This window comes from Lepisosteus oculatus, chromosome 9 (genome assembly GCF_040954835.1).
Source record: "Lepisosteus oculatus isolate fLepOcu1 chromosome 9, fLepOcu1.hap2, whole genome shotgun sequence".
NCBI classification, from domain to species: Eukaryota; Metazoa; Chordata; class Actinopteri; order Semionotiformes; family Lepisosteidae; genus Lepisosteus; species Lepisosteus oculatus.
The window spans coordinates 39,908,392-40,016,631 of NC_090704.1; the positions used below are offsets into that span (position 1 = coordinate 39,908,392).

The 108,240-nt window shown below is 39.9% G+C and overlaps 4 protein-coding genes across 6 annotated transcripts; 1 reads left to right on the forward strand and 3 right to left on the reverse strand.

Moving 5' to 3' along the window:
• Positions 1-3,338: 3,338 nt before the first annotated feature.
• On the reverse strand, positions 3,339-36,333 carry gna13b (guanine nucleotide binding protein (G protein), alpha 13b). The gene is made up of 4 exons (XM_006635142.3): positions 35,940-36,333; positions 26,185-26,411; positions 14,000-14,050; positions 3,339-8,453 (listed from the first exon to the last, which is right to left on the reverse strand). The coding sequence occupies exons 1-4, from the start codon at positions 36,220-36,222 to the stop codon at positions 7,881-7,883; spliced, it is 1,134 nt and encodes a 377-aa protein (XP_006635205.1). The 5' UTR covers positions 36,223-36,333; the 3' UTR covers positions 3,339-7,880.
• Positions 36,334-39,618: 3,285 nt separating this feature from the next.
• LOC102685817 (regulator of G protein signaling 9) lies at positions 39,619-74,040 on the forward strand. 2 transcript variants are annotated; one of them, XM_069194520.1, is made up of 19 exons: positions 39,619-39,848; positions 43,406-43,502; positions 48,758-48,808; positions 49,585-49,691; positions 50,050-50,101; positions 51,198-51,256; positions 52,369-52,445; positions 53,454-53,535; positions 55,100-55,162; positions 63,549-63,578; positions 63,944-64,005; positions 65,082-65,195; positions 66,595-66,710; positions 67,082-67,169; positions 67,756-67,894; positions 68,271-68,353; positions 69,246-69,369; positions 71,468-71,955; positions 72,767-74,040. In XM_069194520.1, exons 1-19 carry the CDS (start codon positions 39,783-39,785, stop codon positions 72,921-72,923), a joined length of 2,055 nt encoding a protein of 684 aa, XP_069050621.1. In that variant the 5' UTR covers positions 39,619-39,782; the 3' UTR covers positions 72,924-74,040. The 2 variants fall into 2 exon arrangements, with proteins under 2 accessions (XP_069050621.1, XP_069050622.1); XM_069194521.1 differs by lacking the exons at positions 71,468-71,955; positions 72,767-74,040 and having other exon boundaries at positions 39,622-39,848; positions 69,246-70,665.
• A 1,493-nt stretch (positions 74,041-75,533) lies between these two features.
• Positions 75,534-87,674, reverse strand: cog1 (component of oligomeric golgi complex 1). Of its 2 annotated transcripts, XM_015356750.2 has the most exons (15): positions 87,323-87,674; positions 85,687-85,931; positions 84,895-85,076; positions 84,327-84,497; positions 83,407-83,563; positions 82,898-83,108; positions 81,797-82,588; positions 80,980-81,126; positions 80,160-80,321; positions 79,868-79,992; positions 79,464-79,572; positions 78,795-78,904; positions 78,297-78,381; positions 77,756-77,799; positions 75,652-75,741 (listed from the first exon to the last, which is right to left on the reverse strand). In XM_015356750.2, the coding sequence occupies exons 1-14, from the start codon at positions 87,629-87,631 to the stop codon at positions 77,785-77,787; spliced, it is 2,820 nt and encodes a 939-aa protein (XP_015212236.2). In that variant the 5' UTR covers positions 87,632-87,674; the 3' UTR covers positions 75,652-75,741; positions 77,756-77,784. The 2 variants fall into 2 exon arrangements, with proteins under 2 accessions (XP_006635458.2, XP_015212236.2); XM_006635395.3 differs by lacking the exon at positions 77,756-77,799 and having other exon boundaries at positions 75,534-75,741; positions 87,323-87,673.
• A 3,945-nt stretch (positions 87,675-91,619) lies between these two features.
• Positions 91,620-104,389, reverse strand: LOC102687496 (somatostatin receptor type 2). The gene is made up of 2 exons (XM_015356791.2): positions 103,708-104,389; positions 91,620-99,367 (listed from the first exon to the last, which is right to left on the reverse strand). Exon 2 carries the CDS (start codon positions 99,317-99,319, stop codon positions 98,195-98,197), a length of 1,125 nt encoding a protein of 374 aa, XP_015212277.1. The 5' UTR covers positions 99,320-99,367; positions 103,708-104,389; the 3' UTR covers positions 91,620-98,194.
• Between the last annotated feature and the right edge of the window lie 3,851 nt (positions 104,390-108,240).

Consider the following 108,240-nt stretch of genomic DNA (forward strand, 5'->3'; position numbering starts at 1 on the left):
TATATGAACACAAGTTTGTATTAATAATAAATTATACAGCAAGTTCAGCTTACTTCTATAGCATTTTATCATTTTTTGCTACCGGTCAATCATAACTCCAGAGTTTTGAAAACGCTTGTGTCTAAGGGCTGGCAGATAGACAGGTCTGAGGGGCATTTTCTTTCCGTTAGTGAATGTAAACCCATGGGAGATTAATTAAGATGGGAACATATGATCATTACTTTCATTTTCATTCGGATTTGCTTTGTGTACACCAAAGATGACTAAACACTATTTCTTTGCTATCAGTTTTATTCTGATTGAATTAATTGTGTGTAACACATATCAGCTGAATGCTTTTTTCCTTCTAAAACAGTGAAGCCAGAATCATTGCTGAACATCACCTCCAGCGCTGGATGGAGAGAATAACAGTCACATACGATATACGGTATACATCACAAATGCTATATTGTGATTTTGCAGTAGATGTACAAACTGAATATCAGCTACTCTGCTTTTTGTGTTACATTTATAGCGCTCATAGAGGCATAGGCTCTGAAGCGTTGAGGAAGTGATCTCTTCTGGGTTTCAGACTGCTGATGCCTTTTCCGATACTGTCATTTTCCCTGCCTCTGTTTCTCAGCTCTTTTACACCTCTGTCAGAGACTGATAAGTATGTGTTGTTCCTGCTTTGGGATGCACTGTTATTAGATTTTTCATCAATGTTGCCTTTCCTGATTAAGAAAACATGTTATTATTAATAATATTTACAATTATTACAGTTACAATTATTAATTGATATCCACCCATCTCCTCCTGCAAACATGCATTGATAAAATCTGACAATCAAATCAAATCACATGTATCCCAATTCAAAACTTATTCTAAAGTGCAAGACGCAAGTAGTAATCATAATTAATCCATTTTCCAATTACCCCTTCCACATCGTAAGGCACATTCTTAAGAAAAACAAACTAAAAAATGGAACAAGCTCAATGGTGCTGAGTCTTGGTCGACAGACAGAATACCCACCTTGGGAATTCTCTCCTCCCTCTTTTGCTCTTTTGTCTTCACAGCATCAGTTGCTTGAGTGGCCCTGCTAAGACTCAGAGCAGGATTGCCACTGTCAAAGTCTGCCGCCTCAGGTTTGTTTTTCTTGTAGTTTCCAAAGTCAAAAACGACCTCCAGGACTCGACCGGTGTTCCAAGGTTCACGATTCTGGGTGGCTTGCCAAAGCAGCCCAAGATATGCATCGAAAGATTGATATTAATCACTATTTCACAGAAAGGCCGTGTAGAGCTCAACACTGCATTTGGTGTGGCAGCTGTAAGCAGGAAATAGGAAATGCTGATAAAAGGGCTAGATGTATGTCAGCAGCAGCTGTATGTATGACTGACACCCTGAGAACGTTCACTGTTAATGTGTCCTACACCACAGATTACAGAGCCCACACAAATGTACTCAGTACTGTACAAAAACCTGAAATCAGTGTTGCTGCCACAGTTCATAAATGTATTCATATTTTCCACAGAATCACTGCAGGGCTAATTCTTGTCCCTGAATACAAAAAAGCAATAGTTTATATAAAATACACTGAAATGAGCTTTGCACATTCTATTGCAGCCCTTACTGTACCTATCAAACATGACTATTTTAATAACTCAGCTTGAAGTCTAATTGCATGCACTGTGAAGCAAGAGGTTGGGAAAACGCTTAAGAAACAAAAATCAAGGTGGGCGGGGAGGACAAACATAACCGAAGAGCAACCTCTGGGAGTTATTTTTTAAAAATATAAAATTTTACATCATAGTTTATGTACAGCAGTGCAGTAATTACTTAAATACTAAGTAACATCTTTGTACTATCAATGCCTTGTATTTTGATTTTTTTCTATGTACCAATTTACAGTTTTACACTATTATTTTGTTGAACAAATCCAGCATACTGATAAGGAGCAGTTTAATTTCTTATACATCTATAGACCATTGTGCAGCAGAAAGGAAGAAGAATACAGTAGAAATCAAAGCTACAACTGAGTTGACAGAACTGAGTAAAAGTACAAGAGAAAGCATTGTCAAATAAGAGCAGTTTAACAGAACATATTACAATGAATAAATTACTTTTGGGAAATGGAGAAGAGCAGAGTTCAACTGCGTGTAAATGTGTACTCTGCAGCCTTTGTCCATTCACATGAGAAGTTAGTTCTTGTGTGGCATGGATGTCTGGTACACCAGTACAGCATACTGTAGATCCTGGCAGCCCAATGGGCTCTTGAGCTGGTTCTCCATCAAAATGCACACAGTAATCTTGGAAATGGGGAGAAGACAAGACACAAATCCATTAAGACAAACTCTGACATCTGAAGACTTTGAACGGATTGGATAGTGTGTCAGCTTGGCTTTGAGTATTTCTCACTTGCTTGCTCAGAAGGCTGGACTCTGTACATTGGAAAAGAATAGCTCCAATTACTGAGGACAGGAAATTTCTCACATCAGGTGAATTGAGATATAGATCTCATTTAACAACCTTGTTCATTTGGTTTGCTTTCGATTTACTAACAGTAACATATGAGGAAAGTGTACACTGAGTGGAAACTTAAATTCTGAATTTCTCTGGACTGGAAACTATGTACAATACATTCATTGAAGCAACAAAGGACAGAGCTGAAATGAACTCATTACATGTCTTTTAACAGTTTTTATTTGCATGTTTGCATGGCACAAAAACAATGAAGTCCATTCAACCCAGCAAAGGCCTAGGTGATTATTTACTAAAGCCACCTACTACCCCAGTCAATGGGCACGGTGCACAACTGTTAGAGCAGCACATTAACAAGCTGCATAACTGCAAGGCACACATACCAAAGGTTCAGACAGTAACACCACTGACAAACAAATGATTACCAACCATAAGTGAGGTAATGTTTGTTTAAAAGGTAAAGTAAAACAAATCTCAATTTTTAGCTGTGGGACTTTCTTAAAATGAACAGGTCTGCTTTTTCAATGAAGACGTTTGAGTGGGGAGCCGCTTCATCTTCCATTCTGATGAGGAGAAAGATGTGAATGTTGCGCCTTCTTCAGCTTTGTGAAGACTTTCACCCGAAACGTGTGTTCTCTCTACTTTTCAGAGTGAAATTTTTCTTCTCTATTGCTCCTGTGGTGTAGAAGAGTGTTTCTGTTCTAATAACACCCCGAAATATGCTAAACCAAACAAACATGACACCTTGTTTTCCTGCACTATTAGGGAATGAAGAGAGCAGGTGTGTTTAAGCTGAATGGGCAGTGAAGATTTTAAACACTGAATATGTTTCAAAAAGAACAGAGCACTATCATGAGAGGAGACATGCAATGCAACACAAGTCATTTTAAAAAAAGTTTATTGAAAAGATGAAAAAGGGGTAAGACAGCATGGCAGTTCAGCTGTGGGCTTTACTATAAAAGAACTTACTATAAAACAAATGGTTTACAGTGAACATCCGCTTGCACTTTGTGAACAAGATCCCAGTCCTCTCCCATCCCATCGAAACACGGTTTGGCACGGATGTGTAGAAAGGTCTGGCCAATTCCGAAAGATCTCTGAAGTTTAGGGGGATGTACAAAATAGAAACATGTCACAAATGACATGTATTTTACAGTAAAAATTCAGTACAGTAAAAAAGATACATAGCTTTTCCTCCTTGTGTCTAAAGTATTATAATACACTGGCTTTAGAAAAAAACACTAAGATTACCTGGCATGCACAGACCTCTCTAAAGCAAAAAGTAAAACCTACACTAAAAAAAAAAACACTAACAATGAATATTTCAAGAAAGGCCTGTATCTTTTATTTTCACCTTTAGGAAAAAACAATTGCATAACTTTAAGAAATGCATTGCCCTGGGGAAAAATATCCAAATGTTTATCATGAAGGAAACATTTACTCCCAACCTCACAAAAGTATGAAAAAGAGTCAAACCTTTTTACAAAAAAAAAACATTGCATAGTCATTACAAAAAAGGCATTACAGCGTCATTGTATACCAGGTAATTATTGATTTATTTTCTTCTACTTTATCAACACTGGCCAACCATGCATTACAAGGTCAGCATTACAGACAACAGCCAAAGGACAGCCAAAGGGGCTACCAACTGTCTGGTACAAAACTTAGCTACAGCAAATCCACCCAAGGCATGAAAAACTGCTTCCTGGCCTTTTAATACCCAGCACTTGGGAAGCACATTAACAACCTCCACCACCATTCAGTGGATCTCTACTCCACCACCTCCCTCAGCGTGACACCCCTCAATATAAACCAATGATTAACAAAAAAGTGTCTGTTTAAAGTTAGACTGTGAACATACCATGTCTCCTATCTCTTAAGCTCCATGCCCCAAGTTAAAGAAAAAGTACCCGAGACTTTACTTAGTGAAATCATTAAGCATAAAGATGATAGCTTTTTACCAGTCAGTCTTCCTCATCTCTAAAGATGATTTGGTAACGTGGCGTCTGCATTTTATGTCGTCCAGAGGGACTCGAGAGTCATCTACTGACTCGCAGAAACCCAAGATCTTTCTAAACTAATTATGGCAGTATGTTCCAGTGACAGGCAAAGGCCGAGTACGCTCACGTATGCACAGTACACACTATTAAAACCTGCGTATGAAAAACCCTATTAGAATTCATAATAAAACAGCCAAGGCAGAGGTAACAGGCAGGATGCTACTGAGTCAGTCCAAAGAAATGGCATGTGCTTGGCTTTAATAAGGCTCTTCATTACAAAGGGATGCAGGGTATAGTAAACCACTTGCATCTAACAATTTCTGTGCAAAGGGGACTGCAAAAGCAACTGCCCTGATACAAACAGTAAGCATGTCAGATAATGTGAATGAAATGGAACTGGATACTTTCTGGTCAGGGTGGAACTCATTCTTCAAATGAAACCACACGCTGACACCATATTTGACTATAAAAAGGATTTTACAAGATTGACTGCCCAGAATTTAGAAACGTTTTTCAATGAGTTTTATTTACATTTGTATGGGAAAAAACAGCACATATCCATCAGAATGTAGCTAGATAGGTCACAAAATGATGTTAGGCCAATAAACTTCTCATCTAATGACAAAAAAAGGATTACAGTTCCTAGCATATCTTGTCTGCTAAATCTGTCAAGAAAAGGAAAATACCAGCACATACAAACTGCCTCAATGCGAAAAGAAAATACAAGTGCCCTTGTTTGATTCACTATCACAAGGCCACTTCAACAACAGAGCCCCTCTGTCCACTGCTGCTTGTATTCTGAAACTCTCGCTACTCAGCGCTGGAGATGAATACATTAGCTTTCAAAATAAGGCAGTCTGGTCTACACAAGCCCAAAATCAAATACAGTCAATAGGCTGCCAAGCAATTATTTCAATATCCAGACAGCTATGAAATTTCAGAGCTCCCCAAGGGGGACTTCTGAAAATTTGTTGGCATCAAGTGTCTTAAAAGTATTACATTTTTATTTATACCCCACCGCCTCATGTTCACTGAACTTGCCAAAGCACACAAATGATCTGTGCAGGACAAAACATCCTTGGAACAGCAGGATACAGAGCAAGAATGTTCTACAGTCATCACTGGCTCATCTTTTACAGTGATTCTAGTTGTGAGGTGCTGTCAACGAAGAAAATGTTTCCTTCTTTAAAGGCATGCCAGTTTCAAATGAGCTTTTGATACAATATTTAAAATCTACAAAAATTACATTTGGCTTACTGCAAGGCCAGAACTGCCTGCGAGTATTTCATTTTTCCTTCTGCATCAATACTGTTACTTCAGTCTTTCACATGGTCTGCCAGCCCAGCAGTAGAGAATGTACAGAAATGAGGCAAGAGGTACAGAGCACCAAGATTCAACTGTGTGCCAACATGATTACATAGGAGATACAGTATTATCTTATAACAGCACTGGACAGCACTCCACTGGAAGGTCTGTTCTAAAACCTCCAGGTCATGCAACAGATTACTTACTAAAGGCAGCTATTTTTAAAATCTTAACTGGAAGTGTTTGTTTTTGGAAAACTAAAAATAAACTATTATTGATTCTCCAGAAAGAATTGGGGGAAAAACCTCTAAAGCTTATTGCACTGCCACAGATAAATGGGGTAAGATGAGCTCCCAGGGAAAATGCTAATAAACGTTTAGGTTATATATTACTACCTCCATTATTAGCAGACTGAACTTCGATTAGCAGCTGTTAGGAATCAGCTTCCTATTACATGGAAGTGCATTAGCAAAAGAAGAGTGAGTTTCCTTAAGCTAAAAATCCATACAACCTAAAGGAAGGCACCACATTAGACCTTTTACAGAGCTAAACAGTCAGATGAGAGGTACTATTGCAAATTATCATGAGATGAACCAGGAAATGCAAGACGTTTTGTTAAGTATGATTAGCACTGACATCATGAAAGGAACAAGTCAGAGTATCAGGAGAGGCTGGGGAGAAAGTCCAATTCAGACTGAGGTAAAAATGGAAAAGAACTGCATCAGGCAGAAAATCATGTCTGTCCTTACAAACAGAAAAAGAAAAGCCATAAAGTGTCACTTGTACTCAAGAGCCCAGATATCTTTCTCAGAAAAGTGACATGATTTGTATGGGTTTAATAACTGTGGGGAAAAACATCACAGACACCAAATTTAAGATTAATATATAATGCCTCTAAAAAAACTATTAATGGAAAAAAATCCCAAATAATTTCTGTACATCTATAAACAAACAGATCTTTACAAGATTAATAAAATGATTTCTATCCCTTTTGCAAGCATGTGACTAAATAGGAAAAGAGAAATTAAAAACCTTTATGGGTACCTTAAAAAAATGGCACTGTGGTTGACAAACATGATTGTTTCACCGTTGTAGAATACTGAAATTCTGATCCTGATTTGGCTGCAAATCGGTTAAGGAAAAAAATAACTTTTCTCCCCCCCCAAAAAAAAACAAAAGAAAAACTGGTAAGAATTCACAGAGGCATTATACAAACATATATATAAAACCTTTACAAGCCATAAGGATTTAATACTACCGTTGGATGGGCATAAATCATGGGTTTCATTGGAGACCTGAAATCTGTCAAACTTCTTTCTTTTATACATAAAGTGGTCTACATTCAGCCCTGAGATTAAGCTATGTACTGTAGCTGCAACACTCCAGCACAGCACACTACAGCACAGGTACAATTCAGTACAAGTCTGACCAGGTGCAAGTCTGTGCGTATGCTCTCCTAATCCCTGTTTGTTGGGTTTTTTTGTTTTTCACATCCAGCAGCAGTACTAAGTCACAAGGCAAAAAGTGTCAACCTTTGCTATTTAAGAACTTTGTAAGAAACATACAAAAATTAAGGCCTGACGGACTGGAAATCTTTTGGCCCAAAAAAATTTCCTAATGAAAAATATCTGAAGGCTCAGTGTTTCAGCCCTTTCTATTTCGACAGCAGTAAAGGCTCCATGAGTTAAGACGAGGGCTGTGCTGATACCGTTGCACTGCTGTCCTAGAACACCTCTCTTGCTGCCTATGCCCCCATCCTGAACCATCTTCTCAATTTTCAATTAACAAAAGTTATTAATAACAAGTGACTGCCTTCTATGAGGCATCAGTGGTTTGAATTGAATCAGCAGAGAAGGGAAGCATAAAACATCGAAAAAGGCAATTTTTATAGACGTTTCTAAAAGAATAAAAATAAAAACGGGGAGTATCATCTTTACATCACTAGGTCGCAAAGGCGTACAAACTTTAAACATTCTGAAGGCTGATGTAGATGAAAACTCTCCCCTCCAGGACAAGCCCCTCCCCCACCCCCACCCCTCCTCCCCCACATGAAAGAATTTTTTTAAAAGGTTACTGAAAATGGAGTAAAAAGACCCAAAAAAAAGTCCTAGCTGAGCATCACTGCAACATGAGCTGCTTGAGGTTGTCGTGTAGGATGGTGTCCTTGACGTCGCGGAATACCAGACGAATGTTCTCTGTGTTAATGGCCGTGGTGAAGTGGTGGTACAGGGGCTTGTGCTGCTGATCCCGGCGCTTGTTGCGGAAACACTCCACCAGGAACTTCTGCACGTCGGCCAGGCTGTGAGAATCCCCTTCGTAGTCGGGGAAGTAGTCCTTGATGGCGACAGTTTTGACTTTCTCCTCCAGCAAGTCCGTCTTGTTGAGGAAGAGAATGATGGAGACGTTGCTGAAGACGCGGTTGTTGACTATCGTCTCGAAGATGTTGAGGGACTCCATGAGCCGGTTGGTCTGCCGGTCCTCCATCAGCACCTGGTCAAACTCGCTGGACGAGACGAGGAAGAGGATGGAGGTGACGCTGTCGAAGCACTCAAACCACCGCCGGCGCTCCGACCGCTGCCCGCCCACGTCCACCATCTTGAAGGGCACATTCTTGATCTCGAAGTCGTACTCGTGGATCCCCTTGGTGGGTTTCCGGGCCAGCAGGATGTCCTGCTGTGATGGCAGGTAATCCTGCAGAAAAGCAAGAGAGGGGACACAGGAAGTGAGAGAACTGGTACTGAAGACAAAGGAGTGAACCCAGCACGTCCGTGCACACCCACAAAGTCAGGTGCTCTCGCAGCAGTGTCAGTCTGCTTCATTTGCAAACAAATGTTCCACAAGTATTGAAGCCCGACGACGTGCACATCAAACTTTGCACGCCAATTTTCCCAATTAAGATTGGGCCTGGAAAATAACTCCATAATTACAAACAAGTCGCCATCTCCAATGACTTAAAACTGGAAAATGTGAGCCAAAAAGCGCACACTGCCCATTTTGCTGAAATGTGCTTGACTAATGAACACCGGAGACGCAAGTGGAACATCCGCATCTATTCCCATTTAGAGTAAAATGGTTCAAGAGGATACAATGATTAAAATTGGAGCAAACAGAACATATTTTAGGCCACAGACATTCCAGTGATGTGGAAATGGCAGCATATTGTGGGTGTAAACTATGTCCACATTACCACAAAACTATGTATATCGTGCAAAGATAACAGTGATGTCAGCTGCAAACTACTGTGCTTATGAAAACTGAGGTCACTGCTCAGGGCAAGGCGGCAAACCAGTCAGCGTGCTTTGTCACTTGGTTATTATGACATATGTGAAATCTAACAAGCACAAGATAAATGCACAGAATACATAACATAACATTCTAGATAACACCTTAAGAGTAACAATATTATATCTGCACAAAAATATTAAATTCACCCTAGGCATAGCTGGGCATTCATTAGGGCACTAGAAGTCTTGGTGGTAAGCAAAACGAATTTGTTGGTTACAAAAGATCCCACACCTGAAACGGAAAGAGTCAGTGGCCTGGAGTAAAATTCAAATTGAATGCACAATAGTTTAAGACTGAGCTTACAAGATAATTGTTTCATAATATTACAGCTCTGTGGTAAGCATAACCATTGAAAAGTAAATTTGGTCGACAAAGTGGTGAGATCAGATGAGTTTAGATCTGTCAAGACAAAGATGACCCCCCTATTATGCAGCCTCTGCAAATTCTGATCTAGGTTTATCGAATCAATGCCACAGTCCCCTCTCCAAAGAACCCTCAGCCTCCTATAAAGAAATGTAAATAACCCAGACAAGTCTGGATCAGCCCCTGCTGCTAGCTTCCAAGGACTCCCCTGTGTAGGAGAAGAAACAGCCTGTAAAGTGTTAACGAGGGGAAAAAAGAAAATAGCTGTTTCACACCATTGCAGGAATTATCTGAAGCTAGTTCCAACAAGCCTAATGCAATGAGACCTGAATCAGATTAAGCGAGAGAGATATGAAAGCAGGAAAATGTAGGAACTGATGCCTGGAATATCCTGCTTGCATATCACAATGACCAACTGCAAAATGTTTTTCTACATAACTAGTTTTAACAACTTGTCAAATCGGAATTAAAATACTGACAACGGCAAATAAAAGAGCAATATTGACTTTCTGTAATGTGGGAAATTCAATGTAGTCAGTCACAGGAATGAACTAGTACTTTATGAACTGAGAAAGGCCAATTCACAGGGACTGGTGTGCAAAGTTTTGATCTTGACAGATTGTTTTAACAGCCTAAGATTTGGTATTTTTTTCACTTTTATGTACTAGAAAAATGCAAGCAGAAATACAGAATAGTGCATCCTTAAGTTGCTTCTTACCTATAAGAAGGTACGGGTAAAAAAGTTGGGGAAATGTAGTGGGGAAGTTTAGATATTTACTCTTAAAGAGGAATGAATCAGGATTTTAACAATTTGCCATGCCCAAAACTTAAAAATCTCCATTGGCTCTTGACAGAATTCTGAATCAGCATAGACTACACTGGTCCTATCAGGCTACCAGTCTAATGACATAACCCAGAATGAAAATTAATGATACAGAATTAAGCTCCTGTCACTCTTTAGTCTGTGCAGCCAAGCTAGACCTCAGCTGATCTCACTTATACGACACCACTTGCACCATGTGACATGCCCACAGCCCTGTCTCCACCCAACCAGCAAGGCAGCGACAGAGCGACGAGCCCTGTGAACACTCCAGCAGTCTGCTGCAAGCTCTGGGTGCCACTAGACTGAGGATCTTCTATCCAAACATTTTTCAGCCTAATGACTAATCCAAGTCAGGATCGTGCTGGGAGACTATCCCAGTGAGCAATGGGCACAAGACGGGGCACACACATTGAATGGGATGCAAGTTCACCGTTGGGCACACACAAGGGCCAGATTTCCCAGAAGTCCATTAACATACCACTATGGCCTTGGACTGCGGGAAGAAACGCACACGGACACGGGGAGAACACAGAACCTTTACAGAGACAAACCCCAGGAACTGAACCCAGGGTGCCAACACAGCGAGGCGGCAATGCTATCCACGGCACCACCGTGCCACCCGAATGATGACTGTTCTCACTGGAAAGAGCTTTGTGCCACCTGGCAAGGGAGAATCCATTGGCATGTATTACAATGGAAATGACCAAGGTTGATTTTTCTCCCTTTTAAATCCCCTGGCCAAATTGCTCCTTCCCCTTCTCTACCATATCTGCAACCTTTACTCTCCCTCTTTCCATTTCTCCTTATTGACTACTCCCCAGTCTTTTCACTGTACATTTTAATTCCAACTCACTTCTTTTTACTCTAGTTCATGGTAAGAATTTTCCACTCCACCTCAGTCTACTTTGCTTACTTGTTTCTATGCTTACTCTCTCCTTTAAAATTCTGTGCTGAAATCTTAAATCTGACGCCTTTATTCTTAAGTGTGGCTTATATCCATCATGTCTCCCTAAAAGACAAACTTGCAGCAACTGCATCATTTTTTCATCTACAAACCTACCAAGGTTTAATAGGACTGCTGATCCTATCAGGTTTTTCAGACTTTTGAAAATGGAACTTTTTAAGGAGGGAAACTTTTATTCATTTTATTCACTTTTTCATTGGGTCACTAAATCGCGCAGCAAATTAGGAAGAAACAACAAGAGCTGCACACAGAAAGTCAGTTAAATTGTAAGCACACAATCAGTCTGAATGGAACACTTTAGAGAGCTTAAGCACTCTGGGAACTTTCCCAATTGTCAATGTCAAAGACTCCCAACTACACAGAAATACTAAGGTAGCAGTATTTAATTGACATACATGCTACAGATCTTGGTTGATATCTGTACAGAAGCATTCACAGGGCTGTTGATAATCTAAAGATCCTCAAAATTATTGCAAAATCTGACATTTCAAACAACTAACAAAAGTCACAAAGGTGTGCAACTAAAAATCACAGTGAACATATTTTTCAATGCACAACTTATCTAGATCTTATAACAGGAAGCTCCGAATTAAATTAAATGAACAGGTTAACATACAGTAAGTGTAACGTATCCTACTATGCCAGCACTATAAACAATTGTGGGTTTTTAGTTCACATATTGGATGACAATGCATCAAAATAGTTATCTCAACGCTGTTTTCAAAATGGTCGGCTCGGTATTATGAAATACTTTCATTTCCTCCTGCCAGCCACATTATTAAAAAAATCCACATGGATGAGCATAAAGAGAGCAAATTCTATCTCATCAGTAAAGATCAAGCAACATTACTATTAGAATCTGTTGACAGATATTCAGCCCGATTAGTTAGGAGAATGGGCTGGCCACAGAACCAAAAAAGAGTTACTAATGGAAAAAAGGAAAAACTAAACAGGATTCCAAGGAAAATGACTGGATCAACAGGGAGGCCTCATGGGATGAAATTAAGAAGCTTAAGGAAGCTTACAAGGATGCCAAAGAAAAGGCTGACAATATTGATATAGGGAATTTGGACAGGCTTTGATCCAGGAGAAGACTGAAAAGAGTCTATGAAGCCTCCATTACTGTAGGCTATAAAGTCACAGACAATGACTTTGACAATGATCTATGAATGTCTTCCATATATATACTACCATTCACTCAAATGCTTTAGTGCTTTGAAAAAATGTCTCGCTAGCACATAGAAACCTTTCTTTCATGATGAGGAGTTTTATAAAACAACCATTACTAAAGACAAAACAAATAAAGTGGACAACACGACTACAGCAAAGACCAAGTTTTGAAGATGGGCTCTTATCAGGACAGATTTTTGTTCAGTTATAGATGCTGTATATTTCCTAATCATGGGAAAGCTACAAAGCTCCCGTAGCTATGATAAAAAAACAAACCACAACACACCAGGAAGTGTGAATCAGCACACAAAACAAAAGGTTATTAATAACAGCTGGTCAGGATTTTCTCCCACCAGACTGTCCACTGAATGAATACATTTTCCACTAAAGCCACAGACACGTTTGGAGTCTATCATATCCTGGAATAAATCAGCAGACGCTCAGTCAGTTTTATTTTAAACAGTTACTCCTTAACTTATGTTTAAAGAGTGAACACCATTTCTCCATATTAACCTGTGCAGTGAATGAATAAGGCCTTTATAAATTCACTCTAAAAACGTGTTTAGCTGAAAGACGTCGGCATACGCATAGATGTTAGTTTGGCAGACGAAGACTCAAGAGAAAAGAGAAAGTACTCGGATTCCTAAAGTGAGTCCTGAAGTGAACGTTAAAGCTTTCAAACGTAATGACAGTCACCTAGGAATTACAACTACACAACCACAGGCAGAACTAAGAAATAGGTCACTTTTTGTTTAGTGAACCTGTGGATTTACAGTAAAACTATTTCTTCTGTTTCTAGCCAATTAAAAGGCAGCAAATCAAAGGCAAGGGAAAAATGGAATGCAATCGAGATGGAGAAGCACCTACAGAACATGGGGAAATCACACTGTTCAGCTCAGCCTCAGTGGAAACCAGAAGCACCTGCACTGCTGTGATCACCAGAGCATATCTTGTGGACTGAACTGGCAGGTGCAGCAATTCACTGAATTTATTACCCCATTCACCTGGAGACAGGAACTAGGAAACTCTAAACAGACGCAGTCAGAAGGGGAAGACATGCTTAAAATTTGCTTATGTATAAAAAAAGCAATGCAATGAAGCACTTTTGTGTACATAGTAACACGTTTCAGTTCCCTTTCTGGGCTGAGGACAGTGAGGCAAGGTGCAATTGAATACCCTGCAAAAATCTGACACACCCTGTTGTAGAAAAGCCTGTTTTCCACTACTCAGCGTCGCTGCTAAACCTCAAATGTTTTGAACCGTCACAGCGAAATACATCATTTACACATTTCACTTCAGGCTTCACACGGACAGCTTAGATCAGAACGTTTGATAAGTCAATAGGTGGTGGTCAGTTATCACAATGAAATCACCTGATTACTCATTTGCGTTAAATTCTCATTCAATTGTTTGTTTTATCCTGTACTCTTCACAGTTTGTAAAAATGTTGAAAGCAAAGGGATCAGGGTCTTTCAATATTATACAGAACCACCAACATTACAGTATGTGACCCATGGCAGGCTAAAGAACTTTTTCATCCAAAAAACTACCATATAAAAACTCAAAATAAAGTACATCTCTCATAACATGTAGCAAGCTTTCTCATTTGATATGGGGGGGAAAAGAACTTACCGGTTCCCCTAGTTTATCCAAATTGTCCAAGAAATATTTTACCGATTCCCCCTGTGAAAAAGAGAAAAACATTAGACTCATTGAAGTGACAAAATTTGTATGCCAATTGTGAATGACTTAATAAAAAAAAAACTCAGACATGTAAGTATTGGCACAGTTCCTACAATATATAAAAATTAAATTAACTCATTTCTCATGTTACACGTCAATGATTCTGATAATGAAATATCCTTTGTAGTTCCTTGCCAAAAATGAACCAGAACCTAATTTATGAATGCATGCTCCTTTTACAGATATCTGCCCACAAAAATGACACAGCTGATTACATACCACCTTCCCTAGAAGGTTCAAGCTGAGAAAAGCATGTTCTCAAATACAATTTTTCAATAAAGTACAAAAGAAAGCAAATGTGCGGTGCTTCAAAAACACACTTCGCTGTATTTAAATGTCAATTTAAACCGACAAGTAAATGCAAAATTGGCCAATTCAAAAGCCTTGAATACAAAATTGTAGAAAGTTAAGTGCCAGAAAAGGATGTCATTTTTTTCTTGACCAAGACAATCGCACACTATCCCAGGTACAAGTCACTTCTACATTTTTTTGGAAGGGGCAGGTTTAATAACATGAATTGGTGAAGTCTTGGGGACAGTATAGGCACAGAAAGTATGCAAGAAGTCAAGGTGTTATTGTTAAGGAAGATAAGAAGTTTAAATTCAATAAGCTGTAGAACAAATTAATAAATGTTCATAAAGTGAAAAGCCACTTAAATATCAGTCTTAAATCCATTCAGTAGAAACTACTGCTTTTCTGTTAAATGGAATCTAAACACAGGTTATCTATTACAGGCACTGCAACAATCTTCCACACTAAACTACAATCAAACCCGATTAAAGAGTCAGAGCCTAGCACTGATGTGATAAAGAGGACAGATCAACACAACACATAGCAGGCACACAGACAACAGGCAAGCTAATCTCAGGCAAAACAAAAAAACACAAATGACACATCAAATAAGAAGCACTTTATATATCAGCCTGTACAACTCCAGGATAGTCCAAGCTGCAGTGTAAGTCTCTCCAAAGACTCGGCAGCATGTCAAGATCTAAAGTTTTTCATCACATTACAATTTTAACTGCAATTAAGCTATTAAATACTCCAGGAAACAGCAGGAGGTTCACTGGGTCCCAGTGAACAATTAGAGGTTGGAATGACAGTACAACACTACCATAGGCTGTAAGGATCATGTTAAGACTGGGGTGTTGTGAACATGCATACACATGTTTTGGAAAACACGCATTGTAAACTCATTCAGTAAATGAGGCTGCATAAAAAGCAATTAGTACCATCAGTTTTTATGTTCAAATTATGTTCAAGCTGGTGATAGCTTGAGGATTTTAAAAGGGATGAGAAATTGTGATTGTGTGAACAGCTATAGGCTGAAGGAACAAATGGACTTGAAAACTGACGTTTAAAATGACAGTAAAGCAACAGCTGTATGACAGTACAAAACAATACAAAATTAGGTGTACTAGTCATCCTTAACTCATGTATGACTGTTTTAAATGTCAATGCTTGCCTTCAGTTTAGAATAAATGCAACCTCATACAATAACTTTGCCAGATGTCAGCTGTACTAGCACTCTAGTCAATGTGCCTTGGGACAAACGTTATTAGTATAGTGGGTTACATCTGCAAATGCAGACAACACATCTGTGATCTCCACTTCATTATGTAATGATTCTCAATGCAAATTCTCGGTTAACCCCTTCCTCAGGTTGTTTCATATTAGCACACAAACGGCTCACTAAAATCAAGACATACTAGCGCATTTCCTCTCCTGTACACTTCCTGCACTTATCTGCTGCTCTGCAGAGGAAGGACACGGCAGCAAGTGCCCGGCCCTGCCAGCTCTGCATGCTGCACCTTCTCTTCAGAGCAGCAGAGGAGATGAAAGCAACGGCTCTAGTTACACCTGGAAAGTCACATGCTGGTTTAGATACTCTGGGCTCCCTGGTCCTTTATAATATTCTACCATATATGACTGTTCTAAATGTTACCCCATGTCAGGGTCTGGGGTCAGACTCATGTACTAGCAAGGTCAATGAGAATTTTACCTCTCCTGGAGTACCTTGGTCCTGACCTTGAAATTCTGTTAACATCTAATTCAGTGAAGGCTGTTGCCTTGTGAAGGCTTGACCTAAAGCACACAGTTCAGCTTCTACTAGCCCAGAGAGGAATAAACTGGAATCCCGCAGTTCAATTTGCAGAGACTGATCTTATTCCACACCTTAACAGCTGGAAGGTGGCCAAGACTGCCTCCAGCACCAACTAGCTTCATGCACATCCTAAACAGCTGAGAGTTAGGCCGGGATTAGAAAATGTCCTTTTCAATTTGTCATGTTTTTTTTTTCCCCCACACATGGCCCCTATCCTATTTTTTTTAAACCACACTGAGCAAATTCAAGAGATGTAAGGAACAATTAGTTGGAGCCTTACAGATCAAACATCATAGGCTTCTGTAGAATCAAATGTATAAAACATACACTGCCAAGGAAACGGCAAAATAACTTTCTGGAGGAATGCTGAGGATTGCTATCCTGTTTAAATGGCACAGGGCTTTCAAAGAAGTAAACTGGTAAAATGAGTTCAAGTTGACAGTTTTACATCTTTTAAACTTGTGATTCCCTTCGTGGTGGACTGCCATGAGTTTGCAGGTTCAGCACTTAGTTGGGTGGCACAGTGTGGTGGTCTGTAAAATCTGTTACCTTTCCATTTCCTTCCTTTCACACCCCGCTGAAACCATGGCAACACACACAGTAAGGGGGGGTGGTCACTGGGGTGATGTTGTGGTGAAAACAATAATAAAGAAGCTGGTCAACTAAGTGAGAGGAGGGGAGAAACCCAGTCTTGCAGCCCCCTGAACAGATTAAGGTCATTAATCTCCCAGAGAAGAAATCAGTCTCATTCTGACAGGCCTATCAGTAACAGGCCAATCGATTCATAAAATCCAACACATTGGATAGTGACAAAGAAACTGGCGGTACACTGACTATAACAGGAAGTACCTGGTAAACAGCAAGAAAATATACATGCGTCTAGTGTGTGGGGGTGTCATTTATTCCTGAATTATTCTGATTAAGTGCTGTAATAACTTAGAGCCAGGATCTTTGGACTTTTAAATTCTAGTGTGTGCTCTCCATTCATATTAGCTGATTCGACTAAATGCATAATAACCATAATGGTCATTCTTGATATATTGCAATCCAGCAGTTAATTAATTAAAATCATCAATAAACTGCCAACTCTAAATAATAACACTTTAAGAGCATGAATCTCGTTTCTACAGGAATAGCTGATGCTGACTGAGGGGGTTATTCTGCCTCAACCTAAAGCTTAACTGCAAATGTATGCTACTGTTATGACCAAAGCATTTTATGACTAACACAGAAAACAAAACCAGTGATTTCTAAGATAGCCATAAACTTCAGCATTCTCTGAGCCTGCAGTTATGTAGATCAATTCTCAAACAATTTCAATGAGGCAAGCTAATATAAATGCTAGTATGAACTGCACAGATAAGTTAGATACAAAGGCAGATCAGGCTTTTTACTGCTGTAGAAACTTTCTTATAGAAAGTTTCAGAAGTGTAACTGCCTGCATAAGTTAACTCCTGCAGTTCTACTAAACAAAAAATGTGATAACGTCTGGGTCATTTAATGCCATTAGGAACAGTTCTGACCTTTGACCAGCAGTTCTGAGTGACTATCACATGAGTGTTTTAAGATCAATCCATCAAATCCCTCCAACATCCTGGAATTATAGCTGAGCCCCTACCTTTGCTACTACTTGGCTGCATGGCTTATTCACAGCATATCAATAAGATTAAATAAAGTATCACCTCAAAAAAAAACATGTATTTACATATACCTAGAGACTTCATTCAATTGAGTAAAGCATAAGTAAAACAGTCTAACAGATACTTACATTGTATTAAGTAAAAAAAAGATAACAGTATATTACATAGCCTTGTCTCAGAAGCTCTCAGAAGTTAAGGAAAGTTGGATCTGGGCAGTCTTCTAAGGAAAACTGTGCTCCTACTTTATGTAGTGTTGGGAGACCGTTAGGAGTCGCTCTCCCCTCCATTCCCATGTCAATGTTTTCATGTCCTGCATGTCCTAATTTAAGACATAGATCATCAGTAATTCCGTTAGTGGGATCTGCACTCAAAACCACTGATTATAAAACCCGAGACACCTTCAGACGGCTGAGATAAAATACTGGAATTTTACCAATGTTTTACCAAATGATCACAGATATGTTGTGTCACACAAGTTTGCTGGAAAGCTCAAGGTTTTTTTCCCATAAACAGTTACATTCGCACGTAATCCAAGTACAAAGTAGTACAGAATCACTCAGCTCATACAGAGCAAGACAGGCAAGTAAGGAAATGACTGGATGAAGCGCATGAGATATTACTCCTCCTTCCCCTGGAAAAAAGTAAAACCTTAAGACCAGACAAGTCAGTGGCAGGAGAGCCACTGGATTTTACCATTAATGAGGGAACCACGCTAAGCAGGTTAACCACTTGCCCAGACAAGAAAGGAACTACTCTACAGGCACAGCAGAATATATACCAACTGCAGGCTTTAAAAATCCCAATTCAAATAGGTTTTCAAACAATAAAAATCATTTGAGTAGACAAGCCTGGTATGTCTTACACAACATGGACAGCCATCATGAGTCCTGCAGGTTTATTACTGCCCTATACTGGCTCTGGTTTAAAGTAAACAACTGTCACTTTGTTTACCACAGAGACACTACATAACTCTGTTCACCAACCAAACTGTTACAAACTCTGTCTGGTCTTCAATCTTTCACTCAAAAACAAGTCGAGGGCACTGCTTCATCAAGGGCTTTTCAATTCCTCCTGACGTTTTACAGAAAGAAGGCTTAAGAAGCTTTTGGTGCAAATAACCCAACATGGCCCGTTTCTAACCAACTTTACAGAACTTTCATAAAATGCCCTCTTGTGAGCCAATTACCTTCAACATAAAATTAAAAGAGCCCTGTGATCCTAAAAGGTGTTTAACATGGTAACTTTACACAAGAAATGCTTTCAAAGTTCTCCACCCCAACAATCATAGAAGCTAGCCTGCCCTTTTTTTCTGGCAACTGAATGCTATACAATGAGTATCTCCAAAAAGTAATTAAATTTGTTTGTATTGTGGTAATGGAAATCTCATGTGATGATGGGATAGGATGTGCAGTTTTTAATAGAGGGTAAAAAAAGGTGTGAACTTTAAGTTTCCCCCACTAAACCCACCAACAGTAGCTAGGCAAGGCGTTTCACCAACACACCAACTCTAAACATGGTCAAACTGAATATTTTAGGAAAATTCCCACCCTGGAAACTGAAGTCATAGTGAAACATGACAGCCTGTGCTGCTGTACTTTCACTTCCGTGCTGCAGTCTGCGGTGTCAGGTTTCCCGAGCCCAGCACAGCCTCCCTTTCCCAAAGCCTGTTCCTGTAACCAGCCGTCCCCAGAGAGGGGGACCATGATTAAAGAGCGGGAGGGAGCGATTCACATTAGTCTTTTATTTAGCAACAGAGAGTAAACAGACTGGGGGGAGAACCATGCAAAACAGCCTCCATACTGTTCAGTGCTTCGGTGATGGAAGGACAAATGTTCCTGAAAAGGTCCCTTTCCCACCGTAAAGATGATCACACTGCTGTTTTTTAAGACCGGATCATGTGAAGCGCGAGAAGGTATTCAGAATTAGAGGACAATGTTTAGGATTAGAGGTAATGGCATGTTGCTTACACATACACAGTGACACGATCTGTAACCCCAGTTAAGGTGGTACAGAAAACCTGGTCTTATTCTTCAAGGACCAACAGTGCCATCACTGTCATCATGGGAATGCAGACAGACTTGATTTGTCAGCAATGGGCCCTGACATCATGTGTATGACACCGACTTTAACAACTGCAGGGACCATTTTAAAAACCTGTACCAGAAAAAAAAATGGACTAGCTTTCTGGCACCAATCTTTGATTCAACTCCTTGAGCTGGCCACTGCCCCAAGTTAATTCTGGTCTAGTTTATACAAGATTGGAGCCTAATAAATAGTTTCTACACAGGTACTCTTAACTTGTGACACTCAAATAACAGAACATATGAGATGGGAAAAGACCACAACTGACAATGAACAAATTCAGAAACAATGAGCAAATAGGCAGAGAATGTGGTACAACATACCGGTCTCTTTAAAATAACTATAATTACCTCAAGGTAAAGGGCACTCAATGTTGATCACGAGAACTAAATGTGTAGCAATTTCACTTAACCTCCAGTTCAGCCTCACAAGCCACAGCCCAAATCAATGCCGTTTAAAAATGGAGCTCTCATTAAAGACAGGTGACTGGGACATGGCTAATGACCCTATGTGATTAAATGAGTGCTCGTTAGCAGCACTCCTGACTGGGGCTAGTATTCACACCCGAATACTGAACCCAAATGCTTTCATAGAACAGCCAGTTATCAGTGCTTTAATCCCAGCTAAACATTCCTACTGGGATCATACACAGATTCGGCTCAATCCTGGATTGGAGAAAGGGTGTAAATGTTCTTAAATCCTGTGACTAAACTTCTGTTTTAGAGTTAAAAAGGAAGCTCAAAAGCACAAATCACAAATTTCCCACCTACACTATCAAATTCTATTGAATTGTGATAAGTACTCAATATTTATCAAGAAGAATCTAAATTGTACAGCTGTGACATTTCAGATTAAAACTGTACAAAACAATACAATATTAGCCCAAAGACTTGTGCAAATGTTTCATCAGTTCATCTCCTCACCCCCAAGTCCTCCGAGATCTACTTCAATGACATCAGGACCAAACCACAAAGGCGTCAGTGTGGTGTCACAGCACCGCGACGTCACCGGTTTCACCTAGCTGAACCAGAAACCACCGTATCAATCATTCTCCTTACATTATCTTCATTCCCATGCAGGAGTGTTACACGCCATTTCTTTCAGAACACACTTTGGAAAGACTGCTTTGAAACATCTGCAACTCTGCAAAACATGAACCCCATGCCCTTCTTCCATCACTACTAATTCAGTAAGGTGACTGTAGAAAAAACAACAGTTTTTCTACTTGACTCCAACTCGGAATCACCACTGTTATTTCAATATGACTAATATAATTACTGCTGTCCAGCACTGACTAAAGCAGAACCTCTATCCTCGGGTACACCTCGTCTAGCCAAACATGTTTTCAATACCAACTTCAAAAGAGAAAGGGCCACCGGCCCTGCTCTTCACACTGGGAGACTCTAGCATGACAGGTGTGTACTGTCCTCTGCAGACTGGCCCCACTCGTTCCCAGGGGAGTCTGAGTGACAGCTAGAGAATACAACAGCCTGGAAAAGACCACAATACCATCGAGCGGGATACTGCTCTGCGTTAAGCGATTATCATCCGGAGAATCACTAGGTAATAAAATTCTTACCACTTAATGCACTGGGAATGCAAACAGTTAAAAAATCTGAAAAATTCACTGCATTTCAAAAGTGAGCCCAAGTGTGCATACCCAACAGCGTAGGGATCATTAATCACTTTGCATCACTAATGGCATCTTATGACTTATGAGGAATACAGAACACCATGAATTTCATAAAAACACAAAAAGGCAAAAAGTTAGATCACAAGCTGATGGAAAAGGTGGTGAATCCTGTGAATTCACAGCATTACCATCAAACTTGTATAACCCAGAATATTTTCATGAAACAATTCTGAGCCCTCATGCAGTTAATGGCTCAGGAATTTGGGAAACCCTTCGGGCATTCCTATAAGATTGATCTAATTGTCTGTTCGAGAGGGACAGTCCTTTCAGAACCCCAAACAGAGCAAGCTCCTATTAAGAATTTCCTGAACTGCAATCTCTGCTACAGTGCGATCAGAGAGCAGCCATTAACTGTTCACTTTTCCAAGAACGAGCAGATCGCAGAATGGTGTCAAACCAAGGATTTAGTCTTCTAAACCTAAGGTAAAACATTAGTAGGTACTCATTTGAGTACCTTGCTAACAAGTACCAGATTAAAACAAATGATTTTCTAACAGACATTTATGGAGGGAAACAGAGAAGAAACAGAATAATGTTCCAAGTTGTATTTGGATGAAGAGAAAGAAAAGGACGCAGAATGTACTACAGAGCACCACTGGCAACATGAGATAAATCAATAGCACACTGCACTAAACTCATCTGGACAGGATTTAGCATAGAATATCAGCTTTTCTGCACTACATGGAAAGTGAATGAAGAAACATTCCACTCAGATGATCACGACTCCTCATCTTAGATAACTATTTTGCTTGTTTTCCCTAACTTTTAAGCACTGCAATTAGGAATAAATGAAACTTGCATTTAAAAGATTAAAGACAACTAGCTGATACTAAGTTGTCTACGAAAACATCTCCCATCATCGGAACTGCTGGACCCAGACTCGAGACTCTGATGACCAAGAAAGCTCCGGCAGAGGTTTTGCGGAAGAACGGTGAAGCCCCAGCTGCAATGAAACCTACTGCGTTCCTGCTCATTTCCCTGACCCTGCTCTTCATGCTGATGTTGACCACAAGCTTATGGAACCCTGTCTAGGCCTGGGCTCCTGCCTTTCCCCCATCTTTCTCCCTGGGAAGGTCACAGAGCAACCCACTGACAGAATTACATTGGAGATCACAGTAAAATAAATCAAAACAGAGAAGACTAAAAGTCACGACTCTTTACGCAAGACTAGCACACTAGCACTTTGACTTAGATCAAGCCAGTCAGCTGAGTGACTTGACACTGCAGCTTAGTCAAGAACGGTCAAGAACGGTTGAGAGTAGAGCTGGGCGATAATTCGATAGCGATAATTACCGCGATATAATTTTCCTCGATATAATTTTAACAAAAGTTCGATAAATGTTTGGTATATATGTTTATGCTTTGCGCATGATATGCGCATGCGCACAAAATACTGCACGAGGGCGGGTGCGTGTTGCAGACCGGGCAGCTAGCAGATCTGTTTAATGTTTCTGCTGTTTGGAAAGTGTTTGTTGTGTTCTTAAAATAAAGAGTTGTTTAATTTACCAATTAACTGCCTGGTTTATTCAACTTTCACTCAGGAGAAAAAATCTGCCTTTAAACTTGAAAGAAATAATGATTTGACATTTATCGAAATAATTATCGATATCGACTGAAACGAAAATGTTTATCGTGATAATGTTTTTGGCCATATCGCCCAGCCCTAGTTGAGAGGGAAGAATACACTGTGAAGACGAAAACAGTTTAATGAATATTTACTTGATTCTTCACAGGTACATTTATTTTATCAAGCAAGGCTGCATTTTTACTCATTCTTTTACTTTTCTAAGAGACTGTCCCTCCAGCCCCCCATATGTACTTTTCTCTGTAGTTTTAAAAGACACTGAGCCCCGTATGTCAGAACATCCACTTAAGACCAACTGAGCTGCTCCATCTGAGCAGTCAGATCAGCACGGCTACTGGTCTGGATTCCTGTACACTCAATCATTTGCAGAAGTCAAGTAAAGCTCAAATTATGCATTCCAAACCACAGCGACAAAAAGAATCCAAACTCAAAACAATTTTAAAGAGAACTAGTGCTCTACACATCCTTCACTATGGAATGTTTCCAATCATTCTAACTTATATCTACATTTTCACCTACTTCATTGCGCAACAGCTAAGACACGTTTTGCTTTGTACGTAGTGTCACATGGCTGCATACCATTTCTTCTTAAAAGAAATCCATCAGGAAGCTGGGATATTGGAAAAACTAGAAATGAGTATACAATTCTAAATAAAACGGCCTTGTCAAAAAATAATTTTTTGGGTCAAGGTTGGTACAATAAAGTTACAAGATTTAGGGTGATAGTACAGCCTTTCTTGTTAAAACTGAGGTAAACATGCAATTAGCAAAGAAAATTACCTACAAGATAAATTTTCATTTACACAATATGACATCCAAGACTTCTGTATAATGAAAGCTCGAAGCCAGGACCGTAAAATACCGAGCCTGTGTTGATTCTTCCTATGACATCAGTTACACATATAAATAGGCACAAAACATCCAGATTTTGTTCGCTGGGACTGGAGAAACAGAATTCTCAGGGAATTGCTATGATTTTAACCAGCGTAACCTTGAGCTGATGAAGGCAGGTGAGGGTATGCAGGGTCGTGTTTGTTCTTGTCTTGACAGAATGCCTTGTCTGCAATCCAGAAGCCTCAACTTGCCCATTATCGTACTTTAAATGATTATCTAAATGAGTCCTGAATGTGCAAATCCATGGGATTTACACACCACATAACAGCCTGGCTCTAAAAACAGTAGTGTACCTCACCCTGGAGTGCCTGCTACTTTCTGAACTTTGAAGCCCATATGTCAAAAGGAATCCAAACTGCCAAATTCAAAAACAAATTCACAAACACTCTGCTATAGTTGAGAAATAAATGTTTAAAAGGTAAACACCTAGTGCTGCTGTTTTGGAAAACAAAGAATAAAAGCACTATGGCTGAAATAAGGAAAATTAGGTAGAAATAACTTGTTACAGGAGAATGAGAATATCAATATGTCATTTTACAATTAAAATGTTGTACGCTGTGCTCTTGTGGTTTGCGACTGGTGCCCAAACTTGGAAAATACGCTTCAGTGAACCGATGTGGTTTATACATCCTGGCTGAAAAAAACATCTGCACTACTGAAAGTAAGCTTCAGCTGAATCTGGGTTTCAGAAATCTTTATTTTTCCATTGAAAGACAGTCTGGACTGATGCAAGGAAACCAGTTCTGCATATAAAATGTACTACAGTTTAGAAAAACAGACAAATAGCCAAACCAGCAGAAAGCAGAGGAAGTAAAAAAAAGCTAAAACTAAGAAAACTGCTGAATATACAATGTTGCCAAATACATACTTGTATCATGTGATATTCACAATAACGTCACTGGGATCGGTGTATTTAAAAGTACCACTGGCTAACCGACAATGCCAACATCTGCAGTTAAAAACATTAACCCCTCAACTAATCAAACGCATACTGCAGGATGAATATTTTACAGGTACGATTTTGTGCTATTAAAAACTTACGTAATTTATGACTATTTCTTAAATTACATTTATCTATATGAGCCATACACTAAGAGAAAAATCTGTTGATTCAAAACCTCAGACTATTAGCAAAATTGAGTTGATACAAAGCCTGTTATACTTATAAAATGGACTATTTCTAGTTTAAGAGAAAAATCAATTGACATTTTATAAAGGAGACAATGAAGCTAAAAATTACAGAGGATCCTGTGAATACAGCAGAAAACACAACATAAAAGTACATTGTATTATATTGCTATAACAATAGAGTTAAATGCATGCACATGATGGGACATGATGGGATTACGAGTGGTTTTGTATACGTGTTAACATGCAATGTAATAAGATTTAGAAATGCTAAATTTAGTATAAAAAATATTTTGGACAATCTGGTGTGGACATTAGAGGGTCATGCTAAAAAAAATCATTACATTCCCCCTCAGCCCCACAGCTAAGAGTAAAGACTTGTGATTTGAGATATGCCTCACTGTGGATCACAGCACTATCCTGTTTAGGTATCTAGTAAACATGCCTCACAGCAGAGATGGATTAAGGTTAATGACAGCAATATGAGAGATCACCTAGGCGTAGAAGTGTTCCTCTCAGAACATCAGAATAATACCATTCTATTATTGCCATTTTCCAGTCTAGTGTTGTTCAACACGGTTAGTATAGATTTGAAAAATTAAAAACTCATTGTCATTATTGCTGCCTAATTCCTAAGTATGCAGAGAGAACAAGAGGCCAGACTTGGGGACACCCACAAAGACTTCTAAAGCCAATACGGGCAAACTGGGGCTAGGCATTATGTCTAAACAATAGATAATAATGCAACAGCAATTGAATTTAATCCTTTGGCCCACCCTTGCTATGTTTTACACAGTGCACGCAGACACCAGAGCTTGTAAAACTAAGCTTGAAGCAGGGACAGAGTTGCTAAGGGCTGAAAGACCTGCTGGCGTCACGCACGCAGCGTTGTTCCCGTGTTCTGATGAAAAGTTTCAAGAGTGGCAGTGCTCAGTGTAGTTCACTCACCAGCTGGAACTCGCGCCGCCTGTCATAAGCATTCTGGATGCCACTGTCCGCCCACAGTGCCCGGATCGAAGGCATGAACTTGAGAAACACCTGGGTCTCTACCATGCCCTGTGTAACCGTGGCTGATCTGGTGTCAAAGCTCATCACGCGGTCCCCGTGCTCATTGTTGGAGGGGTCACCCCAAGGGATGTGAAGCTTCTCTCTGGCATCTACCAATACTCGAACCCCTGGTCAGAAACAAAGTTGAGGAAAGAGTTAGGATTGGTTGCATACCGTAACATCATTCATACACCACTTTCATGCCTACGGATGACCTCAACCACATTAGTTATGGGAAACATCAGGGTACTGAAACAATTTCTGAAATTCTGTACAATTTTAATTTACAAGCTACTTAAGATCCAGAGAAACCAGTGTGAAATGTGAAATTAGTCCAATTAAACAGTTCAATATTCAAACTGCACATAAAACCACTCAAACAGGATAAATAATCCAACATGTAGACTCATCTTTACTTTGTATTGGAAGAAAAAATTCTAAGAATATACCAATATATAGATAATTCTCCTTTGCCTTTTCCCTTGCTAAAAGTCGAAGAGCTTCCTTTTGAGAATCAACGCTACACTCTCTCCAGTTATACCAACACATTTTTAAATCACTAAACGAAATAGTATCTTCTCACTTTGGGAGACGGCACGACAATAATGTGGCCATTAAAAGAACACCCTAGCTACTGGCCCGATCGCTGTCCCCCAGCAGACAATTTCATCAATATACGTTTTTTTAATTAGGTCTAAAGCAGAAAAATATCCAGTTTGAAGTTAAATTAAAGTGGGTATAATTTAGTGTTAATACCTGAAGTTTATATTCTACTGTACCAGATAGCATACATTATCATGATTTTCATAAAGGATCAATGGTGGCCCAGCACTGGGCTGATTTAAGTTAAAGAATCTGCTGCCTTAACATAAATAAGTGTAACAGGTTCAAAGGCTGCATGAAGGCATAGTGACCTTGTGTTCTTGCACAGTGTGTATAGATAAAAAGATTTAAGGAGAGTTAAACGATTCTGTACAGCGGTGAAATAAGCTTAAAAATGGGCTCATTCATGAATCCTGAGTGACTACAACAAAGCTGCTCATCTTGAGCAGGCTGAACCCTGTTCTGTTTCGGGATACGTTAGCTTGGGCTTGGACATTACCAAATCAATCAAGCAAAAGTTCCCAATCTCCCTGTACTAGAATTAAGGACACAGCAATGCAAGTCAAAGCAACTGGCAATTACAAATGGGAGGATAAAAACAGTAAAACACATTTAAACACTATTAGGTGACTGTTTTAAGTAATGCCTTTTTGTATAGGCATAATCACTTGATGAAACAGATTGCTAAAACATAGCTGGACTGGCTTGGATCTTTCAAACCCAACCTTGCTGCAGTGAAAGAACAGGAAAATGTCAAACTCACGTGGGCAGATTTGCTTGTTCTCATCATTAACATACATTCTTATGGCTATGAATAAGTAATCCTTTTATGGACAGAAGGTTGTACCATTGAAAGACATCCTAAAAAAGCAAAACCTCTAGTACAGGAAGAAAGAAAACTGCCCCTTTTAAGAAAACTTTTATTATCTGGTATGAAAACCAAACACAGCCACACAGAATATTAACAGCAACAACGTACCCTTTAAATCTCAAGGTTAATGCATTCAAATGTTTTCGTGTACCGTTAGAATACAGAAAAGTTATGCTGAATGCCTTCATAGGCTAGACCATCATCAATACATTTGTACCTAGTTTTAGCTAGAATTTCTACTGCTCCAATACACTTCCTTAACAAGGTACAGGATGTGTACCTTGGAATCATCAATTGTACATTAAGGTGGGTAGCTGCATCAGCATGCGTAGGCTGCAAAGGAACAAGTTATAGGTTTATGAAAAAAAGAAGAAAGAACAACGTTTCGGCCTTGGAGCCTTCTTCAGGTGACACGGTCGAAACGTTGCGTTTTATTTCTTCTTTTTTTCAGCATGGAATAAACCTATAAATTGTACATTAAGACTACTAATAACAATAATAAGTCCGTAACAAAGAGGGCTGTTGAAACAATCTTGATCAGGAACTGCTAATTAAGAGAACATCAACCCAGCAAACACATCAGGACCATACTTGGCCCACACAAGTTTAAGGGAATCATTAATCTATATGGAGATAATTTCCTTTTTTTGGTCCTAGTTTGTGTGCTGGCCATGAAGTAGCCAACTGGTATGAGAAAGTGAAATGTAGGTTTTAGCATAAATGTACCTGAAACTCTTAACAGAAGTTAATGACATTATATGGCCAGATACAAGATCAACCTGATCTAGCTGATCGTCCTCTGATAATCAATTTCTGTAATGTTATAAACCAAACTGAGCAGTTAAAGCAGAGTCCATTGACTTTGAAATGACCACCCTAGGTTGGAACCCAAAAAGTACAGAAAAGATAGCTGGACTCTCTTCTTGGACAACAAGGCTAGGCTCCAGTAAAACCAAATACTGCCAGAAGTGAAGGCAGTGAGCTGCTACTTGATCTAAATGTTTGAGAAGTGTCCGAGAAGAGGGAGACAAAATACGGAAGGTAAACAGTTACAGAATGGAGAGTCAGGAGGGTCTCATCTTGTTAAAGTAACAAAAAAAATGTTTGCACAGCAATCAAAACTCATCTTGAGAGCCAGATGGCTACAACCAATGTAAAAAGCAATGATGAGAAGTCGGTGTTCAAGTCACTTAAGTCATTACATCAAATAAAAATTAAACTTAAGATATATATATATATGGTATGATCAGAAAAATATTCAGTGAATTATATAGACTAGTAGCTATGTTTCAGTAACCCAGATGCCTCACAATTGTCAGGCCACACAAAAGGATGAATGATGTATATCTAACCTGTTTAACTTACTGGAAAATGATTCAATAAGAATAGCAACACCTCTTCATTTCGGCAAGGAAATGACTCGAAAGTTGTAAAAATTAAAGAGCCAGGCCTCCACAGACCAACCGCGCAATGAATACAGTTTCTACTACTGTCAAAGGTGACTGTCAAGGAAGAAAGAGAATGGAAAACCTGACATGCTGCTCTTGATGCTCAGCCCACCCGTTCTGTGATTCAGGGCCCAGCCAGCCAGCCATGCTCTGGGCAATATGGAAAGTATACATCTCTGCTTTCAACCCGTCAGTGAGAGGATGCAGAAGTCTATTTTGTAGATTCTCTCGTTGCTATTGTTTGTCCTGATAAAATAATTAACTTGGACAGATCCCACGCCTGTAGTTCTTAAATCAAACTTTTTTAAATTTGGTAAGATTTATACATGGAGAACAAACGTTTTCCTTATTTAACACGTGCTGTGTCTACAGCACTTTCAATCCAGTTCTTTTCCAGGCTCAGGGCACCTCTGATGATTTTGTTAGTAGTTCTTAGGTTTTTATTGTGGGTCAATAATTCAAGCTCATACTGACAGGAAACCTCTGAATTCTGCTGCACACTCCATATGCATCAGGCCAGCTGGAGGGTTATATGTAATTGATTACAGACACAATCACTTAATGAGCAGATGAATAAATCATTCACACAAGGAAGAGGTATTCTCCAGGAGATAGCAACAAAGAGTGCAACACAAAAAAATTAAAACCAGGTTTAAAATGAATCATACTTTACCCCAAGAGATGCTAAGACCAGTGATGAACAAGCTGCAACATGATCAATAATGGCCTTCCCTCAACACTCATTAACCAAAGCAAACGATTACTTCCCATAAAATATTCATACATTAAATACAGAGAGAGTCCACTGGTTTCAGTGGACAAACACTGGTTTCACTCCAACTTTTCAATTTAATTACCTCAGACTTTAACAGACGTAGCTTAGTGGCTCTGTAATATGATCTATAAGCAGCACATAAAATAAGACACAAAAGATTAATTATCTAGGAGACTAAATTAGAAAAAAATTCGGCTGAGAATGCTAGGAATAAAAATATAAAATGCAAGTAGAAAAGGTTAAAAGGATACTCCCATTTAGCATGAATACAAATTTCACAATAAAATGTGAAATCTTTAAAAGGGGAAAATCGGCATACATTTGATCAGACTGTGATGTTCAACTTGTTAAGACCCCAAGTGTACATTTTTCACCCAGAAATGAATATTCTGATGGCAGAAAACCTGAAACATGACTGACCATGATGCCTTCACCTTGAGAGAAAATGCACAATGTTGTGATTCCTGTACCAGTGACTCTGCAATGTACTGACCATCTATGAAAATGAGGAGAAACTCTCAGGCATGTTCTGCAGGTTTTACTGGCTGGTTTTAATTACCACCTCATGGAAAGAAAATCTAAAAACAGGTGTTTTGATTAATTCAATTAAGTAATTAAGACCCAAGGCTGAATGGAATCCAGAGACTAGAGCATGTGGACTGGAGCTTTCTATCCTTAACACTACCACAAAAGGCTTCAAGGAAGATTTCTTTCTCAGAGCTCCAATTAAAAACAAACCGGAAAAAACTTCTGAATACAGTGGACATTTGAAAAGCATCCTTGTCGCCATTCAAAATTCTGAATGCATACGACCAGTCTGAGATCATTAAACATATAAACAATCACAGGATGTAAATGTATGCCATGCCTGTAAAGTCCAATTTTTTAAATTATAAACAGGATTAGTCTGAGCTGAAAAAAGTAAACAAGTTACAGTAAGACAGTAGGACTCTCGTCCCCCAGAGACTGGCTGCTGGAAAAGAGACGCAAATCTAAGAATATTAATCTAATCAGCCGACTGGAGAAGTCTTTCAATTTGGTTTTCTAATGATTTTGCAACTACCTTGAGCAATCCAAAAGGAATCAAAATCGGTGATACCCATGTGCACTAAGGAGTCAATGTCAAAAAGGAACATAGAAAAGGTTTCTTCCTCTGACAAATTTTGAGTTCCATCACAAAATGACAGAAGTAATTAAAGAAAATCAAGTATACAAAGAGCTCATGAAACCTGCTACTCTATTACTTCGAAATAATATAAGTCTTCTCAGGTACTGGTAGTGAATCAAAGTGGTGAATTGGGTAATTCTAATACAAGAGATCTGATCTTCAAATAAAAGGAAAGGAGGAACTAAAATGATTATCAATTCAGTAGCCGATGTGCCCTGCTGGCACAATTCAAATCCTGATTGCCATCATATAGGGAGGATTCTGAGAGTTGTTTCCTCACAATACTTTGCACCTATAAAAAAAAAAACTCTGGTAACCTTACTTGTTAAAGGTTAAACAACGCATGTAGAATGCTAAATCAATATATGTAATGGAACATTTTGTACTTAAAGCCATGCTTGTTATACATGAGCATTTAAGAGAATCTATGCAACACTCTAATGACAGCGTTTCCATTATGATCTGTAAATAGCTTATCTGACCATAGGCTATGATTAATCATCAGCTACTAATCTATGAAGTCCAAACACTCATTTTATCAACTTTGTACACTGAACGCACAACCATAGAAACGCTCTATAAAACTAAAAGCACTTCAGATCTACACAAATTAAGATTTGTGCAAGAACAGATTCAGGAATTGTCCATAATCCAGTGAGTGTCAAAGCCTCTAATTCACTGCACTCATATCTGACCCATCCCTGTCAGATAGATGAACATTATACATCTTATCACTGTTTTTTTCATCTCAAATGACAGCCTAGTCTGCAGTTAAAAATTGGACCACTCTGCACTTAACAGCTCTTGTAACTTACACATCACATTTGAAAAAGACATTTTAATGTGATAGTCATCTATGATCCTACTACTACTTAACAAAATGCTTAAAATAATGTATGACAGTTAATGAGGTTAAGTGTTTACCACCCTATAAACCAGCATGGTACTTGACTTTTTCCCAAAATTAAATGAATTGTAATTAACCAATGTCAAAAGCCTTCAGAATAATGAAGAGACAGAAGTCAAACTGCCTGTGCACATACTGGTTGACCCTATTACAGTCTATATAAGATGTTCATGACTTAAGAGTTACAGCTGGCTGTAACTGTTTTTCATACTGATCTGTTCTCATCTTGTCTCTCTAAAAGAATCTGATGAAGCATATCTTGTCTAATATTTAAGGTACCCCCTAAAAAGAAATCTGGATTAGAAATACCCTAGCTGTATATTATGACTAAAAAGAACATCTCAAAAGTTGACAAACAAGACAGAAGACCATCTATTCCAAAAACAACTAGTTTCACCTCATGATCAGCAGATAATGAAGTGTACAGGCACAGCAGCCTTTATAAGAGGCTATATCAGCAAAAGGCACAAAAAGCAGGAAACTCCCTTTACGAATTTCTGCTGGGAATTACAGTTCATACCAAGAACTTTCAGAAAGGTCACATTAAGTTTACATATTCTACAGAAATAAAGAATAACTAATTTGTTTATAATTTAAATTTCCTAGGTTTTATAGTTGAGTAGTCCTTTTCTGAAGAAGTGCAAGTAGGTAGCTGCATCAGCATTATGTAGGCTGCAAAGGAACAGAGAAGGGTTTATTCCATTCTGAAAAGAAAAACATGGAATAAACCTTTACCTGTTTCTTAGTCCTTTTTGTATGCACTGTATATTACAAAAAAGCACCATTTTAAGGTACACAAGGAAACCAACCTGTGTATTTAAATTGGATTTAGCATAACTTATTCACCTTTGCATTATGCCAAATCAATATTTTCAAAGCAAACAAATTTTCCAAAACCAGCAGCAGTAAATTTGAATTTAATAACCAAACGGAAAACTTAACTATACAGAAACCTCCTCTCTGGAGTAGACTGCCCTTACTGATCTTCTACATCCAATGAAACCAAAAGCACCTCAGAAAATGTGTCAACAGCAGAATGAACAGCTTTACTTGAAACCTGATCTGTAGCACATCCAATAAACACTTTTTCCATCACCCATGAATGCAGGCGAAGGCTGATCAAATTTACCTTCGAGTTAAAGTGAGGTGCAAACAGCCATTTTACAAGATACCATATTTCCTGTTTCACTTCAAGTTTAGCAAAAAAAAAAAATCACATCGGGACGAGATGAACTGCAGTTTAAAAACAGAATCGCAGCGCATCAAACGCGTCACCAGGGTTCCCGTTTCAAACACATGACTGACCCAGAACCCAATCTCCTTCGCTCTTGCCATCACAGGATGACAATACAAGCATTTCAGCTCGTCTGGAAATCCCCCCCATCAAAGCTGTAGCTGAGGGGGTGTGGGGCCACCCCCAGCTGCAGGATCTCGTGCGCCGCTCACACACGCAACCACCTTCTAGCCATCCCAGCCACTGAGGAAGACCAAGCAAATAACTACTGTTCACTCTTTTATTCCTGGGAACGAGGAAAGGGTTTATTCCCTGCTAAAAGAAGAAGAAAGCAAAACAACGTTTTGGCTGTCGAGCCTTCTTCGGGTGTGATCCTATCAGAGAGGTCAAAGACTCATCAATAATACTCCGTATTTAAAGAAGTAGGGATAAATTCCAAAGCAACATCTTGCATTACTTATCCCTCCATCCATCTTCTAGCCACTTCATCTAATGAGTTCCAGTGGAACCAGACCCTATCCCAGCGAGCAATGGGCTCAAGGCAGGGTACACTCTGGATGGGACGCCAGGTCATCGCAGGCCACACACACTCACACCAGTGCCAATGTGCCCCAGAAGCCAAATAACCTACCAAGGTGTCTTTGGACTGCGAGAGCAACTCACGCAAACACAGGAAGAACATACGAACCCCAGGCAGATAACACCCCGGGTCAGGAACTGATCCCAGAGCTCTAGCGCCGAGAGGTAGCACAACACCACTGTGCTGCTTTTGCAAGGCTTGTACCATTCAAAATTAATTATACACAGTTACATGAGTCATAACACATGATCTCGTCATTCAAGGGCTATGAATTACTTTACACTTTCACACGCCGATTTATTGTGCTAGGGGAAAAAAAAACTCTGCTCTGCTCCAAAATTAATAAGAAAAGAGTATCAAAAGAAGCACGCAGCAAAGCTATAGCCTGACCTATCCAATAATGCAATGTGTGACACATGGAAAGGTCATGCAGCATGCTGCACAAAGAGGGGGGAAGGATCTTAGCAAAGTCAGAGCTCTAACAGGGAAAACTCCACCTCCAATACGAAAAATACACCTAGATATTCACCTTCCCTTTGCGGTCTTGTGACCACAAAAGCTCTAAAGATAGAAGAGCTTGGAAAACCTTGCCCATCGCTAAATGTAGCAGTAAAGGGAAAACAAAATCATTCAAACAGACGGTCTGAACGGATGCTGTAGGTTGTCTATTTGAACAAAGCCAAGCCAGTCCCTTTAGAATTCTTACTGCCCAACAAAGCCTTTTAAACCAGTACTTCATGCACGGCTGCTTCTTATTTCCCCCTAAACCACTCATTTTTACTGCACCCTCACTGAAGCACAACTCTCTTTGAATTCACGTTAAAGAGTTTCTGGTTCCGTCACAACGACACTGTTTCCCCCCAAGTATACAGTACAATCATTATCTGTAAAACAGGTCTCTCCCTGACAGAAATGTTGCTTATAAACATCGGAACAAGCGACTCACTTGATGTCACTGAGGAAAAAAGACTCATCTGTGCGTCTGGACTGGCCTCGGCCTTCTCCCCCCACACCGGATATGGCCACTTGCTTCCCTTCAGAAATGTGTTTCTATTTCTTTAACACTGCTCATGCGACCTCTGAAACCGGGACAACACCCTACAGCTATCACCTTAAATCAAACAGAAGAGTCTGTAGATGCGAATCGCCCCGCCGCCGTCTAGTTACACATCCAGTAATTATTAACGTTCGCTGCAGACAAAACCTGTTTGAACACCAGTAAAGGAAAAATTCAAGGCAACTGAGAAGACGAGATAACCCCGGGAACGGGCCGGACGACAGGAGAAAACTCCTGAATTCCGTCTCAAATACTTCTACAACAAACAAAAAAAAAAAAAGAAGGGGCAACCCGCTTTTTTAACCTTCCCTTGGCAGGACATTTTTTTTCTTTCCAAGTAAAACACTCAAATCACTCGTCAGAAAACTTAAAACGGCACCGCCAAGCCCAGGTTTCACCAGGGGGAAAAAAAAAGACTCTCGGCTTCACTGCAAACAACTGAAACCGTGCCCTCGCTTCTCACAAAAAAAAAATGAGCCAACGAAACATAGTAACTGTTTTCAAAGAGTCATCCCCAACTTGGGCGTTTCACCTCTACCCAGATTGCGTTACATCGCGGTGTGAAATGCAGATATCTGGCTTTTCTTCGCTGCAACGCGTGGATACCGTGCAGAGCTTTTCTGATTGTGCACCGTTTACAATAGCCAGGCTTCTCCGGCAACTTTTGAGTGGCTAACCTCCCCAAAAAAAGTACCCACCAAGGGGGAAAAAAACAACAACTCCTCGTGCCAGATTTCTTGAAGGGGGGAAAAGAAAGAGAAGCGTGATTACACACGAAAGACGAAAACGTGAATTAGCGCCCGATTAACCCCCCTTCCTTGTCTAATACAACCAAATAACATGGGCGTTTCTTCTCTCTACGGTCGAGGGGATGTCTCCCTAAGAACACAACTTTACTTCTGACCCGCTCCTCAAGTGCGCAACTCGGCCGTTTAAGAAACGTTCCCTCCCCCCTCCGAAAACCCCGAAAACGAACCCCAGTCGGGCCGGACGACTTTCTTTTCCGAACTTACCTTTAATTACATTGCTGTAGATCGTAGCCCGGAACTCTTCCTTGGCCCTCTGATCGAAGTCCTGGCCGTGGATGATACGCATTTGCTTGAGGAAAGTGGACTTGCCGCTCTCTCCTGCTCCGAGCAGCAGGATCTTCACCAGCCGCTTCACGTACGTTTTATCCCGGGAAATACATTTGTCGATCTCCTTGGAAATTCTCAGCTGCTCTGCCTCGCTGCTGTTAAGAAGGCAGTTAGGAAAACAAACTGATAAAACGGACCGAGACGGCAGGAAATCCGCCATCTTTGAAGCAACTTCATCGATACAGCAGGGAGGGAAAGGGCGCGCCCCCGAGAGTCTCAGCTCCGAGGCGGGCGGGGCGCAGTCGCATTGTAAGGGCGCGCACGAATGCGCGGCGTAACTTCTACTGTGGTTTTAATAGGGGGTGGGGTTTGGAAAGAGACGTAGAAGCGTGGCCTTTACTTGGTTGGATGTGGAAATCCGTCATTAAGGGCTCATTTTTGATAAAAATAAAATCAGATTGAAACTCGTTGCTGTTGCAGATGCGACTCCTTGTAGACTATTACATCCAGACGCGCAGGTCGACAGAGCTTCTATAAAGCGTTGGTCTTAACGGGCTACTGCTGCACCAGGGTCTTTCTTTTGTTTTGGGGATCCCCTGCCTGAGGAAAGAGAAGACCCCCGCTGGGAATTGTCGGGATCCTCCGCCCCTGATTGAAACCGAAAACCTCAGTGTCCCAAATTAAACATTATTTAATAGTTTTAGAAAATGTCACTTGCATTTAAACCCACAGTTAAGCAAGGACAGCTCAGCTCTTTTGTAGGTGTTTATCCTGCGAAATTCTAGTCGCGTAATTACTCATTTCCATTTTCATCAGGGACAACGATAATCCTTTGTTTATTGTTTCAATAAGCGTTTGTTTCTACAATATGAATTGTTCAAAGTCAAACACTACAGTTCAGTTAAGATCAGTCTCGGACTTAATAGTATGCAAAATAATCAGAAACAGAAATTGTTGTTTGTTAGATTGATGTATATAATAATATATGTATTATTAATAGGTAAAGTTTTGTTTTCTCACATTCATTCATTAGCTGCTTCATCCAATTCTGGCTTGCGGGGGAACTTATCAGAGCAAGCAATGGACGCAAGGCAAGGTGCACCCTGGACAGGGCTCCACCCCATCGCAGGCCAGCACACGCATACACTCACACCAAAGACACTTTTCCCAGAAGCCAGCCTGCCAGCACATCTTCGATCTGTGGGAGGAAACCCGAGCACCGGGAGGAAATCCACATGAACATGGGGAGAACGTACAGACTCCACCCAGATAGCACTGTAGGGCTGGAATTGTACCCAGGGCCCCAGCACTAGAAGGCAGCAATGCGGATCACTGCACTACTGTGCACTGTGTCAATTCTGTTTTCTCCTGTCCCATATTTCCAAGGTACAAGCCTTACCCAAAGGAGGGTTCAAGGATGGCATAACCCAGGGTGGTGTCCTCATATCTGAGAAAGTTGGTGGGGATCTCCGTTGTGGAGCACACACGGATGGAGAAAAACACAGGCGCACAAGGAACAGCCTTTGTTGTTTGACTGCACAACAGAGGAGCAGTCAGCGAAAGATAATATCCACCACTTTGCTATGATCAAGAAAGATCATTGTACGTGGGTGAGCCTCCTAGGCATATTTATGAAATGTAATAAAATTATCACTTCAATCAATTTATGAGTGAAACCGTTACAGCTATGAACAAGTCAAGTGCTGTACAAGAGCAGTCAGAAATGCACAGTTGTCTGTGTGAGGATATTATGCATTAATTCTCTGTTAAAAGCTGAAAAGAGACTGAAGATCTCAGTTTGAGACTGAACGTTTTCGGAGAGAACCAGGGGGACCCGATACAAATATTCAAGATCCACAAAGAAAGTAAACCCAGCAGAACTCTTTAGAATTAACTGTGAATCACAGACCAGTGGGCATTGGCAGAAACTGGGGAATTCATGCCTAATGCCTAATTAGGAAGAGAAAACAGGAGATACTTCTTTACAAAAAGGGTTGAAAGAGTACGGAACAAGCTACAGAACCATATTTTTGAAGTCGGCACCCTGTTTTCTTTTGAGGAATGGCTGAATCTGATTGTTGGATTAATTGGACTAATTGAATGAATTGCCAACCTGCCTAGAAGGGCCCAATGGTCTCTTCTCCATCGCAGCAATGCTTATGTTCTAATTTTGATTAGTTGAACAAGAAAGAGAGAAATCCATCGGAAATGAGACAATTCTAATGGAATGCACACGAATGGGGAATATTACCCAAGCAATTGTTACATGAAAGATGAAGGTTTTGTGATTGTGTAAGTACTCCTGAAATAGCCCACACTCTTATGCAACATGGAATTTTTTCATATAACATCATTATTGCTTTTACTTGCTTTCTTTTGAGTCATTCAAGTCATTCAATCAAGAAATGATTATTTCTTCAACTATTCCTTTCTTCACAATGGCCTGACTATCAGTTATCTCAAGGATAAATAACATGAACAAATTCTGGCTCGCTAGTCAGTGAATCAGTTTCTTCTTAACTGTTAAGTAATCTTCTTTCTTTTCTTTTTTTGTTCATAACAAATGAATTAACCATTTATTTTTTAAAACCGCTTCTTCCAATCAGGGTCGCGGGGAGACCGGAGTCTCCCGGTAGGCCATGTTGATGGGGCGGGTTTACACAAGCACATTCACACCGGGGCTGCTTTTCCCAGAGGCCAATCAACCTACCAGTATGTTTCTGGACTTCAGCAGCGATGCTAACCACTGTGTCATCGTGCCGCGTGTGAATATTATGCTTATCATATATATATATATTTGTAATATGAAAAATAGTACCCTTCAGTACGTTTTATTATTTTCTTGAAAACCAAGAAACATTTCCTGGGTTCTAGTACATCACCCAGCATTGTACAGGACACGCAGGAAACCAAATGCTCTGTGCTCTGAATGGTCAACAAATGTGGATATGTTCCCAAGAAGAAACGAAATGGAAAGAAGCTACAAAACTTGAAGGCAACATTAAGAAAAACAATAAGAAAGTTCACCTTAAAATATCGCCGACAGGGGGCAATGTGTTATCGATCGATGGTATCTTTAACATGGCAACGAATACCGTATATGATATTGCAGATGTATTTCAGGAAGATAACAAATTTATGCAGATATGTGTGAGGCAGTGACGTTTTCACATTCTGAAAAAAAAAAGATTTATTGAATTTCCATAGTTGTGTAGGAATGAAACTGTAAGAACAAGAAGTTGGGCTGACACAAGTAAAGGAGCACCTTAAAGGGGTCAGTATTATAACTTTCTCTTCCTAACTTAAAATGTGCATTTGACGCAAAGATTGGGGAGATTATGGGATGGCGGTTTGCAAAAGTGGAACTATTGTGACATATTAGGGCTGAGTAGGCCACCAAATTAGAAGTATATAAGTACACAATATTAAAAACAGTTAGCGGGAATGGATAGTCCAAATATTACATGGCTTACAATGTACTAGAAGAAGCTGCTTCAAATGTTAAACTCTACGTTGCCGTCTATCGGGCAAGTTTAAGAAGTGCAGTGATGCTGCCGACAGAGGTGACAGGTTGTGAGAATAGAGCCGAGTTGTGATTGGTTGGGATATCAATCCCAGCGCTTTCTTCATATTCGCTGTGGTTTATCACTCTAACAGGCGGCGTGTGTGCAAGAGGAGAGACGCCAAGACCGTCTGTCCCTGCGCTAGTTTGCTGTCTTTATCGTTGTTTTTGAACGCATTGCTTTCTCACAGCTAACGACAGCGACAGGGAACGCAAATATGACTATCAACAAGCTCTGTGATTACAGCCAGCATTATCGACCTCGGATGGCGTGTCTGAAAAAGGTAGGCTTGTCATACGAGGAATACCTTGGTAACAAATCAGAAATTGCGTTGTATAGTATTGTGCATTTATCGGTACAGCCTGTTGTTTATCTCTATAATTGTATTCCATAAAACAGTAGAAATTAATATCAGGTTACCGCTATGTATACACGTCCTAAACATTTGTGCATATATATGAATTTGCTTAAAGTTTGAACCCGAGAAAGTTATGATCCTTTCCAGTAATTGGCCTGAAAAGATTTTATGTTCCTGATGTTTAGAACGCACAAGCAGGGTACCCTTTCGCATTGTCTGGTTTTGTTTTTGGCGCAGTGTGCTAGTGTTGGTCTAGTAGTTTTAGTTTTATCACGATGTCCGTAAAAAATGAAGGAACGCGATCCCTTGCTCAGTTATGTTTACTTTTCTTTTGTTGTCTTTCCAGTGGTAGGTGCAGGTGTGGCTTGGTGTACAAGCGTGTTTTTCTGCAACATATTCTAATTTTGTTCTCATCCACCACATAAAACGTAAAAACCCCGTCATCTAAATATAGGCATGCTTAATCTATTTTTGTACAAAAGCTAATACTTTCTTGCCCATGCGCAATCTATCTCACCTATAATGAGACTAGGGATCTTTCACGCCTATTGGAAGCGGGATGCGAATTTCCATTCCACGTGTTTTAGGTATAATTAATAGCAACAGGGCATTCAAAAAGGCATTTGATAAGCATTATTTGACTTTTTAAAATTACCCAATCTCTATCTTTGTTCCAAGCCTTGAATTTAAGGAACTGTTGTATTATGAAAAGAAATGTACACATCACCTGTGTAATGCACTTTGTGCATTTTAAATCCACTAATTCACAGAGCTTTCCACAGTTCCTTAGACCTTTCAGTGATGACATGATCACTCCCTGAATCAAGCCCCTTAAAATGCACTCTTTCTTCATCGACAGGATATTCCCTTTTAATGTTCTATTGACACAGTCCTTATCTGAGCCATAATCTGCCATTGCAACATCAATCCAATGTGGAATTCCCTCATTCAGTTAAAGTGTATTCCACTGGTGCTACCCCTCCATCTCATCACCCTTTCCATTCCCAGGATCATCAAAGATAACGGCTCCATTTTACAGGATGATGCCTTAACTGGAACACTTTCCAGTCCCCCCTATCATCTCATACTGCTGATCACCTAACCTGTGCAACCTTCATGTCCCTTACCCACCCAGAGTCACATCCACACCAGGAACCTTATGTTGTAACAGAAGCCACAGCATCGCCTGCAAATATGTATCCAGTAACATGTACATGACCCTTTGGTCCATTTCAGAATAGCCGAGAAACCATCAGGTGCATCAGGTAATCTGATTTACTGCATCTCTTGGAGAAAATGCCCTGCCATTTACCATTATAGAACTACATGCTGCACATTGGTGGTGGTGGAGGGGAGTCCCCATTACCTGTAAAGCGCTTTGAGTTGAGTGTCCAGAAAAGCGCTATAAAAGTGTAAGCAATTATTATTATTATTAATTACATGGCCATATCGGGGGAAAATGTGAGAGGAGAGAGGATCAAAGACCTCTCCAAGCTGATGGTTCCCCATGACAGCTCTCCCAGACATGACCTTTCTGGTTGTGTCCTTTTACCGAGATTTCAGAACTGCCACTGCTGAAAAATGTCAGGAGCTAAAATGATCCTAAAACCCATGCCTCTCCCTTCTTTCTGTGATAGACTAAATTATTTTTTAATCCTCTCCTTGACACGTCTGGACCAAAAGCTATCGCTGGGCTCAGGGACTTGCCCAATAAATACATTTACAGATTTCTGCTTTTGGGACCTCTCCCCCAGAGTTCCCTTCGTCTGGACACTCTTCCTCACCCGTGTGCCCGTTCTCACGCGTTCTGTCCTTTGTTCTCCGGTGTTTAATATTCCAGCCACTTTACCATCTCCCCCTAACCCATGAAGAAGGCTCAACAGCTCAGATATCCTGTTTCTTCTTTATATGTTTTTGCTCAGAATTAACTTTTACTTTTAAATTTTAATACACATCCTTACCATCGCTATTGTCAACGACAAAAGCATTAAAATTCGAAATAAGATTAATTAGAATTCAACATGGTTAGAGAAACGTTCTAAGGAGAGTTTCTGAAGGCCTTACTCTGCAGTGTGTAGGTGTTTCTGATCTACAGGTCAGTAGTAGGTCAGGATTGTTCATGGTGCTGAACCTTATTTAATCACCCTCCTACGCACAGCCCTTAGTTTTGCCCTCTCCTTAACAGCTATATTGTGTTCCTCATGCCCCTTCATCACGTCTTACTCTGCTTTTCCGCTGACTGTCAGAGCTTGCAGGTCTGCAGCTTAAGGGGAATTGAATTTGCATCTCTTCTAGTACAAAATGAGGTCCCTTTGTGCCATATTAATGTAGGCTCATTGAGCGCAGTATATGCTATTCCAATACATCTCCTTTATTACAGGACTCACTGTACTTCTTTATGTGTATGTGGGTTTCTTATGAGTCCATCTATCACAGTCAAATGGGCCCTGCAGAGGATAGCAGGTGCAGGCAATGCAGAGATAGCAGGTGGTATGCAAACAGAGAACCCTCATGCTACTGCATTGGCTTAGCCCGTAGCAGAGTTGGACAAGGCCTGCTCTTCTTTGGACAGTTAGACTCTTTCATTTCAGCCTGCAGCTTTCCAGCTTTCCAGCTTTTTCTGTGGATATGTGAAGCCAAGATGGAAATTTTAACATTTTCCATGTGTGGTTCTCAGTATGCATTCTGTAAATGCATTGGTTTACTAAATATGTCAGAAACAGTTCCCTCAGTCACAGAGCTTGGAAAGATCTAGTAACACAGCCCCTAGAATGGTCTGTCTAATTTGTGTTTGAAGAGCCTCCTGTGATCCAGATTTAGACTGGGGGTAATGTTCCTGTTTGACTTCAAAGGTGCTTAACTTACCGAGAACCCACTTCAGACAGCCTGTGAGAAAACCAAAAACAAAATCAATCATCAGAATATTTCAAAGAGGTCAGATGTACCACTACAGACATAAAAGAGTGAGGACGTGCTTTAGATTTTCTACTCATCAAAAAGGTTACTGAAAATACTTCTTAATACTCATGTGTTCTAAGATTATTGTAAATTACCTTTTGTCTTCAAATATCAAATTGAAAGTAATTGAAACAGTAGATGGAGTGACTACAAGGCAGTAAGTAAAGTGTATTCAAAATCTTTTGGCAGCTGTTTCAAGTAAAACTCTGTTACCTTAAGATGGCCTGTTGGTTAGTGCAGTGGTTCTCAACCTTGCCTGTCCTGGTAACTCTTCAATTAGACTCATTAAGCCTTTGGTCTATTATACTGACCTTTTTTCTTGTAAGAAACTAGATAGGGTTTGTAATCACTATCTGCCTTGAAGTAATTTCTGATTTTAACACTTGTCTTATGGGGTATATGTAAATGGGAGGATATGCTATATTGTCATTCCCTTCTGTGTCTGTTCTTGATGCATTAGTGACCTATTAAGAGTCATTTAACAGAAATAAGAGAATAAAGGAACTCTCCACTTCTCCCCACAGATAGAGAGCCTGGTGGTAGAGATGCAGGATCCTAACAATGGAATAAAGACTCAGACCCAGAGGCTTGTCATCACCACCATCCCACACGCTATCACTGGTAAGACCTCTGTTATCCATACCTCTGTGCTCTGCAGCACACTAGCAAGCAGTTTCTGACGTTTTGTCTTCCTCTGCAAAGCCAATCCCAAAAGAGAAGCCCCTTCAAACACAGTTAATTTATTTTGTTAAGGACTACAGATATCCAGTCACAAAAAAATATATCTGTGGTGGTGCAGGTTAGAGGGATCTTTGTTGGCTAAGGACTTTAATGAAAGCACAAGCGAAAAGCAATGTAACAAATAATAATAATCAATAACAAAATAAGGTACAAGGGCACAAACACAGTGATGTAGGTAGAATGGAAAATGCACAACAGTGCATAAAGGACATATTTTGAGTGTGCATTCAATATTAAGCAGGAACTAAACTAATGAAGTCTGGTGAAAGAAGACAATAGTGTAAGACATGGCATCAGATCTTTTCTGTGCATCTCACTGGTCATCATGTGTCAGAAGGCTAGGCCTGCTGGCTAGATTGTTCAAAGGAAAGACACACATAACATTACACTGGACTAAAAATAAACACAACCAGCTCCTACCATTCATCAGATTGACACCACTGACCATGTGAAATTGAACTCCTTTTTGTGTAGATTAATTAAAACTAAAATAAAAAAAATTGAGCTAACAATGTTTTTATTTGGCTTACAGTACTAAGAGCTGGGAGGCACTGCACTGCAAGCTGATTGAATGTTTAACCATGCACTGAGAGCGCAGCATTTAGCCAGTCTCATGCTGGGGGAATCATTTGATCAGGTCTCTCATATTTCATAACTCATACCCAAGCTCACTATTCGAGGTGCAACCAAAGTTTATTACCAGTATACTGCCTTCCTAATTTAATTAAATCCCAAATGCGCAGACCTTTTCATGACTTTTAAATCTACTAAATGTATTAAATCTACTAAATGTAAATTTGCTTTCACCTAAATTTGCAGTACTGATGTCATATTTTAGAGAATTTTGTTTATAGTGTAAAAAAGGTGGTTCATTGCTCTACAGTATGCTTTAAGCCACTGTTGTTTGAAAATAGTGGTGAAAAGTTTAATTACATCATCCATCCTACAATAAATTTCATGTGAATATGAATGTTTAACAGTGTAAGCATGCAAAGATGGAATATCTGTTTCTATTGTAGTATATTTAAGTATTTTTTCACATTTTGCATGTAATTGTAGGCTTAATAGCAATAGATTTAGGGTACATCCTTAACTTTCCTGCTTTTAATGGAGGCTGAAATAGAAACATTCAAAGAGTAAATATGAAAAATTGTCAGTGATGGAATTTTATGCCCTCAGGGATTTACTCAGTCAATCTACAGCCCTGTTTCAAGCTGTCAAACTTTCCATCGTCTGAAAAGCTGTCTAAGAAACCTACAGTAGTTTGTTGTAAAAAATGTCACTTTTTATGCCATTTTGTCAGTGCAATTAAATAACAGAAACTAACATAAAAATTAGGCCAGGAATGATTGGCATGATATAGTGCCATGCAGATAGAAGCAGATTCCTACTGGTCCATGCTGGAAATCACCATCCTGTAGAGCAGTAGATGGAATTGAGACATCTCCTGGCATGCATGTATTTTAATTCCTTTGATGTGTGTGGTGAAGCAGCCATTTCCATGGCAACCTACGAGGAGCTGGCTATGGTGATTCCTTCCTTCGTTTGCAGTGGCGATTGGCTTTGGAAACCGGTACTCACTATCAAGTAGGGAAGGAATGCCGCAGGCAGGGTAGATTCATAGGATCACAAGACAAGTTTCTTTGTCTGCAATCAGACATCCATCCATCCACCAGAATGATTTTAAGTAATGTTGTATTAAATCATAGACTTTAAATATTTAGCCCATTGTTAAATCAGACATGTTAATAAAAAAATCAAGATCTCATTTACATCTCCTTGAGAGCATCGATTGATACAGCAGGACATTTGCTATGCCTTGTTCAGTGGTACAGTATCACCATCACCAATCCACCAGGGATTTGAACCCGAGATATTTTGCCCTCACATCAAGCACCTTAGCTTCTACCCTGCACATCTTGTCTTGAACAACTTGGAAGCTTTAAGTAAATTCGTTGTGTTACGCAATTTGTGCTACTCCAAAAAAACAGGGATTTCTGTATTTAGGATGTAAAGGAAATTTAAGGACAGATGGACATTTTCGGAAAAGTTTATAATGACAAAATAAAGATACAATAAACGTGTTGTAGATTTGTCTGGGCTGGAGATAAATAAAAATAACTGAAGGCCCTGGGATGAGCAATTCTTTTCTGCTTTGTCTTCTTCTGTCTGTAAATTAAAAGACTAATTTATTCTGTAAATCATATTTTCCAACCAGCAGTGAAACCCAGAGAGATCCGGTAGACAGCTGTAGCTCATTTGGATTTGAGCTGGAAAATGTGGTTGGTAAAAGTCCAAAGGGACATTTTAAGAGTGAGAAAAAGCAAATCATCAGATATGTTTACAGGAGTAAGAAAAGTAGGCCCAGGGTACAAAGAATGCTTAACTCCCACCTGGATAGGCTAGTCTACAGTCTTAACAATGCTGGTGCCTATTTCTACAGCTGGGTGAACTGCAGTGAGTTGACTGGAGTAACCAGCTAGTACAACATCAGTGTCCATTACAGTCAAACCTATAACTTCCCACTTAGGATTCCAGAGCCCAAACTACAACTGATCTCTGTGCCCATAAGAACAGTTACAAACAAGAGAGGCCGTCTAGCCTGTTAGTTAGATATCAGCTTCAACAACATGGTAGCTTGTTTTAAAACCCAAGATTGCATCTCCCAGAATAACTCCGTTTCAGAGGTCAGACTTTCTTTGTTGCTAAGGTCGCTGTTGCTACCCTAATCTGGTCAGCTTGTGCGATATCTGTGCTCTGTTTTCCAGAGGAAAGGCAATTTCTGGAGTTGATTGTTTGTTGCACTGGGGGCTGATGACTCATGTGGAACTGCTAAGGAGCTCATTAGAATCAATGATGTAGACCTCTCTGCACTGCTGCCTCGATCAATGTGTCCCTGTCTATCTGTAGCCAATATATCTCATGAACTACACACACTGTTGAACATAATCAAGCTGCAGCAGCTGAACCTATGCATTTTACACTGTTGAAATAAAAATTATATTCCATAAACATAACATGTAGGTTTATACGCCATATACATGTCAAAAAAGTTCTGTATGCATGATAAGTCGTTAAGCAATTTGGTATTTTTTCCAGCATTCTGTAACCAGTTGTGTTAGTTTGGTGACCATGTGTTTAATAATTGTTTTAAAATCCAGAGAGTCACAGTATATTGGCCAAAGTGCTATGCAAATATTTTATTAGTAAAAAAGAAAGAAGTGGAGTCATATGCGACTTTCAAGGTGATTTTTTCCATAAATTGAGATTAACTCATGCCATTTTGTTAATTTCAAGATCATTTCCTGCTTCTTCCTTTTTATTTTCTTTCAGGTGTAGATTTGTTATTGGAAGTTACTGGAAATATAATATGCTCCTTTTAATAGTATGAGTCACAAAATGTTTTGTTTTTTATAGGTTTTGTTAATTGTTTACCTCTGGTAACTTATCTACCAAATGTGTTTAGGTAGAAAATTATGTATTACAGTATGTATTTATGTATTTATTATATAGCCTAAATATGGTTATATATCATGTATCAATTAAGTTCATTTTCTGATTCAGTTCACTTAAAGTAAAAAAAAACAGGATTACATATTATAAGCAATATAATCCAATTGACTGAAGATGGTTTTCCTTTTATTGATGATTGGAAGTGAGAATATTTTAAAATAAAGTTTAGGTATAATGGGCAATGTATCTAATCTTGCATTAGGCTGGTCTTTAACAGATTCTTCATGGTTGAGTCAGCTCACAGGTTCAGATGTGTCTTAGCAGGGCGGGTCTAAGGAAGTTGTAACCTTTAAAATAAAATGTACATCACAATATCAGCTAATGACCAACCAACCAATTAGTACTCAGTACTGGTTTATTCTGTAGTATTCATACTGTAAGAATGTTGAATCTCTGAAAGAGGTTCACTTGAGTGAAATCGATAGTTTCTGGAAACCCCCTCTCTACCCTCAAAGCCACAACAGACTGTCGGTATGGTAATCTGCTTGTGTTCTGCACATAAGGCAGCCTTCAATTGGATGAGATCCATGTGATGCTTTTGTGCTTAAAGATGGCCAGTAATCCGTGCACAGAAATGGAAAAGGTCGGGGATAAAAGTCCAATGTTGCGTCATGTGACTGTTAGAAAGAAAGGACCTCATTTAAGAACTGAAGAGGGGTGGGTTGAGCGCTCTTTTATTGCCCCTTCAAAACACTGAGTGTCCGTACATTTCTTTGGCAAGGCCAATAATTTCATGACACCTACTGCCATCATATTTTTATATAGCCCTTCATCTTAGCCAAAAGTCCGCTTGGCTTGAAGGATTCTTGGCTATTTTCACATCCCACAGGACAGAAACCATGATAAAATGGAACTGGAACTGACTGCAGAATTGTGAACTGCCTCTTGCTGGAATGAATGAGGGGTTAGATGAGTTGTAATCGACAATTATCCTGTGTTGTCCAACAGTGTTTGTTGCACTCGATTAAATTAGAATAGCGTTGTATTTGCTTGACAAAATTTGTTTAATATTGTTAGGAATATTGTTTAAGAATATTGTTCATGGCTACTGGTTGTTTTAGTTGTTCTACTGAAAGAAATATCTGATGTTTGCGCTGAGCTGGAATTTTCAAACCCAATATATGGTATTAGTGCACATCAGTCTCTCACTGAAATTCTGCTCCCATTTGCTGTGTTACTGTCTAGGAATAGGAAATTGAGCCTTGAGCGAGCCACCTCTCTTCCCTCTTCCTCTCTATTAATAGTGCGGTGACAGACCCTAATGAGGAGAGTGACTCACTCCTCTGTGGTGTCCTCACACTGGCAGCCTGAGTTGATCACTGCAGGCAGGCCCTGCAGGAGCCCCTCTCCGCCAGGTACATCCCTCATGAAACACGAACCTCCCCCCACCCCCAGACCCCCAGAGCTCAACCCGGCACTGTGTAGCCGCCAGCTCAGCGCACAGCCGGGGACTAATCTAAAGCGACATCGCGGCTTTATAGCCTTCCTTCAGAGTAAAAGCCAAAAAACGCTCAAGCCAGGGTGGCTACACTGGAGATGATCCACAGTGAGTTGCACGTCATGCTCCTGCATGTTTGTATCAGTTACATCCCTGCACTTGCTCTTGTTCACTCTGTCACCAGGTCTTGACTTACTGCAGTGGCTAGCTAACCGACTACAGGTCGAGACTGAAGGTAAGAGTTCTCATGTCTTTTGAAAAGCAGCTAAAAGCAAAATTCCAAAAAATGTATCTGTGAGAACTCACTCCATCATGGTTTGAGAACATGTGAATATAAACTCGCCAAGGCACCATTCGATGTTCAGAACTTCAGAGTTTGGAAACAAAACATAAGGCAGCTTTTTTAAGACCTTCAGACAGTTTCTAGGCTCCAGTTCCTCTGTGAACACATTTGTAAATGAGTCTGCCAACCAACTCAACTTGTTGCCTAAAAAATTCATTACCATCAGCAATGTGAAAAACTGTTTATCTGAGTAACAGAATATAGATAGCGGTCATTTGTGTTTAAAGGAAATTAGCCTTCCTTTTGGAAACTTGCCTGTGAATAGGTGGAATCTCTCCTTGCTTTCAGCCTGTGCAGTTGGAGAGGCATACATTTTCTGTATGATTCTCATCTGAAAACTTTCATGTGTTCATTTACACCTTCCATGTTGGTGTTAGTTAAGATCTCAGCAATCAATAAAAGTAATGTATAAACTACAAACTGGTGAGTGTTTATGGTTGGTGCCATTGTAGCTATAATCATGTAGACACGCCTGCAACCAGGTTACAAATTGCGGCTATATCTAGTTTCTTTATAATGATGTGTTAAAGAAAGATGAGGTACAAGAAATCCTGCTTTGATTGAGACAACCATAACATTAATGTGGTGTCTTAGAGCTAACTGGAAAGGTGGTCTTTTGCACTTTGTCTGTGTATTGAGACTCTCCTCTTCCCTTATCCTTCCTTCAGAAGCTCAGAACATTGGTAATCTGGTGGTGCAGTATGGATACATCTACCCTCTCCAGGACCATAAGAACCTCATCCTAAAACCAGACGGCAGCCTCTATCGCTTTCAGGTGGGTGTCCAAGTTCATCATAGGTTCGGCCCTCAAACTTAATTAGGCCCCAACCTCTTAAAACTAAAATGTTGAGACAAACTGACAGAATAGTTTCCATTATCTATTCATATATTTTCCTGTCCATTTAAACCTCAGTATACTGTATGTAGGCAGTCTCAACATATGATCTGGATGTGTTTGTTTATAAGAAACACCAGACGCATCAGTAAAGCAGTTTCCTTCTCTTCTGGCCATTTTTCAGTGGAGTCAACACACACTTTTTGGAACGGGAAAAACAATGCAAGTCTTTGCTGTGAAACAAACTGAAACTGTGAAACAGTCAAACTAACTGAGCTGTGACCTTGTTCTCTCCCAGACGCCGTATTTCTGGCCAGCTCAGCAGTGGCCAGCTGAAGACACCGATTATGGTGAGTGGCAATCAGCACACACTTCAGCCGCGTGTTTCCCAGGCTGCTTCACTGAGTATTAGAGGCTGTGGAAAGACTGGTGAGAGGTGCCAAGATAGCAGGTGGAATGACAGTACAGTACAGTATGTTCACTCTGATCAGGGATAACATTTACTGGATTTTGACTTTGCAACCCAGAATTTGCATTCTTGGTGTACTTCACAGCAGTTTGTTTTGTGCAATAGAGCCAGACGCCCGTATTAAGTCTTTATTTATAACATATAACAGCAAAGTTGTACTGTTTATTGTAGACGTTTAACAGCTTCACTTTGCAATTCGAATGCCTTTTGTTTTGTTTTTTGTTTTTTCTGGGTGTCACTTACACTTCATAACTAAAAGAATTGTGCTGGCTAGCATGTGTGCAGGGGTTAACCTATTCCTTTCGGTCAGTTGCCTAAATAGACCACTACATTTGAAAGAATATGAGGGCAATCAGACAATAGGGTGTGAGTCTGATGGCTCTGGGTTAAGGGACAACACAGTGGTGTGGTAGTTAGCATTGTGAGCTCGCAGCTCCAGGGTGCTGGGTTTGATTCCAGTCTAGGGTATCTACAGTATCTGTGTGGTCTTTGCTCATTCTTCCTGGGTTCTGATATGTTTTTGTAGGCGCCCTTCTCTCAGCTCTCAAAGGCATTCTGGATAGGTATGATTGGCTACTCTTAATTGTCCCTTCTAGCATGGCCTCCTGTCCATAAACCCCATGCAGTCCTCACCAGGATAAGCAGGATAAGTGACTGTCTCAATTAACCCATCACAACTTTCATAAATTTACCAAGGGATATTGCTTTGATGGCTCTGGGTCAGACAAAGGGCTAGACGTAATTTTTTTCTGATATGGTACACACACACCTGATGAAGACTTGTTCAGAATGTTAGGTTTTTCTTCTTTCTTCTTGCTATTTCTGTGTGAATGTAAACCTCTGTATTTTCCTAGCATGCTAGCCTCTTGCATACCACAGGAGAATTTAAGAAACCTCTTTAGTTTAATTTTACAGTTCTACTGAACAAATTGTGAACAAACCTTTATGTCATTCTCCTCTTTTCTCTCTTTTCAAAGCAATATACCTGGCCAAGAAAAACATTCGGAAGAAAGGGATGTTAGAGGACTATGAAAAGGTACAAATAATTAATGTTGCTTAATTATCTGCAAGAACCATTCTACTAAATTCTTTATATTGATATTTTTGAAAGCTTTATTTAATACAGTTTATGCCCCATAGCCAGATTTACAATTGCAGAGCACAGTGGGAAATAAGAATTAGATTATGAATATTAAGAAGAATGAGAAACATCAGGAAATTACACTAGACGATTGTGCTTAGAAAACAGGATTCACGTAAGTGGCCAGTTCACCAGAGCTATGTTTAGTCTGTTGAAAGCCATTATATCCGGATCCAAAGCACAATGACAGACTCTTCTGGATTTTAGGTAGAAAGGGGAAAACACACCCAGTACGTCTTCCTGTGAAAGACAGTTGTGTTCAGACAAGGTGTTGTCAAATTGTCGCAGTTTCATTCCGTGAAGCACAGCTTTGGGAGATCGGAATCTGTAAGAAATGAGGTCATGACCTTGTCATGGGCCAGTGTGCCCCTGCTGTTGATACTGAAAGTCAAATTATAAGAAGAGCAAAATCCTACTGTCCCCATAATTTTCCTTTTGATAGTGGAAGAGAGAGAAAAGTTGAAGAATTGCTTAAAAAAATCTTCAAAGGTGAAGCCAGTGGATTAAAGTAATGTCGAATTAGTGTGTATTTATTTTAAATATCTGATAAGTGGATAGTCACCTGAGTGTTTAGACAGGGCTAGAAATTATGTACAGTAGATCTCCAAAGTGTAGAACAATCAGTGTGAAAGTGTTAGGCCTCCAAATACCTGTAGCAATTTGTTTATAGGTCTCATTTATAAACCATTTTGGACTCTGGTTAATAAAACTTCTTGACATAATTAGTATCATCCTTAGGCATGATGACAACCAAGAAGGAGTTGTGACTTGAACTTTCGATGTGTCATAATATGTAAAAATTGAACAGAATCTTTGTGACTATGTTTCATTGCTAAGTCCTAATATTTTAGGCACTGCATGACTTTCTTTATATATTTTTTTTATTTTTTAGTGTTTTATTAGAATTGTTCAGTGCATTAATAAGTGTGATCATAAAAGTAAATATTAGTTTTTAACATTAAATACTTCAGAGTATGGCTACAGTGGCTCCTCTTTTTCTTTACTAGGACAACTACAACATGCTTCACAAACGAATAAACCATAAATGGGATTTTGTTGTAATGCAGGCAAAAGAACAGTATAGGTAAGTTTATTTGGTTCTGTCTGCTGTATTTTCTATAAAATACTGTTTTCCATGATATAGGATGTTATTCAAATTTGTCCATTACTTTCCAGCTCCTATGAATACAGATGTGTGCTGTGTGTGCCATTGTGTCTTATTAGGAACAAGTAATAGGTTTATTCCATGCTGGAAAAAAGAAGAAAGAGAACACAATGTTTCGGCCGTGGAGCCTTCTTCAGGTGAAGAAGTGAGAAACCTGAAGGTGTGAAACCTTCACACCTGAAGAAGGCTCCACAGCCGAAACGTTGTGTTCTCTTTCTTCTTTTTTTTCAGCATGGAATAAACCTATTACTTGTTCCTTTGCAGCCTACGCCTGACGCAGCCTGGCGCAGCTACCCACCTGAACTACTATTGTGTCTTATTGTTTGGAAAATGAGATTTCATCATGCTGGCTTAAGAGCCCCTAAAGGCTATGACACATTTTGCAGTTTTCTAATACCCAGATAGCTAGCAAGTACAGTTGCCTACTTGGGCCAAAGACTTGTCTAATTGATGGCCTCCTCCAACACCGGTTTGGCTCACTGATAGCTCATTGTTCCAGATTTGAATGATTCAAATCTGGTTTGGTACAGATGTGACATTTTCTAACTTCTTTTTTTGTTCCCAACACCTTTTTTATCCAGGCTTTTAAGTTTTCCTGCAAAATGTGGTATTCTTAAAGACACAGAACTCAACATAAAAGGAAACGAGTAGGGGTTTATGGGGGTAAAAAGGAATCCTGAAACTGGTCAACAATGAGTCACAACCTGTGTCCATCTGAATTGATGGCCCAGTGCTTGTGGGTTATGTCATTAGCATAATGGAGTATTCAGAAGGTGTGGAAAAGTCATTAGTTTTGGGAGCATTTTCATTAGGCAGTAGAGTTTATTTCTGGGCATTGAAGTCCACTGCCAGTGTTTTTTTGTCTGTGAGAAATGAAAGAAAGAGTTCTCTGGCTGCTGACTGCCGTGATGTCCTCTGTGTCCACAGGGCAGGGAAGGAGAGGAAGAAAGCAGACCGCGTGGTGTTTGACTGTCAGGAGAGGGCGTACTGGGTGGTCCAGAAACCTCCAGTAAGAGCTGAAAAGCTGTCGGTTCAGTCTGTGCTAGTGAATGGAAAGATATTTCTCCTGGAATAGAAACTGCTACACCTTTTTTTTTGTTCCATTTACTCTTATTTTATAATATGCCCAATGCTAACACTAAAAATGTGTATTGAATTTAACATAAAGCTAATAAGTTAGAGTCTGAAGATCTTTTTAGACAGTCTCTGTGTTAGCAATGCTGTCTTCTGATTTCCGTGGAGGCTGAAAACATTTGGGCTTTTCTGTAGTGTCTCTTCTGAAAAATAATGTATTATCTACCCTGTTGAGGATTTGTTCATTTATATTTTAGAGAAAAGTTAACTACTTAAGAGAATGCTCTAGAGAACTTTGTGTAAGGTGGCCTGACGTTTTTGGTATTTTGAAATTTTAGGATGCACAAAATTACTGCTTTTCTAGAAACAACGAAGAGTATTAGTCTTTCAGTGCAGGTTCTCCAATTTCTCTGTCTTTCCGAAGAAAATAAATTAACGTGCTGCCTGTAGGTATACAAGCAAGTTAACAAAAGAGCAGAGTTGCTAATGTAAAGCCTTTGATGGTAAAACTAAATTCACTATTGTTTTCCATTACTTGGTCTTTGCTACGTACAAAACTAACACTCTTGCCTAATTACCGCAGGATCAGAGAGAGAGAGAAGAGTTCACCTTTTAAAATATTTAATAAGCGTCCATAGCTCTGTTGGATTTAATGAATTTATAAATAAAATATGCAAGTAATCACCATGTGACAGTTTGAGCATGCTGGGCGCAGCAGGCAGTAAATATCTCAGATGCTGTGCACAGAAAAGATGTTGAGTTTGAGGAAACAAAAGCACTCCCTACAGTCAACCCCCACAGCCTGGCTAGTGCATTATTAATAAACGCCTTCACATACACACCTCCATATTGTCTAAAATGTATTGTTGTTACAGCCTGTTACTTCTGGCACACTTTCCTTTATTACTTTAAAAGTCCCCCATTGGCTTTCTTAACTACTCTTTAGATTTTAAAGACCTAGAATCTCACATCTGGTTTTACAGACTGTCTGATTTTACACTGCTTTGTTTTGATGCTTAAAAAGAAATACCCATTCCAGTTTTATGCCAAATGAATGAATACTGAGGAAAAGCTGAAAGCAATACTTACTCTTTAGTCAATATTAATGAACTAGAAAATTAAGTCTATATGAAACATGATGGGAGCACTCACCTCACAAGTGGCAGTTGAATGTGATTTGCAAAAGAAACCATCTGTCTATACACATAAGACCTTAAGTAACCACAGCTGTAAAAATAAACTTTCAAACTTCCACTCTGAAACAGAGCAATACACGTTATTTGCCTTTACGTTTTGTCTCCTTCCATAGCTTCTTTTGTCTGGAAGTTATTTAAAAAGGCAATATTATTAACAAAATTAAAGTTTGACAGCCTTTCAAAAGAAAGAAAGAACATGCAGGACAGGACAGAAGGAAAGTGGGGAACTTTAAACTATGAAAAAAGGTGGTCCTTGTTTAAAAGATGAACCTAAACAAGGTTTTTGTCTCGTGTCTTCAACAGACAGGAACTGTCAATGCACTGGAATACGGACTGAACCGCTTCACGGACCCCAATGCCAATCCGGTAACAGAGGTGAGTCCGTTTCCTGTTTTCTGCTCACAAGACTGTTCACACCTCACTTCTGCTCACAAGACTTTCGAAAAGGTATCTCACTGAGTTAAGAGGGAGATGTCAGTGAGATGGACAGAACTTCCATTGCTTTCAAGAGAAAAGGGACAATTCCTTTGTGTGGTAGTTCACGGTGTGATGTCACCAGGAACACTGTTAACGGCAACACTTCGTATTTGATTGTAAATTCTTAAAGAATTGTTCAGTTCCCATAAGTGAGTCTTAATCTGTACACACTAAATTAGAAACATCTTCCCTCCTTATTGCACTTCACTGCTTTAGACGTAGGGTTTTCCACACCGCCTTATCTGGGGAGAGTAGAATAGCCATTCATTCTCAAGACAACTGAGAAACCACATTGGTCAGGTAATGTCTGTGTCTTTGCATTTGGTGAGGTAATACATTTAAGACTACATGCTACCCTGAAATTGGAGATCAACCAAGAGGTCTTCTGCAGACCTGGATGAACGACACAATGTGTTGGATGAGTCACATGCCAGCAGTGGACTTGGATGTTGATATTCTATGCATGATCTGCAGTGCAATTTAGAACCCTAAGCTGGTTAAATGAGAAATATAAATGCAAATTTTATTTGAGCAACTGGTTTGTGTGAATGGTATTATTGCTCTTGAGAAAAGACAGCTGACTGCATTTCGGTTGTCCTTGGCAAGGCTATTCTAAACATTTACAGACACGTGTGCAGCATATATTTATCACTAGTGCTGGAGACCAGCTGCATGATCCTTATGCTTTTAGCTTTTATGTTATGTTAAACCCAGCCCATCGAGCAGCTCAGAATATCAAAGAAGGTTACGATAAGGGTCAAATAAAGAGATGTGTTACAGATAAAGTACTGAATTTTTATAATGGAGAAACTGACAAGCAATGACTTTTCATTTTTTTGTGCGATTTTTGTGCACAGTGACATTTGTAATTTCATCTGCAGTGTCAAGCACTCAAAAATTAAAAAAAAAAACTCTGAGAAGAGAAAGCATAATGTGAGATTCCATATTATGTCAAGCCAACCTGTGATCCAAACCATAGGAAACCATGTCAATAATCATGTACTGTAGAAATAAGTTGCAAGGTTACTGTGCTCTTAACAGAGTAAACTGTCCTTAAGAGAAATCACCAATAAATATCGTGAACTATGTGACACTCTTTTTTTGGAGTGCAGTGATTTGTATTTTTGTACTTCGGTGGTAAAGTGCTGTAAAGTGAGGTTTCTCTCTGGTCTCTGGTCTCTCTCTCTTGCTGTAGAGGTGTTGCTTTGCTCTGAGGTGAGACGATAGTGTCATATACACGCAGAGCAGGTGAAGGACAAGAATCTGTGCCTCTTGCACCCATCGTCTTACACTTTCTAAGAGGATTTTACTCTGGTAATCTTCACCCATCCCCCATTAACAGACATACACCTCCCTGCTTCCAGCATCATAGCTGCACTGCGAACAGCTTGGCAACAGCAGGGGCCCTGTAATTGTTTTTGTCCTGAAATAAATTAATTAATGAATTGTTTTTTAATAAATTAAAAAAACAAAGTCTTTTTTGGTATGCACTGTTTTTGACACCATCATGTGAAATGTGTATCACTTGACTGTCACTGCCCAGACAAGCATCAGTGGGCAGAGCACTGGCACTGTGGCTAAGGATCTGCGCCTGTGGCTAGAAGGTTGCCGGTTCAAATCCTGCGGCCGGCAGAGGAATCCTACTCCATTGGGCACCTGAACAAGGCCCTTAACCCCAACTGCTCCAGGGGTGCTGTATAAACGGCTGACCCTGTGCTCTGACACCAAGCTTCTCTGTTCTATCCTAAAAAACTGGCAAAAGTCGTCTTGAATCTCCTGTGAAGCGACGTCAACATGACAGTCTCATCTTTCACTAGGAGATGTATTCCAAGTGGGTGTTGTGCATATTCCCCTCTTGCACAAAATGCACAAAATGTGAAGTAGACCGAGAATTAACTCAGCTGTGCTAGATACTTATCCAAATGTCCCATATGATCATCAGCTCCCCGATATAAGAAACAAGGCATTAGTAGTGAAGTTTGAAGACCCTTAGTAGTGCAGACGTGTATGGCAAAGTACAGTGTGATCTTTTTATACAAGAACCTCAGCACTTCTACTCCATACCATTATAGAATGTCACATCCACTCAGTGGGGGTCCTCAGCAATTGTTCTTCATGATTCAGATGTTGTGAGCCAGAGCGTGTGTCACGTCACTCTCCGCAAAGGGTTGCGATAAAGCAGCCAAGGGCTGTATTGGCTCCCAGTGGAGCAGACACTGCTATGACTCTCCAGGTACCTGCAAGCTTGCAGTGACCATACCAGCCAGCACTGAGCCACCTGTACATCACTGTGATGGGTGATGGATAAGCAGGTTTGAGGAGTCTCAGTACTGCACTTCCTCGTATGGACACAAGTGTTGGCGATGTATGCTATAACAGAAATACATAACTGTCAACTCCAGATTAAAAACAGAAGAGGAAGATATGAATAAGAGGAGGCCCTTACACTAACATCTGCTCTGAGGCTGGGGATTACAGTCCAGAACAGCCGTTCCCTTTTTATTAACACACTTTACTTGTACATTATCTTCCAAATGTTTAAGGATACTAGGTTGAGAACATTGGTATAGAGTGAAAAAAATTATTTTGCCATTGTTAAGTCAAGAGTTCTTTTCTTTATAGTGCAATAACCTTTGCCTTGGTAGAGGATAGTTTATAAAAATGCCTTTGTGTTTCTTGAGAGACTTGTTAACGATAGATTGTTTAACGATGGAGAGCAATGTCAGAGCAGAGTTTGTTCTTTGGCACAATGTCATAAAGGGCTTGCATGGTGTCACACTTATTTCTACAAACTACTAGAGCAGCTTTTCATCATTTGACCTTGACAACACTCAACCCAGAAAGCTACAACTGAAAGCCCCATTGAGAAAGATCATACAGGCACATTATCTTGTTTTTTTTATATGTGCGTATATACTATATGTGTATTAAATAGTGGAGTTCTTCCAGTACACTTACTAGAACATTCATCTGAAGGACAAGCTTCACCCTTGGGAACCACTAATATAAAAAAGAAACTGTCAGAATGAGCACACAGAGGTTAAAGCTCAAAGTATAAATGACATGCATTGTAATGCACTACCCTTCAAATGTAAAAGAAGCAATAACTGCAGTGAATGTTTTGTCACTTGAATCACAGTCATGCCCACAGAAACCAGGAATGAGATGACGTGTGCTTGGCTATATTAACTGTGACATGTTTTATATTGGAATTCCAGGGACATTAAGGCCTGCAGCCACCATACCACCTTCATGCTGATTTCTCCATTTACTTGAAGGTGCTTCAATGTTTCAGCTGTCAACAGGCCATGCATAGCAACAGATAGTTGCGTAGGCCTGCAGAGTAGTGGTTGCCATGAAAACTGACTGAGAAACCAAATCGTCTGTAGCCTTTTCTTTAAAGTTTTATTTGTACAGATGGCACCTCTGACCATCTTTCTCTTTGAATCTTCTCATTCTGGGAAATACGCATTACTTCAAACTGAAATAAATGGCTGCTGTATCGAATTTGTAGGTATAAAAAGGAGCAGAAAAAAAAGGAGTACATTTCTACTGCTAACAATTTTTCAAAGGGCATTTTGACTGTTTATTCAGCAGGTACAATCAATGCTGTCTTAATAGCACCTGAACAAACACCGAGAGACAAAGCATCCCTTTTTTCCCAAGACACAATCCATTTTTTTCTGTTCTTTGACAGCTATGTCAGTTCATTACGTTTGCGAGGCAGCTTGCCTTATCTCTAAACAGAGGAGCTACTAGAAGACTTTGACACACAGAATTTCCTTTGAACCTCATAGTCCATAGGAGAGTGAGAGAGATGTAGGGGAGAGATCAGGAAGTGCAAACAGCTGGCAGTTCTCACTCTATTGCGACTTTCTTAAAAGAAACATACACATTCACAAGGCAGTATATCAGGTAAACATTCCGGATTGTCAAAAGGTGCTTTTATATACAGTAAATGAATAAAAAAAACATGAATATTGTTCCTTCAATACAGCCTTTGAATTTTAATGTAGTATTTTGTTTGTAAACAAAGGCCATTGATCAGACCAGGAAAGAGAACTCCAAAAGTGATTAATGTCATCTTAATTTAAATTAACAAAGCACTTGCTGTGCTAAACACTGTGCAGTATGTAGCTTCACTCTAGCTCTGAAGTCTTGTGCTTGTGGTACTTTGACATACCTAAATATAATTACACTTAATAGGCTTTTTTAGAGAAACTTTGCCTTTCATTATAAGCATATTTGTAGATTTAAAGTTCTGTGTTCCTGATCACAAAACACGTTTTTCACATTTTGAAGTACAATTTCAGGTGATTTATAATTCTAAAAATATGCGTTCCCTTGCTGGAGATTCCTCTGAAAGGCCTGCAGTACAAATTACACAGCCCACTCCTGTTTCAAACCTGTTTTAAATTGAATATTAAATGGACAAATAACAAATGGAAGGAGGTCTGAGGTAGCTGTTTTGTCAGCGCTTTTATAACATTTAAAATATGATTGTCAATTGTCAATGTCAATTTCACTGATAAAAAGTAGTTGAGTGGATGGGCAAGACTTGTGGTATCCCTATTTTCCTGAAAACAATTACAAGTTCATCTTGTTTTGAATTTCAAGTGTTTTTAATTGTATTACTGATGATAAGAAAATATTATAAAAGTTCTAGTTTTGTAGTTGGTTTTTATTTTTTACCTTTCCAAAAATTCATCCTTCTTTAGTCATGCGTGTGGTATTGTTAATCTAGTTTCTCATGACTATACAGATGTTGTGTTTTTCTACATTACTCATTTGATCTTTTTTTCTTTCTTTTCTCTCCATTTAGATTTTGTTCCTTCTGTTTTCTGTGAATCCCTCCTAGAGACTGCCATTGTACAGAAGACGCTCAGTACTGCAGCCCATCTGCTTAGCCACAAACTCAACCCCCCTCCATCCCCCGTCAGTCTGGGCAGCTCAGTACCAGTTTCCTAAGGGGGTTCCTCAGCCAGAATAAGCTGTCTTCATTCTGACATACTGCAGCTGGAACACTGTCACAGTCATCTCCAAACAGAGGGCTTACACAGCGTACTGGGGATGGAAATGACACTTTCTACAGATCCATGACTGCCAGCTTTTGACATTCATTTCTGCCATGTCATAGCTGGCTTTTGAGTTGTTAATAGAATGGTTAGACTGCATCCATCTGTTATCTGGTTCTGAAAAAAAAAAATCTTCTCAAAGATCGCAGTTTTGTTCCAGCGAGAGACTTGTTAAATACATCTGATCACTTACCTGTCACTGGAAGGCGGATGTGATCGGTTCACTCTTCTTTCTTTATTAACAGACAGCATTCTCTCTGGAGACAGGTCTTGCTAAATTTAACATATCATACAAATGCTGACATTTTTTCAGAAACAAGGTCTAGAGAATTGCAGAATTTATTAGAGACTTTGCTATTGATTTTTTTTTTCCCACCGAAATCTGCACCTTACTGGGGACAGAAAGCATGCTTTTTCTGTTCATGGTGTCAGAGGTTCATTGCAGACAGTTTCATTGTTAACGTGGCACAAGAGTCATTTAGAAACTGGCACTTTTCTTAGGAATAAATGTCAAAAGCTGGCAGCCCTGTAAACCTCATCAGGAGGAAATCTTTGTGTTCATATCATTGTAGAACTGTCCTAGGGCTGTCAAGATTGGGTGGCTAGAGACATCATGGACATCCTTGTATTGCAGCTGACATCCTTGCAGCTGTCTCTCTCATGTTAACGATACAAAAGCTGCCGTGACTGCATTCCAAAATCCTAGGCAAGTCAAGGATTGAGGGGTTAAAGACAATTCCAAGGATGTAAAATTAAAAATTTGATCAGGTTATCACTAATTCCATGTAATTCATAAAGCAGACATAATGTAATCATTGCCACAACCAAGTAACTGAATGTCCATCCTGGGATATAGTCAGAAGATAAAGATGGGGTGTGCCGACTTTGGCATTGATTGGGAATCACTTCGATGTTGTGACTTACAATATGAAATTCTGGCAATAAAAAAATATGCTTTTTAGTGCATGCATTTTAAGTGCATTGAATACTCCATCCCAAGGTTACATTTGATTATACTGAATCTCTAAGTTCCTTTTGTGTTGCCCATGCTTTGTTTTGTGCCGCTCTGCTTTCATAATCACCTCTGTTTAGATAGAATACAGTGCAACGGCTTAATCTGCACAAACAGGCAGGTTACCTTTGTGCTGAATACGTACTGAGTCCAAATTACTGCTAATAATGCTAACAAGAATGATGACTTAATGGCATCTGAAACTTTATTCATTGGACATTTGCTTTTCTTGTCATCCTTCCACCCTGAAGCCAAAGTCAATAGAAGAATCTCCCCTCTTTAAATGCAGGACGTGCTTACTTGGTATGCTAATGGCAGTGCTCAGTGTAAGAGGCCAGGCGCTCTCTCACATTTGTGAAATGCAAATCCTGAACCTCTCCTGGCTTGCTCTTTAAAATTCATTGTGCCGTATATTCCTAAGATGAAAAAGGAGAGCTCCTTCATTTTCAAAAGCTTCATCAGAAATATGTTTTAATTTCCCCAGCATGATGGCAGCTTTTAAAGCAAATAACAGTAGCCTCTAGAGCATTCAAGCCTTTCAAAAAGGTATATATATTGCCTCTTACCATGACTCAGTCATAAGCTATACAAGTTATTAAAGATCAGAGGCTGCGACAGTGTTTTGAGACTTGTTGTAACAGAGTAGCTTTTTGACCTTTTAAAAACAGATACCTTTTTATGTGACAAAATTAGAGAGATTTACTGGGTTGAAGTCATTTGGATCATACAGTTTTGGTAAGATCTGTCCCAGGATGTTAGCGTGAATCCCATCGTTTATAACACAGCAGGGGAAGTCCAGGCAGAATTTCAGATAATTGTTGTGCAAGAAATGTGTCATTTATTTATTTTTTACAACAGAACAGTTAATTCTATTGTCTAGTGAATAATGCCTCCCTTTCCCCAAAAAACATCATTGAGTCTTAGTATGAGCTCATGCTTGTTCCCTTAAAAGCAGGAAATGATACAGATAGCCTTAATAAGCGGCACAAAGCCGTTTGCTTCACATTGGGAATATGGGAATATTGAATTGATGAGCAGGATAGGAAATGGGAGCACAGCATAATGTTTTTAAGTTAAACTTTTTAAAGAGTTTTTTTTTGTAGATGTACTTGGGTAAGTCAGCATATTAACTTTTGTCACTGTTTTCTGTTAGATCCCTTGTGATAAATAGTTAAAAGCAGCTAGGAGTGCAATTAAAAGGTACATAAAGAATCAGGAATTTCTGATTCTGTTCATCAGGTGACTTGACACTGAGAATCAGATTAAGTCTCCTGTAGAAATCTGGAAATCTGGAAAAAGCCCCATAGGTACAGTAATTCTGTATAGATGTCATGCTTAAAGCTATTTCTTACATTTTCTACCTATCAAAAGTTAAGAAAATACAGATTTTCTACAATTAATTATTTCTTGATTCACCATGTTTTGACAATCTACTAGATAGTTATACTCTTGCACCCAAGCTTGACAGTTCGTTAGCTGTCACTAGTATTAAAGCATCATCTTTTGTTTTTGATCTTTCCAGATATCATCTAGTCCTTTAGATATATGTCTGTTGATAGATCAAATACACTGTAGATACAACATATTGGTAGCTTATATGATTTTAGATGCTTTTCCATTTTACCATAAACGTAAGACCAAATTTAATATTTGCCTTATGTAAGAACAAATCTTTTGCCTATCTGGGTAAAAAGTTGGAACTTTACAATTTCTGAAAATATAACTGCAGTTCAGATAAGCATGTTTTAACTAGATCACACCCTCTGTGATACATGGGCTTTTGTCGTGTCACAGGAAAAGAGGAATCCATTTTTAGACTGTTTAAATGGCATTTTCCTGTACTAAGTCATCGTCAGCCTCAGTGGGGTCTACAGTATGTTTTTACAAGCCGTTGCTTACTGAAGAAAGTGAAGCCTGCCTTGCATAGTGTAACTGATGTTACAGTTAGAGATAATGGCCCTTATTTTCTATTGTGGGCAAACTGCAAACTCCATAGTAAAATGGATTAGTTGGTTCACAGTGATGCATCAGTTGCAGTATCTGCTCAATATTGCTGTCTGTCACCCATGCTGCTGTCTGCTTTTCGGGGCACCTTCTATTGTAGTGTGAAGCTTCGAAACAATATGTAAACAATGCTCAAATTAAGTTTTGTATTTTCACCACATTCTTTGTGTTTATTGTTTTACAGAAGAAAACATACGATTTCTACAGAAGAGAGGTAATGTTGTCTCTCCTAATCCCGTATTACAGTTTTTTTCAGTTTAGTTTTTTTCAGTTTTTTAAATGATGAATTTATTTTAAATTGCTATTTGAAAATAAGATGGAGCAAGGAAAAGACTTCTGTAGATTGGGCAAACTGCTGATGTTACCCAAAGCACATACAGTAGGCAAACATTCCAGTGTGTTCAAAGAGTTCAAAATCAGCCTTATCGGCGTGACACTTATGCTGGTAGAGCAAAACCATTTGCAATACACAATACAGAACAGTACAGTATGATACAGAATAACACAATATAATACAGCATGATGTAGTGCGTTATAGTGCATTACTTTATCATAGTGTGTTGTCTCTCTGTTTTACAGATTATTTTTAGTCAGCAGTCGCTCATGAAGTCAAGAGTCAAGTCTTCAGTCTCCATTGGGGGGTAGGTCCTTTTCAAACTCTTCTGGGGAGTTTATTTGCCGAGATCCTGTAGGTGTTAGAATGTGACTACTCATGGTATATAGATAATTTACATAGAAGACATTCAGATTATGATGAGTTATCATTGATATCTAACATATATTTGGCTGCATTCCAATACATACTGTATTTCATGGTTGACTGTTTTTTGAATTTGAAAAATGTAGGCTTGGAATATCTAGACCTTCATGAATCTGTTAAATGAATAAAAATAAAATGACTGGCTATAGTTCCTTTAAAGTTCTTGTTTAGACCTAACCAGCAAGATAATACGTTTGTTTATTAGTCACAACATTTAAAATATGAAGGTACAATCTACAGTTTTTAATTCATACATTAATTCACAACTACATCTATAGTTATCTTTTATCTGTTCTGTTACTTTTATGATTTCATGATAGTTATTACATGCATGGATGACTTGTGAGCTTTGATTCCTTTATTTACCATGGTGTAATTTCTGTATTATATTGTAACTAATTAAACTTTTTAAGTGCCACGGGTAGCATGAGACTCATAATCTCAGGGTAGTGGGTCTGTGTCCCACGTCTGGTGCCAGGTCCTCCATATTGGAGGTTGGGCACAAGGCTAACAACCCTGTCCTGTAAAAAACTAATGTTATGGTAACAGCATAACAGGCAAACATCCATCCATCCATAACTTTTTAAAGCACTTTTGGGACCAGTTTGTACCCGTCTTTTCATTAAAAGCAATTGCATTGACTGTTCTGAACACTGATGTAGCTGCAATGACTGTCCTCTATAAGTCCCGTATGGGTTTTTCATGTCACACATACTTGTGTTCGCTTATAGGGTGACTAAATCTGAAGCTCCATGTCTGATGAGAAAACACAAGATTAATAGATTTATAACAGACAAATCGGACCACTGTTATTTCAAAGGTCCTCCTGCTTCACTCTGTTTTCCTCATTTTTTAACTTGTAACCATTAAAATTCAGTGAACAAGGTGTCTTTGTCTCAGCTTATAATGCAGGACTAGTATTTCTGAGTAGGACCTCTTGTCTTTGTGTGCTCACAGGCTTGTCAAGTACTGCGAGCAGTACAAAAACCATGATCCTTTCATGGCCGGCTGTCTCCCTAGCAACCCTTGGATAACCGATGACACTATGTTTTGGGAGCTCAATATGCCAATGTAAGTCCCCTTCAGCACTGAGCAATGCAGACATTACAAAGAACATTAAGGCCCCTATTGATCACTAACCCAGTGCACACACAAAAGCTTCATTTCTGTAAGCCTCAGACCCATTGCCTCTCTGTGCACGTTTCCTTTTCATGACTCATTCAGTGAGCTAGTTTTTTTATTTATTTGTGGGGCATAGTGTTTGGGTTGTGTGGTGATGAGAATGGTTGCCTGGTTTTCAGCATTGATTACAGACTGGAACTCCCTGTCTGGTGTGCGTGTTCTCCCTGTGTATGCTTGGGTTTTCTGTGGATGCTCCGGATTCCCCCATCCACCCCAAAACATCCATCAGTTCTCTAACCGCTTTATCCAATACAGGGTCACAGGGGAGGTGGAGTCTATCCCAGCAAGCAACGGGTGCAAGACAGGATGCACTCTGGATAGGACGCCAGTCCGTCTCAGGGCACAGACAGACACAGACACGCACACACTTACTCCAGAGCATAAGAACATGGGGACAGCATACAAATACCATGCAGATAGCACCCCAGGAATTGAACACAGGGCCCCAGCGTGTGCCCTGTAATGGACTGGCACTCTGTCCAAGGAATAGTCCCTCCTTTTCTTCTACACTTCTGGAGTTGGCGCTGGGTGCCCAAGGCGTATTTAATGCATCCCCTGCCATTAATTTTAGATTCCTCCAAAGAAGTGATGACATGAAACACCAAACAAACAAACTCTGTGAACATCTGGAGCACTGAGTGGAAGATGTTGAGCAGATAACTATTTCTGTTTTTGGATGGTGGTGACATGCAATTACCATGACAAGGGCAGCGATGTCTGCTGAAATCAGGCACCTTGGTGATAATTACCGGTGCACAGTCATCAAATGAGCTGTTTCATTCTTTGTGACTTTTACCGAGAAGAAGGGGCTGAGGATTATGTTATATTGGTTCATTGCCCAGCATTTTCTAGCAGTAATTGACTGATGATTCTAATATTGTCGGTTTAACTGTGGCCCTGCACTGGACTGAGGTGCCATCCCAGGGAAGAGAAGACACTCAGTACCTTCCTGTCCCTCTCTTGTACCCTCTGTTCTGGATAGGCTCCGTCTTGCTGTGGCTCTCACTGGATTTGTGGCTAATAACAAAACAATTCTTTTTTACGGAATATCATATTTTCAAGGTTCTGCATTTGTTTTTGCAATACAAGTGGTATTGGAGAATTATAAAAGATGGATTCTGACACATCTGTTTGTTGGTGCATTAGGGCCGCCATAAAGATATGCCGGCCACTTTCTCCTTTCTCTGTTCTTGCCCTACCATCACTGGCAATACCTTCTGTGGGTTGGGTCTAAAATGCTCTTTGGAGGTTACAGTGGGACCTGAAAGGTTTGTGTCATTTGGCTCAGGGTGGAGAACCCCACCAAGCTGCGCGTGGAACGCTGGACCTTCAGCTTCAAGGAGCTGCTGAGTGACCCCCGTGGCCGCCAGGACTTCCAGCTCTTCCTGAAGAAGGAATTCAGCGGTACGTGGGGTGACTTTGGGGTCACCGTCAATGTTCTGGTTAGCTCTGCTGTTGACTGATAGCCAATTCAGTGTTTAAGTGTCTGAGAATGTCTTGAAGAATCCTCATGTAGAGGTCTTAAACCAGTTGGTTGGAAGAGAGATAATGGTGCTGGGTCAAGTATACATGCTCTATGCTTTAACTATTTGTATCCTAGAGGGTTCTTTATCAGAATCTTGGCTCACTGATTTAGTTAGTTGCTTTAATTACATGACTGACAGAATACCATCACAGACCTTGTGATAATGACCTATAGGTTATGCAACAATAGTCACTAAGGTGGTAGGTGAGTGCCATGGAAAGTTAACTTTAGATGTTCCATGTGATTGTAGGAGAGAACTTGGCCTTCTGGGAAGCTTGCGAGGACCTGAAGTTTGGCGACCAGACGAAAGTGAAGGAGAAAGCTGAGGAAATTTACAAGTGAGCTCGCTGACACCGTCATGCCAGGAGCCAGTAAACACAGGGGTGAAACTGTCCAAGTCAATCCCCACATTTGTTCAGTCTACAAACCCGTTCCTACCTCAGTTCTGATCAAAATAATATGGAGACAGACATGTTGAGTACCATGCAGTTTTCTTTTTTTTATCATACTGTAGATATATCAAATAATTCAGTCCCAACAGAGGTTTTGAATTTTGGTGGAGAGAAATATTACATTTACTTTTTACTCATATGAAGGTCTCATAAGAACACAAAAAAGACTATGAGAAGAGAATATTCAGGCACAATCAAATCCAAATGTAGGAAAGTTATCTTCAAAATCTGGCCCATTTTGGCATCGGTTGTAGTATCCCACTACCTTTCACAAACCCTAGCAAAACATACCTGCCTTACCCCTGTAAACAATTTCTCAGTTCTCATTAAAGGTATGTAGGTATGTAATTTTATGGTGTATTTTTAAAAGGCACTTACATTAGTCCAGGATAATTGGTTTGTATTTGTGTGTGTTATTAAGGGCAGCAGTGCCTTTCGTATTTGTTCATTACATTTGTGTGCATGAATGCAGGACCTTCCTGGCTCCTGGGGCACGGCGCTGGATTAACATAGATGGAAAGACGATGGACATCACAGTGAAAGGCCTCAAGCATCCTCATCGTTATGTGCTGGATGCTGCGCAGACACACATTTACATGCTTATGAAGAAGGTACATAGTCTGGTCCTGGCATTTTGATTTGTAATGGTTTTCAAATGCTCATCGAATTTTGCATGTGGCCTAAAGGTAGATTCCACCATTTTTATATTCTGGTAAAGTGCTGAAGACATTATATCAGAGGCCTGAATTAATGCACAAGCGACAAAGGAACAACAAGAGGTTATTTCTTCTCAAAGGATTTAAAAGTTCTAATAAATATGAAAATGCATAAAACAAACAGCAGAAGTAAAATGAAATAACACTGTAAAATGTCCAAATAAAAACACGGGGAAAACTAAATGATGCATTAAAAATCTCCATGTTTGCAGAGTCTCTAAAGTCAGTAACCATTGGCAAATCATTAATTACAGTACTTTCTCAATTACAGGATTCCTTTGGGCGGTACATGAAGTCTCCTATATTTAAAGAAACCATGAAGAAGGCGATTGTTCCAGATGAGACGAAATTGAAGTAAGATATCTCAAACAGATCACAGGCTTCAGCCCTATTTTTACAGACATTAGCTAAAATCATAACAACCTCAAGAATGGGTCTACTGATTGATTGAAAGCTTCTCCTTTATGCATAATACCAGAGAAAAGAATTTGCATGTTCAAAGTTAAAACGTGCTGACATATTATGTTCCTTAAATTAATTTAGTATATTTCACCAGCTGACAATATGGCAAAACAGGAATAAAACATGACTGCAGAAGTTTCACAAATAGAGCAGGGTGGGAAATGTACAACTAAATGTAGCTGAATATCTAAATCATTTGGGCTTGCCTGATTACTTAATGCACATCCTGTTAAACAATAGGCATACAGTAAGAGGTGCAGCCACTGTGTTCCTTTAAGATGATGGGGGATGCGCTTTTCTAATTACGGAAAACAAAAGTCTTATGAGAATTATTGAGTTATTTATGGACAGGGTGATGGAAACCGTGAAATAAGCTGATCTAAAATTATGATGTGGAATATATTCTTCACATGCACGTGTGTCAGGCACCTGTGGTGAATTGCAGCATTTATCAAGTGCTCTGAAATGTGTCAAAACAATTTACTGACAGCGTACAACTGTACTGTATTATTATCAAAAACAAGCTTTCACTACAGAATTTTACAGACTTCACATTATGGACATTGAAGTATATTTAGGATTGTTTTTTTTTATTCAACACGATCACCTTGGTCCTTTCTCTAGCTGGCCTGTTCAAGGGTTGTGCCACGAATTTGATATTTCTCACTTGCCTCCTAAGAATTTTGCGTCGGCTCTCCCGAGTCGAGCCGAACTGCAGGCTGGTGCCTGGGTGCCTGTGTTGAGGGCGGGAGGGGGGGTCTCACTGTCCCACGTCTCTCCGCAGCGAGGGCAAGTTCGGGTTCAACAGGAAGCACCGGCGCTCCAGCCCCAGCCCGGTCATCCTGCGGCAGCTGGAGGAGGAAGCCAAGGCGAAGGCGGCAGCCAGCGCCCCTGTGGACATCACGCAGGTCATGAGCAAACTGGACCGCCGTAACCAGCTCAAGCAGGAGCCGCCCCAGAAGACTTAGTTCTGACCACAGCGTAGTCGTGTTGATAAGGGCAGTAAGGTAGATTAAGGTAGATGCCTGTGGAGAGCAATCAATAGCAAAACGTTTGCTTGTCAGTAGGGAGACTCCAAGGTGTCAGAAGCACTGCTTTTCTGCTTCATAACAGGCGTACGAAAGTAAGACTAGAAAAAAAAATGCATTGTTTTCCTCTGGATTTTAGCTGGGTGGAAAGAGAGCAAGATTCGGTGCAAGAGGTGCGATTGTTCTGTTGTGTAAGAGCTCAAGCACTTGGAAGTCATGATACACCACAGGAAGCTGTGGGCTGTACAAAATAATCTCCTTCAGAATTGCAGCTTATAGAGGAAAATGCACCCAAGACAGTCAACTGGGTCACTAGGTAATTAGCAAACAGACGATTATACAGGTTTCCTGTCGTTTTCATCAGGCTCCATTCTTAAATGGGTTCTGGAGCACTTTGATTTCTGGGTTTGAGAATATCTTCCACCTGAATGGCACTAAGGGTTGCAACGCCCCACAGAACACTACTTACAGTAGCTACACTTGGAGATGATTTAGTGTGCCTGCCTGGTTATCAGCAGGTGGCACAATTCATACTTTAACCTCTGCTAAGTGCTGATTTGTAATCAATAATGATTTGTAATCAGTTTGTTTAAAAGGGGAAGTTTGCTTAACTGTGGTGGTCATTTAAAATGTGTAAAAAGGGCTTACAGAATGCTATGTAAAAAGGACTATGCAAACTGATTCTGAGCTGTCAGCAAAGAACCTCAGAATCAGAGGCTTTTTACCAGAAGAAGGCTGACTTTAGAATTCAGTTGCATTCTTAGTAAAGTCGTATTACATTGTTTTAGGAAAAAGAAGAGTTGGAGTATACTCAGCATTTGTTAACTTTATTTATATTCAGGGATTCTAAATACATATTTTTCAAAACCCAAGGCTTACAGGTCATTGACGTGGTAGATATGATAGCAGTGTTTCTTGCCAGGGGATTTACAATTCAGACTGTTAACTATGTCATTTTTTACATTTGTGCTTTAGACATTGCAGCAGTATCGTCAGTGTCATTGTAGCACTCTGTATCATCCTTGTATGTCCTTCACTCACTGTTTTACTGTGGATCATTTACACTGGCTTACTTTCAATTTCGCTGTGAAAGATTTTGTTTTCCTTCAGGGACCAAAAAGAAAGTTCAAACTGTAATCTGTGCCCATCCGTCCAATAAAATTCGTGAATTAAAAACTTTTGTTTTTTGTGTTTCTGTGCCATTTTCTCTGTCGTCTGTCTCCCATATGTCATGTGCTTTTTTTTTCTAAATTTGGCTGACTGTATTTTCTTTGGAAAGATGTGGAGCTGGGATCAAACCACAGCTGTTGAATGGGAAGTCTGGCTGTGTATGTATAGTAAACTCATTATCCTGCTTACACTGGGTGGCTTGCTTGTTTGCAAGTGAAGGTGTGCACGTTAAGGCACAGTATTACGTGGCAGCTGGGGTAGATGAACAGGAAAGTTACCTGACATGACACATTTGAATTGCTATAATATTGTTCTCAACTTCAAAGTGGTTTTGTGGACAAATACAACTTGTTAGCTCTGCATGCAGATCGCATTGGAACAGTTCTGCAGTGAAATGCCTGCCGCACATCCTGTACTTATTTGCTCGTACATCCCGTTAGTCGTTACAGTGACTAGTGAGCAGGAAGGGCAGCTTCATGGCTCAATTTGCACAAACGCTCGTTCTCGCCCGTGGCGAAACAAGGGGTTTGTGACAACATGACGTCTTATAGTACTTTCACAAAAGTCGTGTTTTTGTGATAAATTAGGAATTTGTAACATTTTGCAATACAGTTAATTTATTTTTTTACCACGACTTAATATCCAGTATGAGAAATTGGGACTGCAAATCCCCCTTTAAACTCTTTGTCGAGGTGTGCAATGCTCAGGAAATATTGCATTTAACATGTCCTAGTCCCATTTGATTGCTGGACTGCCTCTCCCTACACTCCTCACACAGTCCTTTCCTCTTCCCCATACTGTCCTGCAGCTGTGTAAGTTTACTGCACCTGTGCCTCACCTGGCTGTGTACACAGGAATCTGCGAGCCTCTCTCTCCCAGCAGTCCCACACCCTGCGAGCTGCCGCCTCCCTCCCCCGGCCTCATCACCCTGCCCAACAGTGCTGCCTGCCCCTCCCCCATCAGCGTGGCCATCGACAGCACGCCCGCCTCGGAAAGGAAATTCGATGGCACCGGCGGCTCCGCGTCGGCCCAGTTCCCCTCCATTGCTGAGAACACGGAGCTGTCGGCCGGCTCCGATTCCAGCGCCATCAACGGACCATCCGAAGAAGCCAGGCAGCCGGCCCAGAGATCTCGCGTGGCGCTCTCCTTCAGCCGCTTCCTGAAACGGGGCTGCGCCACCTCGCCTGTGTTCGCCACCCTCTCGCCCAAGTGCCCTTCCGTCGCCAGTGGCCGGATTCAGCCCCTCAACCACGAGCCGCTATCTCAGCCCCAGCCGAAGCCAAAAAGAATTGCCAAGTAAGTCAGCTCTCCCTTAGTGAGCGGCAGAAGAACTCTTAAATAAATGCATCTAACATAATGGATATAAATTAATTGTATGATAATTAAGGAATTTAGGTTATGTTCAAGAATATCACGAATTATTATATAATTGGCTACATTTGTGTTTTTATGAATTGCAGAAAGAACTCTGTCCTTCTCACCTCTATCTCAAATCATATCTTAACCTTATACTCCTATGCTGAGAGACATTAAAAACGCAACTAATGCTGTTGGCTCTAATACTGATTTGTCTCTCAGTATATTTAAAGAAAACCCAGTTGGGTACAGAGTACTGGCTTCTACAACAACAGCGCCACTATGAGTTTTAGCATTGATACAGCTGAAATGATTTTTCAAGGTGCAATTTCTAACCCTTCAGCCTAAAGGTAATAATTTAAGGAATGACAGCAGCTGAACATTATGTGACAGTAGAATCATTTATTGGATTTAGCAGAGATTTTGGCTTAACCCACTTGACTAAGCCATTTGGCCAACTTCCCAGCCACAGGACGGGGAGCTTAGGACCCCCATGCTTGGTGAAAAGGCAACCAAGGGGTGGAGGAGGGATACAAAAACGAGTGAGGAAGAGGAGAGGGTGGTGTAAGGTATATATGGGGACTGAGGCAGTTACGTCAGGATGAGTGGCGAGTTGTGGCAGCTGAGCTGAGTTAGCTCGGCAGCCTTCATCCCCAGCAAACATTCGTTAGACCTCCACTGAAATGACAGCAATGGCAGCAGGAGGCCGTCAGTGGTGGCTGTACTGATTTACGATCCTCGCCGATCCCAGCTTCTTCCAGATCAAAGTGGACATCCCCCCGGAGTGCCGGATCTACCCCATCGACTCGGAGGACGAGGAGGAGGACTGTTCCAGCGTAGGAAGGGCCACCGTAAAGGAGGTCATCTGTCCCTGGGAGACTGTCACCGAAGAAGGCAAAGCAGGATGACAGGCAGGGTCAACGACAGAAGAGCAGGGCAGGTGTTGGCGGACGCCTCCGGACTCCTGCTGAACGCTTCTTCTCTGGGGCAGGACTGACTCTTCCAAAGCACATTTTCTGGTAAATCCACATGTGTGAGCTCCATGGATTAGAGGTACACAGTATCCCAGAAGCCAAAACAACCTTCAACCTTAGCCTTCTGTTTGTAAAACGTACAATAGTGTAGGCAGTGTATGCGCACCACCAAACGGGTTGGTTTTGATACTGTATGTTAAAGCTACTGCAGCGAAACTCAACAGGATCATTATTTATTGACAGATCAACCCAAAGCAGATAACTTTGCTTGATAGTCTAGTTGCAGTCTAGTCTAGGTGCATGATAGTCTAGTTGTGGAACCAAGACTGCCCCTTTAATTCCCTTTCATTTTACCGTGAGACTAAGGACTAAGAAATACAGAAGTAAAATGGACCTAACACCAGTAGAGCTTTTTGTTATGTATAAATTAATTAATTCCAATATTCAGTTTTTTTTTGCACTTTTCTACTGTCACCCCAACCAATCCACTCCAGTGCTGCAAATGAGATGACCTGCCTGCGAATTCCACTTGCGGTAAAAATGATTGCAACTATCTTCTGGTACAGCTTCGATGAGAGATGACATCTGAAAGAGTTCTTTAGAATTTGTGCCGTTCCTATTGGGTTTTGTAGAAAAAATCTGGTTGGAAAAAAACGTTTTGGCTTTACTGTTGATTGTTGAGAAGTTTGTCGTCAAGTAATTTATTTTAGATTTTCAACAAGTTTCCTGTGTAAACTCATAGCTGACAAATGTGACTTTTTACATAGAATAATGTTTATTCTTGCCAGTAGATACTGTTAAATCGGGCTTTTGTATATCATTTGTTTACAGTTTTTTATATAGAGGTCTGCACAGAATCATTGTATTATCTCACTAATTTTTAATAAATATCCATATATATATTTGGAAGAAAATCATGTTGCCTGAATGTAATGTCTTAACACGGATAAACTGATATTTACAAGTTAAAAATGTGAAGATTTTCCAATATGATACCATGGTGATATCTAGATTGTGCAAGTGCCTCAATAAAACTATAATCAAAACAGTGTTTGCACAATGGCTCTTTTTTCTCTTGCTTGTTAGTTTGTAATCAGGTTGCCCCAACCTGTGACATAACTGTACATAAAAAAATACTTCAGTTCAGTATTATGATCTGCTTTTTAAGCAATGTGTTTTTGAGTACTTTTGCGGAAAAAGTGGGCTATGTTCCCTCTAATTTTTTTTTTCCTGCTGAGCGGATAACTTAATGACCTGGGTGGCATACAAACGCTGTAGTGCAGGAGGCACAGGGCTTCAGACAGTCCCGTGTGAGAGCTCAGTAATCCACTTGAAAAGACCCCAGGCAAGGCCCATGGGGCATAACGACATGTACTGCTGTTGCTGATCTTGTGAAAGTTTGCAATAGTTTACCAGCTAAACTAAAGGAAGTACCTACAATATGTAGTTTTAATAGATGTTTTCAAGTACTATCTATTGAGCTGACCGAAAATTTATCGCAAAATTGTCTTGAATGACTCCCATGAAGGCCTATTTGTTTTGCCACATTATCAGAATTTTTGATGGTTTGCTGTTCAGTAATGTCATAATTTATGTGGGAAACTTTTATGAACTTCTTGAAGATGACATTTACAACGTGCAAATGTTTATTTTCTGATATTTAGTTTGATGTTTGTTCAACAGTTGATTGCAATAAACCGCTTACTTATGTACTCTGCACGCTAAAGCAAAATTTGACCATGGACTTTTTTTTTTATTCACAACATTGCGACCAAAATGCAAATCAGGCATTGCATATCTTTAACTTCGACAGTCAAGTTTAACAGTTCACTAATCATTATAAAATATAGCAAGTCAGTATGTCACTGAAAATGATAGAAGTCTTCACTTCTATCCTACCAACTGAAGTTTAAATCTAACTTGTGCTGTACACAACCATATTGTTCAGTTATCATTTCCAGCGTCTGTCTCTCAATGACAACCATCGCCTGTACACCGTGTCGAGATGAATATTCTGCCCATTGTTTTGGTACGATTAAATTCCCATGAGCACGTCTAAACGTAACTCTTCCAGCCGGTTTCGAGTCTTTGTTTTTATAATGTTCATCAGACTGAATCCGCGTTCGCAATCTGCGCTTGTCGCAAGAAAAGCGACGGTTCAAATATACAATTGTCTTTCTACGCAACGCCTCACAATGACGCTACACATTATAGTCCAGTAACAGTACACATATAGTATACAGTAAATGGCGTAAGCATAATGTAGTGCGTATATATATAACAGTAAATAAGTAAGGCTAGAGCCAGAACCGTAGATACACATGAAGGTCAACATTCACAGTCGCATTTTTGTACTTTTCTTTAGCACTCCATTATTTCAGATGGCATCAAGTTCTGCATTATTTTCGTTGGACAACTGAACCACAAAAATGTAAAAGTTTTCAATAAGTGATTTACAGTGAGAGAATGAGCCTTTGATCATGTATTAAGTGTGAAGATTTTCCAGGGCTTAAGTCTGCAGAGGTAAACATGACATAACCAAAGTTTAGTAATACAACTATATATATATTTATTTTTTATAAACTTTATACACGTTAAAAATCTTCTAAAAGCTTCACTTGGCCATGCTGGAGAGCCAGCCCAGTTTGAAGAGGGAGGGGCCTGTGGGCTCCTCCTCCTGAGACGCCAGCTGTCTGAACAAGTTTCCAGGTCGGAACGTTTCTCCTGGTAGGGCAGAGGACGCAGGGACAACCTTTAATGGAACACAACATTGGGGGAAGATATTTAGAGCTGCGATGCTGTACCATGAGGGGTGGACAAAAACAGAATGAGCTCAGTGACAGAAGAGTTAGAGTTAACAGGTCCTCAGTCCATGTTTATCACACTTGTAGGCTCAGATTTTAAGACTGTTATTGTCCAGGCTTTGTGGTTTTACTACTATGAAAACCTCAGATTACAAATCTCATTTTCCCGCTCTCAGATGGCAGCATATACGACTGGAATCCTAAAAACTAAGTTCAATGAGGTAAAGAACTAAGACAGCAGCTTGAAGGTCAGTTATATATTTTATAAGACTTAGTTTGCTTAGTGCAAATGAAGACTGAAGGCAAAGTGCATAAACATTGAGTATCACATCCTGTGAAAATGCAGTGCAGGCACTGAGCTAGTTTTGCTTCTGGCTGGAACAGATAGGATCTCTGTGAGAATATAGTACACACTTCTGGTACGTTTTTAACTTATGTTAACAGTGAAAAAATCTCTATGAAATAATATATGCATAAAAAAATCTAAAATATTCTTCATAATACGCAACCTAACTTTTGTATACACAAAATATGACATTTGTGCATCTTTAAACACAGCTGTATATGCCAAATTGTTACAAGTTGTTTATCCCACCTACTGTCTAAATTAGGAAGTGCTATTTTCAACTGTGAAAGAGTACCAGTCTGTACACTAGAGGGAGCTATAGATCCTTCTACCAAAAGCACCACAGCATGATTCACTCTTCCCTGTTCATTATTAGAAACACAGCCCAGCAGCTTTTCTACAATTACAATGTCACTACTTTTTTCAAAATTACATTAATTCAACAGCTGATTTTTACAGTCTAAATATATCATTGCCCTAAGCTCATGACTCTCCAATGTTTAGGCAAATACGCAACTAGCCACAAATATTTTCTCAATGCTGTCTCGCTTTCAAATGTGTTAAGAAAATTCCTCAAAACAGGAGAGAAAAGCTGTACATCAAGGCAGCTTCATGCAAAACATTTCAGGCAGAAAAACAACTCATGCAGAGAAGATTCTCTGTTTTGTATCATTTTGTATCAGGGGCTGCTGAAAGGTGTATAGACCTATTTAGTAATAGATAAGAAATGCAATTTTAAATCTACATTAAAAACCACTGCATGTTTTTAACCGAGACTTTATTTCAAGTAAAAGTTAAAAGTCTATATACTGCAGCCAGCTGTGCCACAGGAATGTCTGTGAATGTGATCCTAAGGGATGAGACTGATCAGAGATTCTGCCACGGAGTGCACATTTCAGATCTTTCATTTTAACTACTGTTAATGGCCAGCCATCTGTGAAACAGTGCTGCAGCATTGACAATCAGGCTTTCTATCTGTGTTCCCAGACAGGACTTGATCTTTTTCCTCTTTGACCTGTTACATGGCTAATGACTTCGTATTTCACAGTGAATCACATTAATGTATTTCTCTTCATTCACTGTTAGTGTAATGTATTCACTGTGCAACAAATTCCTTAATTCCTAACCTACTGGAAGCCACCAGCAGCATTCCAATGGGTTCAGATGCCTATGAATTTAAACTTTTTCAAAAACAATCCAAATTTAACAGTCATCTCTATTACCACAATGATGTATCTCTCTTTTTCCTGATTTGAGGAAATACAGAGGTACACAGCCATGGGTTTAAGATTAAAACCAATTTAAAATAAAAAGGAAACCAAATGAATTAAAAGTTATCATGTGAAATAGGTTGCCCACCCCCGATCAGATCACTAAAGCAATTAAGAAATGTCATGGAAATGTTTTAAAAGTTGGATTCACGTTCAGCTGATGAAATCAACTAGAATGATCAAATTGCATTTCTCATTTGTAAGCTTCTGTTGTGTTTGGGTTGTCAATTCTCAATAATAACCTGAGAAGAAACAAACCACATATGACACACGGTTACAGAAAACTCCGACAAACCGGAGGCAAGGCAGGAGCACACTGCACACGTTCTGTAAATTACCACACACCAGTCTTTTACGGCTCCCCGACAGAGCTCTCAGAATAGCAGGAACTAGAGAAAAGCAGACAGCATTTAACTGTGATCCAAAGCTGCTAATCAAAAAACAGTCCATTGACTTTGACAAAGCAGAGGAGAAATGCAATTATTCTTCTCTGAGCACTATCACTTCAAGAGCCACACATTCTGGTCTGGAACAAAATCATTCATGTAAAATAACGTAGGTCAAGGACAAACCTACTGTGAACTGGCCATTTTAATAATATCCATGATGAATTTAATAGAAACAGCCAATGTGTGATATGTTCTAATCTTTACGTTAAGGCAGAGATGCTGTTTCTGAGTACAGAAGGTAGTGAACAGTGAGTGTCTGGTTATGCCTTGTATTGCCTAATCAGTTTAGACGAGGTTTCCCAACAGATGTGCATCGTATAACAACAGCACCGTTACAGGTGCAGGATGTGTAAATGAACCCAGAGTCTATTTGGGGTGAAACGTTGGATGTTTTCTACCGCAGGGCCCCCCCATTGCCAGACTCCCCCAGTCCTAACCTGGGTCCTGGAGATTTCAGAGCCCCGGGATGCAGGCTTGGAGGACTTCCGGGAAGTGGACATGCTCAAGGGCAGGAGTCCGAACCTGGGGAAATCAAACAGCCTTGGTCACGATGACCGCCACAGCATAACGGGCCATGATTTCTGAACCTAGGATTAGGCACAACTGAACTTGATATATTTTCTTCATGACACGCATAGATAAGAAGTAAAAACAAGAGGGGAATCCATGGAAATGTATCTAGATCTGTGCTGAACTCTCATTCGAATTTGAGATTTCTGATATACTGCTGCGGTTTAGCATATCCCTCCCGGGGAGCCTTGTAAATCAACTCAGTTGAATTCTATTAGTTCCTTTAAGTTCCTTTCAGAGCAGGCCTAAGACGATGGCCTGATGGGCACCATGCAGGGCTCTAGCTGTCTGTTCTAAAAGCTCCACTGCAGGTTAGTGGCCAAAGCGTCTCCAGGGCGAAGCTGCAGTATCGGAGCTCCACTCACCGGATCTGACTGCTGGCGAGGGGCAGGATGTTGTATGGCTCCTGAGTGCCAACACTGGGCCCCCTGGAGCTGAACTGCTTCTCTGTGCCTGTCAATAGCCCCAGCAGCACCTGCACAGGAGATAGCACAGCGCATGAAATTCCAGTTTTACAGACACATGACTGGTCCTGCGATCTAGCAGGCTGCACTACTGATAATACCCTCTCAAGAATGGATGGGATGCACATCACTGTAATTTAGTTCAAACAACACCAAATTTATTTTTGTTACCGTCTATGAATGACAACAATCGTCCCCTTGTAACAAACCTTTACTAGCATTTTTCCTGTACCACCTTCCATCAATCTGATACTTTCCTGTCTACCTGCTAGTTCTGCATATTAAACAGTACTATTAATATAGACAAAATATATTTCAAATGTTTCTTTCTAACCCTGGAAATTAGGCGTCTCAATCACATAGTGGCAAAACAGCTAAAGTGGCCATCAGGGTGAGTTTTTGTCTGCAGTTAATTTATAAAATGTTTCCTATGATATGGCACCAAAAAAAAACACAAAATGAAATGTTCGGTTCATTATCGCTGTGCGGCAGTTTTTCTAACTGTAGAAAGACAGTATGTGCAGCCTGAGGCCCAGATCAGTGTCCATGGGGCCGTGCTAAGGTACGTACAGAGGTCCTCTGGACGAGACGGGTCAGGTTAGTGTTGAGTGGGGGGGTGAAGACATCCAAGTCAAAAGGATCAATGTGGCCCTCCAGGCAATCACAGACCTGCTGGATCCTGGTGGAGAAAGAGAGAGAGAGGTAGGAGAGGAACACACAAAAAAACCCACAAATTGGCACAAGTAGACTGAGCACCCGAACAATTATCTCCTAGGCTCGGGGCAGAGGCCTCAGGTTTCAACGTGAAGCAAAACATTACTGGAAACCACGCAAGATTTCATTTTAAACTGCGTAAGGAAGTGTTGGCTTGGGATGTCAATTAAGTAAAAGGCAATAATTGAAAATAAAAGTATTAAAGGAGCACTCAAGGTGCAGAAGCTCCAGCGAAGGTCTCCCCAGGAGGTGGTGGGTACCTGGGATCTTGGTGGGAACGAGAGGCCTTTCCCTCTTCTTGCCTGGCGCTGAGAGTCACTGACAGGTAGCGCAGGTCAAATAGCAGCTGCAAGGCCCGGTTCTGGGTCATGAGGAAGGCAGGGTCCTGAAAGGGGGAAAGTACAAGTGTCAGAGGTTCTGCAGGTGGCACAGAAAATGCAAATGGGTTTGTTTTTGTGTTGTACTGAGTAGCCATACTCTGTAGATCTGTTGCGTGCTCTGTTCATCAGCACAAGTACAGTCAGCCCTTTCCTGGACTACTGTCCAGCTCACCTTGTTGTGCTTTTCCAAAGCCAGCTTCTCGTACTCGGTGATGACCCGATCCAGGCAGCCCTTCAGCAGCTCCTGTAGGGTGACCTTTGGCAGTGCGTGACCTCCAATCCTGTTGACCTCTAGGCACAGATGGAAGAGAAGAGTCTGCACATACCATGAGGGCTGCAAAGACACAGACATGCATTTTTAACTCATTCTTTCTCAAGCCTTTGAAGGGGAAAAAATGGAAATCAAAAACCTGAATCAAATCCTAAAAAGATAGCTTTAAACAGTAACATATGTACATTGTTTGCTGCAAAGTTCTTTTAAAATTGGTTTTGAAAAGACTGGAATTCAGATCTTTTACAGATCCACAGAGGACGCACACTTGCATAAGACTAACCAGGACATATTAACCCACATGACAAACCTGTGTCTGAGCAAGAGGGTGGAATAAAACTACATTCTGTGGGAAGCACCTATTAGGGTACTGCACTCATAAATGGTAGTTTGTGGGTTTAAATCACAGGTGAGACGTTGTTGTACTACTGAGCAAGTTACTACTCTCTGATTGCTCCAGTAAAACACCCAGCTGTACTGTATAATTTGGTAAGTTACTTTAGATAAAAATAATTTTGTAGCAGTGGAGAAAGTTACTCATTTATGCTAGTTCTTTGTTGTCTGGACCTTTGTTGAATTACAGATGCAGAGATATTCAATATTCCCACAGACATATACAAGAAAAGATTAGGACTGAGCACTGCAAGTTCCTGCCCGCAGTTCCTAGAGTTTTAGACTGAATCCCTGCCCCCAGCTCAGCTGTCACCGGCTGTTGATTCACCTGAACGGGAAGACGGATTTTGGAGGTCACTTTGCTCCCTGATTCAGTCTCTTCCTGAATTTCCAGCTCCTCCCAGTTGGTTGCTGTTTCCAGGATGGAGCCTGCGGAGCTCGAGTGAAGTCTGCCAGCAAAGTTTTGGACCAGAGCCTGAGAGAAGCACAAAGCAACAGGTCAAAAAGAAAAAGAAACGCAAATGAAGGCTGAATATGCACTTGTTGCTGTATTGCTTCTCCTGGACTGCCACCTCCTAATAATTTCAATTTTAAATGAAAGAAACATCTGCACAATCTTTTTAAAATAAATGCAAAACCAAATGTTTTATAAATGTTTCATAATGAACTAGAGGTGAACTGAACTGCTTTCTAAAAACTGAGTTCCTCCTTCTTAAGCTTTTAAATGTGATAGTCAAAACCTATTCCCTTCATGGAATTCTTTCTTCCTTGTCAGGAGAGAAATGTAACTGAAAAATAATTGTACCTCCATGTGTTAGTCTAACCTAGGATTTGTTTTACAATAGTTTGTCTCATAAGAAAAGGTGAAAGTTTGTGTTTTTTCATTTTTTAACCCTATTTCTTTCTAGTAGCTAATTGATTGGAGCATCTCATTCAGGCGTTTCTTTAAACAGGATAGACAGCAGGTTCAATAGCATGACAGGGTACCTTGCTCCAGACCCCTACAACCTCTTAAGTAAAAATATTATGACATTTATCCTGAAATCCTTAAAAAAAAAACGGCCTAGCTAAATAGTCAACTTAAACTAAACAACTATAAACAAACACTGCACCGCCCACAATTGCTTTCTTTTGATTGGACAAACCTCGGTGAGGGCGGAGCTCCAGATCCGGTAAGCTTCCATGCTGCATAATAGAAGCTCCTCCCTCAGATCCGCCCACCTGGCCTGTGCAGGGCTAATCTCTGGCGCTTTGGCGCCTTTGCCCAGCTTCCTGCCCTGACGGGAAGTGTCCTTCACCATGTGATCTGGGCCACCCTGCTTCCCCAGAATGCACTGCTTCAGGCTGGGGCAGAGCTCGCTCATGGACTGACAGAGTCTTGCCATGAAGAGCACTGAACTGAGGCAGCTGTTTCCTGCACGGCCAGAGCTGAGTAACTTGTCCTGCACAGCCTTCAGCTCGGAGCGCACGGAAGACAAGATATTGCGCACGCAGGCCAGGCAGTGCTCTCGCACGGTTTCTTCCACAGTGCTGGCATCAGTGAAGCGGTCAAAGGAGGAGGACGCGACAGGAAGAGGTTCGGCAGACTCCTTGGTGGTCTGCTCAGAGGGCAAGTAGGAGAGAAGGTCCTCCAGCCTGATTTTGAGCTTTGAGTCCAGGGAGGAGCAGAAGTTCTGGACGCAGGGGGTCAAGGCCTGGGTCTTCATAGACAGGCCACTCTTCAGCAGGGGGCTGCGGCCTGACACGCTCACCCAGGCTGCGTCACTCAGCAGGTCGTTGGGCGATTCGGACCATAGAAAGGAGGCTACGTCACCCTCAAACTGCGTCGCCCTGCTGGGGCCCCCGGGACCTGACTGCCCTTCCAGTTCCCGCAGGGATGAGGTCAACAGGATTCTGGAGCTGCTCGAGATCTCCTCCATTCCTTCTTGAGTAAGAGCCTGGGAGCAGAGAAATAGGTCCACCATTTTCATTCATACATCCATTAAAAGTAAAATCATCCATTGAAGTTTTGACAATTCTAAGACGAGGAAAACCAGTTTCATTTTCTGGGTCCTGTTAAGCTGAAATGCCTGTCTGGTGCAGCACGTCCAACTGTCTCACAAAGAAGGGGGACAGATCTATGGTCTGTGTTTGGAAGAATACAACTTGCAGCACACTGATTAAAATATCAGGATTTTACTTTATTTGCAGCTCATGTTACATGGCCTGCTGTAAGACAACGCACTTAAAAAGAGAATGAAACCAACCTGCAGGCGCTGGAGGAAGAGCTGCTGGAGAAAATCCTCCCAGAAGGACAGGGGGCGCTCCAAGAGCCGCTGACAAATGACGCTCCAGTGCTGGCTGATGGCGTCACTGGTCAGCAGCTCCCACACAGCATCCCGGATTGCTGCCAGGCCCTTCAGGCTCTTCACGTAGACCAGCAGGCCGCTGATTCCACTGCAGATATCCTCTTTACACCTGCAGCCAGCGCGTTACACGAGAGGGTGACCATCTCATTAACTGTACGCCCCCCTTCCCTCTAAAGACTTCCTTCCCTAAAACTGGAATATTGCTTGCTGGGTCACCTCTTGGATTTACAGTAAAAAAAGGTAAACTGCTCAAGCCTGATGTTCACTGGAGAAAATGAAACAATTCCACCCATAGGTTCTTATGACCACAAAGGAAATCGCATGGGTCTAGCCAGTTCTTCCTTGTTCCCTGTTTAATGTTATTAAGTTGCCAAAAACCTCCCCCGTGCCCAAGTTCTCTTCCTTACGTGTCCATCCACTGCCGCAGCGTGTCTCTGAGATGCTCAGGCTGGATGGGCTGAGCCAGGGTCCGCAGGGTCGGCTGGAAGTCGGTCACAGAGGACGGAAGGTACTTGAACCAGCTGCCTGAGCTCATCTCTCCCTGCAGGACCTTCTTCTCTTTCCCTTGCAAAGAAGATTAGCCCCAAATGCCTCAGAGGTTTACTCAGAATCTCCTTTCTTTACGTTTGCACAGATGTATGAAGAGACAAGACACAGACCAACTGCATTCTAAATCTCCATGGCTGAAGGTTAAAACAAATGAAATTTTGTAATGAACTGCAACGACCTTACCCACTGCAAATTAGTTTATGCATTTGCATTTATTTTCTAATGCATTCATAGTCTTTGCGGCACATTACTAGTCAGGCAGCAGCCAAATCACCCTGCAGCTTGACTGGCAGCCCACTAATGCTAAGCAGGTGTGAGCCTGGTCAGTACAGTACTTGGATGGGAGACCTCCTGGGAAAAGCTAAGGTTCCTACTGGATGTGGTGTTAATGGGGCCAGTAGGGAGCGCTCACCCCGTGGTCTGTGTGGGTCCTAATACCCCAGTATAGTGACGGGGACACTCTACTGTAAAATGGTGCCGTCCTTCAGATGAGAATTAAAACTGAGGTTCCCATTCTCTGTGGTTATTAAAAATCCCAGGGTGTTTCTCAAAAAGAGTAGGCATGCTACCCTGGCGTCCTGGCCTCTACCAATCACGGCCTCCTAATAATCCCCGTCTATGAATTGGCTTCATCACTCTGTTCTCCTCCCCAACAATAGGTGATGTGTGGTGAGCATACTGGCACACTATAGCTGAGTAGTGTCCAGAAAAGTGCTATATAAGTATGATGAATTACTATTACTAGTCTCCCAGTGCAGGGGGGGTGGGAGGTGCATACCAGCGGGTGCAGTTCCGGTCACAGTCTCCAGTGTGGCGAACAGCAGGCCGCAGCTCAGGGGCGGCTCCATTGGCTTACCCTCAGGAGGAGTACAAAACACGGCGTAGGCCTGGTACAGTGTAGTGGCCATCAGCTCCACCAGAGAACATACCTGAGCCTTGATACCAGCACCTGGAGGTCAACATTGTTTGTTTAGTCAATCAACGCAAGATAAAGGACAATGACAATTGCCTCTTGATGCATACTGAAAACACAGGTTGAGGCAAAGGGTGCTCATTCAAGGCAAAGGGATAATGCAACCTAAACAGCAGGGGGGGAAACCCACTTTGTACTTGTTACTTGAACTTGGAAGGCCTTGTTCTATATATGCAAGGACTCAGCACTCAGAAAATTCACACTCTTCTAAACCCTGAGATGTGCACCACTTCTTTTATTTCTGACAGGGATTCAGAGACGTAAGATCGCAACAATGTTAACTACAATCACAGCTACCATGAGGGCAGAAACACAGTGGGATGCTTGAAAGGCAGAGTGGAAAGACAACGGGCTCTTGGGCTCAGCTACGCACCATGCTGGGGCTGGTTGAGCAGTTGCTGGATGGAGGCCTTCCTGGCCAACAGGAAGTCAGCAAGGGCTTGCCGCGGTGAGCTGTCCTCTAGGAGCATGGTGGACACCAGGGCTTCTGCAATGGCCTGGTCTGAAACCACTTGGCCCTTCAGGAGAGATTTACTCTCCAGCAAGATGGTGGACCTGAAAATACACAGACCAGTCGCAAAAAATTGGACATAAAAAAATGACAGTCAGCTTCCGAGCCCTGATTTCCACCTGTTACGCGCAAAGGCCAAAAAATCGTTATGATCGTTATCCTTAATTTCTACTTCAAAGTAATTTCTTTACATAAGCTATTCCATAAAGTAAAACAGCTGAATCAAACACTCAAAGATTCCACTAGGTGGCTAAATGCCTAGAGAAGTTTTGGCACATTATGTTCACTGTGTGCTGAAGCCAAAGTTATTTTTAATACCTACCATACTACCAGTATTTTCAGCAAAGAACAATATTTACTTTATCAAACTGTAACAGAAAACAAACAAGGGGCAAATAATAATACTACACTTGATTAAAAAAAATAACTTCTCAAAGCACTTTACAGCAAGAAAAAACGTTTACGAAGAAAAGAGGTGATAAAATGAACAAATTAAAAACAAAGAGCATATAACACCGCAAGGTGGAACTGCCACCTTTTTTTCAGTCGGACATTGTTGAGAAGACCACACCCTGTAGGGATCGGAGCGGAGAAACGAGCAGGCCACACTGGTGCCCGATGGCGTCTCTAGCTGGCAGAGGGGGCAGTGCTTACCTGAAGTGTCCAGCAGCAGCCACCTGGCGCACCAGGATGGGAAAGCGGGCCAGCACTGGGCTGTAGTTCGGCCCTCCACCCCCCAGCTGCAGCAGGCTGTGCAGGTGGCAGCAGAGCAGGTAGAGCCGGGTGGCGTGGAGGTACTGGGAAGACTCCATCGCACTCCAGATCCGCTCCGGGATTTCCAGCAGCAGCTTGATCTGGGCAGCCATGCTGTAAAACTTCTCCTGAGACTGGCGCTGGCTCTGCAGCACAGGAGACAGGGGTACAGGCACCCACCTATCAAATACTGTAACGTTGCCGTGTTATACCAGAACAGAGATAACAGATCACGAGTGTTCCTCTCCTGTATAAGACCTTTTATGGATCATTCCAAAAGGTGAAAAAACTATATTTCTCTTAATGGCTTTCCTTATGGCAAAAATGTTTCATATAGCTTTGCTTTTGATATAGTACTAACTGTACTTAAAGCTTTTTAAAAATAAAATAGAGATTTTTTCTGCTAACACAAAAAGATCTCCATACCCCTTTTTTGGAGGCACTTCTTTACACAGAGGGTTGTAGGAGTATGGGGAGACGTATCCAGCCATGCTGTTGAAGCTGATACCATGCCTTCTTAAAAGAATCCCCTTAAATGAAAAGCTAGATGAGGTCCTCGGATCAATAAGCCACAGATGACTAAATAGACTACACGGACCAAACAGCATCCTTATTGTTTGCAACTGATTTCATGTTCCTAATTGAATCAATGTTCACATTCCTTCGATAGGAACTTTATTTTTCTTTAGATAAAAAGACAGCAGGCTATTTCAGGCCAGCTTCATATGACTTCACCAAGACATGGCATTTCCAAGGGATTTATCTTCTTGAATTACATCTACACATAATTATGGAATAGAATCCCATTTCTGACTTTAGTGGCTTTAGCTGTGATTAAGGTAACTAAATAAATGACTAATGAAGATTGTGAGTAAGTGTGCCAGGCTAGCTTCCCTGTGACACTGGAAGGCAAAATATTACCCAAATGTATCATTAGCAATATTGAACATATGAACGCCAGACTTAATCTGATCCAGCAGCGACGCCTAGCGAAATATTTGCAAATTACATGTATTTCAAACACAAATGTACTTCTGCCCAACGTTATAGTCAGTTAAATAATTAGTGCGTGTCAAAAGATCAGTGTTGATACAGGTTGTATTTTTTGCTGCAACTGGAATGTTAGATTGTCAATGATAAATTTGAGCCTCATAACTACGATCTCCTGCCAACAACAGAGATCTCACATGTTTTAAAACAGCATCATTTGCGACTACGGTTTGACAACATCTGTTGCCAAATTAATCTGGTGTCGTTATCAGTGCTGTTAAACGACAGACGGTCTTCTGTTGTAACGTGTGTGTGCCATACCGTGGATTTACCGGTCACAACAAAAGGCAGGTGGCATGGGCACTAGCTGTCCATACAATAATAGATATTCATCGGACAACAGCAGAGCTGCATAGTCGCCTTTCGGAAAGCAGTCGAAAACTGCAAACCCATAAAAAGCAACCGTTTTGTAAGGCAACACTGTAAACGATAGGACATTTCGATCAGTGGCATTTTTAAAATACCCGACGACGGCCACGTCACTTACTTCCAACCTGCTGACAGGCAGAGACGGATTTTTTCCTTGTTTGAGTTGGTGACAGTAGCGATGCATGTCTTGAATCGACTGCACGACGCTCTCCGAGCACTGCCGCATCTCGCCTATCGTATCCGCGGCCTCGATCAAGTCCCGGTAGCGCTCTCCGACCATCTGCCGCAACTCCTCTTTTTTCTGCTCGATCTCGCCCCGCACCCTGCGCTCTATACCTCGAATCTCATCGGCACTGTAACGCTCAAACAGGGCAGTCGGGTCTCCGATTTCCGAGATCCGGAGCGAATGAGCTGGCACAGCCGCCATAGCTGGAATAACAACCTGACAACCCGGAAGGTCCAGCCTCAGAACAGGATTTTGGATGCATAAAGCAGGCAGTCAGACCTTCATCACGTGACAGGGGTAAAGACTTTGTATTTCATTCATAATCCACTAGTTGGAGCCCAAATGTAAGGATTCAGATTCGCGGTAGTTATAATTAATTATAATAATTGCTTACACTTATATAGCGCTTTTCTGGACACTCCACTCAAAGCGCTTTACAGGTAATGGGGACTCCCCTCCACCACTACCAATGTGCAGCATCAACCTGGATGCATTATGGATGGTTATGGATGCATTAAACAATGTTAAATGTATGATCATTTGCAAAACCACTAAGCGATGCAAAATTTAAGTTTTAAAACGCTGCATCAGACTGTATAGATTTTGGGTGTTTTTTTCTGATTATTTTGAATGATTCCAAAGCATCTGTTAACTTGACATTGCGAAACAGTTTATAGGAAGTCTAAGGCATTATCTTGATTCATTAAAAATCAAGATCAAGGAATACAGTTTCTTTTCGCACGAAGCCCTCCCACGTGAAAGTATGAAATTTGTTCGAGGAAGCGAGAAATTTCAGTCTTCCTAGTCACTGAGGATCAAATTAAATTAAAATAATTTATGAACCGTGACCAAAAATCATATTAATTTGAGATAATGAAACACTTACTGAAGGAATTTTCTAGTTATAATGACATATGCATTTCGTCTAGGCCTGTAATTATGCGGGTCCTATCCCTTGAGATAATCATTCTGAATTAACTCCACTTCGCCATGAAATGATCTGCCCTTTTCAAATGATGACACATTCATTAGAAGCAGACTTATCTAATCGATGCATGCAGTTAATAGACCTTGTAATTGTCACGCATTCAATGGTTTCTAAAATTACTGGGGAAACTACCTGCTTTGATGTGTCCTTGGATCTGTGCATCAGTATTTCCTTCCCAAAACTGTTGAGTGTGTTAATGATAATTATAAGAATAACCATACAAATCCCTTGCATCTGTACAGCAGTTTCTTTTTATCCAGATGGATCCCAAAGTGCTTTATATAGAAGAGGGGACCTACTTTCTCAATCATCTGTACAGCACACCCATGGCAACCACTCTGTTGTAACAGTTTACAACAGTTTTTAGTTCTTCATGAGACAGTAACATTTTTGACAGTGCTGCAAGTTTGTTAATATGTCAGAACACAAAATATCAGGCCAAGAAATAACAAATTACATTAAAAGGGAACTGAAGGCCTACTTTCTTGATAACAAAATACATGTATTGATGGTATAGAAAACTTTAATGCATTTCGGATTCACACCAAATCACTATAAATTGCCATGTTGTTGCAAACTCTTGGTCTTGCCACATGTGAGAGCAGGAGTTCTCACGAATTGTGACGTGATGCTGCCCTTCCTGCTCGCTAGTCACTGTAATGACTAATGTAAAGGTATGTACGAGCAAATTAAGTACAAATTGTGCAGCGGATATATTACCGTGATCTGCATACATAGTTAACATGTAAGTTCCATTTATCGGCAAAACCGTCTTGAAGTAAAGAGCAATATTTCTGTTGGATTAAAAGAGATGTCATCACAAGTCTGCTTCTTTACAATGTCACAGGGCCGCTTCACCTCATCGGAGGTTTTGTTGCCTTGTTCTGTATTGCAGAACATGGCGGTGTGTTTATTGGGACATTTTGTCAATTTGGTGATATAAATGGGAAGTTTTACAAGTTACTATTATCATTTTACATTTACCGTGGTTTGAAACACACTCATCAATGCTGAGCCCAGAATATAAAAATAGCACTGCAGTTTCCTGCAGAGGTGAATTAAAAGGGAAATTTTGATTGGCTAGTCTCAAGGGGGATTTAGCCAGGACACAGGTGTCAGCACTCCAGCTACATTTAAATTAATTAATGCAAATTATCATGTAAGTCTAGCTTTCTAAAACATGGGAAAAGGCAAATAATATGGATCTAATTGCGAAGTCTTGTTTGTTTTTGCTATGAAAACATCTGGGCTAAAATAAATAGAAGTTGAGTATTGCCTTATCTTGAGTGAAACTACGATCTGGGAAAATCATTACGTAAACCTACAGATGCCACAAGATGTGATTTTGGAATGAAATATTTATTCATCATATACATCTTTCAGAATTCTGGATGCATAATGTTCTTTGGTTTTGCTAATTGAACTGTTTGCATTTGTTCAATAGGTGGCACTAGAAATTCAAAAATAGGAGTTTAAATAAATAATGGGCTACAAACATCCCTGAGCATTGCACTTGGCTTAGTATCTTGCTGGAGTAGTCCTGGAAACCTTCCAGAGCAGAATAATGGATAGCACAAGGGAGTACCTCTGCTCTTTTGACTTGCACATTTCCATCAAAGCATTAATGCATTGATGAAAGCCTGTCTCAAGTTTATTCAGGGATAAAAAATAACAGGTGTATCAGAAAAAGAGACTGAGCTGAGCAAAATGTGCAAACATAAAAAACCCAATGAGCAGCAAGAGTGCCTCGACCCTGAGATACTGTCTGTCCACAGTTAAAGGAGAGCATAATAGCTGTTTAATATTTACATTGTACAGGTAAGCGGGAAAAGATATCAGCCTGTGAGCATGACAAGGACTGTGAAGCAGGCAAACCTCAAATAAGTATATTTTAATATTGCGATAAAGCAAACATCCAGACCCAGAACAGTTCTGGATGGTATTACAAATAATAAAACAAACACAGACCACTTGGATTGCTGTTTGCTTGAGAGGAGTATTGCTTACTAACAGTCTGGTATAAAATGAAGTTTTTCAGGGAAGAAAAGAGTAGCCAGACTCCAGAGCCTGTGCCTTGTGTAGTCTTTTGATGTTTCTTATGTGGTGAAGAATACAGCCATCTGACCGAATGGTTTACTATTAAGAAGCCATGAACAGCATTCATACAGCTTTTGAGTCACATTGGTTTTGCTTATGCCTATTTTGAAAATACAAACTCCCACTGTTACAACATAAAAGCAAAACACATTTCCTTTATGTTTTATAAACTCTAAAATCAGCATCCTGAAATATCCATGTCCCTTCCTAACTTCGTGTGTAAGTCTGGTGTGCTGTCATCCTGGAGGGAAAAACAGGTGCTAATTTAACACAACAGTGCTGGTAAATGGTGTGTTTTCCTGCATCTAAAACAGTTGTTTGCCACAAGTGAGAGGCACAGATTTCCTCTGTGTTCAGAGCCTACTCTGTTCCCAAGCATGTTTGCCCAAGTTAAATGTACAGCTGATGGTGCTGAGTAGCCAGTGGGACTTTCCTTGCTTTGCTTACTGTAGTATTTGCTTAGCAAAGAGGGTGTCAGCGGACATTGGTACCACCAGTCTTTCATCAGCACAGGATGTTAGTGAAGTTTGGCAGTGCATTGACTACATCTGGTAAGGATTAACCTTGTCACACCTTGTGTCTCATATCCCAAAGCATGAACATACAACAGAACTGTTTTTGCTGTTAATTGATTCTCAGGGTAACAATCTAAAATGCATAACTGCACAACTGAGTACATTGCCTATTGCACTGAAGGTAAATTACAGTATGCCACCAGTACTGTATACTATATAGCATGAATCCATGATTCTGTGTTTCTGTTAATTACTTATTAATCCCTGTTAAAAACCTTATTTATTTAAACCCACAAAAATATATACAGGTACCATTAACGTTTTAACCCTAAAGTTTCCCAGACTGTTATAGGTGTACATACTATATTAATTATGAGTCTGTCATTATGATTCCAGCCTTTAGATCTCAAATATATAATTTCTTCAGGTGTGCTTAACCTTGGTACTGGAAGTGCTGTAGCTTACCTCGTGATTTTTAAATTTGCTATCTTGGGCAAATATCAGAAGTCCTTTCTGATTAATGTTGAACAAAGTCCTTTCTGATAAATTTAAAGCAGGAAAAAGACACTCACAAACTTTAATATGCAGTGCCTTTTTATTTCCAACTAATAACAATCGTAATCATTTCACATATTTACAAAAGCAAAAACATTTGGCAGGAGCACATATCGGAGACGAGCAGAATTACAGTGTGTAAGTTCTTTTCACTGTACAGAAGCGCAGCTCAGTGTGTGATGAGCATTTGGCAGGAGTCAGTCAGGGGCTGAATGAGTCAGGGGCACAGAATGAACTACACAAGTTGTCCTTTCCCTGGAGCCTCTGCAGTGTGTCTCGGGCAGTGTGATTACAATTACAATTGTATTTTGTGAAATCAGAAAAAAATTGCTTTCTCCCTCATGTATGTTTTTGGCTATGTTAAGTGTTCAGGCACAAATCTATATTTTCTTATTTCACTACTGTCTGGTTGCACAATGTGAGTCTTACAGCTCTTATACATCTAATTGCTCATTGTTTTCATTTTCATTCATTGTTTCAATGTTCCCTTGTAAATGAGGCCAAAGTCTCAATACTGTAAACCCTTAGCTTAATAAAACAAAATACAGCAATATTTTTTGCTTTAAAATCTTTCTCTATATACTGTACATATGTATTTAAAGTTTCTCAGATGAGTGGCGGGGTAATTTCCCATTTTATTTAAGCACGGTGTGTCATATTTGAGCATTTACAGGGGTCCAAAGCTAGTCTTATGATCAAGTTAAACAATCTGGGAGGCTTACATACCTCAATAACATAAGATTTCATTGGATATCTGCATGAAATGTGAATAAGCCAATAAAAACACATAAGCATCTAATAATTCCCATTGTCTTACAGACTTTAGATGGGATCAACAGCACTGTCTGCACAAATCAAGGTTGTTAATACAGTATACATACAGTATACAGTATGACATGTGCTGTATGATTTCCTTGTATAATCTTTAATACATCAAAAATCATGCGGCATATTATATTACTATATATCGAGTTCTGTGCTCCACAATATAGTATAAATGAAGTATCTAATGAGCTAGGTAGTCTCCTGTAGAATGTAGTTACCACCTTTCCTACATCCTTTAGAGCGTGGAATGGAAAATAGAAGAGGGAGAAATAAAGTAATCTTTTATTTTATTTTCCATAGATATATAGCATATCAATTTTGGGTTGACCGAAAAAAAAATGTTATTATTTTAAACACTGAAACACAACATTTTTAAATATTTTCTGCTATAACATTTGGCCCGTTAAAAATGGACAACTAAAAATTACAATTATTCCAACAGCTTCAAAAGAAAGTTTATATAAGAAAAGTGGTACTTTACAAAATATTGCAGAGTGCTACAGGGAATTGGGTACTTCTGATGTGTTGCTGGAAATAGAAACAAATTCTGAAAAAGCATTTTGATTATAATCTGGAAAATTAGAAAATTAATTTGTGGATCTGGATACCCTGTATGTGATGTGCAAAATAAAGAGAAGTCTTTTAAAACAAAAATCCATAGAGATACTATGATAAACCTAGGGCATGTTGCTTACCGTCAGCTGTCAGAATAACAGATTTGTCCTTATCTAAATCTAAAATGTATGAGTTCCGCTCCACAAGGGCTTAAACCAATATTAGCTTTCCCCAAAGGCTTTCTATCCTAATCCAGCTGACATCCTGTCTGTAAATTGTGTGATTCCTTTAAGTGTGGTGCATTAAACCATGAAAGAATAATAAAAACAGAGATGAAAGGAGAGAAGTAAACACGTTCTGTCTGGTTAGATCACAGACCTGGCCAAGTTCTGAAATGAATTCAACATAAGTAATAGGTTCTGTATAATAAATGTTCCATACATATGCATATAGTGCTCATTTTCCACTCCACTGTTCTGATGTGTGCCATTTGCACACTAATAATGAAACTTTGAGAGATTTGAACAAAACCAAGATATTTTCACATTCTGAATCTTTGCTCTGCTTTGATGCTAAAAGCCTGTACATAATCACGGACAAATCTTTGTTCTCTTATATGTGAATGCATTTTTAGCATCAAAACACACAATTAAATGTTTACAATACGAGTGCATTTTACTTTTTGGTTCACTCATAGATCCTGTGAAAATCCTAATAATCTGGTGCTTTTATGTTGATGTTTTTGTTGGTCCCGTAGTTTCTACTGAGAAGGAAAATCTTCAGTCCAGAACCAAGGCAATGCTGTTTACTTAAGGACTGAGAGTCCACGTATACTGAAAATTAAAAATGATAAGTACAGATAGGGTCAACCTAGGGGACTAGTTCATACTTACTAGTAACACCTAGTCAGGAGGAGAACTCATTTAGGATTAGGAATGGAAAACACTTCATTACACTAAGAATTGTGGGTACCCAGGCCCAATCCCTGGGCCTTTTTAGTAGTTTTTGTTCCTATGGTGATGGAGGGAAATATAAATAAATAGAATTGCCAGCCCTGCAATGATTTTTGTGCATTCTTGGAGCCAAATGGTAAATATTAAAGTCAATATTTTTCCTTGAGGCTCAGTTTTTACATAAACGTATAATTATTTTAGAAAAAGTATCTATATGAATATATGAGAGATAGAGACGTAAAATACATCTGGATCATGATGGAACATTTTTGGTGGTATATTGATCAGACAGAAGCAGGACAGTCTTCCTGGAGGATGAGGAGGAGAGGAGGAAGGAGGACTCTGGGCGAGATGGGAGAAGGACAGAGAGAAGAGAAGAGAGAAAGGAGGAGATCGGCAGAGACTGGATTCTGTATTGGACTTTAAAGAACGAATGCTTTTGTTTGAGAGTTGGAAGCAGAGCTGCTGTTTGACCTGATAAGGAGATAAAGTAGAAACCTAGTAAGAGTACTAAAGAGGGGTTAGGCTGTTTTTGCAACATAAAAAATGTTGCCGTTCAGTTCACTTCTGTGTCTAACTGCTTTGTATACTTATATCCTACTTGTTTACATGGCACAGGTATTCTATTCCTCTGAGATATATAAATATATATAGACTGGGACAGTATGTAGAATTGTCCCACGGCATGAATGTTAATGGTAGTAAAAAGTGTTAGCTTGTTTTTATTAAAAAAAGAGAACAATTGCAGCATTTCAGTCAGCTGCACTCACTGGCATGTAGCACTCTGCTGTCTCTAACTCAGGTTCATTACAAATGATTTCTTAATATGTTTCTATTAAAATATATTCTTTGAGCTTAACTAAAGTGAAGAAGCACTTGCAGTGTGCGATGATTTTTAGCAGGATTTAGGATTTACAATTAGGTTTTTCCAGGCAATGCACTTTTTTAAAAAAAAAGGCAGATTAACAAGCAATTTCAAAAAGATTAATTAAACAATAAATACAAACAACATATACATTAAAGCAGATATTGAACAGCAAGCTTCAAGACAGAACATGGAGATCAATGCATTTAAATGCAATGCATTATCATTAATGTTTTCAGTTACTAGAGATGAAAAGAGCATATTGTGTAAAGTCTTATGTTGCTTGCAACAATCAAAGAATTTAAGCATGTTTTCACAATTAGAGGTAAAGAATTTTACACCAACTCATGAGCAGGATGTAGCCGGAGAAACAGAATAATGATGAATGCAGGAAAACAGGTCATACTCTCAAGTCTATTATGATAATTACCAGACACAAAAACACAATAATTGTGTAAACAATAGGCAACAATGCGGAAGGGGGAGAATTGAGCAAAACAAAAAAAGGATGATTCTGGATTTCCTTGAGGGAGGAGTACCAGATAATAAAAGGCACAATTTACAAGTTGTAGGTCCCTGCCATTTATCAAAGTTCGGCAGAATAGTTGACAAATAGTTGTTAAGTAGGAACGCTGCACTCAAGAGTACATGTTCTAGCCCTTCACAAATTTTAGAGGGATTGGGAGGAGAAAGAGAACTGAACTTGCAAAGTGTTTTTACTGAGTGAACTAGATCTCTACTAGAACAAGCTATGCTAACATAACTATGGAAGTCATGTTCTTCAACATTTCTCCTTTCTGTTGTTTTTTTTTACTGTAACAGCAAGGAGACCATCTCAGGGACATGAGAACACAACAGCACATTTTGGGCTGGAACATTCTTTTATACCTTTAGTACACAAGCTCGTACAAAAACATCTTTCCACATTGCCAGCCTCTCCACATCCGCAAAGATGGCCTAAAACTTCTAGCTTCCCATAAAAAGTCAAAAGCTAGACAAAGATGTAAATATACTGTACATCATAGAGTGAGTCACAATCGGCATTGTCTTCCTGTTGGTTTCTTTTCCTGTCCAAACTTTCAGTTTCTTCTGGTTTAAACTCATCTTTTAACAGAAAATCAGTAAGATATTAACCAAATTCTACTTATCATGCAAGTGCTTTATATACATGAAGTATTTTACACTTGTCACCTCAGGACAGACTACATTTTTAGGACAAGATTTTAAAAGAGAATGTTCACCCACAGCCAGGAGATGGAAGTTTGTGGTTACATCTTTTTAGAAATGTAGCCATATGTATATTACCAATAGCAACAATCCATCTATTTTCAATCTTTTGTGGAGAGGTCAGCAACGAACAGCAATAATATCAAAGGAAATAAAGTGGCCTACTTGTATAGTATCAATAGCATTTAAGCCCTGTGGCATCATTTATTCCTTTTTTATCAAAGTACATTTTTTGTTGACTTTGTGCTTGATAAATTCTTTGCACATTTCCATCCTCTATTCCAGCCTGATTCTCTCTTGAAGGCCCTTTATTTTGATGTTTAACAATCACATCCATTAGCATTATTATAATAATACTTTGCAAGTTCCTCAGTATTCTGAGAGACAGAATAATTACTATTTTTCTGCAGAGTTAAAGGATTAAAAGCTAACAGTTGACAGTATAAATTACAATCAAGATTTCCACGTATGCTGTTTAATTTAAATACGCATTTTAAAGTTGTGTTTATATGTATAGTGTACATGTAAAATAACAAAAAGGCTTTTTAATAATAATGGATACAGTGTAACTTATCACTCCACATTTATTCCAAACATTTCTTTATGAATTGCTCGGGATGGATCAATATATTGACAAACATCAGAAAACTATGCACAAAAAAACAAAACTTTTGTGTCAAAAAAAGAATACTATTGCTTTGCTTTTAGATACATGATCATGATTAAATAACATCTATACAGCTTTAACAGGAGAATTGCAGTTTTTACTGTTCTGTGTAATTACTAGGGATTTAATTTTCCCAGATGTTAATTGTTATTAATGGCAAATTAGAGCAGCCCTAACTGAGAATGGAATTTTAATATAAACGTTATTCCACATTGCAGTACTGGTTGTATAGTTAGTCTGGTTCAAGAAGTGAATCCAGATAGCAGGTGAGCTCATTTGTACATTGCCGAAAGGCTTGGATCACCTGGCAAAATTAATCAGCTGCTACATGTAACCATAGAACAGCACCAGGACACGCACATTGAATTGCTGATACTTGAAATGCGTCAATGTTATGTTTAATAATTCCAGATGGTCACTGCTGTCTAACACAGGCTGGAGGTAGCGTCCCCTGCCCAGGATAAAAATGTGGATTTCCACAACATGAGCAACTAACTTTGGTAATGAAGTAAGGTGCACCCGAAAAAGAGTATTTTCTACTACAAAACAAGAGGACAGCACATTCTAACGTCTTGTGAAAAAAGTGTCAGATAACAGACAGAAGTTCAGCCCTACTGCAGCAACAGAACACAAATGGTTGTCAAAAGGTAATACCCTTTCTAGGTTTCATCAAATGCTTTTAACCTGAATTACACGCCTCAGCAGTATGAGTAACAGTGGCAGATTAAACCAGAACAATGCACCATAACACAGACCCACAGGCAAAGTAAAATGCTGCACCCTGCAGATGTCCATGATACTAACAGTAGAAATTAGAGCCACTTCATGGATACAGTAGTGTTTCTTATTTAAGTGTTGGAAATCTCTTCTGCTGTGATAGTGCTACTGTATTCTTTAAAATAGAAGAAATATTTAAAAATATATTTTTGTCTTCCACAGAGGGGCCTGAGATAAAAACCAGAAATAATGAATATCTCTATAAATGAATTTGCAGTACTGAGAGCATTTTTTCTATTAAATTGACATTCTTTTTTTAAGATACCTCTATAATGCTTAAATATTTCTGAATGTTAGAAAGACAAAACTTCCAAAATTGCTATTACTGCTTTACATTCGGTGAAAGAAGTTTTCATTGTGCAGTCCGTGATTTCTGAATGATCAAGACTCACCTCTCCATATAAACAGTAAAAAGCAGTACGGGTGAATACATTATTAATCTTTCTTTCTAAATAAGTTAAAACGTCTGTGTTGAAACCTATAACCTCCTACTGTCCTTGGGAAAGAGTATTACACAACCACAGGGTACAGGACCATTCACATTGGACACAGCTTCTTCGGTGTGCACCGTTGCTTGGTGCATCAGACACAAAGGCTTCAAAGTGTCCCAGAGTACCACTGTGTGCAGTAAGTGTACAGCAAGTCTTCCATCACTTAAGTTCTGACACTTAATCAACCATTTCCATACTGATGGTGGGAGGGGGTGAAACAGATTTTAAACTTGGCAATCCTCCATTCACTCAGATGCTGGTCTGCAGGTCTCCATTTAGCAGTGTGCTTTGTGTGTCCGTGGCATCATTCATCATCCGGGTCTTGTCCTGCCGACTGTCGCTCCTGTCTATATCATCCAGGCCTCCCACCTTCTTGAGACACAGGACATTCTGAAAGCTCTTCTTGAAGTTCTCAGACAAGAAGGCATAGAGGATGGGGTTCGCACAGCTGTTGGCATAGCCCAGGACCACCACAAAATCGAAGGTGGTCTTAAGCACGGGTGTGGTGTTAATGGTGCCGGTCACAGAGGTGACATTGAAGACGTAGAATGGTAGCCAGCAAAACACAAAAACAGCCACCACAATGGAGACCATCCTCGTGACCTTCCTCTCTGACTTCTTCCTCTTTGACGATCCCACCCGGATTCCCGAGGACTTCACCTTGATGATAATCAGCAGGTAGCAGAGGCAGATGACCATCAGGGGCAGAAAGAACCCAAGGAAGAAGGTGTAGAACATGAAGCCTGTGTAATAGGCCTCTGGCGGATTGGGCCAAATTATGGTGCAGCTGCTTGTGTTGTTCTTTGTCAGCAAGCCACTGTAGATAATAATAGGCAGATTGACAAGCAGAGAGATCCCCCAGACTGCCAAGTTTATCATCTTGGCCATGCGGGGCTTCCTCCACTTGGTGGACTTGATGGGATGAACCACAGCCAGGTACCTGTCGATGCTCATCACTGTCAGGCAGAAGATACTGGTGAACTGATTTAGTCCATCCACTGTCATCACTATGCGGCAGAGGACTTGGCCAAAGGGCCAGTGGACAAGCGCGAGCTGGATGGCAAAGAAGGGCAACCCCAGCATGAAGAGCTCATCCGCGATGGCCAGGTTGAGGATATAGATGTTGGTGACGGTCTTCATCTTGGCATAGCGTAGGATGACGTAGATGACCAAGGTGTTTCCGCAAAGCCCCACTGCACACACCACAAAATACATGAATGTGATGATCATGGTGGTTGTCTTGTCAAAGTTGTGGTCTGTAAAGATTTCAGTCTTGCCTCCTGTGTTGTTCGTAGACTCATTTCCCATGATTAAGCCATCATACATCCAAGGGTCTGTTAGGTTTGGGAATGCAGAGAAAGTCTCAGGATCCATTTTGCCTATTCCCTTCAGTTGTTTATTTACTTCATGTATGACATTGGCCTAGGAATTAGGTAAGAAACAAGATCGTTAATACAATATGACATAAAGCTGGTTAAGTAAATATCCAGAATCTGACATATTTTCACTTTGCTTTAGCAAACTGATATACCAGTGGACATTCATAAGCATGTATGCCTTCTGATGCTTTTTAGACTTTTATAACCAAATTAAGATGCATTCTCTTACTCGCTATTGAAACTTGTTAGATATGGGAAGGTAACTGTAAGACGATTAGGAATTACAAAAACTGTAACTGGGCTGGTAAACCACAAGCCAAAAGTAGAAGTACCCCTAAGGCCCTATCACTTTATGAGCAGACTGATAAGTCGCCTGATCACTCAACAGTCTTTAATGCTGGTATAAAACAATTAAGTCAATAAACGACCTCCATAAAAGCTACAGGTTATAAGACCAAGTGGAAAATATATGAAAAGGCTGATATAATGTAAATGTTTCAAGGTAAAGTGTGGCACTGATTTCCCTGTAGAAGGTCATTATATCATGTGGCAAACCCTAATATGTTGATATTCCCTATAGTTGTGCTCAATTTTGGTCACTACTCAACCAAAATGATGCTGCTAATTTGAAAAGACTTTAAGAAATGTGATGCATGGATAGATCAGAGAAAACCTATAACGTTTGCATGAGTGAGTTATTTCATTCAAGTACTCTAGATATTAAAAGTTATTGACAAAAGCCCAATCTGCACAGGACTAAAATCAATTTATTAACGTTTCTGAATTTTTACTAATATTGGTGCAATTAAGGGTTGAGGAAATTGCTCTTTTTCATTTTATTCCAAACTGGCTTTTCAGAGCTCATGTTTTTTTGCATTGGTGCCTCGTGTAAAATTTCAGACTCTGACATGGTGTATCTTTTTAATTGACCGTGTTTCTGTTTGTTAGATTTGAGACAAACACTTCCAGTATCTTTTCCTTCTATTCAGGATTTTAATGTTAATGTGCTTTTTGATTTTATTTTGTCTTGCACGTGTAGGGGAAAATAGTATTTACATCTGTCTAGTAGTTGTTAACAGATTATCTCCGCCGAGCACAACTTGTGTGAAGTTTATATGTTATACCTGTGTTTGTATGGATTTTCAGGTGCAAAATGCAAATGACATGGAGGTTAGGTTAGACTGGCTACTCTAAATTCTCCTTCTGAGTTTTGTCCCCTTGGGAAAGGTGTCTAAGGATCCCGCCTTGCATCTCTCTCATGAATGAGCCCATAGAACCGGGTATTGATTTCCTATAGTTCCTATTTTTTCATGCATCAGTTTCCAGATCAAACACTTCTTACTAGTTCCTTTTCTTTGTCCATTTCAAAGCATTTTTGTTCAGTGAACCTATTATGTAAACCCTATGTTAAACAGTTGGATGCACAGGGACAGTATATAAAATATTATATTAATCAGTGAGGATTAAACACTCTCTTTTCAACTTAATTATGGTTTCATCAATATTAACCCGCAAACAACCTTTATGGAATAATCTGATGTTAATTTTTTATGATGTTATTTCCCAGTTCTGTTTTGTAGCAGTGGGATTTATGCTCTGACATTTTTATTTTCTTTTGATGTTAACAGTCTACAAGTGGTACTGTACATATCAAAATCTGCACCGTAATCACAGCCTTTAGCTATCTATGAAGTATGTAGAAACAAAGAACAAAGGCTATACCAGAAGAATTCAAACACAAATACTTTTATTGTTTTCTCGATTATCCTGAATTAAAAAAATACTTAATACTAAATACTTGAGATTTTAAATAAATGGCAGTTTATCTGCAGAGATAAGTAGTGGAATCAGCATATCATAACACTTGAAGATTCTAATCACCTATGGCAAAATAGATTTATTTAAGGATGATGCTTACAGAAGAATGAAAAATGATCAACATGATTTTACTGCAATTTCAGTGCTGAATGTTTAATAGAAAACAAATTGGTAGTGAATAGACAACTGTATAATGGAACTGCTGATTCTCGAATAACATACAAGAGAAACTTAATGAATTGCTTTCTTTATGACATTGCATAAATAAGATGAAGAGAGGGTCTTCTTTATATATATATACTTATGTCTGTACATCAGCATGCAATGTTAATATATTATTAATATTAGTAGTACAAGAGTGAATACTTCAATATTTAAAATTTAAAAATGTAATAGATTATTCTGGTTGTGCGGATACTTCTTAGCAGTGTTTTGATAAAGGACTGGTTTCATGAGTGTACAAAGAAACTTATACCAATTAGTAGCAGTTATCATTAAGTAATTATACATGAATAAGATAAAGGTAACAGTATGAACTGGGGGTCTCTAATTGATATGCCTGGTTTAGCTCAGGCAACCCTGCAAGTGAAAACTACAGGCATCTGTCATCTGTATGGCAGCTCTCTTAAACTATAGTAAATGAGGGATATAGAAGGAAACGGTAAACTAGCTCATGATTTTATCATTGTAGCAATAGAAAATGATTCTCAGGTTATAGAAAACTTACCATTAGTGCGCAGCAGTATTCCCTTTGCATAGAGTATACAGTTGTAGAGATCTGGGAAATAATTGCTGCAGGCTAAATTTGAGGGCTTTTCTGATGTATGTTCGAGGTAGTGATCTGTACTGATTGCTTTTTTTTAAATGTGTGCCATGGGATCTATAAATCTCCTGGGAGAAGACAAGACTATTTGCATTCATTCTCCACTCCCACTGACAAGCACAATTTAGAGAATTGACTTAAGATCTGCTTAACATAACATTTTTTGTTCGAGAATTTCAGGACAATACCGTATATATATATCAAGTCAAGGTATTACTTATTCTAATTAAAGGCAAACATAGCTTAGTAAAAATCTTCCTGTACGTACTGTATTCTCGTTAAGCCAATCCTTTTCATGCAAATATATGCACTTTCAAAAATATTTCAAAAGTTTACCAGAAAAGAAAGAATATTATATAGTATAATGAACACAGTATGAGTTAGATTGTAATAAATTACACTTAAGAGATACAGAACAAAAATTATGGTTTAAGAGAATACAAGACAATTTGAACTTGGACCCCTCAAAGTGGCTTATTCTGAAGTAAGCAATTGTATTAGAAACATAGTATAGAACCTTCTAGTGCGTAATGATGACTCAGGGTCTTGCTAACATAAAAACGTCTGCCCATTTGTAGCCTATTATCTAGATATGACTGCACTATGTTCACTTTATGCTCCAGTAACACCAAAAACAGAACCTAATGCACTATTTGATTGATGTAATATCAAAACGTTCAAGAAATGGTGGGAAAAAATCTACCCAAATAGTATCAGTTTTTCTACCAGAAATATCCGTGATTTTTAAGAGATTAGCGAGTGGTTTGTAATAATTGAAGCGCAGTATAAAAGTAAGGACGATTACTATCAGTAAACCAGGAAAAGAGTGACCAGACTTAGAAACAGTGGTCTATTAAATCGACCGTCTAAACCGCATCTTCAGGGACTGATCATTTTCACAAGTCCGGACAATTGCATTCAAGTCCTTGGTAGTATGATCCAAAAAAGTCCAGACTTAATCAAACCAGTGCATTGTAACTCTTTGTGAGGTTGTATTATTATTGTTTTTTATCCGTTAGATAGAATCTTAAATATAATAGATTTCAGAACAATGAGATGACGCACGAAATTCATTTTCAAGATTATTTTTATCAGCCTTTGAAAAATAAAACTGTCATGCATTTCTAACCAGAAAATTTCGCACAGAGCGCGCAAAAAAACTAAGAGTACAGTATATAGTCTAACCCCATATGTCATAACCTATTGAATCATTAGTGAACAGGTTTTACTTTTACATTTAATTGCATCTTATACAACAAACAAGAATCGCGTCGTGCAATGAAATAACATGGACACTTAAAAGTGAAAAACCTTCTTAAATTCTCACCTGTACATTCTTAAAACCTTACCTGAGAATGGTATTTAAATGTATTCTCTGTTGCGATTCATTTCAAAGCATTATGTCAAGCTGAGCCATTGCAGTAAACTACTGTACAATACTAAAACAGTCAGTAAAATGAAGTAGTCTTGGTTCAGTTATAACTGAAATAAAATTCAAAAGATTCTTTTGTCCACGAACGTATGACATCTCAACTAAATAGCACTTCGAAATTAGTTATGTGTGCTCCTAAGTGAACATATTGCGGAGGCTGAGGAAAATAAAGGAAAGAATTGAGCAAAGCCTGCATTTGAAGGTATGTTAATTTCACCATAGCAACAGAAAAAAAATCGTTCAGTACATGCTGACAAGTATTAAAGTGAGAAGTTACAGCCACATAAAAGTGCCTTATTCAACTTCTTACCTTTAGTTAAAAGGATGCAAAACCCTCTTGCCACATGGAATCCATTCTAGTGAGGAAAAAATATACATTGAACATTTTTTGGTTGGTTAACAGTTATGGAAAAGCCAAAAAATCCGAAGAATGCCACCATTCTGCCTTCAAATCCCTACGGTTCTATGTATTCTTCTTTATCACACACCTGTGCGCTAAAAGCTCGTATTATAACACTAAAGAAGGATTTCTTCGAAGTGGTACACGATTGCCAAGAAAAAAAGTAACAAGTGCTCTTCCCTGAAAAAAAATGACAAAGTCACTATTTGTTTCCGAACATATCTTGCCGGTCTAAATGAATATAACCAGATAGCGGTTAAAAGCTCGGAGCCAAAAGAGACTCGTCGTTCTGCGTCGAAGCCGCCTGTACCCAAAGCCTTTTTGATCTGAAGACGTTCCTTCTATGCTGCCGTGGGAAGAAAGGGAGCGATATCGCGCTCATCTCTTTTTACTACCTGATACCATCAGGCGAGTGCGCTTGGAAACAGCTGTGGGCTGCTTTTGCGGTAGGTTCCAGCTTGAAACGCAGATGGAGCTACCGGCACGATGTCCCTAGCCTCATCTGTTACCAGAGCACCAGAGTCTTCACAGTTCGTCTTGACGTCAGGTTTTCGGGGGACGCTCGATCACCTGCTGCAGAAGCAAATACATTTTATAGGTCTTTTGGGGGTGGGGTGCACACAGTTGTCCAAACGCTGCGGCTTAATTCCTTTTCAGCCCCCCCCCAAAAAAAAACATTTATTTGAGTTATTTATTTCATTCTCAAGGCTTAACAGCGCAAATTCTTAACTATCTCTGCAGTTCGTTTAACACATTTTTTTAAAACGGGTAACAGATTTGCGGTTCATATGTGATCATAATCGCGAATTAACCGTCCCAAACCTAAAACACTACTGTTCTCATTTCGCATTACATTTTTCTATTTTTATATAATGTCCACCAACACAGAAAACGATTAAATAATGTGGTCAAATAGCAGTGTAGGAGGTTTGTGTGGTACCACGAATTAGTGAGCCATGTCTCCTCTTGATTTTCTCAGTATTTGCAGTACATTCTGATACACCCAAATATCCAAGATTTATAGCGCTACTGCACAATGTACGACATATTTGGTCTGAAAGGGGCTGCATTTATATACACAAACGTTTTCTCAAGAAAAACGTAATGAAAATCAGACAAAAAAAACGTGAAATTCAGTGAAGAAGTGACTCCAGACTGCAGTTAACAGTTGTTTGTGTGACTGAGTTTAGAAACAGCAATAGATGAGTATTTGAAATAGTTTGAACAAACAGTATTGTATGAATGTGTTAGCTTTTCATTGCTAATTGATTAATACTGACTGGTCAGTTATTTTCCCCATATACTGTATATGACTTCAATAAGAGAGAGTGGATGGTGCCCCATTCTTCACTCATTAATTGAACAATAGGGGGCGCCATTGCCTGGCAAGCTTATGGTTGTTTAGCAGAATGCAATTCAGTACCGTAATGGCTTATCCATTATAATGCCTCCACTTGAGTCTAGGAAATATGTGCCATAGAAATCTTGTGATCCTGCACTCTCTAAGCTGCAAAACTTGCACATTGGCTACAAGATCCATACAGGAAAAGCCACTGGAATGGCTAAGGACGTTATTTCCCTGAAGGTCAAATTGGCACATTTCCCACTCATTTCAGTGCAAGAGTACTTTTCCCTGAAGAGAAAGTGCCTTTTGTCTTCTCCATCCTAAGCTTTGGTGTTGATCAGAGGTTTTGACATGAATGTCTTTGGTCCATCAGTGTTTTGTTTCTTCATTTACTGTACTGTACTGTACATGGGTTTTAACAGCCCTTTACAATTTAGTTTGTTCTGTGTCAAAGCTTAGTGTCTTTGCAGCCACCTAGTCCATCATAGCCTTTACATGGCTACATGTAGACCCAGAAAGATACAGAAAAGCCACATTTATACTGCCCAATAGCTGCAACTGTTGCCTACTGTGACTTCACGGAGCCTAGCAGATCTGTTCCTTTCAAAATGGGCGCCCACTTTCCATCCACTGTTCTTTTGCAGTTAAATACATCAACCTATCTGTTTAATTCTCATGTGAATATTCCCTCGATTTCAGATCATAGCTAGGTGATGATTTGATTAAAAACACTGCTCCAAGTCTTCCCTGGCTTATTTTACTCCAGCTGATCTGTCACATAGCCCAACCACATTCTGTCTGTTTGTTATAGGCTAAATGCACCTCACACTCACACTGTGTACTGTGGTTTTAGATCCATTTTAAAAGAGCAGATCAATGTTTAAGGCTCCAGGCACCAGGTTCTGAGCAGTCTGTTCACAGGGCTGGCCAAGGGTCACCCTGCGTGAGCTGTCTCTTACACCAGCCTCCAATGAAATAATCCCAGAAGTAACATTCCCATCTGTCTCACTCTCTGACTCTGAAGAGCTCTAGGAAAGTAAAATACTGCAATGCTCAAGCTTCTGATTCCATGAACCACTCTCTCCTCCATAACTTACGGTACCATGAGTTATTTTGTTCCCTGTTTTGTGTCTCCTATAAGCTATAGACATGGTGCATAACTTGCGCTGAGATAATACATCTGAAAACCCAATACAAAGAAGTACCATGGATTCCCTGCCCAAAAAAGAGGGGATCTGATTTTATGCTGCACAAATCTGTGCAGACTCAATTTGCTTGCAATCAGAGAGATTCATCACCTTCACCTCCCTTTTCTATTGCAGTCATTCACAGAATATATACTTAAAAGAAGTTAAGCAAGGGTTTAAGTACAAGTGAAACTGGGATTGGAGAATTTAAACTGCATAGAAGAATTGTCCCCATTACTGTGGAAACTGTACTTTTGCAACACATATAAGCCACATTATTGAGTTGTCTGCTGTGATACAGTGCAAATGACGCCTCTCAAGTCTCACTCGTCCATTTTCTCATTATGGTGCAATACAGAAATCAGCAGCAGTACAATATCAGCCTGTTATTCAAAAACCTTATACGAGACTTAAACTGAATAACTGAGAAAATGAACAGATATCTGAAATCAACTGCAAACCCCGAACTTTGTGTGAAGTGCAAAAAGAATACATTTATCTGTCTGTCTTTGCTACAACTACAGGACTATGTTCAAAGCTTCTTATATAGTTCAGCTAATTCCAATGTTTAAATGACAAAATAAATGAAAATAAGTAGAACAAAAAGAGCAAGGATGGGGATTGTATTTATTTTTTTTCCATTTTTTGATCTTTTCAGTTTTGTTCTGGAGCAAAAATGTATTGTGTATTCAAAAAAGTCTTTGTTTTTAGAAACTTGTTCTTTGATTTTTACATTGGAAATAACCAATAATTACTCCTTATTCTATTCTCCCCTAGTTTGGGACTGCCAGATGTTTGTAAGACTCAATTACCCAGTAAGAGCTCCTTTACTTACTATTCCTTTAGTCTCGCTGGCATCGTTCCACCCATTTCCAGTGATGCTCTAACAATCCCTTGGTACCACATCAGAGTTCCAGCTCACTGTCAGCTAGGGGACATGACCCAAGTTCACGTCGGCAATGCTTGGGTCACAGTGCTCTGTCTGCATTCTGAACTCCTGCCTTTACTAACCCAGCCTGTCAGACTGAGCTTTAGGAGCCCTGAAACAATAATTGTTCTAATTGATTTATTATGGAAAGGAAGCTGGCCTTCATTTTATGTGTCATAATATTTTGTATGTACTATATTTAATGTATATCTATATGTAGAATTAAAATGGTTCTCAGACGTAGTCCTGTTATATGTAATAGGTGTAACTTATTTATTTTTTGTATGGCAAGTCTTGGGGTGACAGACGTCTAAGGACTGGGAAACCTTGCTGGTGGGCTCTGGGAGACATCAAAAATTAGATTAGCAGGTCAAAATGGGTGGCTGTGCAATACAAAGGGATATTATTTTCACTGTAGCAGTCACAGAGAATGTAATATGTTTAGTGTGCAGTGCAAACAATGCCAAATGGCCTACTTCCAAAAGAGCAGAGATTCTAATCCTTGTGTAATGGATAGGTATGGCTATAAAGATTCAGACTTACAAGATGTCCAGCTGTGAAAGAAAACAGGTGACCAGAAAACAGACTCTCTCTATGACTAAGTACACATATACACCAACATTTATCATTTGTCTTGACAAATTCCATTGTTGCACTCAATTCCGGATAGTGTGCTGGAACTGAAATGATCTGCGGGATTCTTCTGCTTGCTGTGTGTAATACAGTATATTGGACTGTTTAGTTTTGCACTGCAAGTTTCAGTTGCCCCTTTAGGTAAAGCCATTTTGCCAGTTTTCCTAGTGAGGATAAACTGCCCGTATAAGTCATTTGGGGTTAAGTGGGTTTTATGTACCACAGTGGAAAAATAATAATGTAATTTAACAGTATGTATACACAATGTAACAGATAAAATAACATGTAGAGGCTGAAAAGACAGGGTTTTATGCTTGTTTGGAATTGAATCTTGCTCGAACAGTTTTTTG

Coding starts and splice junctions, on each gene's coding strand:
- gna13b (XM_006635142.3), bottom strand. CDS start 36,222: ATGGCGGATTTCCTGCCGTCTCGGTCCGTTTTATCAGTTTGTTTTCCT. Junction 26,412..35,939: donor CTACAGCAATGTAATTAAAG/GTAAGTTCGGAA, acceptor GTTTCTGACCAG/GGGTTCGAGTATTGGTAGAT. Junction 8,454..13,999: donor TGGATAAACTAGGGGAACCG/GTAAGTTCTTTT, acceptor GCTTTTCTGCAG/GATTACCTGCCATCACAGCA.
- LOC102685817 (XM_069194520.1), top strand. CDS start 39,783: ATGACTATCAACAAGCTCTGTGATTACAGCCAGCATTATCGACCTCGG. Junction 48,809..49,584: donor ACTACAGGTCGAGACTGAAG/GTAAGAGTTCTC, acceptor TCCTTCCTTCAG/AAGCTCAGAACATTGGTAAT. Junction 71,956..72,766: donor AAGCCAAAAAGAATTGCCAA/GTAAGTCAGCTC, acceptor CGCCGATCCCAG/CTTCTTCCAGATCAAAGTGG.
- cog1 (XM_006635395.3), bottom strand. CDS start 87,631: ATGGCGGCTGTGCCAGCTCATTCGCTCCGGATCTCGGAAATCGGAGAC. Junction 78,905..79,463: donor GTCTCGTCCAGAGGACCTCT/GTACGTACCTTA, acceptor TCTCCTGTGCAG/GTGCTGCTGGGGCTATTGAC. Junction 75,742..78,296: donor CTGAAATCTCCAGGACCCAG/GTTAGGACTGGG, acceptor GTTCCATTAAAG/GTTGTCCCTGCGTCCTCTGC.
- LOC102687496 (XM_015356791.2), bottom strand. CDS start 99,319: ATGGATCCTGAGACTTTCTCTGCATTCCCAAACCTAACAGACCCTTGG.